The sequence below is a fragment of the Lactuca sativa genome, chromosome 5 (genome assembly GCF_002870075.4).
Source record: "Lactuca sativa cultivar Salinas chromosome 5, Lsat_Salinas_v11, whole genome shotgun sequence".
NCBI lineage: Eukaryota > Viridiplantae > Streptophyta > Magnoliopsida > Asterales > Asteraceae > Lactuca > Lactuca sativa.
The window spans coordinates 132,704,945-132,849,123 of NC_056627.2; the positions used below are offsets into that span (position 1 = coordinate 132,704,945).

Genomic DNA, 144,179 nt, shown 5'->3' on the forward strand with positions numbered 1-144,179 from the left:
CTTTCCACCCTCAGATACACGTGCAGAGTGGGAGGACAATCTAGACTCTCGAGGACATGTTGCGCACATGTGTTTTGGATTTCGGTGGCATTTGGGATACGTATCTTCCATTAGTGGGATTTTCGTATAACAACAGTTACCACGCTAGCATAGACCGACCTCCCTTTGAGATGCTCTATGGGAGGAAGTGTAGGACCCCAATATGTTGGGGCGAGGTCGGCCAGAGAGTCATGGGGAGTACTAAGGTAGTACTCAAGACCATGGAGATGATCCAACATGTCCGGAGCAGGCTCCAGACTGCTCAGAGTCGGCAGAAAAGCTATACCGACAAGTGCCGCTCAGACCTTTAGTTCCATGTGGGGGATATGGTTCTCCTGAAGGTGTCCCCTTGGAAAGGTGTTATCTGATTCAGGAAGTGGGGAAAATAGGTCCCCAGGTACATTGATCCATTTAGGGTTATGGCCCGGGTGGGCCGGGTTGAATATCGATTGGATCTGCCAGCCGAGCTCAGTCAGATCCACCACACATTTCATGTCTCTTAGCTGCAGAAGTGTTTAGTTGATGACGCAGTTATTGTGCCGTTAGACTATATTCAGGTGGACGACCGCCTAAATTAGATTGAGAGACCCATTGTGATTTTATATCGGAAGACGAAGCCCTTGAGGAACAAGGTGGTTCAGTTAGTGAAGGTGCAATGGCAGCACCATAATGGTTCAAAGTGGACTTTGGAGCCCGAGGAGGAGATGAGGGAGCACTACCCAAAGTTATTAGAGACAACAGACGTTGAGTACGAAGTCTAAGACAACTGGGGGAGAATTGTAACGCCCGAGTCCTATTACGCATTTAAATCATTAAAGTATTCATCTTGTAAGAGCTGCTCGACGAGTTTGAATCCCTAACTCATCAAGTAGAAGCCAGTTTGGATGCGGGGTTTAAGTGATCTACTCATCGAGTCGGGAGCCTCGACTCGACGAGTAGGGCTTCCATATAGAAACCCTAATGTTAAGGGTTTCGCACCCTATTTAAAGGAACATAAAGCCCATTGTGGCCTCCCTTATCACCTCCCATTGTCCAGAAAACCCTAAACTGCCATTCTCGAGCTTTGTGTGTGTGAGTGCCATTTTTTAGTGTTTTTGGTTTGATTTAAGCTTTCAAGGAGAAGGAGAAGATTGAGGGGCTCAAGAGGAAGAGAGTGGATCCAGAAGTTGCACCTCATTTGCTACATTTCCGGGTATGCAAGCTCCAACCATGCTCAATAGTTCCCTATATCTCTTCCTCTCATCTTTTATGGTGTTTTTGGCCTAAGAAGCATGAACCTTGGTAGTTGGACGTCCCAAGTGGTTTACCTTCCAAATCTAGAGTTGAAAAGGGGTTCCATGGCATAAAGGTGCAAACTTTATGACCATGGAAGCCCCATGCAAGCTTAAGGACTTCATTATGGCCTTTTTAGCCCAAAATGGCCATGCATGGGTGTAAAGTTTTGGCCTTTACGAGTTCTTTTGATGTTTAGGGCCTAGATCTCAGTCTCCATGTTTTGGTTTGGAGTGATAAGGCCTTTGGACAAAGAATTACAACTCAAGGAATTAGGGTTTGGGGCTAAACCCATTAAGATGGGTTATAAACGGGTATATCTGGAAACTTTACCCTTAAGAAGGCTTTTCCGTTGTGTAGAAGGGGTTTGAGGCTTAGATCTGAAGTATAAGGGCTTAATCTGTTAAGATGGCACAAACAAACATGGTAACTCATTGAGTCCATGGATAAACTCATCGATTTGAGACGTTTTGTCCCGTTTCTGATTTTGGTGGAACTTAACGAGTCCGAGGATGACTCGACGAGTTGGTTTGCCAAATCGTGATGATGAGTAGTGTAACACCTGATTACTGGTACGCATTTAATTCAAGTAATTCTTATATTTTATCTGGGACTCGACGAGTTGGGGGCCCAACTCGTCGAGTAGACTCGTGATCCGTGGGAAGTTTAAGTGATCTACTCGATGAGTCGGGAGACCAACTCGGCGAGTACATGTTGTTTGAGTGAAACCCTAAATTTGAGGGTTTGCACCCTATTTAAACAACTTATCTCTCCCCATCTCAGCCTCCATCATCCCTCATACTTCCAGAAGACATTATCCTCAAACCCTAGCTTTGTTTGAGTGTTCTAAGGCCATTTTTGTTTATTTTGGTGGATTGTGAAGCTTGAGAAGAGGAAAGGAGCTTGGGAGTTCAAGTAAGAGCTAGAAGATCCAGAGATTGTGTTCCATTTCTAGCTCATTTAAGGTAAAAAGCTTCTATCTTGGTCTTCCATGTGTTTAATCATCTTTAGGGCTTGGATTTTGGTATATTTGGGTCATTCTAAGCAATTTTCAGGTTGTGAAGTGTAATATGGAGTTATGGCTACAGATCTTGGACTTTAGAGGGGTGTCATGGCATAAAGGCGCCAACTTTATGGCCATGAGAGCCCCATGCATCTTGTAGACATCATTTGTGGTCCTTTAGAGCTTAAAGACCCATGCATGGATGTAAAATTTGTGGCTTTATGTGCTATATCGACCCTAGGAGGTCAGATCTACCCTTTGGATGAGCTGGGCTTAACAGAAAACGAGTTTCTAGACATGGACTTTAGTAGACTCGGCGAGTCGTTCTTAGGACTCGGCGAGTCAGGTAGTGGTTCCCCGAACCTTTGCTGTTTTAGGGGATCTGGTTGAGTCTAGAGGAGGACTCAACAAAGATGGACGAGACTATGGACCTGGAAATCATGGGGATCAACGATTCCATGAGCAAACTAGGCGAGACTATGGACCTGGTAACCGGGGACTATGTCACCCCCTACCACTATCACCTAATAACATATCAAAATCATACTTCTAGGCATGCATGGGTACTGACTACCCCTTTGGTATCTTACAAACGGTATATGGGGACTATATCACCTCTACTACTACTAACGCATATATCAGAGCATCCTAGCACATAGAGAATATCAAATAGTTGCAAACCAGACAATTATCACAAAGACAATCATCCCATACATAGTCACCTACAAGTGGCTCGACATTGGTGCCTTAGACCCACCTCTACTGGAAGGTAACTCACCTCATATTGTTGAAGTCCACTGCAAGAAATCCTTATTGTTGTCCTGGCGACTTCTCAAGCTATCAATATCACAATACCACCCAATTAGCAATTGGGTCCTAAACCATGATCCATAATCCATACTTGAGGTGAAATGACCGTTTCAACCCCGACCCATCGAGGTCCAAACTATATAATCCATGAAGGCCCATTAATGGCTCAAGTCTAAAACCAATCAAGCCCAAAGCTCCAAAATCCATAATGGTCCACCAATGGCCCACTAATGGCCCAGTTTTCCAAATTGGGCCCAAACCTTTACATTGCCCAATAACTTATTTCCAGTCCAAACATACTGTTGGATTAATGTCTAAGTCCATAACTATATTTGGTACGTACTTGACCCGACCCGGCATGGTCCATTTGGGTTGCACTTCACCGGCACAATATATATGGATAGTATTTTGAGAATAGTATATTTATGATTTATATTAATATATTATAAGTTCTAATATATTAATGTATAATCATATTATTTAATTAGTATTTATCAAGAATTAATTTATAATTAATTAAGTGATCAAAATGAACTAATTAAATATGGACTCTTAGATATATATGTGTAGTGGGCCTAGTTCATTTAGGTTGGGCTAAGTCTTCATGGATAGTCCATGGAGCTTTAACCCATGGATCCTAGGAAATGAAAGGTCATGGGTATTAGGGTTTAACCCTAATCCTCCACACTATATAAAGATGTCCTTGGTTGGTGAAATGGGCACTAGTGTGGGTACACTAAGAGGGCTAGCCAATTTCACTAGAGAGAATCAAGTATCCATATTCTCTAAAGTCTTCCAAGGTGTTTTGGTGATTTGTGATTCCATTTGAGGCTTCCACACTATTGGGGCTAAGCTCTTAAAGCTTGAAGACATCAAGCTACACCAAATGGTATGTCATCTAACTAGTCTTTGTATTATAGTTACCTCATAGTATGCTAGTTAGGATTAAAGCCTTGGAAAGTTTTTATTTGCATGTATAATAGAGAAAACATAGATCCAAGGTTTATAGGGTTGCATGTACACCATAGGAGTGTTAGAATGCTCAAAACCTAACAGTTGTATCAGAGCCATGGGTTGTTTTCTGTTATATTGATGCAAATGTTTTATTTTCAAAGTTGAAAAAAAAAGGAAAAAAAACATTACGTTTGTCAAATATTAAGATAATTACTTTTTTTTTGTGAAAAACTAATTATTTTTAAAATTTGAATCATTTGCTATATGAGTTGAATTAGGTCAAATTTAGTAAAGGATAAAATGATATGATTATTTTATTAGTTTTAAAAGTTTGATATAAAGAGTTTTTTGAAACCTCCATAAGTTATGGATATGAAAAGGTTTTAAAAAAACTAATTAAAAGTTTTATGGAGTTACAAAATTTGGTGTTAATGTTTTAAAGAATTCCATAACTTATTCTTAAGTTATGGAACATGAAAAGTTTCATCATAAAACAAACATTTAACTCCATAAGTTATGGATTACCAAAAGTTTTATGTTTCCTTGTTTTATGAGTTATTTTTTAGATTAATGAAAAATATGTGTTAGATGTTGTCAATCCAAATTAATCTAAAAGTTGTTCATAAAATGTGTTTTTGTAACATGTCCTCAAGTTATATGAAAAATCACATTTATGAATCTTAAAAACTCATAAAAATGCCTTAAGTTATAAAAAAAAATGAAGAGTCTTTTCTTATAAATAGTTTTTATGGCTCCATAACTTGCCCTCAAGTTATGGATGTCCAAGAGTCTCTTCATTAAAAGTTTTAATACTTTAATTAAAACTCATAAGTTATGAAAATCCAAGAGTTTTGAATAGTTTCAAAACTTGCCCTCAAGTTTTGGAATTTGAAAAGTTTTCTTTTATGAATACTTTAATTCCAAGTTAAGCCCTTAGAATTTTAAAGAGTTAAAATTCAACCCTTATACTTTATAATATTATAAGTTAATAATATTTATATATGTATAAGAGCAAGTCAATCTTACCGTTAGTAGGCCTCATTCATGAAGCCGGTCTATAAGGGGGGTTTAAGGTTACTGCCTATAAAATGGCAGTTTAATGGGTGTCCACTCTCACCCACTGCTTCCTTGACCAGTGGAGGGTCGTTAGCCGAACGGGTAAGACAAAGACTATAATTCTCCCTTCATTAAAAGTATTAATGATAAATATAAAGTAACTAAATCTTTTTTATAATTCCTAATCTTAGTTACTTTAGGAAAATGTGAATAATGTGCTAATCCATGAAATTACACTTTGCACTTTGTTTAAGTCGGTTAGTGGAGCGTGTGTGGTTAACCGGCACACTAACTCGTATTTAACAAGGTAGGCAAAGGGTAACTTAATAAACAGCATAGTATCGATGAAGCGTGTGTGGTTAACCGGCACATCGATTGAGGGGTAAATATTAAGGGTACCAAGTATATTTGCATGGTTATTCACACCTTGTTTTGGGATCCTCGGCATCCCAGTCACAAAACCTGAAGGGCACACTCGAGATTAAAACATGCCATTGAAAGTTCAATGAATCTCAAAGATCTAGGAGTTTCAAATCCAATTAAAACCTAATAAATTATTTCGTTTTTCATGGTGTAAATTGGTGAATTGTCATTCACCTACCTTCAAATATTCTATAGCTTGGATTACTGCATCCCTCTTCCAAGTTATAAAATAGTTTGTTGGCTCCTAGCCTTAATATTTCATATTGGGTGTTATATTAAGGACTTTAAATCAACTATCTTGAATATGTCCCAAAAGATGTCAAGTTCAGACATCTATGATCTTCCCAAATATCTTGGAACTTCACTTCCTCCACCTCCTCCAATTATTCTCCCTAACCCACAAGTTTAAGGTCACTCAAGCCCTATTGGCAAGGCAATGTCTAGGTGTCAATACATCTTGGAGATGACGTCACATACTGACAAGTCGGGAGAGTTGGGTGTCAAAGTCTTGAGAAAGTTAGTGGTTCAATCACTTTCTAAGTCACATAGTGAGTTCCTTTCGGACTCCTATGAAATAGACTATGACAAGACCCATAATGATCTTATCTATTTGCTTGGTGCTGCTAAATCAGAAATGATTTAGTGTACTAGTAAAGCAAATTTGATTAGGAGATCAACTTCCCAAACTTTATGGACAGGGACAATAGTGACACAGGAAATCCAGAAATTCATTCTCTTCCCAATGGAAAGGGATTGGCTATAGTCAACTTGGTTGACCAAATGGTAAAGAGAAAGGCTAAGTCTGAGATGGTCCCGTGTACTATTACCTAAGGCTCCATATGTTTCTATTGCCAAAGGAAGGGGCTTTGGTTACAAAGCTGCCAAACTTACCTAAGGATGGTAAAGTTAATGAGTTTGACTTTATTTCAGGTAAAGTCCATTGTCTAACTCTATTAAGTTCCTACTTGAAGATTATTATTACATGATGTGGCTGGGTCACATGGTGATGTTTTAAGAATCAAAGAAAAGTAAAGGAACTTAAAGGAAGAATATGCTGATTCTGATCGCGAAGATGGATTTCAATCGCATGCTTTGGTGATCAGAATGTTGAGCAGGTGCTTAAGAGTTATGATAGATTGCTTAGGAATAGATGACAACAAGTTTTCATATACATTTGCATTGTAAGGATTAGTTTTTCCGCAAAGTTTTAAAATAAAAGAAAAGTTTTTAATTTTATTTATTTTAAAATATCCTTACAATGGCATTTGGGAAAAAAATGTTGCTTATATGATTCCATTGATGACAATCTTGGAAATATGAATTTGATTCTTTCATTTGTGGTAGTGTCTAAATTTACCAAATAAGGAAAGATTCTCATCACCCAAGTTTCAGTTGGATAGAAACTTGGAATCATGCAAGTTGTATAGTATGATGAATGAGAACTTTCGAGCATTGGAAAATTAAGACTAACTACTTATTCACATGGATGTGTGACTCAAGAGAAGGACTAAGGGATCAAGTACACTTTCTTGTGCACTTGTCAAAGTCCACCACAAAAGATGGATAAGACTATTCATCATGATTTACTAAGGTTTAGTAAATTTGATTATACTTACAAGCTTAAGTATAATTCTGAAGTATTGAAAATTTTTCAATGTATGACAGAACGAATAAGAAGAATCAAATTAGGCAGAAGGATAAAAAGTTCTCAAATCTGAAAAGATGGGAGAGTACTTTAGTATCATGTTTTAAGATCATTTTAATGATTTTGAGACCTTATCACAATTCATCCTCTAAGTACATTCTGATAGCTAAGAAGAGGAGCTATGAATTATTGAAGTGATCAAATCAAGAAGATGAGTCAAACTTCGTTTCAAAACAATTCTTAGAGTTACACTCTAAGATTGTAACTTGAGTGACATATCTTAAAGAAGGTTTAAAACACTTGTCAAACGTAAGAGTAAAAGTTTTCTACTCTCGTACATTTGAAATTGGTAAGTTGTGATGTTTTGGATAAAACAAAGACCAACTAAGGCGAATTATGTGAAGTGTTTGTCTTGATTAGAATCCACACTATCTCTTGAATATTTGGCAAGAAACTCTTATAGGTCAATGAGACAGTGGGAGTCTAAAAGATCCTGAAAGGGTTTCAAGAAGTAATCAAGAACAAAAACCTGTATTTCATCACTAGCACACAACTAGAGGTTTATAACCTATCGTGTTGACATTTCTGTGCACATTCCAGTTAAGTTGGCTATACATTTGAGTTCTACATGTTCTCAATTGTTTGTATAGCTACTGGGAAGCAATGGCAGGCCCTTGAGCTACCAGGTGGCAAGAAGTTAAGATTGCACAAGTTCAATCCATATGAGTTAGGATTTGCCACTAACCTAGTCTTGTGATTATGGTTTTGACAAATTCACATGGATAGGAACACTTACACCATAAAATCTAAGTGTCATAAGGTTTCTCTTCGATTCATGAAAATGATGATAAGGAAACTCTTTCACTAAGTAGATTTTAAGTAGATAGCAATTGTGACTTTTGCAGTTCTCAAAGTCGTTAGTGGAGCGTGCGTGGTTAACCGGCACACTAACATTGACTTATGAGAAATGGCAAAAGGTCTAAACAATTGAGACTATGATTATGGCATCCTTTTTCATAGTTCTGAAATTGTTTAGACACACTTGTGAGCTATCTAAGAGAGGTGTATGATTTTGATAAAGTCTTATCAAGGCAATCTAGTATCAGAAATCTGAACTTTGGGAAGAAAGTCAATAAAGTATTGATTTCTAGAAGTCCAGTTGATTTCTGGGTACTTGTCAAAGCTAGTGGTAGCATAAGTGTTATGCTATTAGTCATCATGTTAGTGGGAGCATGATAATTATGATAAAGGTTGCAAGTTAGCAATGTTAATTATAGAAAAACAAAAGGTCTCAATTGGGAAAAAGTTGTTTTGCTATAATTAAGGGAGAGGATATTATACTTCATCTCAAATCTAAAAGCTTAGATTCAGATCTTAATCGTATTTAGTCAAGAATATATATGAATTTCATGTTGGAATGGCTCAACATAAGGAAATTCTATATATGGGTTCATTATTTGCGTTCTAAAATTCGATTTTGATTACGGCATCCCTTTTCATAATATGAATTATGAGAACTTGGCAAATAGAAATGGAAATATTATAGCAAAAGACTGGTTTAGTCTTTATGTGAGACATCATGAATCGTGTCCCGTATGCTTTGGATATAGGATCAATTACATGTGCTATATTCATCCTTTCTAAAATTTTCCAAAAGCCTGGGGCATTAAGAAGGGAAAAGGTCTAGAATTGGATATGACTAAAATGATTAAGCAATTGTTGAGGACAATCTAAGGTTTACCAAAGATTGGTTGCTCAAGGACAGTTAGAAGTATAGTATTAGTTCTGGAAGGACCATATTGACATAATCTGTAAGGAGGCAACTCCTGTTCAGAAGTGATAGTTAAAATGGAATATGGAAATGTTTCAAAGTTAGAAAGTATTCAGTTATTAAGATTAGGAAACTTAATGCAAGAAGGATGTTTCCAAGGAGTTGACCTCCTTCGGAATACACTGTAATGATTGTTGCCAAGTCTTTGTGAATTTGTGCATAATCATTACAAGAGGATCAATGCATATAAGTTTAGAATCTAACAGATTTCGGTAAATGGCATGAATTTGGAATTCTTGCATTTGCAGTAAGGGTTTGGGACTGTGAAAAGATGATCATTGGAGTTATGTTCAATCGATATAAGTCACAAAGTAAGGATCATAGACAAACATAGAGTGCATACTTGGTGTATGGCAAAGCTATTGTTTAAGAAAAACATAGTGTACATGCTTGGAGCATGGGTCAACTAGTGTTTTTAATTCAAGTATAAAGTTGATAAAACCGAAACAATGAATAATGAGTAATCAGCATGGTGATAAATAAAAGTGTTTATTTATATTCATAGTGTTTGATACCATATTTGATTCATTTATTCTTGTGTTTCACTTTGCATGTTTTGACTTCCAGAATAAACTAGGTTATTCTTCTGGAATGACTAAGTTATTCAAACCATCCACAGTCAGTCATATGTTGGAAGTAGATATAAATTAAGACTTTCATGGGCTGGCTTGTAGAGGTCTAAGATGTTGGACAAAGGGCTACAACACTCATGAGTGCTCATAAGTTCTGAGTATTGGATTCAACCCGCGCTCACTGGAATCACTTCATGGATTTTATCATGAGTGATCATGAGACGATAATATCGTATATTCTTCAAACCTAGAGATATGAGTTGTTACTATGAGTTGGTTGTACATTGATTGCACGAAAACGCATTCGGTAACTCGGTGTTATAAAACGTGCCTTTGTGTATGATTCAACAAGTAGTAGAACAAGCCATATGAGTCGAAGTTTATCCATTCCTTTTACCTTCAGGATAAAAGCGATATATGTGGGCCCCTTGATGATTTAATGATGACACATGTGAGTGCTTGGCCAAGCCAGGACTGATTTGATTTGTTCAATCAGTCAGTCGTCATGAATCGGAAATCGGGAAACAACAAATGGACAGAGAGAATGATTATAATTCATGTCTCAGTCGATATGATATCTAGAATGGAGGAATATATGATCCCTTTTCTAATGGACAAGTTCGTTGACAAGATCAGAGTTCGACAACGGCTTTAAGAGCTACGATTGCCAATTAGGTTTTGAAGTCATACTCAATAATAGTTTTAGACTTATCCAAGTAGGAGACTGTTGGATTAATGTCTAAGTCCATAACTATATTTGGTATGTACTTGACCCGACCCGGCATGGTCCATTTGGGTTGCACTTCACCGGCACAATTTATATGGATAGTATTTTACGAATAGTATATTTATGATTTATATTAATATATTATAAGTTCTAATATATTAATATATAATCATATTATTTAATTAGTATTGAACAAGAATTAATTTATAATTAATTAAGTGATCAAAATGAACTAATAAATATGGACTCTTAGATATATATATGTGTAGTGGGCCAAGTTCATTTAGGTTGGGCTAAGTCTTCATGGATAGTCCATGGAGCTTTAACCCATGGATCCTAGGAAATGAAAGGTCATCGGTATTAGGGTTTAACCCTAATCCTCCACACTATATAAAGATGTCCTTGGTTGGTGAAATGGGCACTAGTGTGGGTACACTAAGAGGGCTAGCCAATTTCACTAGAGAGAACCAAGTATCCATATTCTCTAAAGTCTTCCAATGTGTTTTGGTGATTTGTGATTCCATTTGAGGCTTCCATACTATTGGGGCTAAGCTCTTAAAGCTTGAAGACATCAAGCTACACCAAAAGGTATGTCATCTAACTAGTCTTTGTAGTACAGTTACCTCATAGTATGCTAGTTAGGATTAAAGCCTTGGAAAGTTCTTATTTTCATGTATAATAGAGAAAACATAGATCCAAGGTTTACAGGGTTGTATGTACACCATAGGAGTGTTAGAATGCTCAAAACCCAACACATACATCCTTAGCTAGTCCAACAATCCATAACCCAAATAATTGCCCAAACCCAAAATGGCCCACAAGGCCCAATAAGGCCCAAATCTATCTTGGACCTAACCCAAGAAGGCCCAATTTCAAAAAAGGCGTAAATTACTAAATGGGATACCCTAACTAACTCCTAGTCCATGGTCCAAGGCCCAAAAAGGTCAACAAAACAAAGTGAGTCAACCAGGCCGAGTACGCCCTACGTACCCAGATAGTACGCCCAGTGTACACCACTTTGGGCTAGTACGTGCACCATACCAGACGTACGCCTAACGTACTCCTATAAAGTCTAGCCCTCTCCAAATAAGCACTAAATCACTTCATCCCTTGCTCCAACTCTCCGGTCTAACCCCTATAGGTGGCTTTTTAAGTAAAGTTGGCAACTTTACCAACATTAATGACCTAATGGGACTCTAGAGCTCAAAAGAGCTTAATGGATGGTCTTAACTCATGCTTGGGCTCAAACACTTCACAAAGCTTGCACCTTTTTGAGAGAGGGGACCTTAGAATGGCCAGATCTACAAGTTTGAGTCCCCAAAATGACCCTAGCTTACCAAGACCAAGAAAAAGGCTATAAATGGCCAAAACCAACCCAAAAGAGGATCTATGAAATGGAAGGTCAAGATCAGAACTTTTTACCTCCAATGGGTTGAAAATTATGAGAACTTTCTGGATCTACAAGCTCCCTTCCAAGATCAACATTTGAACACCAGCTTCTCTTCTTGCGCAAATACACACACTAAAAGTCTTCTTTCAAGCTCTAAGCTTCATCCAAGGTCATTTAGGGTTCCATGGTCATGAAAAGGGGTGGAGGCTGATCTGAAATGACCTAGGGAAGGATATAATGTGGCTTATATAGGGCAGAAGTAGAGGAATTCAAGTTTTGGTCTGAAGGGAGTACGCCCCGCGTACCTCCTTCTATGCCCGACGTACTTAAGAACCACCCGCGACAATACTCCTTTATACGCTAGGTGTACCTAGCCAAACACGTGCATGCCTCCTTGCATGCATGGGACTGATCCGCCACATCTTTCCATCAAGGGCTAATTCTGCCAAAACCTTCAAAGTGTCATAACTCACTCGTCCTATGTTTGTTTCCAACGAACATTATATCCACTAAAAGGTGGCGAGAAGCACTACGCTCCTAGCATCACACCTAAGCCTTAAAACCTTCTGAAAGAGCCTAAAATGCATAACAGGACGATATATCAATTTACAGTCATACCTTTGGCTTCCAAAGACATAATCGAATACATGGTTCACTTAGACCCTAGAAACTACATCTGATATAGGCTAAATCCTCCCTTGCCCAAAGCTCCTAACTCCCATGTCCACTGATGACTGGGCCGCAGCCCCCAGCAACGAGGCAATCCAGAAACGGGTGTTACACGATAACACGAACCCCCTACTTTTAATGGGACTCGGGACCCCATCAAAGCCATGAGGTGGCTATTTGACGTGGAGGGGTGTTTCTTCATGTGTTCATGTCCTACTAACCAGAAGATCAAATGTGACCTATACCTACTAAGGACTGGGGCAAAGGACCGGTGGAGATTGATAACTAGATCGTATTCTGAAGATCAGAGAGCCGCAGTTACTTGGGAGCAGTTCTAGGATATGTTCCGCACTCGCTACATTCCACGAGTCGAGCGGGAACGCCTAGCTCAGTAGTGTCTAGATTTCAGACAGGATGGTGAGACGGTGACGGAGATCACCCGTATGTTCACTGAGAGGGTGATGTTCTGCCCAGAGTTTGCTTTAGAGCAGGCTCAGATGACATGTTATCTAAGCATGCTCAAGACGGATATTCGACAGTTTGTGGCGACTCAACGTTGTGATACGCTTATGGAGTTACAGGAGGCCGCCAGTCGGCATGAGTTGGAGATTGAGCTGTAGTTGAGAGAGCAGTGGAGGGCCCCGGCCTAGTCACAGCCGGTGCCAAAGCGGTCTAAGACCGCTGATTCCAGGTCAGGGGGACAACAGGGCCGCATTTGTGGCAAGTGCAGGAAGGGACACTTCGAGGTTTGTAGATCTGGTAGCAGATGCCGCAAATGCGGCCAGGAGGGGCATTTTTCGAGGGATTGTCGCCAGACGGTCCCGGTTTAGGATATGAGGATCTGCTACCACTGTCATCAGGTTGGTCACATGAATACCAACTGTCTACAGCTCGCTGCTAGGCCAGCGCAGGCTCCAGTGCCGGCTACACTGAGGATTACTGACGTGGGGCAAAGCGGAGCCCCCGAGGGCTCAGGGACGTGCCTTCCAGCTCACAGCAGAGGAGGCCAGAGCAGCGCCAGACGTGGTTACCGGTATGTTTATGTCCCTTATCTTACTGATTACATCTGTTTTATGCTTATATGGTTGTGCCTGTGATTAAGTACGTTTTTATTGAGCTCCTTACCTTCTTTGGTATTGTTTGACTTGGGGGCGATTCGATCTTTTGTTTCTCAGACATTTATGGGGAGTTCAGTGTGCTAGTGGGAGAGTTAGAGTGTCTGTTGTGAGTCTCTATCGCCAATGAACACGGGGTTTCTGCTTCTTTAGTCTATCGGGGTTGTGTGTTGGATATCTTCGGGGTATCTTTCTCGATAGACTTGATTCCGATTCCTATGGGGGATGTTTGCGTGGTTGTGGGTATAGATTGGCTTAGTCGTTTCGGTGCCATGATTGATTGAGAGGGTCATCGGGTGGTAGTTCGAACCCCAAGTGGGGGAGAACTGATTGTCTATGGCAAGGGCACCAGAGTGGGATCAGGGATTTATTCTGCCGCCAGGGCGCGACAGTATATTCAGCACAAGTGTGCGGGTTACTTAGCGTATGTGGTGGATACATCGGTCAGGGAACAGGGTTCAGTATCAGAGGTTACAGTGGTCAGGGAGTTTGTTGACATGTTCCCGGAGTGCCTCCGGAGAGGCAGGTTGAGTTTAGGGTTGACCTAGTGCTAGTTGCAGCCCCTATCGCCAAGTCGCAGTACCGTTTGGCACCGCCAGAGATGCAGGAGCTATTATCACAGCTGCAGGAATTGTTGGGCAAGCAGTTCATCCGTCCGAGTAGTTCTCCGTGGGCAGCAATGATCCTCTTCGTCCGGAAGAAAGATGGTTAACACCGGATGTGCATTGACTACCGAGAGTTGAAAAAGTTGATGGTGAAGAACCGTTATCCACTCTCGTGGATAGATGATCTTTTCAATCAGTTTCAGGGAGCATCTTGGTTCTCCAAGATAGACCTGAGGTCCGGGTACCATCATGTCAGAGTTAGGGAGGAGGACATGGAGAAGACCGTGTTCTGGACTCGTTGTGGACACTACGAGTTCGTGGTGATGCCGTTTGGGCTCACCAACACCCCAGCAGTATCATGGACCTGATGAATCGGGTCTGCAGACCGATGCTCGATCACTCGGTCATTGTGTTCATAGACGATATATTGGTGTACTCCAAGAGATGAGAGCAGCACGAGGAGCACCTTCGGGAGTTATTGGGAGTTTTAAGGCGGGAACGATTTTATGCCAAGTTCTCGAAGTGCGGGTTTTGGTTACGAGAGGTTCAGTTCCTTGGACACCTTGTTAACCAGGAGGGGGTTTTGGTCGATTCGGCCAAAATCGAGGCGGTTATGCAGTGGGAGGTTCTGAAATCTCCCTCGGACATCAGGAGCTTCTTGGGATTGGCAGGGTACTACCAAAGATTCATACAGGATTTCTCCAAGATTGCAGTACCCCTCACTCGTCTAACGAGGAAGCGGGTGGATTTCCGGTGGGGCCCTGAGCAATAGAGGGCATTTGAGACCCTCCAACAGCGACTATGCGAGGCTCCAGTCTTGACTCTTCTAGAGTGAGTTAAGGATTTTGTAGTGTTCTGTGATGCATCCTGTTAGATTAGTGTCTGATTCCATAACTATAATTAGTATATACTTGACCCGACCCGGCATGGTCCATTTGGGTTGCATGGCATCATGCATTTGGATACACTAAAATGAGAGAAATAACACCTAAGGTTTATTAATATATTATAAGTTCTAATGTATTAATAAGATTATTAAATTAGCATTGATCAAGAATTAATTAAGTGATCAAAAGAAGACTAATTAAATATATGGGTTGATTGTGTAAATCATCCATACTTATATAGTGGGCTAATGCTCCATGGATTATCAAGTTGGGCTAAAAACCATAGGATGCTCCATGGTGTATTTAAACCCATGGATCCAAGGAAATGGAAAGCCATGACAATTAGGGTTTACCCTAATTATGACTAACTATATAATGATCTTATTATTGAAGAAATCGGCCACTATGTGTGTATGTAGAGGGCAAGCCGATTTCATGAAGTGTGCATTTTCTCTCTAAGTTATTCCAAGTGCATTTGATGTTGTGTGAACCATTTGAGGTGTCACACTTGGGACACTAGGCTCCTAAGCTCCATGGAATCAAGCTACAGCAAAAGGTATGTAACGCTAACTTGCTATATTCATATGAATCAATGTTTTGTACACTAGTTAGGATAATACCTTGGATATTCATATTTGCATGTATAATAGAGAAAACATAGATCCAAGGTATTTAGGGTTGCATGTACACTTAGGAGTGTTAGAATGCTCAAAACCCAACAGTAGTATCAGAGCCTAGGCTTGTTTTCACTTATACTTGATGCAAATTGGCTGAAAATCGAATTTTGGTGTTGTTTGCATAGCAGACTCACCGAGTCCATGAAGGGACTCAACGAGTCAAAGTGTAAACTCATCCAACTCGTCACGTTTGTTCATGCACTCGACAAGTTGGACCCCCCAACAACATATCTTCGAGTTTTAGTGCTGGAATTGGTCTAAAATCATTACCTTTAACTGTTTTTGGACTAATAAAACCTATTTTTAATGTGGTAATGATTATGTTAAACCAATTTCAATGCTATAATCAAAGTTTCAAGTTTAATATATGTTTATGTGATTCTTGAAAATGTTGATTATGAATGTTCATGCTTATGAGTTTTGGTAGATCATAGGAATTATGTGCAAACTGTTTAATTCTTGATCTCAATGAAATTGTATGGAGTCCATAACTTGTCCTCAAATTATGGATTACCAATAGTTTTATGTTTCCTTGATTTATGAGTTGGTTTAGATTAAAAAAAATAAAAAAAAAATGTGTTTTAGTTGTTTTCAATCCAAATTAATCTAAAAGTAGTTCATAAAATATGTTTTTGTAACTTGTCTTCAATTTATATGAAAAGTCATATTTATGAATCTTAAAACTCAAAAAAATATAATAGGTTACATAAAAAATGAAGAGTCTTTTTCATTAAATAGTATTATGACTCCATAACTTGTCCTCAAGTTATGGATGTTAAAGAGTTACTTCTTTAAAACATGTCATTAAAGATAAGGAGTTACATAAAATGAAGAGTCTTCATTTTAATGTACATTAAACCCATAAGTTATGAATATGAAAGGTTTTGAATAGTTTCAAAACTTGCCCTCAAGTTTTGGAATTTGTAAAGTCACCCCTCATGTACACTTTAATTCCAAACCCAAGAATTTTAAAAGGTTAAAATTCAAACTTTATGGACTTCATTAAATTAATTAAAGTGTTTAATTAAAAGAGTTAATAATTCCATAAATACATGGTTTAAGTTTAATTAAATTAATAGTATAGTTTAATTAATAGATTAAATCACCAAGTATTTTAAGTGTTTAAAATACATCCTTATACTATTATTATAATTTTAATTATATAGATATGTATAAGATAAAGTCAATCTTACCGTTAGTAGGCCTCATTCACGAAGCTAGTCTATAAGGGGGGTATAAGGTTACTGCCTATAAAATGGCAGTTTAATGGGTGTCCACTCTCACCCACCGCTTCCTTGACTGGTGGAGGGTCGTTAGCCGAACGGGTAGGAAAGGACTATAATTAAAAGTATAATGATAAATACTAAGCAACTAAACACTTATAAATTCCCAATCTTAGTTACTTAGGAAAATGTGAAATAGGTGCTAACCCATGAAATTACACTTTATACCTTACCAACTCGTTAGTGGAGCGTGTGTGGTTAACCGACACACTAATAAGGACTAGTAAGAGTGTCAAAGGGTAACTTGACTTTATTATAGATCGGTGGAGCGTGTGTGATTAACCAGCACATCGATTAGGTGATAAAGTTAAGGGTACCAAGTCAATTTGCATGGTTATTCACACCTTATTTGTGATCCTCGACATCCCCGTCACAAACTTAAGAGGGCACAATCGAGATTCAAATATGCCATTGAAAGTTCAATGTATCTCAAAAGATCTAGGGGTTTCAAATCCAATTAAAACTTAATTATATTTTGTTTTTCATGGTGGAAATTGGTAAATCATCATTTACCTACCTTCAACTATTTTATAACTCGGATTACGGCATCCCTCTTCCAGTTATAAATAGGTTAATGGGTCCTAGCCTTAATATTTCATATTGGGTGTTATATTAAGGACTTTAAATCAACAAAGTTGAATTTCTCCCTTATAGATGTCTAGTTTAGACAGCTATGGTCTTCCCAAATCTTTAGGAACAAGCTTCCTAATGAAGATGATATCCCAAATGGCAATCAAGGTGAAAGATCAATCCCTTTGTTGTGCATTAGTGGGACTGGAAATCATACTTCACTTCCTCTACCTCCTCCAATAATTCTACCTATCCCACAAGTTTCAAGACTTGAATAGTTCTAAGTCACTCAATCCCTATTGGCAATCAAAGTCTATATGTGCTAACATCTTAGAGATTAATCAACATATTGACAAGCCGGGAAAGTCGGGTGTCAAAGTCTTGAGGAAAGTTGGCTATTGACTGGGTTCTTTAGTCATTTCCTGATAACAGACTGTGACATGACCCTTAATGATCTTAAATGTTTGCTTGATGATGCTGAATCAACAATGATTTGGAGCATTGGTAAAGCAAATTATATTGGAAGATCTATTTCCCAAACCTATTTGGACATTGACATTGGTGACATTGGAAGTCCAGAAAACATTTCTCTTCCCAATTGAAAGGGATCGGCCATGGTCAAGTCGTTTGACCTAATGGTAAAGAGAAAGGCTAAGTCTGTGATCGTCCCATATACCATTTCCAAATATTCCATATGTTTCCTTTTGCCAATAGGAAGGGCATTGGTTGCGAAGCTGCCAAATTTACCTAAAACCTCATAAGGATGGTAAAGTCAAAAGCTTGACTCTACTTCAGGTAAAGTCCGTTATCTAACACTATTAAGTCTCTTTTGGAGATTCTTAATAAATGATGTAATGTAATTACATTTTGATGTTTTTTAAGAATCAAAGGAAGCTTAAAGAAAAGGTGTGTTGATTCTGATCGCATGGTTCGATGACCAGAATTTTGAGCCACTTCATAAGAGTTATGAGATATTGCTTAGGAATAGATAGCAACAAAGTTTTTCATATGTATTTTCATTGTAAGGATAAGTTTTCTGCAAGTTTTAAAATAAAAGAAAAATTTTTGTTTTATTTATTTTAAGTATCCTTACAATGGCATTTGTGAAAAATTGTTGTTTATATGTTTTCATTGATAAGCAATATTGGAAAACGGATTTGATTCTTTCATTTGTGGTAGTATCATAATTTACCAAATAGGAAAAGATTCTCATCACCCAAGTTTCAGTTGGATAGAAACTTGGAATCATGCAACTTGTATTGTATGATGAATGAAAATTTTTATCTTTGGGAAATTAAGACTAATTACTTGTTCACATGTACATGTGAGTCAAGTGAAGGACTAACGGATCGAATACATTAGGTTGTGTGTTGGTCATGTCCACCACAAAGGTTGACAAGATTATTCATTATGATTTACTGAAGTTTAGTAAATATGGTTATGCTTACAAGTGTAATTCTAAAGCATCAGAAAAGTTTCAATGTATGGCAGAACGGATAAGAATAATCTAATAAGGTAGAAAGATAAAAGTTTCTCTAATCTGAAGAGATGGGAGAGTACTTGAGTATCTTTTTTTATGATTATCTTCGTGATTATAAAAACATATCACAGTTGATCCTCTAAGGACACCTTAGTGCATTTGTTGGCTAAGGAGAGGCATCGTGAATTGTGGAAATGGTTAAATCGAAAGATAAATCATACTTCTTTCCAAAATCAAATCTTAGAGTCATACTCCAAGATTGTAACTTGAGTGGCTTAATATTTAGAAAGTTCATAACACCTATCAAATGTAGAGTAAGATGTTTCCTATTCTTGTACATTTGAGATTGGTAAGTTGTGATGTTTTGGATAAAACAAAAACCAACTAAGACCAATTGTGAGAAGTGTTTAACTTGATAAGAATCCGCACTAACTCTTGAATATTTTTTTTTGTCAAGGAATGGTTCTTGATAAAGAGAATCTTATATGTCAAGAGGACAGTGGGAGTATTGAGATAGTTTCAAGAACTAATCAAGAGTTTTGTTAATCACTAGCCCACGACTTGAGGTCTGTAACCCATCGTGTTGACATATTCTTATTTCTGTGTCTATTCCAGTAAAGATTGACTATGCTTATGAGTTCTATGAGTTCTCAATTGTTTGCATAACAACCCGGAAGCAATGGTGGGCATTATGCTACCAGGTGGCAAGAAATTAAGATCAAACAAGTTCAGTCCATTTCAGTTTGGTTTTGTCACTAACCTTGTCTTGTGATTATGGTAATGACAAATTCACATGAATAGGAACACTTACACCATAAAAAATATAAGTGTCATAAGGTTTCTCTTCAATTCATGAAAATGATGGTGAGGAAACGCTTTCACTAAATGGATTTTAAGTAGATAGCAGTTGTGATATTTGCATTCTCATGTCGTTAGTGGAGCGAGTGTGGTTAACCGGCACACTAACTAATGAGAATGGCAAAAGGTCTAGGCAAACATGTGAGCTATCTAAGTAAAGGTGTATGATTTTTATAAAGTATTATAAAATCATCTCGTATCAGAAATCTGAACTTTGGTAAGAAAGTCAATAAAGTATTGTTTTTCTAGAAGTCCAGCTGATCTCTGGATACATGTCAAAGCTAGTGGAAGCATAAGTGTTATGCTAGTAAGATAATAATCATTATGCTAGTGGGAGCATGATTACTATGTTAAGTGTTGCAAGTTAGCAATATTAATTATAGAAAACAAAGGTTTCAATTCACTTTGAAAATTTGTTTTCTTATAATTAAGGGAGAGGATTTTATACTTCATTCCAATTCTACAAGCTTAGAGTGACATTTTATTCAACTTTAGTCAAGGATATATATGAATGTTATGTTGGAATGGTTCAACATAAGGAAAATCTATATATGTTGCGTTCCCAAAATTCGATTATGGTTACGGCATACCTCTTCATAGTTCAAATTATATGAATTTTATGTTGGAATGGTTCAACAAAAGGATATTCTATATATGTTGCATTCCCAAAATTCGATTATGATTACAGCATACCTCTTCATAGTTCGAATTATGAGAACATGGCAAATAAAAAATTTTATAGCATGAATCGTGTCCCATATGCTTCGAATATAGGATCGATTGCATGTGCTATAATATTCATCCATTCTAAATTTTCCTAATGCTTAGGGCATTAAGAAGGGAAAAGGGATTAGAACTGGATATTACTAAAATGATTAAGCAATTGTCGAGAACAATTTGAGGTTTTCCAAAGGTTGGTTACTCATGGACAATTGGAAGTATAGAGTAAGGACCATATTGACATATTTTGAAAAGAGGCAACTCTTGCTCAAAAGTGATGGTCAAAATGGGAATACAGAATGGTTTCCATAGGTGGAAGTTATTCTTTGAATCTGTGTAAGATTGAAGAACTTAATGCAAAGAAGTATGTTCAAAGGAATGTACTTTGAATTTGAGACTTCATTTCCATGGAATTGCTTTCCATTGTAATACTTTGTAATGTCTGTTGCCAAGTCTTTGTGACTTGTGTGCATATTCATTACTAGAGGATCATTGCATATAAGTTTAGAATCTAACGAGATTACGGTAAATGACAAGAATTTGGTGTTCTTACATTTATTGTAAAGGATTTGGGATTGTGAAATAAGCATCACTGAAATGTTGTCAATCGATCTGTTTCACAAAGAGAGGACCACATGTAAACATAGTGTGCATACTTGGAGTATGGCATAGTTATTGTTTGGACGAACATAGTGTGCATGCTTGGAGCATGGCATGACTATTGTTTCAATTCAAGTATTAAGTTGATTAATCGAAACATGAATAATGAGTAATCAATATGGTGCTTAGATAAAAGGTGTTTTTTTATTTACACTCAAAGTGTTGGGGCCATACAGGATTAGTATTATTTTTGTGTTTAACTTTGCATTTTTTGACTTCCAGAATAACTAGGTCATTCTTCCCGAATGACTAAGTTATTCAAACCATCCACAGTCAGTCATATGTTGGAAGTAAACATGAATCAAAACTGTCATCAATTTGGTTTGTATGATTTGTCTAATGTGCATTAGACATAGAAATGGTTGCTACAATATTCATGACTACTCATAAGGCCTGAGTATTGGATTCAACCCAAGCTCATTTGGATTCACTTCATTGATTTTATCACGAGTGAATCGTGAGATGATAATATCTTATATTCTTCAAACCTAGAGATATGAGTTGTTGACTACGAGTTGGTTATACATTGACTGCACAAAAACGCATTGGTAACTCGATGTGATAACACGTGCCTTTTTGTATCATTCAATAAGTAGTTAGTACAAGCATATGAGTCGAAGTTTATCCATTCCTTTTACCCTCAAAGGGATAAAAGCGATATCTGTGGGCCCCTCGATGATTTAGTGATGACAAAATGTAAGTGCTCGGTCGGGCCTGGACTGATTTGATTTGTTCAATTAGTCAGTCGTCATAAATCAGAAATAAGGAAACAACAAATGGATAGAGAGAATGATTATAATCCATGTCTCAGTCCATATGATATCTAGAATGAAGGAATATATGATCACTTATCTAATGGACGCGTCATTGATTTGTTCAGAGTTCGGCAGCAGCTTTTAAGAGCTACGATTGTTGGTCGGGTTGTGAAGGCGTACTTGCAATAATAGTTATTAGACTTATCCAAGTGGGAGACTGTTGGATTAGTGTCTAAGTCCATAACTATAATTGGTATATACTTAACCCGACCCGGCATGATCCATTTGGGTTGCATGGCATCATGCATTTGGATAAACTAAAATGAGAGAAATAACACTTAAGGTTTATTAATATATTATAAGTTCTAATATATTAATAAGACTATTTAATTAGTATTGATCAAGAATTAATTAAGTGATCAAAAGAAGACTAATTAAATATATAGGTTGATTGTGTAAATCATCCATACTTATATAGTGGGCTAATGCTCCATGGATTATCAAGTTGGGATAAAACTCCATGGATGCTCCATGGTGTATTTGAACCCATGGATCCAAGGAAATGGAAATCCATGAAAATTAGGGTTTACCCTAATTGTGACTAACTATATAATGATCTTATTATTGAAGAAATCGGCCACTATGTGTGTATGTAGAGGGCAAGTCGATTTCATGAAGTGTGCGTTTTCTCTCTAAGTTATTCCAAGTGCATTTGATGTTGTGTGAACCATTCGAGGTGTCACACTTGGGGCACTAGGCTCTTAAGCTCCATGGAATCAAGCTACACCAAAAGGTATGTTATTCTAACTTGTTATATTCCTATGAATCAATGTTTTGTATACTAGTTAGGAGAATACCCTGGATATTCATATTTGTATGTATAATAGAGCAAACATAGATCCAAGGTATTTAGGGTTGCATGTACACTTAGGAGTGTTAGAATGCTCAAAACCCAACACATCCATCACAGGACTGGGGGCGGTCCCTACGCAGAGAGGACGGGTGATAGATTACGCATCTCGACAGCTGAAGTCGCACGAGCCGAGATACCCTACTCATGATCTGGAGCTGGGAGCGGTGGTATTCGCTCTTAAGATTTTGAGACATTACCTCTATGGGGTCCTTTGTACTATATACACGGACCACAAGAGCTTGAGACACATCATGGATCAGCCGAACCTGAACATGAGACCGTGCAGGTGGCTGGATGTAGTCAAGGACTACGACTGTGAGATTCTTTACCACCTAGGTAAAGAGAATGTGTTTGCGGACGCTTTGAGCCGCAAGTCAGCTGGATCGTCTACCCCAAAGACTTGTATAATGATATCAATGGATTCTCCACTTGTGGGTTTGATCAGGGAGGCTCAGACTGAGGGTATGCGTCAGGAGAATTGGAAGCTAGAAAAGATCAGGGGTAAGAACACACAGTTTGTGCAGGATAGGTGAGGGCTATTGAACCGCTACGATCAGGTCTGGGTTCCAGTGTCTGGTGGGGTCAGACAGACTATATTGGAGGAGGCTCATAAGTCTCGCTTCTCTATTCACCCGGGGCCACCAAGATGTACCAGGATTTTTGGCTGAGTTACTGGTGGCCAGGCATGAAGGGGGAGATTGCATGGTATGTTGAGAGGTGCTTGACTTGCCGGATGGTCAACGATGAGCATTAGAGACCACATGGTCAGCTGCATCCCCTGGAGATTCCCATGTGGAAGTGGGAACAGATTATGATGGATTTCATCACCAAGCTGCCGAGGACGGCAAGGGGCTCTGACGCTATTTGGGTCATCATGGATTAACTGACCAATAGCGCCCACTTTCTGGCGATACGGGAGAGTTCATCGGCCGAGAAGTTGGCTGACTTGTATGTCCGTGAGATCGTTGTCCGCCATGGGGTACCATTCTCTATTGTCTCAGACTGCGATGTTCGGTTCACCTCCTGTTTCTGGTAGAAGTTCCATGAGGAATTGGGCACGCGTCTGCACTTCAGCACAACCTATCATCCACATACAGACGGCCAGAGTGAGCGGACCATACAGACTCTCAAGGATATGCTGAGAGCTTGCATTATTGACTTTGGTGGGAGCTGGGACTCCTACCTACCCCTCGTAGAGTTCTCCTACAATAACAACTTTCATTCCAGTATTGTTGCCCCTCCATATGAGTTGTTGTATGGAAGAAGATGTCGCACCCCAGTCTGTTAGGGTGAGATCGCTCACATGGTGATGGGATGGACAGAGATAGTTTTGCAAACTATCGAGACGATTTAGCAGATCAGACAGCGACTGCAGACTGCACAGAGTCGGAAAAAGAGCTACACAGATCGATGCCGATCTGAGTTAGAGTTCCAGGTCGGTGACATGGTGCTCCTAAAGGTCTCGCCCGGGAAAGGGATGATCCACTTCTAAAAGAGGGGGAAATTAGGTCCCCGATACATCGGGCCATTCAGGATCATTGCTAGGGTTGGCAAGGTGGTATATAGACTAGAGCTGCCAGAGGAGCTTAGTCAGATCCACAACACTTTCCGGGTGTCCCAGTTGCGAAAGTGTGTATTGGATGAAGAGGCGGTGGTGTCCTTGGATGACATATAGGTCGAAGAGCGCCTGAATTACGTGGAGAGGCCGATAGCCATTCTGGAGAGGAAAGTGAAGGTTCTACAGAAGAAGGAGGTGCTTTAGTAAAGGTACAATGGGAGCACCGGACGGGGTCTGAGTGGACTTGGGAGCCGAAGGCTGAGATACGGGAGCATTATCCGGAGTTGTTCACTGTAACGGACTTCGATAATGAAGTCTAGTTCAAGAGGGGGAGAATTGTAACACCCAGACTCTCAGGTATAAACTTTTTAGCCTTCTCTTTATTCTTTAAAAGGTCTACTCAACAAGTTGAATGCCTTGACTCGTCGAGTAGGAACAAATTTGGCCACAAATTTTAAGTGACCAACTCGGCTAGTTGGAAGACACAACTCGATGAGTTGGAGCTGGCGGATGAAACCTGGATTTCCAGGTTCTAGTACCCTATTTAAAGGATCATTATCCTCCCTTGGCCTCCCCTCACCGTCCCTTTGAGCTCTGAAACCCTAATTTGTGCGTGTTCTCCTTTTTGTGTGATTTTCAAGCTTGGAAGGTGATTTGGAAGAAGAAGGCTTGAAGTATAAGAGGATTGGAGCATAGAGGAGTTGGTGGATCTTACTCTTCTATTTATTGGCATCATGAAGGTAAAAAGTCGTTACCTTGACTTTCCTTCTTCTGGATCTCTTCATGTTTAAGATTAGGGCTTTTCTAGCATGTATGTGAACTATTTTCGGGTATGGGCTAGGATTTGTAGTTGCAACTTCAGATCTGAACTTATCTTGGTCTTTATAGCTATAAAGTTTCCAGCTTTAGCAAGTATGAGCCTTCCTTTTTGAGTTAAACCTCATTATAACCTTGGATTTGGTATTCTAAGCCTTTAGAGCCTTGCATGCACATAAAGTTTGCAAATTTACATGATAAACAAGCCTTAGGAAGCTTGATCTGTAATATGGAGCTTTGAATAGCTTAGATTCAACTAGACATGGAATAGGTTGCATGAACTTGACGAATCGGATAATCCAACTCAACGAGTTGGGGAGGGTTTCCCCGTTCTTAGTTTCCGCATGGACTCGGCGAGTCAGTTAGGCGACTCGACGAGTCATATGGGGTTTCCCGACATTTGGACACGCTTGAACTCGGCGAGTTGCTTGGAAACTCAACAAGTCGACTATGGTTTTATGACTCTGTGAGTTCTGGATGAGCTCAACGAGTCAGTATGTTGTACTCGACGAGTCGGGTCAACATGAACTGTTGACCTTGTGTAACGACCGAAAAATACAACCAATTTTAAATTTTTTTAAAGACAGCTCGATTCCATTAAATCTTTACAAAAAGGTTTTCAATACAAAACATTTAACGTATTCCCAGAATCACATTACTACAAAATCATGAGGAGCGGTACGATCACGCCTTCGCCTTGCCACGGTCTCCTGAAGAACCTGAAAAACATAAAACCACAACTGTAAGCCCGAAAGCTTAGTGAGATATCCCCAAAATACCAACCACATACACCATACACGCATAACATGTCACAACATATCAGATCACAGAACAGCCATGCACTTCGGGTCTACTGTGTGACTGGTCCGCCGCACTGGCCTACAGTCCACCTGGTCCACCCTCTGAGTCTAGCCATAAACCTCGAGTCTACATCGTGATTGGTCCGCCCGCACTGAGCCTTCAATCCACCTGGTCCACTCTCCACATACATCGAGTCTGTAGTGTGATTGGTCCGCCCGCACCGGGCCTTCAATCCACCTGGTCCACTCTCTGAGTCTACAGTATGACTGGTCCGCCTACACCGGGCCTTCAGTCTGCTTGGTCCACTCTCCGAGCCTCGGCACGTCTGGTCCGCCCTCTTGGGGCCTACAGCCTATCCGGACCGCTCGTTGGGCCTTCGGAACAACCGGTCCGCCCTGGGTATCTTGGCCTACAGCACAAAGTAGGACCCGCCTCAACCAACTCCAGTCCAAAAAACCATGTGCACATATACATACAATCATATAGCAATCCACAGTCAACAAGCAGATCAAACAGATCACATAACATATCATCATCCTAACCAGGATACCGACCTAACAGGTCACTAGCATAGCATCTCCCTATCTCTCAGGATACCGATCTCAATCAGGTCTCTAACATATACCATCCTAGCTCTCAGGATGCAAACATATCACAGCAACAACATAACAACAACTACCCGGATCTCAATCCGATAAGGGCCGGCCTTGGTGCCTTAGACCCTGTTGATATAGTGAGGATAACTCACCTTGAAACTGTCGGCTGAAAGGATAAGATCCCGCTGCTCCAAGCTCCGACACGAACTCCTCCATTGAACACCAACACACTCAACTCAATAAATACCCTTAATTACCAAAATACCCCTGAAAGACAACTAGTCAACCTTTGGGCAAGGTCAAGGTCAATCCCTGACTGACTCTACTCGCCGAGTCAACCCGATGACTCGCCGAGTCCCCATACTCAGAACTTCCCTCAATCCGCGACCTAACTCGCTGAGTCACCCCGAGACTCGTCGAGTCCAACAACTTTGAGTCCACTCGCCCACAACTCACCAAGTCATCCCTTGACTCGCCGATTCTCGACTCAACCAGAAAATATTGGGACTCTTTGACAAGACTCGCCGAGTCCAAGAACAGACTCGCCGAGTCTCAGGCTATCTTCAACCTACTCACCGAGTTGTTCATACAACTCGCCGAGTTCCAGTCCATCTTCATCCAACTCGCCGAGTTATTATTCCAACTCGTCGAGTTCCAGCTCATCTTCAAGCAACTCGTCGAGTCCACCCATGTGACTCGCCGAGTACCACCGGTCTGAATCCATACAGAAGCATTCCAGACCATGCAATTGATCCAAAACATAGATCTAGCCTCCTACAACCCATCCATCACATAAAGTGGCAAACTTTATGTGAATCCAAAGAGATCTAGGCCTTTAACACTTTAGGGCTAGGGTTTGGGACATGATAGCATCACTACACACTTGAACACAGGGACTTTCAGGCATTCCAACCCTTCTCCATTCCAGATCTGAGGTAGCAACCTCAGATCTAACCTCTAAACTCCAAAACACCAAAAGATAAGCTCCCCACAAACCCCATAATGATGAATCCATAAGACTAACAGCCCAAGGACGAGATATTACCTCAAAAGAACGCCCCAACTGCAATGGAACTCGAATCCAAGCAAAGCCCCTTGCTCCAAGCCTCCTACCCTTCAAGATTTCCTCAACAATTTGCTTCTCCAAGCTTCCCAATGCAAAATGATCACTCACACACGAAGGCTAAGGGTTTCTGGACTTGAGGATGAGTAAAGAGGCTGGGGGAATGGATGTTATGTTCTTTATATAGGGCTCAACCCCGAGAATTAGGGTTTTCTCCACTCAGCGCCTACTCGCCGAGTCCACCCTACTGACTCGCCGAGTCGGCTGCTTAACACGCGACCAAGTCGCGACTCTACTCGCCGAGTCCACCCATGTGACTCGCCGAGTCGCTCTTTCCCAATTTACTCTTTTAGCCCTTCAACTATACTCTTGATATTTCGGGATGTTACAATTCTCCCCCACTTAAATTAGGCTTCATCCTCGAAGCCTACGGCAACACAGCTCTTAGAGAATACTCCTTCCATGCACCACCTGGCATTAATCCAACCAGGTTTCTCAAAACACAACCATAGAACCAGAAACTCGTTTTCTCCTTCCTTACGGTGTCCTGACCACCGTCTCGAGCCGGGCACCGGCTGTACCCTCTGATAATTACACTCAATCAACCGAGAATTTTCCATGATGCATCACTGCTCCAAATCTCAACAATCACTCGACCATATGGGCTAGAAAGCCATGAACCATCGGATCCCCGATCCGAATCTCACTCTATCCATTCCATGTTGACGGAAGGTCCCACTCTTCAATCTTAGAGCAACTCCCACGAGTTCTCCTCTTGCAATCACATACACATGTTGAACTAGCTCTAGCACCCTCAGGTTGGGAAAACCCGATACACTGATGATATCCTCAAACATCCCCCAGGATGAACCACTAATACATACCCAATACCCTGATCAGAATCACACTGAGAGCCCAAGACTCTCTCCCTGCATCCCTTCCGAGCCTCTTGGCTCTACACCTGCGGAATTCCCTCCGCGACCTCAGCAGACATCCCAAACCGGATGAGCTTCTATTCCACTGTCGCGAACACGCTGCTCGATAACCATACTCGAATTACTCTAACCATAACTCTGCTCTGCCGCTTTCACTTCCGTGAACTTGCACTCCCTCTCGGAGCTACACACCTCTCTCTTTTCCTTACCAAGGAATCCACTTGGCCACATTGTCACTCCGACAAGTGCCACGGTGCTCACTCAACGTTGCACCACCCCTTTATAGCATAACCGCTATCCATGCAACACACATGCTCTGAATCTGCTCGCAAGGACTCTCGAGTCCATGCACCATCTCCACTAATCAAGATCAATACCCGAGGCCAGACCTCCTAATGCTAACACATTGCAACATACTCAATCCATCTCCTCAACCGGACTAGCAATAACTGCAGAGTCTTCAGCATGACTGGACCGCCTCACCTGGCCTTCAGCCAATCTGGACCACTCTCAGAACCTTCAGCCAATCTGGACCGCTCTCAGTGCCTTCAGTTTGGCTGGACCGTTCTCCGAGCCTTCGGCCTGACTGGTACGCCTACCGGCCTTTAGTCTATCCGGACCGCTCAACTAGCACTCATCATTCTGAGCTATCACTCCCGGAAATCCTCCTATGCGTACTGTTCTAGCCCTTTAAGGGTTCCGAACTCTGTCTCAATCACAAATGCTCGATCCCGGCCTGCTCCCGGGCCCTCCACAATCAAATGCCCTAGGTCTGTATCCCGCCCCGCATGCCCGACACTTGCTCCTATCAGCCTATACTCTAGGCTGACAGAACACTGCTGAATCCCAACAGCTAAGCACCCTCAAATACTCATCGATCTCCCGGAGAATTCTCCAATTCTCCCCCACTTGTAGCACTGATTAACAACCATCGGTCGCCATCACCGACCTCCCAGAAGAACTCTGCACAAAGAAAACACTTACATGCGGACTGCTTCCCACAAGCATAAACAACCTTAATGAGATCTCACATCAACACCGATTAACCCGCTCGAAAGAAACTCAGTCTGCATCTAACCACTCCTCAGAAAGCAGATGCTCCCGGCCTTCAACCCAATGCCAGGTTCCCACTAATAACTCTCATGATGATAACCAACGAAATTCCCAAAACAATAACCCATAACCAAACCACAACCCTCAAAACGGCGAATACCGCATCGAAAACCACATAAAGATACCAGCACATAAACAATACACTACAATAATCACAAGATAACAAGATATCAAGAAAGAAACATACCCGCAGTTGCATCCGGCACTGCTCTGACCTCCTCTGCCGCAAGCTGATAAGCACGACTCTGAGCCCTTGGGGGCTCCGCTCCATCCTGACCCCCACCTGTGATCCTCAAATTGGCCAGTGCTGGAGCCTGCACGGGTCCTGCAGCAAGCTGTGGACAGTTGACCCTCAAATGTCCAATCTGATGACAATGATAACAAATCCTCAATTCCCGAACCAGCGCTGACTGCCGACAATCCCTCGCATAGTGCCCCTCCTTTTCGCACTTGCGACATGCACCACCAGACCTACAAACTCCGGTGTGACCCCTCCCACACTTCCCACAAGTGTGGCTGCTCAGATCCCCCACTATAACATCAACGGTCTTGGACCGTCTCGGCGCCGGCTGTGACTGCACCGGAGCCTGCCTCAGCTCACGCAACTGCAACTCAATCTCTAACTCATGCCGCCAAGCGGCCTCCTGCAATTCCAACAAGGTCTCGCACCTCTAGGCAGACACAAACTGTCTGATGTCCCTCTTGAGCATGCTCAGATATCGAGACATCTGAGCCTGCTCCGAAGCAAACTCTGGGCAAAACATCGCCCTCTCAGTGAACATCCTGGTGATCTCAGTCACCGACTCCGAACCCTGCTTCAGCTCAAGGAACTCCTGAGCCAATCTCTCCCTCTCAACTTGTAGAACATAACGAGTACTGAACATCTCCCTGAACTGGTCCCATGAAACCGCAGCCCTCTGCGCATCCGAATATGACCCCGTGGTCAATCTCCACCAATCCTTCGCCCCGAGCCTCAACAGGTTCAGAGCACACCTCACCCTCTGATCAGCAGGGCATGAACACGTGAAGAAACACCCCTCCACGTCTGATAACCACCTCATAGCAACAATCGGGTCCTGAACTCAATCGAAGGTGGGAGGCTTCGTATTATCGAAGTCCCGATACTGAAAGCCCCGACCAGCTCCTCCCCCTGCCGCCGCTACAGCCGCTGTAGCCGCCGCGACAGCCGTCTCTGCAAGAGCCGCATAGCGCTCATCAAAATACTCAACCATGGCGGTCTTGATCGACCCAAACAGCTCCGGCAACTCAGCCGGAACAACTCAGCAATCTCATCACGCAGGATCTCACGAATCCTCGCATCCAACTCACACATGCTCATCTGACCGATAACCTCAGGCGGTACCGATCCGCCCGGAACTCTCTCTCCTACTCCCGATCCTGATCCGGATCCACTCTCATCATGCCTCGGAATCTCCATACTGAAAAAACACCACACAAAATCTCATACTCTTCCCACTAACCTGGGATCCAACTCTCTCAACCCAACCCTAGAGATCATGGTTTCCCTGATACGCGTATGGGTCCTGTGCTTTCAGTAGTACGGGCCCATACTACCTTCCACACCTACCCATATTTGTATGAAGTACTACCACAACACCCTAGAGAAATATGCATAACAACGCTCAACCCTCACCACTAGAGGAACACTGAAAATCTCCCATAAAGAACCCTAGGCTACAGGCATCACAAATCAGGCAACATTATCATGAAATCCTGAAGATCCCTAGCCTATCACTAGCATGTTGTTCTATCAAAGCTCAAAAACAAATAACATGCATGGTATTTTGGGGGTTACTTACAGGCTCCGGTTGATCGTACCTCCGCGTCCTCCCTTACTCATTTTGAAAACTATTTTAAATACTCTTTTGAAAACTCTCCTCGATTTGAGAATGGAGTCACACGAATGTTCCTCCAATTCACTCAAACCAAGGCTCTGATACCAACTTGTAACGACCGAAAAATACAACCAATTTTAAATTTTTTCAAAGACAGCTCGATTCCATTAAATCTTTACAAAAAGGTTTTCAATACAAAACATTTAACGTATTCCCAGAATCACATTACTACAAAATCATGAGGAGCGGTACGATCACGCCTTCGCCTTGCCATGGTCTCCTGAAGAACCTAAAAAACATAAAACCACAATTGTAAGCCCGAAAGCTTAGTGAGATATCCCCGAAATACCAACCACATACACCATACACGCATAACATGTCACAACATATCAGATCACAGAACAGCCATGCACTTCGGGTCTACTGTGTGACTGGTCCGCCGCACCGGCCTACAGTCCACCTGGTCCACCCTCTGAGTCTAGCCACAGCATGATTGGTCCGCCCACACCGAGCCTTCAATCCACCTGGTCCACTCTCCACATACATTGAGTCTGTAGTGTGATTGGTTCGCCCGCACCGGGCCTTCAATCCACCTGGTCCACTCTCTGAGTCTACAGTATGACTGGTCCGCCTACACCGGGCCTTCAGTCTGCCTGGTCCACTCTCCGAGCCTCGGCACGTCTGGTCCGCCCTCTTGGGGCCTACAGCCTATCCGGACCGCTCGCTGGGCCTTTGGAACAACCGGTCCGCCCTGGGTATCTTGGCCTACAGCACAAAGCAAGACCCGCCTCAACCCAACTCCAGTCCAAACAACCATGTGCACATATACATACAATCATATAGCAATTCACAGTCAACAAGCAGATCAAACAGATCACATAACATATCATCATCCTAACCAGGATACCAACCTAATAGGTCACTAGCATAGCATCTCCCTATCTCTCAGGATACCGATCTCAATCAGGTCTCTAACATATACCATCCTAGCTCTCAGGATGCAAACATATCACAGCATCAACATAACAACAACTACCCGGATCTCAATCCGATAAGGGTCGGCCTTGGTGCCTTAGACCCTGTTGATATAGTGAGGATAACTCACCTTGAAACTGCCGGCTGAAAGGATAAGATCCCGCTGCTCCAAGCTCCGACACGAACTCCTCCACTAAACACCAACACACTCAACTCAATAAATACCCTTAATTACCAAAATACCCCTGAAAGACAACTAGTCAACCTTTGGGCAAGGTCAAGGTCAACCCCTGACTAACTCTACTCGGCGAGTCAACCCGATGACTCGCCGAGTCCCCATACTCAGAACTTCCCTCAATCCGCGACCTAACTCGCTGAGTCACCCCGAGACTCATCGAGTCTAACAACTTTGAGTCCACTCGCCCACAACTCACCGAGTCATCCCTTGACTCGCCGATTCTCGACTCAACCAGAAAATATTGGGACTCTTTGACAAGACTCGCCGAGTCTCAGGCTATCTTCAACCTACTCGCCGAGTTGTTCATACAACTCGCCGAGTTCCAGGCCATCTTCATCCAACTCGCCGAGTTGTTCTTCCAACTCGTTGAGTTCCAGCTCATCTTCAAGCAACTCGTCGAGTCCACCCATGTGACTCGCTGAGTACCACCGGTCTGAATCCATACAAAAGCATTCCAGACCATGCAATTGATCCAAAACATAGATCTAGCCTCCTACAACCCATCCATCACATAAAGTGGCAAACTTTATGTGAATCCAAAGAGATCTAGGCCTTTAACACTTTAGGGCTAGGGTTTGGGACATGATAGCATCACTACACACTTGAACACAGGGACTTTCAGGCATTCCAACCCTTCTCCATTCCAGATCTGAGGTAGCAACCTCAGATCTAACCTCTAAACTCCAAAACACCAAAAGATAAGCTCCCCACAAACCCCATAATGATGAATCCATAAGACTAACAGCCCAAGGACGAGATATTACCTCAAAAGAACGCCCCAACTGCAATGGAACTCGAATCCAAGCAAAGCCCCTTGCTCCAAGCCTCCTACCCTTCAAGATTTCCTCAACAATTTGCTTCTCCAAGCTTCCCAATGCAAAATGATCACTCACACACGAAGGCTAAGGGTTTCTGGACTTGAGGATGAGTAAAGAGGCTGGGGGAATGGATGTTATGTTCTTTATATAGGGCTCAACCCCGAGAATTAGGGTTTTCTCCACTCAGCGCCTACTCGCCGAGTCCACCCTACTGACTCGCCGAGTCGGCTGCTTAACACGCGACCAAGTCGCGACTCTACTCGCCGAGTCCACCCATGTGACTCGCCGAGTCGCTCTTTCCCAATTTACTCTTTTAGCCCTTCAACTATACTCTTGATATTTCGGGATGTTACACTTTGACTGTGACAATTGCCTTTATCCAAGGGTTGACTAAGTTGACTTTTGAGGGGCATTTTGGTAAAATGGAAATTTATAGAATTGGATCATTGGTAGGTGTTGGTGTTGGTGTTGGTATTGGAGTTGCATTTGAGGAGGTTGATACTACTGTTCCAAGCTACTTAAGAGGTGAGTTGTCCTCACTATACTAACAGGGTCGAAGGAACCAATGCCGGCCCTCTTCGGATAAACATTTGTATCCGGGTTTGTTGCACGTTATGTTTTATGATATGTATCCTGGCTATAGGATGGTTGCTATGTTAGAGATCGGTTAGATCAGTATCCTGGTTATAGGGTGGTCGCTATGTTAGAGATCGGTTAGATCAGTATCATGTTTATAGGATGGTTGTTATGTTAGTTATCGGTTATTTCGGTATCCTAGTTATAGTATGGTTTCCATGATTAGTGATTTGTTAGATCTACATGTCTATTTTTTTTTATGTATGTGCACATGTTTGTTGGTTTGGGGGATTGGGTTGAGGCAGGTCCTGCTGTGTGTTGTAGGCCAAGCCACCCAGGGCGGATCGGATAGATTGCAGGCCCGCGCTGGGAAAATTAGTCAGGCCAAAGGCCTGGCGAGCGTCCGGATAGGCTGAAGGCCCCGAGGAGGGCGGTCCAGACGGGCCGCTGGCTCGGAGAGCGGTCCTGATAGACTAAGGACCAGGAGTCGGTCCATTCAGACTGATGAGTCATTATGCATGATGGTTTGTAATCGTTATATGATATGGTTATGTTTGTATGGCATTGGTATTTTGGGTAAACTCACTACGCTTCGGGCTTACAGTTGTTGATTTTATTTCAGGTACTTCTGATGATCGCGGGAAGGCAAAGGCGTGATCGTAAAGCTCCTCATATCTTATGATTTTATGATTTGATTCTAGGAAACTCTGACATTATACTAGTTTGAAAACAAGTTTTGTAATAATCAGTGGTTTGGAAAAGTTTTAAAAAGTTTAAATTTGACATGATTTTTATAGGTGTTACACTTTTTTATGCAATTTTTGAGATTTGCATAAAAAGAAGAAGTGTATGACTTGTTTAATCATGCTTTAAAGGCATGGGAGACATGTTTATGACAGTGGGGACAAGTTTGCTTAAAGTGCTAAGGACTAATGGTTAATACCTTCACTTTTTGCATATAAATATGAGGCTTGCACTTTGGCTAGTGTTCATCTCTCACTTCTTGCAAGTGGCCGAAATCTCTTTCCTATCTCCCATTCTCTCTAGTTTTGGTTAGAAAACTTGAAGTTACTTGCATCCACAATTCTTCTTTAAGTTCATATTGGTTATGAACTTAAAGATTAACGGTTTAAGAGTTTTATACAAAGAACTAACATTCTACATCAAGTTGATTTATTGTTGGTGTTTCAAAGGTTCTACATTCTTCATCAACTTCCAATCCTCCTAAGAGGATCCAACGAACTACAAAGGTTGTTATGGTTGGTGTTTAATCTTTCTACAACTTGCAAGAAGATCCTTGGTGGATATAAAATATTTATGTTATTTCAAAAATTAAAGTCTTACGTTGCCACATTTTTCTAGTTTATGAAATTATTTTTGAACTAAAACCCAACACAAGGTTGGGTTTTTTTCCAAACCAAACTTCATAAGATGTCATGTCGGGAAGTGATTTTGTTGGTAGGCAGTTGAGAAGATAAATTGCATGTCTAACTGCTTCTCCTCAAAACTCTCTCGGGACATTTCTTCCTTTGAGCAGACTTCTTGCCATGTCCATAACGGTCCGATTTCGCCTGTCTACAACTTCGTTTTGTTGAGGCGAATGTGGTGTCGTAAGATGTCTTTGAACACCATTTTCTTCATAATATAATGAAAATTATTTTTAAGTGAACTCTCCCCCTCCATCCATTCAAAGTGTCTTCATTTGATAACCCGAATTCTTTGCAACCATCAACTTGAACCGTTTGAAAGTGCTCAAGGCTTGAGACTTCTCCGATAGCTTGTAAACCCACATCCACTGGCTAAAATCGTCTACCAAAAGGAGAAAATATTTACTCCCTCCAACAGACGTAGGTGTAATCGGACCACATAAGTCCGCATGAACAAATTGTAGGTTTTTGAGCCCTAAAAACCACTTGATCCGGGAAAGGAATTCGAGTTTGTTTTGAAAGAACACACCCTTCACATACTTGGTTTGGGTGCTTAATACTTGGGCCTCCGGTTGCCATGTTCTTTTCGAAAAACTTCTTTAAGGTGAGAAAGTTAACATGACCGAGTCTAGAATGCCATATACAAGTTGGTTTGTCTTTTACTGCTAAAAGACAAGTCAGTCTACCAGTCCTTAAAGGAGTTTTGTATAACCAATTTGGGGGTCGTTTAACTCTCAAAAGTAGAGTTTTGTTTCTATCAAACGATGTCAGATCCGACCCATCCATTATGACCCGACTCCCTTCCTCCATCATTTGTCTGAGATTAATAATATTGTTTTTAGACTTGAAATGAAATATACCTCATTAAGGAGTCTTTGATCGCCATTTTTGCTATCGAATCAATTCAACCCTTTTCCCAAAATAACTACGATCGAACCATCCTCAAATATCATGTGACCCGTAACATGCTCATCTAGCTCGCAAAACTTTGAACGGTCTCCGATCATGTGATTGCTAGCTCCATTATCAAGACATCATACCTCATACTCGACTCGACTTTCTCCAGAAGAAAGAAGATTAACACAAATATTCTCTATTAGAGACACCTTTTGAGTGCATATTCTTGAGAGATTGTCATCATCAAAATTGGCTCTTCTTCATTGGCTTGAGTAAGGTTCGCCTCCTCACCTCAGTTCTTGTTTGGGCACTCCGAAGCATAATGACCAAATTGTTCACAAGGAAAACATTTGATTTTACTTTTATCCTTTTGAGAAGGATTATGGTGATTCTGATTTGCATTGGACTCACAACCACCTCATCAACCACGTCTACGACCTCGACCTTGTCCCCGGCCTCGGTTACCAAGTCATTTTCGTCCTCTTCAAGTGTTTGACGAGTTTCTCTCGACGGTTTGCTTCAAACGAGATACCCACTCGGCATATGTAAGCAATAGAGAAGGTTCTCCTTTTTCTCCATAGCTTAGAAGTCTCTCTTCATGGGTCTAAAGACGACCCACAACTCCTTCCACCGTCATATTCTTCAAATCTCCAAACTGCTTGATAGATGTTACGATTTGTATAAATCGTATCGGTATAACTCAAAGGAACTTCTTTACGACCATAATCTCTTCGATCTTTTCAGGTAGAGATTGAATATCAGTTACAATAGTATTCAATCTCATGGCAAAATCATCTATCGGTTCATTTTCTTTCATTCGGATCACTCGGATCACCTCAAAGTCACTTCTCAAGGTTTAAGCTTTAGCCTCCTTGACCCGGTTCCCATGTGCATCATCTTAAGTGCTTCCCATGCTTCTTTAGTTGTGTCCTTCTTAGCTAACATCAAAAGTACGTCCTCCAGAATTGCTTGATAAATAGCCACAAGAGCCATTTGATCTTTACGTTCGTCCGTTTCTGCATTTTTAATTACATCCAACCCTCCTTGTGCTTGTAAATCCACTCGCATTTTTATGGCCCACCGCATAGTTCATCTTCGTGATCATTGGATAGTGTAACGTAACACTACTGTCTTTCCCGGTCCTTTGAACACTTCAACTTCGGGTTGAGAAGATGACGAGGTTGGTGTTGTCATTCTTGGCATATATTTAGGCATACACAACCACTTAACTTTTCTCTAATAATGTGGGGACCAATATGAACTTTTTAGAAGTTCAGGGGGAAACAAAACTTTTACAAAAGTAAAAGGGGGTAAAATATTTTTCTCTAAAAAACAGGACCAAAAATGCAATTATTCTGAAAAATAGGGGCCAAACTGCACTTTTTGGAAGAACAAAGGCAAATCAGCAATTTTCAAAAATTTGGTCAGTTGTTGACGCCACTGCTACAGTACCTGATGACGTCACGATGACATCACTGCTACAATGTCGTCTTCTCGGACGAACCTGGTTTTTCCGGCCAACTTTCCTGCGATTTTGACCAAATTTGACCGATGATTTGGAAGCCTTCCGGTGGTCAAAAAATTCAAAAATATATATTACCGGAATCCTCGGAACGAGTCTGAAATTGTTTTTGAGAGCAAAAAAAATTCGACAAAAAAACAAAGAACGAGCCCTTGGAGCAAAACCAAGCTCTGATACCACTTGTTGAGGTTGAAACACACTTTTATTCAGACTGGAACAAAAGAAAGAGCTTACACGCTCAATTACAAGAAAGAAAAAAACCCTCTAATACTCACTCTAAGTATTACTCTATCACTCTCTATTTAGTGGTACCTTACAACTTAGATTACAATATTTATTTATACTAACGCTAGCCACTATAAGCATTGTGGCAATTTATTGTGTTCATCGTATGAAATAAAGAAGCTGCCATTTCTAGTTGTTATTTTCAACAAAAGAGACATTCATTTGCCAACAAAAGAGGATGGTTCAGTGTAACATTCAAAAATTTATGCCAAATTTAAACTTTTCCAATCATAAATAAAAACCAAATAGTATTTGTTTACAAAATGTTTTCAAATCATTATTCATCAGAGTGTCCCAATAACTAGATCAAAAGGATGAGGAGCGGTACGGTCACGCCTTCGCCTTGCCATGATCTCCTGAAGTACCTGAAACAATAAACTGAAAACTGTAAGCCCGAGGGCTTAGTGAGCTACCCCCAAAATACCAATACCACACTGATAATAACAGACAATCAATAACATGCATACTGGGCCATCGGCCTGACTAGACCGCCCTGCAGGGCCTACAGTCTATCTGATCCTATCCCGAGCCTTCGGCATGACTGGTCCGCCACGTGGGCCTACAGTCTCCCCGGACCGCTCATAGGGTATGTTGGCCTTCCGCACAAAGCAGGACCGCCTCAACCCAACCAACAAGCAAATAACCATGTGCGCATAACTATCATATACTGGCATATACAAACATCAAACATATCTATCTCATTGGTCATCAATCATAGAAATCTCTCGTAGCTAGAGCACCGACCTAGCAGGTCACTATCATACCAATCCCTACGAATCATAAGAGCATAACATGCCGTCTATCCTGATTCCGGTCTAACAGATCATAACCACATGTAGCATACCATAACAATAACAACTAAAGGGTCAGCCTTGCTGTCGTAGACCCTATCGATATAGTGAGGATAACTCACCTTGCAAATGTCGACTCGGTAGATGAACTTAGGGTTGTTCACTATTCGGATAAAACCGAATTATCCAATTGGACAATTTGGATTGGACTATTTGGTTCGGATATTCGGATTTTTTGATTGGTTTTCAACAAAACCGAATTACTATTTTGGATTTTGGATTGGTTTTGGTTTATAAAATAAGAACCGAATAGTCCAAAAAAACTGAATAAATATTTCTTATTTATCTATTTATAATATATATATATATATATATATATATATATATATTAATTTTGTAATTTATTTTTTCAAATAGGTTCAAAACGTTTCACCCGATAAAAAAAACATTAATATTCAATTTCTCTCGAAAGTTTTGTACCTATAAAATATTTATCTATAATATATATTCTTATTAGTTTATAAATTTGAAATCACAACTAAATGATTTGTTTTTGCTTCTTGTTTAAAGTTGGATAATATTATAATTATATGTCGTTTTAAAATGTTTCGGTTTTTGAAAACCGAATTATAAAAACCGATCCAACCGAATTGTAATTGGATCGGATCATATTGGATTTGAAATTAGTTTAGACAATTCGGATCCATGTTTTGAAAACCGAAATCAATTTGGATTTACTTGATTGGATCGGATCAAACCGATTCATCCAAACGAACACCCCTAGATGAACTCCAACTCTCGGATCGCTGTCAACAACTCCACCACCTATTACCATAATATAATCATACCCATAAGTTCCCAACTCCACCACCTATTACCATAATATAATCATACCCATAAGTTCCCAACTCCACCACCTATTACCATAATATAATCATACCCATAAGTTCCCAACCTTTCATGCTACCGGCACCTCCGACCCTCCACCTCCCGATCCAGATCCTGATCCTGACCCTGATCCGGATCCAGTAGTAAAACATCTCATCACTACCATACTGAAAAATATAACCAAGACGTCAGATAAATGACATAATATCGGGAGACCAATTCCCACAACCCTAGGGTTTGTGACTTCCTTGCTACGCGTATGGGTCCTATGCTTTCAGTAGTACGCACCCATACTGCCTTCCACACCTACCCATATTTGTCTCAAGTATCACCACAACGCCCTAACACTATCATCAACATAATATGCGCTCAACCCTCCCTCCTAGGGGAATATCGACTATCTCGTATCTGGTCTCACAACTTCTCACAACTCACACATCCATGAAACTTTCACCAACCTTGCAGCACTAGTGTATGCTAGCCACACATAACACTGGACCTGATAGACTTTCGAATATCCAAACCTACACTAAGGTCGAATCAAACATTCTCAGGCTATAAGATCTTGATTACACACAGTCGTGATGCGTACACTAAACGTCCACAGTTATGATGTCAATTCCATATACGAGAACCCTAGGCTAGTAGGCATCATATAATTAGGCAAATCTTATCCTGCAATTCCTAAAGATTCCTAGCCTAGCACTAGCATGCTGTTCTGTCATATCATAATATCAAATAATTGTATGGTATTTTGGGGCTTACTTACAGGCTCCGGCTGATCGTACCCTCTGCATCCTCCATCCTTTATTTTGAAAACCGTTTTAGTATTTATTCCGAAAATTCCCTTGATTTGAAACTGGATTCACACGAGTGTTCCTCCAATTCACTCAAACCAAGGCTCTGATACCAACTTGTAACATCCAAAAGTTTACGCCAAATTTAAACTTTTCCAATCATAAATAAAAACCAAATAGTATTTGTTTACAAAATGTTTTCAAATCATTATTCATCCGAGTGTCCTAATAACTAGATCAAAAGGATGAGGAGCGGTACGGTCACGCCTTCGCCTTGCCATGATCTCCTGAAGTACCTGAAACAATAAACTGAAAACTGTAAGTCCGAGGGCTTAGTGAGCTACCCCCAAAATACCAATACCACACTGATAATACCATGTCGGTAACAGACAATCAATAATATGCATATTGGGCCATCGGCCTGACTGGACCGCCCTGCAGGGCCTACAGTCTATCTGATCCCATCCCGAGCCTTCGGCATGACTAGTCCGCCACGTGGGCCTACAATCTCCCCGGACTGCTCATAGGGTATGTTGGCCTTCCGCACAAAGCAGGACCACTTCAACCCAACCAACATGCAAATAACCATGTGCGCATAACTATCATAGACTGGCATATACAAACATCAAACATATCTATCTCAATGATCATCAATCATATAAATCTCTCGTAGCTAGAGCACCGACCTAGCAGGTCACTAACATACCAATCCCTACGAATCATAAGAGCATAACATGCCGTCTATCCTGATTCGGTCTAACAGATCATAACCACATGTAGCATACCATAACAATAACAACTAAAGGGCCGACCTTGGTGTCGTAGACCCTATCAATACAGTGAGGATAACTCACCTTGCAGATGTCGACTCGGTATATGAACTCCAACTCTCGGATCGCTGTCAACAACTCCAGCACCTATTACCATAATATAATCATACCCATAAGTTCCCAACCTTTCAAGTTACCCCATAAGTCAACTAATCAACCCCAGGATCTAGGTTTTCTTCTGACAGCTCCTACTCATCGAGTTTCCTCATGGACTCTGTGAGTAGGCCACTAAACACGCGATCCCACTCCGTTGCTACTCGACGAGTATGGCAACCAAATCGTCGAGTAGATCTTAAAACCAAATAAACTATCATTAAAATCAATACCTGTGAATTGGGGCGTTACAATTCTCCCCCACTTGAACTAGACTTTGCCCTCGAAGTCCACTAGAGTAAACAATATCGGGTAATGCTCGTGCATATCCGCCTCCGGCTCCCATGTCCACTCGGATCCGCTCCGATGTTCCCACTAAACCTTTACCAAAGGTATTTCTTTGTTCTGTAAAATCTTCTTCTTATTCTCCAAGATGGCCACAGGCCTCTTCATGTAATTCAGGTGCTCATCGACCTGAATATCATCCAGCGATACTACCGCCTCCTCGTCCATAATGCACTTTCGCAATTGCGAAACATGGAACTTGCTGTGAATTCGGCTGAGCTCCTCCGGTAATAATAGCCTATAAGCCACTTTTCCAACCCTAGCAATGATCCCGAATGGCCCAATATAACGGGGACCCAATTTTCCCCTCTTCCTGAAGCGGATCACACCCTTCCAGGGCGAGACCTTTAGAAGTACCATGTCACCTACATGAAACTCCAAATCTGATCGACATCTATCAGTGTAACTCTTATGCCGACTCTGAGCAGTCTGTAGCCGCTGTCTGATCTGTTAAATCTTTTCAGTAGTCTGCAAGACTACCTCTGTCCAACCCATCACTCTATGTCCAACCTCACCCCAATAAACTGGGGTTCTACATCTCCGACCATATAACAGCTCGAAAGGCGGGGCGCCAATACTGGAATGATAGTTGTTGTTGTAGGCAAACTCTGCAAGCGGTAGGTGGGAATCCTAACTCCCACCGAAGTCAATGACGCATGCCCTCAACATATCTTCGAGGGTCTGAATGGTTTGCTCACTCTGTCCATCGGTCTACGGATGGAATGTTGTACTAAAGTGCAGCCGTGTACCCAGTTCCTTGTGGAACTTCTGCCAAAAAAGGGAAGTAAACCTGACATCCCGATCGGAAACGATGGAGACTGGAATCCCATGGCAAGAGACAATCTCGCTGAAGTACTAGTCGGCCAATTTCTCAGCCGACGAACTCTCCCGTATGGCCAAGAAATGGGCACTCTTGGTCAACCGATTCACGATTACCCATATAGTATCGAATCCCTTCGTCATCCTCATCAACTACGTAATGAAGTCCATCGTGATCTGCTCCCATTTCCACATGGGAATCTCCAGAGGCTGCAGCTTACCATGCGGCCTCTGATGCTCGGCCTTGACCATCCTATAGGTCAGGCACCTCTCAACATACCAAGCGATTTCCCGCTTCATACCGGGCCACCAGTAACTCAAACTCAGATCGCGGTATATCTTGGTGGCTCCCGGGTGTATAGAAAAGTGAGACTTATGAGCCTCCTCCATCACTATCTGCCAGACCCCTCCGGAGATCAGAACCCAAACCCGACCGTGTCGGGTCAATAATCCATGGCTATCCTGAACAAACTGGGCGCTCTCGCCCTTAATCCTTTCTAACTTCCAGCTCTCTGGTCTTATGCCCTCAACCTGAGCATCCCTAATCAAGCTCATAAGTGGGGAATCCACCACTATCCTCATACACCTTGCTGGTGTTAAAGACCCAGCTGACTTGCGGCTCAAAGTGTCCACAACCACATTCGTTTTACCAGGATGGTAAAGGATCTCATAATCATAGTCCTTGACTACATCCAGCCACTTGCGCTGCCTCACGTTCAGGTTCGGCTAATCCATGATATGTCTCAAACTCTTGTGATTCGTGTATATAGTGTAACAGACCCCGTACAGATAATGCCTCCAAATCTTGAGAGTGAATACCATCGCTCCCAACTCAAGATCGTGCGTAGGGTATCTCGTCTCATGCGGCTTCATCTATCGTGATGCATAGGCTATCACTCGTCCCCTCTGCATGAGGACTGCCCCCAAGCCCGTGATGGATGCATCACTAAATACTATGAAATCATGTACTCCCTCGGGGAGCGTCAACACTGGTGCCTCACATAAACACCGTTGGAGGGTCTCAAACGCCCTCTGCTGCTCAGGGCCTCACCGGAAATCCACCCCCTTCCTCATTAGACGAGTGAGGGGTACCGCAATCTTGGAGAAACCTCGAATGAATCTCCGGTAGTACCCTGCTAATCCCAAGAAACTCCTGATGTCTGAGGGAGATTTTGGAATCTCCCACTACATAACCGCCTTGGCTTTGGCCAGGTCGACCAAAATCCCCTCTTGGTTAACGAGATGTCTGAGGAACTGGACCTCTTGTAACCAAAACTCATATTTCGAGAACTTGGCATACAACCGTTCTCGCCGCAGAACCTCCAACGGCTCCCTGAGGCGCTCCTCTAGCTGCTCTCGGGTCTTGGAATACACCAAGATATCATCTATGAACACAATGACTGAGCGATCGAGCATCGGTCAGCAGACTCGGTTCATCAAATCCATGAACACTTTTGGTGCGTTGGTGAGCCTAAACGACACCACCACGAACTCGTAATGACCATAACGAGTCCGAAACGCGGTCTTCTCCACATCTTCCTCCCTCACCCTGACCTGGTGTTAACCGAATCTCAAATCGATCTTGGAAAACCAAGATACACCCTGCAGCTGATCGAAAAGATCATCTATCCTCGAGAGTAGATAACGGTTCTTCATCGTTAACTTGTTCAACTCCTTATATTCAATGCACATCCTGTGCGAACCGTCCTTCTTCCTGACGAAGAGGATCGGTGCTCCCCAAGGAGAACTACTTGGGCGAATAAACTACTTTCCCAGCAGCTCCTACAACTGAGATGCCAACTCCTGCATCTCTGGCGGTGCCAGATGGTACGGCGCCTTAGCGATAGGGGTCGCACCCGGCACTAGATCAATCCTGAACTCTACCTGCCTCTCTGGAGGCACTCCAAGAAACTCCTCTAGAAACACATCAGCAAACTCTCTAACCACCAGAACCTCTGAAACTGAAGCATGATCCCCAATCCGCGTATCTACCACATACGCTAGATAATCGACACACCCATGCTGAATGGACTGCCGAGCCCTAGCGGCTGAACAAAACCCTGCTCCCACTCTGGTGCCCTCACCATACACTACCAGTTCTCCCCCACTTGGGGTTCGAACTACCACTCACTGCCCCTCACAGTCGATCATGGAGCCAAACCGACTGAGCCAATCCATCCCTACAATCACACATACTTCCCCCATGGGAATAGGAATCAAATCTATCGGGAAGGATACCCCAAAAATCTACAACTCGCATCCTCAGTAGACCGAAGAAGCAGAAACCCCGTGCTCGTTGCGATCGAAACTCGCAACGGACACTCAAGCTCATCTATCGACACACTGAACTCTCTACTGAAAGTCTGAGATACAAACGACCGACTTGCCCCCAAGTCGAATAAAAACAAAGAAGGCAAAGAGTTTACTAAAAACGTACCAACAACCACATCCGGTGCTGCCTTGGCCTCCTCGGCCGTGAGTGGGAAGGCGCGTCCTTGAGCCTTCGGAGGCTCCACCTTGACTGGCCTCCCATCCCCAATCCTTAAAGTAGCATGTGTGAATCCCTACGCCGGCTTGGCGGCGAGCTGCGGACAGTTGGTCTTCACGTGACCAACCTGATGACAATGGTAACAAATCCTCATATCTGCTGGAGGGGCGGACTGGCGACAGTCCCTGGCATAGTGCCTCTCCTTGCCACATTTGTGGCAACCACCTCCTGCTCGAAAAACCCCTGAATGACCCCTGCCACACTTTCCACAAGTGCGGCTTTGCTGACCCCCGGTCCGAGTATCAGCGGTCTTGGACCGCTTAGGTGTCGGCTGAGACTGTGCCAGAACCTGACGCTACTCCTTCAACTGCAACTCTATCTCCAACTCACGTCGCCTCGCGGTTTCCTGAAGATCCAAAAGAGTCTCACAACGTTGCGTAGCAACAAACCGTCGAATATCAGTATTGATCATACTCAGATAACGAGTCATCTGAGACTGCTCTAAAGCAATCTTCGGGCAAAACATAGCCCTCTCTGTGAACGTACGAGTGATCTCCATCACTGACTCCCCATCCTACCTCAATGTCAAAAACTTATGAGCAAGTCGCTCCCCTTCAACATGTGGAATTTAGCGGGTGCGGAACATATCCCAGAACTGCTCCCAAGTAACAGCAGCCCGCTGATCATCAGTGTATAACCTTGTCGTCAATCTCCACCAGTCCTTTGCCCCAAGCCTCAGCAGGTTCAGGGCACACCTGACCTTTTGGTCAGCAGGACATGAACAAGTGAAGAAACAACCTCCACGTTAGATAACCACCTCATAGCCCTGGTCGCATCATGTGTACCATCAAACGTCGAGGGCTTCGTGTTATCAAAGTCTCGGTACTGGAAAGCCCTGTCGACTCCTCCTTCAACCCATGCCGCGGTTACAGCCAATGTGGCTGCAGCGGAAGCTATCTCTGCTAGAGCTGCATACCGCTCGTCAAAGTACTCAACCATCGCGGTCATAATCGACCCAAACATCTCTAGCTGCTGCGCTTGGAATGTCGTAGCAATCACGTTGTGCAGAATCTCTCGGATCCTGGCATCCAACTCCTCTGTCCCTATCTTTACCACGAGCTCAGGTGTTACCGTCACCTCCGATCCTCCACCTCCCGATCCTGATCCTAATCCTGACCTTGATCTGGATCCAGTAGTAAAATGTCTCGTCACTACCCTACTGAAAAATATAACCAAGACGTCATATAAATGACATAATATCGGGAGACCAACTCCCACAACCCTAGGGGTTGTGACTTCCTTGCTACGCGTATGGGTCCTGTGCTTTCAGTAGTACGCACCCATACTGCCTTCCACACCTACCCATATTTGTCTCAAGTATCACCACAATGCCCTAACACTATCATCAACATATTATGCGCTCAACCCTCCCTCCTAGGGGAATATCGACTATCCCGTATCTAGTCTCACAACTTCTCACAACTCACACATCCATGAAACTTTCACCAACCTTGCAGCACTAGTGTATGCTAGCCACACATAACACTGGACCCGATACACTTTCGAATATCCAAACCTACACTAAGGTCGAATCAAACATTCTCAGGCTATAAGATCTTGATTACACACAGTCGTGATGCGTACACTAAACGTCCACAGTTATGATGTCAATTCCATATACGAGAACCCTAGGCTAGTAGGCATCATATAATTAGGCAAATCTTATCCTGCGATTCCTAAAGATTCCTAGCCTAGCACTAGCATGCTGTTCTGTCATATCATAATATCAAATAATTGTATGGTATTTTAGGGCTTACTTACAGGCTCCGGCTGATCGTACCCTCTGCATCCTCCATCCTTTATTTTCAAAACCATTTTAGTATTTATTCCGAAAATTCCCTTGATTTGAGACTGGATTCACACGAGTGTTCCTCCAATTCACTCAAACCAAGGCTCTGGTATCAACTTGTAATATCCAAAAATTTACGCCAAATTTAAACTTTTCCAATCATAAATAAAAACCAAATAATATTTGTTTACAAAATGTTTTCAAATCATTATTCATCAGAGTGTCCCGATAACTAGATCAAAAGGATGAGGAGCGGTACGGTCACGCCTTCGCCTTGCCATGATCTCCTGAAGTACCTGAAACAATAAACTGAAAACTGTAAGTCCGAGGGCTTAGTGAGCTACCCCCAAAATACCAATACCACACTGATAATACCATGTCGGTAACAGACAATCAATAATATGCATATTGGGCCATCGGCCTGACTGGACCGCCCTGCAGGGCCTACAGTCTATCTGATCCCATCCCGAGCCTTCGGCATGACTAGTCCGCCACGTGGGCCTACAATCTCCCCGGACTGCTCATAGGGTATGTTGGCCTTCCGCACAAAGCAGGACCACTTCAACCCAACCAACATGCAAATAACCATGTGCGCATAACTATCATAGACTGGCATATACAAACATCAAACATATCTATCTCAATGATCATCAATCATAGAAATCTCTCGTAGCTAGAGCACCAACCTAGCAGGTCACTAACATACCAATCCCTACGAATCATAAGAGCATAACATGCCGTCTATCCTGATTCGGTCTAACAGATCATAACCACATGTAGCATACCATAACAATAACAACTAAAGGGCCGACCTTGGTGTCGTAGACCCTATCAATACAGTGAGGATAACTCACCTTGCAGATGTCGACTCGGTATATGAACTCCAACTCTCGGATCGCTGTCAACAACTCCAGCACCTATTACCATAATATAATCATACCCATAAGTTCCCAACCTTTCAAGGTACCCCATAAGTCAACTAATCAACACCTGGTCAAAGTCAAAGTCATCAGTCAAGTTCAACAGTCCATGTTGACCATAACTCGCTGAGTACCCTCGGCTACTAGCTGAGTTCCTTGAAGTACTCGCCGAGTCACGTAGTTACGATCGAACTCTAAGGCCACTCATCGAGTTTCCTTCTTGAAACTTGACGGTTACACACGCATACATAAAATGGGGAAAACTTAACCAACTTGTCGAGTTGTTCATACAACTCGTCGAGTTCTATGGTAATCTTCATCGGACTCGCCGACTTGTTCATCCAACTTCTCGGGTCCAGGCCTATCTTCATATGACTCGCCGAGTCGACCTTGCGATTCGTCGAGTTCCTTCAGTCCTTAAGCCATACATACCCCCCATTAAGCCATGCAGTGGCTCCAAATCACAGATCCAAGCTTCTAAGGCGTGCTTTTTAGGTAAATTTGCAAACTTTACGTGCATGCATGGATAAAAAGGCTCTTAATGTCAAATCCAAGTTTACAATGGGGGTTACATACTCAAGGAGGCTTCATACATAACCAAACTCGGAGCTTTATGACTCTAGAACTTAAGAAGGGTCCAGATCTAAAGTTACAACTTCAGATCTAGCTCATATCCCACACTATCTTCTCAATCAAACCATAAAAACCCTAAATCTCAACCAAATGAGGTCTAGAAGGAAAATGAAGTAAAGGTGACAACCTGATACCTCCAAATGATGCTAACTGAGGTAGATTTTTGATTCCCACGCCCTCCTTGCTTCTAGTCTCTTGCCCTCCAAGCTCTTCTTTTCCAAAAACCTCATTCCTAAAGCTCAAGTCACACAAGGATGAAGCACCACACGAATTAGGGTTTTCTAAGCTCTCAAAGGACTGTGAAGAGGCCAAAGGAGGATTATGCTTCCTTAAATAGGGTGTAAAACCCTGGGATCTAGGGTTTCTTCTGCCAGCTCCTACTCGTCGAGTTTCCTCATGGACTCGGCGAGTAGGCCACTAAACACACGATCCCACCCCACTGCTACTCGACGAGTAGGGAAACCAACTCGTCGAGTAGATCTTAAGACCAAATAATCTTTCATTCAAATCAATACCTGCGAATCGGGGTGTTACATGCAGCTACTCATGTCAGGTTCACACCCAAGTCACCCAAGTCAGTTTACACTCACACTCATTACATGGTTTGGAATAGATACGAAAGAAGTGAAAATTTAAGGATGCAACATAATAGTTAAAGTACATCTTGAATCAACTAACCAAACAAATGTTTTCTGGTTTTAGCTTTTCGGAACCTGGTTAAATTCTAGCCTTATGTGTGCCTGTTGACATGGAAGTAGTTGAAAACAGACTCTTAAGCTTCGTTATATCAATTTCAGGATCCCTATAAAGTAACAAATTTCATCATTTTTTACTCATGAACCTAAACCAAAATATGATATGTTTTATAAAATAAATAACAACTGTCATCCAACAAATCCACATACTTTGACTGGATCCCGTGTTTTTGATACACATTCCATAAACTTCCTTCCTTTGCATTGATTTTCATCAGTTGGAGGGGATTTAAAGGTCTTTGATTTATAGAAGCTGGAGAACTTACACCATATTGTGGAGGTGGTAGTAACACATTAGAGTTGTCTGGAGGAGGATGTGGCAGTGATACATTATAGTTATTTTAACGTGCGGGTGGAAGTGGAGGTGGTGGTGGAGGTAGAACCTTAATCAACAGAAAGTGTGAATTTAATCATATAACATTTTTGAATATGATAATAATATTATCATATGACACTTGAGAGCATAGAATATATTAACAAACATAAAGCACTAAAAGGTCTAACTACCCATCATTTGAAACACATTGGTTGCTAGTTTAAGAAGATGATAAAGAAATGTATACATAAAAGATAATTTGATTTTCATTATATATTAAGATACATTTTTGGTTGTGGCATGGTCCTTGGTTAATAACGCTTTTGTCCAACCACAGGTTACTACTAAGTACTAGCATATTAAGGAAATAATAATGAAAAGTTAAATTAGATTGATGATGAAAAATGGGTGATTAGCAAGGAAAAAGTAAACTTACTTGCTACTTTAGAGCGGTTTCAAGTATTCTCACAACCTCGTTCGTTAGTGGTCGTTTTTCACGGTCCCTTTTCAAACATCTATAAGAAATTGTTGTAAATGCCTTCAACGAACAAGGATTTAGTTCATCCTTTATATTACCAAAGATAATTCCACTTAGGTTATTCCTTTTGTAACACTTTCGTACCAATTCAGTAAAAGGTTGATGCATACCCTTGTTGTCAATACACAACCTCCCACACAAAACTTCAAACATCACCACACCAAATGAATATACATTAGACTCCTTTGTTAGTAACCCCGTTTCTACATACAACGGATCACAATACCCAAATGTACCTACAGTATGGGAGACCATAAACGTATAATGCTGATTTGCCGGACCAAATTTGGATAGACCCAAATCTAAGATCTTGACATTCTAGTTTTCATCTAGTAATATGTTGGAACGTTTAATATCCTGGTGTAATACTCTTTGTTAGCTCCCAGTGGGATCTTGAAGTTATGCTAATCCACGAGCCACCCTTATGCATATATTAAGGCGTCAAACCCATGTTAGATCAATATTATTAAGGTATAAATCAAGACTTATGTTTGATGCATATTCGTACACCAGGATCTTCTCACCACTCTCATCACAAAACCCTAAGAGGGAGACAACGTTTTTTCATGTCTGTAAAGGGAAAGCATAATGATCTCTTTCTAGAATTCAGGATCTGCTTGCCCAAATGCACGATATAAACGTTTTAAGGCAACCGTGGCATGACCCCTCGAATGGACGAGTTCACCCTTGTACACTTTCCCAAATCATCCTTTTCTGATGCATTTATCTTCAGCAAAATTGTTGGTTGTTGATATTATAGCTTCTAACTGTATTATGAGGTGTTCAAATTGTTTTCTAATAGACATCATTTTGACGATCAATCCAAAATAGGAAATACGACTAACGCCTACAAAGAATTAAAGTTGGAGGACGTAGTAAGGACGAGAATGGTGATGCAGCGATTGCGCCAGGAGATGTGGATTGTGGAAAGTTTAGACTTCAAATAGACTGGTAATTGCTATAAATACCCCAAAAAAGGAAATTGCTATAAATACCCCCAAATATGTGTACCCCTCCATGTGAGGGGAATAGTGTTTTGCGTACCCCTCATTGTGAGCGGAGGAGGTACTTATAGCACAACCCAAAAAAAATTGAGATTTGAGAGGCGTTTCATAGACTAGAATTAGAAAAATGTCATGTGTTTTTAATTTATCTATTAAAAATTATTAAATGCAACCATTATATCTCATCTTTTAAATTAACTTTTGTAATTATAAAAGTTAATCGACATGTGGTTTTTAGTTCGGCATGTGTTAAGCCAAAATTAACTATATAGAAATATGGGGCTCGTCAATACATTTCTGTGGATATAAGGATCGCCGAAAATGAAGTTGAAACGAAGAAGTTATGATTGTTTAAAGCTAGAAAGGGTTTTGGGCGAAAACTGTCACCACAGAGTGGTGAGACGAGACCACGAAGTGGTGGTCACCAAGGAGTGGTGAGTCGGACCAGGAGGTGGTGGTAACCACGAAGTGGTGAGTCGAGACCAAGAGGTGGTGATCTGTCAGGCCCAAGCCTATGATTTAGGGTTTTCAACATATTTAAGCTTAATGTTTCGCATTTTTGGGCATCTTATCAGGCTCCACCCCCTCTAAGACCCCTTGGGAGAAGCATTAGCCTCCACCTTTCAATATTTGAGCCTCTCCTCTATCCTCTCTCCTCTTTTGGATGTTTTTTATGATAGTTTGATGAAGCACAAAGATTAAGGAAGTTCTTTTGGTTGCAAGGAATGATACTTCAAGATTGGATCCATCAAAGGCACAACATTTATTGACTATTGTAAGTATAAAGTTCCAATCTTGATCTTTAGTTCTTTAGATCTCCTAATATGTGGTTTTTGACACTTTTGGTCTATTTTATGTGTGATCTTGGAGTTGAGTGGACTCCAACACCTTTTGATCAGTTTGGAGTGTTTTTTGGACCTTATGGACTAGGAAAGTTATGATATTTTATGTTCCCTTTTAGCTATGCAAGCTATCTTGGTCTTTTAGGTCATTTTGGTCATTTTGGTGCAATAAAGTTTAGATCTGAAGGATTGTGGCATTATTATGGATAAAGTTGGAAACTTTATCCATCTTGACATCTTTTTTATTCAGATCTAAAGGATTGTGGCATTATTATGGATAAAGTTGGAAATTTTATCCATCTAGACATCTTTTTTATTCATATCTGAAAGTGGGAGACTTGTACTTAGTAGATTAAGTTGAGAAAAATGCATTTTTGGGTCCCTTTAAGACTTAAAGTCTAGATCTTAGTGGTTTTGACCATGTTAATAGATACAGTTGGAAAATTTATCCATTATGAAGCCATTAGGAATCAAATCTGATGTTTTAGCTTTAGTCCTTATGAATTAAGCTCTTGTTGAAGAAAAGTCTTTCAGGTTGAGGACCATAGTGTGGCCAAGGAAGGCCACGACGTGGCGGCGGGACTTATCGTGTTTGTTTTGTCTGGACGTGGCGGCATGTTTACCACGACGTGGTAACAGATTTTGATCAGGATTGGATTGAGTGGCCACAGTGTGGCCATGGGTTGGCCACGATATGGGTGTCAACTAGATTGACTTTGATCGTTGACTTTTGGTCAACCATGAGTAGAATTGAGCATTTGGCTAAGGATTGATTCGGTTTGGATTTAGGAAGCTTGGGTTGATTGTTCTGTTGCTAAGGTGACGGTTGAGCTTCCGATGAGTAGTTCAGGTGAGTTTGCTCACTATACTGTAGGACACTAAGGATTGTATGTGCTTGTAGTCTTTGTAAATCCTAATGTATGTGTTGTATGCATGTGTATAGGTGGAGTGAATAGACCCGATACAGCCTTGTGCTGATATGAATTGAAATAGACTCGGGGGTGAAATAAACCCGATACAACCTTGTATTGACATATGATTTGAAATAGACTCGGGAGTGAAATAGACCCAATATAACCTTGAGCTGACATATATGTATGGTAGCGGTATTTTGGGGAACCCACTAAGCTGTGTGCTTAAGGTTTTGTAGTTTAAACATTTTCAGGTACTTCCAGTTTTAAAAAGAAAAGTCTGGCTTGATCGCACTGAATCCCCTAAAGATTCATTCTGAAATGATTATTTATGTTTTTTACTATGATATTTTGAGAATACTTATACTCTGGTCGTCTTTTGAGATATTGTATGAATGGTTTTGACTTATTTAAAATTAAAGTTTTACTCAATATTTTTGGGACGTTACATAATTCTTAAAGAATTATGGTTATTGCATTTGGAAGACGATGATGTTTCTGTAATTGAGGATGAAGGAGATGAGTTTTCAAACATAGCTGCTCAATGCTTATGAATTTTGATTTTGAGGAATACAGAGATATGAAATAAGTGTTATGTTATGGAATGGGAGATTTTTGTAGGACCTTTTTGTACTCTGTAGCCTTTACGAAACATATTGTAAAAAAGCAAAGATTTATTAAAGGGAAAATGCTACAGTGTGGTTGCTCGGGTTGACGATGTTCATCATCACTTCCTCTCCAATTTACAAACTCATCAGGTGGTTGCAACTGTCGTGTTTCACTGTCATTGTGACCCAATAACCTGCTTTGATCTCACCCACTTTCCCCTTCTAAATATTTTTATGTATCTACTCACATGGGAAGAACAAACATCGTCGCATGAGGTTTTCAAGATGAGATCGAATGGGTACCCGACGAGAGAGGGACTTTTGATTGGCAAATTCTCAAAGATGATCAAATGGGTATCGGAAAAGAGACGTTGCGGGGAGGTTAGTGTCGTAGGAGGGGATGATTAGAACAAATGATGGTGTCGCAAGAAAAGAGTGATGTGTGAAGGCAAAGAAAAGGCATGGTGTGAAGGAGACTACTAAATGGCTAATCTAGGGTTATTATGAGTTTATAATATATATATATATATATATATATATATATATATATATATATATATATATAATCCATGTGGAAATGACATTGTCTACATGTCGCAATGTGGCCCCAAAAATATATAAAAGTTTAATTTAAATGTCACATCACCAAAATAACCGACTCTTCCTACATCAGATTTGGTATAGTTGACAGAAAAACTTAACTTTAATGACTTGTAAAAATAAAACATTAAGGTGTTGTTTTTTTTTTATAAAAAACACTTTAAACCACTTATTGCTGCGCCGCGCAGCACACGCACAACACTTGACCATTTGCAGCTGTTTGTTTTTTAGAAGACTTCTGACTTAAAAATTGCTGCGTGACGCAACACTAAACCAACTGCTTCAAACCTCTTCACGCTTTAGTTTAACTTACTGTAGCAGTCTGCAGACGTTAAAAAACAAACATATTTTTTATTACATGCTGCAGCCGTTTGTTCCACCTCTTCTGCTACAGAGGATTGAAGAGGTGGTCCGCAGACTTCAAGCAATTTCTTTTCGAAAAAACAAAGACAAAAATTAGTTATGTGTTTTTCCTTCGTTTTATAGATTTGTTGGGCCAAAATATGTGGCCTCTCTCTCTGCTCGGCCCAAGAAGTTAATATGGCTGTAGCATGGGAGAAATAGGCGTTTGGTATTATCTTTAACCTCGAACCTCCAATGTGTAATAGTGTAATTTGGTGGATGCTATTTTCTATTTGCTATTGCTAAGCTGAGATCCTGAAAGGGGATGGCCCAATTGGAATAAGGTTTTGTTTCAGTGAGTGAATCGATTTCTATTCTATTCTCTGAGCTCTCGACTCTTTTTCACGAACACCACCCACGAAAAACAAGAAACCACACAGGGTTTTAGAAGATGCAGCGATTCAAATCTTTATCAGCACTCAGACGTTCGTTTCAGAGGCAGTCTCACAGTTGCTACTCCACCATTTCTGCTCAACGCGACAACTACCCTCAACACCACCGTTTTGAAGAAGATGTATCTCTCTCCCTCTCTTGCTATTTCAACTTTTTAATTCTAATTTTAACTTACACTTGTATTTCTGCAATGATTTTTTTTGTGCAATTACAGGTTTTAGTGGAAGGAAGAGCTTTCTCGAGAGCTGCCATACTCAATAGACCATCTCAACTCAATGCTATTACTACATCTATGGTTTCATCCTCTTTCTCTTTCCTTATAATTCCTTCCAAGCAAAAATTTAGGATCATAGAGTAGAGTCGTGGGAAACTTTTGTGCATTTTTCTAGCTTTTGTTGGAAAATTGGAAGAACTGTATTCCTATCATTTGCAAAATACTTGTTACATTGCTGATTGAGAACCTTGATCCATATATGAATCTCATGCGTTGCCTTGTCCTCAATGATTTTTTTTCACTGAGCAATGTTTAGATGCTCTAACATTGTTCAAATTTTGAATGTAGGCTGGTCGATTACAAAGACTTTATGAGTCATGGGAGGATAACTCACAAATTGGATTTGTCATGATGAAGGTATTCCATGTTTCACTGAAATTTTTTCCTTCTTTATGTTAGGGTTTGTATCTCTAAATGTCATTTGGATTTCTTGAAGGGTAGTGGTAGGGCATTTTGTTCTGGTGCAGACATGGTAACCATCTATCGATTACTTCAAGAAGGTGTGCAGCAATCTTTAATCTTCTTTTACATTTTCAAATGTTTAATATTATTTGTGCAATTGCAAAGCAGCAAGGCTATAGAGATGAAGTTATTAGTTTTCTTGCTAACTTGCTACTTGTATTATAAACAGGCAATGTTACTGAGTGCAAAGAACTTTTCAGGACATTGTATCAGTTTATATACCTTTTAGGAACATACTTAAAGCCAAATGTGAGTATTCAACTTTCTTCTTCTCTCTCTATTTCTTCTGACTATTTGACCATTGAGTATTGATGATTTAACAGTTGGCTATCTTGGATGGTATCACAATGGGTGGTGGTGCAGGAATTGCTGTTCCTGGAATGTTTAGGATTGCAACTGACAAAACGGTGTGCATTGCTACCTCTCTTAAATTAAATTATTGACTCATTTACCCTTTAATAAACCTCACGAAATAAATTGCAGGTTTTTGCAACTCCTGAAGTTCAAATGGGATTCCATCCAGATGCAGGGGCTTCGTTTTATCTTTCTCGTCTCCCTGGTTATTTAGGTTGCAATCCAACTCTTAATTCATTATTTTTTATTTCCAAGAATAAAATATTCTTAATCCTTGGGAATTTTAAATCCTAACTCTGTTTTTGTTGTGTTTTTGTAGGTGAATTCTTGGCTTTGACTGGAGAAAAGCTGAATGGAGCTGAACTTGTTGCATGTGGCATTGCTACACATTATTCACTAAGTGGGGTATGTAGTTTCAGCTAATTTTTTACATTTGTTAGGAGACTTGAATAAGAATATGATGATTTGTAATTTATTTATTCATTCTTACAGAAACTTGCATGGATTGAAGAACGCCTTGGTCAACTCATGACAGATGACCCTTCTGTCATATCAGATTCTCTTGCTCAATATGGTGATCTTGTTTATGTAGATAAAACCAGTGTTCTTCACAAGTAATGTTCTATTAATTCCACTCTCCATCTGCCATTTCTCTTTTACTTGAAACATGGTTTGCATGATTCGTGTTAGTTGCATAAATTGGCAAAAAAAAAAAAGTGAAACATTGTTGCGTAAATTAGTAAAAAACAACAATGAAACATTGTTGCATAAGTAATACATATTTAACCCTTTTGAATTATGTAAGATTAAAGTGGCAGCTTGTATTACACTCATAATTTAATCATTACTAAATTATTAATTTAACCTTTGATTGGAGTTTTCAGGATCGAAAGAATTGATAAATATTTTTGTCATGACACTGTTGAGGAAATTGTGGATGCTTTAGTAAGTTCTCCCTCCTTCCCTTTAAGTGCCATCATTTTCTCAAATGTTTTTTAAATATCATTTATCATTTATCAATAATAAAAAAGAAACAGAAGTGGCATAACATGTACGATTATTATGCAGAAAGAAGCAGAGTCGCATGATGAATTATGTTCAACAGCCTTAAAGAAACTGAAGGAAGCCTCTCCTTTGAGCTTAAAGATCACTTTGCAATCTGTGCGTGACCTAATCAAAATCAACCTTTTTTTTTTTTTGGGTAGATTTTCTTTTAAATTAAAATGTGGTGAAATAAATAATAAATGCAGATAAGGGAAGGAAGATTCCAGCCTCTTGATCAGTGTTTGGGTCGTGAATATCGGACATCTTTGCATTGCATCTCCAAACAGGTTTCTGGAGACTTCTCTGAGGTATGTATGAGTGAGTATGACTTAATGGACTTAATCCCCCCTTAAGCTTTTTGACAACTTAATAGAGAAAGTCTTTCTCTCATTCATTGTGTAGGGAATTCGTGCGAGATTAGTTGATAAAGATTTTGCACCCAAGGTACCCTTTTGTGTTCTTTAAGTATTAACACCCCTTGTGAAATATGATTTTAAAAATTTTCTTTTTTCTTGGATTTGACAGTGGGATATTCCAAATTTGGAAGCGGTGACCAAGGACATGGTGGACTCCTATTTTGCACCACTTCCTACTTCTGAGCCTGAACTAAACTTGCCCACAGCCTTGAGAGAGCCTTACATGTGAACTTTCTAGGTTTGTCAGAGGAATGACAATTATGCCCTTCCTACCATAAAAAGTCCATTTTTGGCAAAAGTTTCAAGCTTTTAGTTGTGTTGATTTTGGTTTGTTAGATTGCCAAGTATTATTGACGTGTAATTTTTTAGATATTAGTTTAATTTACGCGAAGTATGATTGATTACACAGTTAGAAACTAAGGGATGCAAGTAATGGCAAGTTTTACCATGCTGAAGTTGGTAAAGTCAATGTTTTTGGCTTTCAATTGCAAAAAGAAAATGAAAGACGAGATTGAGTTTTTTGAATAATACATGAAAATTTTAGATGTGTGTATTTTGAGTTAATGTTCAATGCATGTGTTTGCATTTGCATGGTCTTGACCTTGACAATGTCTTCTACCGTTCAAATCATGGGAGAAAATTCAAGAAATGTTCTCGTAAAATAGCTAGTTAGTTGTTTGGCAAAGTTAATTGTAAGCATTTGAGATATATAAAATTTCATAAAAGGCATGCAAATAAAAGACAGTGATTTTTTAAAAACAATCTAGTAATTTTGTTACAATACGCAGGAGCTTTTCTTCACACACGTTACCTGAAATAGTTTTTCAATCAAGAGCTTTTGTTCTAAAATAAACTTTAAGCTTCGTGTACGCTCAAACTAAAACTAAGGGTTTTTTTTTTTTTTTTTTTTTTTTTTTTTTTTTTTTTTTAGTTCAAGTTTTTTATAAAGCTAAAAACTCTGAAGAACTCTGGACATACCCCGAGATCAACATCACTTAAATTGTAAATGTGTTCCACCTAAAAATGTGGAATGGGGACATATTTTAGATTTATCATCCGTACAAAAGATGTACATTCGCTTTTTCATCGAAATTAGTTTTAAAAGGGTGCTCCTATATACACGAATAAAATCGTGTAAGTTCGATTTTAAAACGTCCCATCATCTTCCGTCACTTTCCGTCAGTTTTGAATAAGGATTTTTAATTTCCTTTGTATTTTTTTATTTTACTCCCTTCAACTTAGATGTAAGTTTAAAAATATACCTTTTTTTCTAATTTTTGTATTACACTCTAATTTTCTAATTTTTGTATTACACTCTAATAATTATTTTTTTTTTATCTTCCGTCACTTTTGAATGAGGATTTTCATCTTCCGTCACTATTGATAAATATTTTTAAATATTAATAGAAAAAAATTAATTTGTTAAATAAGAAATATAAACTATGAAACATTAACAAAAATAGAAGGGATAAAAATGAAAATTTGGTTACAATTTCTTTCTATATATAGAGGATTGGTATTTCTTATATGGTACACTGAAAGCGTTGCTGAAAGTAACTTTCCTTAAAAGCAAACATATGATATTTGTTAAAAATATAGATTTTATTAAATGACAAGTTGGAAAGAATGGATGGGTGACACATATTATGAGGTATTTGTACTTAACCTTTCTTCTTCTTCTTCTTCTTCTTCTTCTTCTTCTTATTATTATTATTATTATTATTATTATATATGTTTTTCTCTTTGTTATGTTTAGAGAGATGATATTCATCCAATGGAGACAAATGAAGTAGATGAAAATAATAGCTTCAATGAAAGTAACTATTTTTTCGACGACACATCACCATTCGAAATGGATATTCATCCAATGGACACAAATGAAACAGATGAAAATGAAAGTTTGAACGAAAGTCGTTATTTCTTCGATGACACATCACCCTTCAAAACAAATAAGGTATAAATTCATTAGTATGTTGTTACTGTAATGTAAGCATCAAGTGGATTTGTCTGCTACTGATAATAATATAATTGTCAGGTGTTCAATTTTCGTCAAGAATTGATGGATTGGGTGCAAAATATGGCAAATACTTTAGGTTATGTCATCGTCATAAAAAATTCTAAACGTAACTTTAATGTTGTATTTCAATGTGACCGTGGAGGTACATACAAAAGTACACAAATCTCCAAAAAAAAAAAAACAGGGACAAAAAAAATTAATTGTCCATTTAGCCTACAGGATAAATATTCGTCAGTAGATAATTCTTGGAAGATAAAAATGATATGTGAATTTCATAACCATGAGCCGTCATTATATTTAGAAGGTCATCCTTATCCACGACGACTAACTGAATATGAATGTCGAATAGTGGAAGATTTGTTGAAAAAAAATGTCAAACCAAAAGATATATTATCTGCACTAAAAAACCTAAATCCGAAAAATGTATCTACTCTCAAAACTATCTACAATGCAGACGAAAAACTTCGACGTAGGGAGAGAGAAGGTAAAACTCAAATGCAAGGTGTTATGGAATTTCTAGATCAAAATGGATATGTTTATTATAGTCGTGCAAATGTTTTGACAAATAAGTTAGAAGATTTATGCTTTGCTCATCCAAGATCATTAGAAATATGGCGTGCATTTCCACATGTCTTGTTAATGGATGCAACATATAAGACAAACAAGTACGGGATGCCTCTATTGGAGATTGTTGGTGTAACTCCAACAAATATGACATTTTCCATTGCATTTGTGTACATGCATGAAGAAAAACAGTCCAACTATGTTTGGGCTTTAGACTGTCTAAAATCGGTAATGGAAGGATGTATGTTGCCGCGTGTTATTGTGATTGATAGAGAAATGGCTCTCATGAACGCATACACTATTATATTTCCAAATGCTAAAGGATTACTTTGCAGATGGCATATAAATAACAATATCATGAAGAAATGCAAATCATGTTGGGATGTTCTTTATACGTCATGGACGAGGTTGGTTAACTCTGAAACAAAGGAAGCATACAACAAGAACTTGGCACAAGTTGAAAAAACTACGAACAATTATCCAGGTATTTTTAAATATACATTATAATATGTTATAAATCATTACATCAACTGGAATTTTTTATGTATTTCAGATGCATTTTCTTATCTAAACAAAACATGGTTGACACCACACAAAGAAAAGTTTGTGTCTGCATGGACCGATAAGTTTCTTAACTTTGGCAATCACACAACTAATAGAGCTGAAAGTCAACATGCCAAGTTAAAAAGATATGTCGAAACATCACAATCAGATATTGCCAAATCATTGAAGCGTATTGCTGATGTTGTTGAGTCACAATACACAGGTATAAAAGCGAGTCTTGCGCATAACAAAATTTTCATTGTACATCGGTACTACGAAATACCACATCTAAAACCATTGTGTCGTTTCGTTTCAATTTATGCACTTGATATCATTTTCAAAGAATATGAGCGGTCCAAAGAATTTGGATTTGTTTATGAAAATTGTGGATGTCAAGTACGTACAAGTTATGGGCTGCCATGTGCGCATGAACAAGCTATATTTGTTAAAAAAGGTCATTGTGTACCGCTTCATTCAGTAGATAAGTTTTGGAAGAAACTTGATTTATTAGAATGCAAATTGTTAGAAGATGATAATTTGGGTTGTGCAGTTGAGGTAAATATGTTTAATGCTCATTACGAAAAACAATCAAGACATGTTAAGTTAAGTTTAGCAAGGAAGTTACTAAACTTAATCACGCCGTCAACAACTTCAGTTTCTGAACCTGCTACTCACAAAAATACTCGTGGGCGCCCCTCCTTAAAGAAGAAACTTTTCAAGAAAACCCATATCGATTTAAACCACGACCCACCAACTCAACATCCACCACCTCAAGATCAACCGACTCAAGCGCCACCAACTCAATATCCGTCTCGACGTAGCATTTCTACTTATACGCCTGATTATATGCAGTCTAATTTGTTTGATCTAAACCAGGAGTCGGATAGGCACAGTACGTACTCATTCCGAGAACCTCCAATGTTCAACTCAACTTTTAATCAGGAACAATCGATGCATAGCTCGTACTTCAACCAAGAACAAGTAATGTATAATTCAGATCCACTTATGAATGAAATTCCGTATGAATTTCATCCATATGTCACAAACATACAAAACGTGAGGGGAGATGGAATGAGTTGTTAGCACACCCAGCTGAGTACGCACAGATTTTTGATTACGATTTAAACACCATACATCACTCATTGAATTTCAATGGATCACATTTCGCACCAACAGATCATTGGTTGATTATGTCGGTCACTAGCTTTCTCATTGCTAACAAGTATAATGTAATAGTTATTTTTCTAAGCAAAGATAGTCCATCAACATGTTTTCCACTATGGCTTGGTCCCCAAGACATCTCAACTCATAGAGTTGTTGTTATTGCTCTTGTTAGAGGTGATCATTATGTGAAGGTTGATTTACATGGAGCATATCCAATGCCTACTATTTTACCACTTTGGCGTCACAACAGATCATCACGGTCTGCTGGATGGGAAACTGTTTATGCTGCTCGCCTGAATTCCTACATTTCTCCATTTGCAACACACAATAATTGTAACAATTCTACAGTTATAATATATGATAATTAATAAAATCAAATTTATGTTTGTTTGGTTGTTTATAGTTATAACATTTCTCCATTTGCACTGACGCATTCCCATCAAATTCTATATTTTACATTTTTGACAATTAATATCTTCAAATGGTCAAATTTAGTAACGGACATATATCAGTCAATCAATCATTCGTGTATTTGGAAATTGATTCGTGTATTTAGAAATACCCTATTTTTATTCAACACCCCACAACTTATAATAATAATTTATATTGATCATAAAACTTTCCATGGGGATGATCATACTTTATCATCATTTTTTTATTTTAATATATATATATATATATATATATATATATATATATATATATATATATATATATATATATATATATATATATAAAACATTTTTTATTTGGTGTTGAACACTTTAAAATTCTCAATCATTAAAAAGAGACAATGTTGAAAATAATAATAATAATTACCATGTGTTTTATTTTATATATATATATATATATATATATATATATATATATATATATATATATATATATATATATATATATAATAAGTTTAGTTAATAAAACAAATTAATAAACAAAACAGTAAAATAAAAACTATAAAGTGGAAAGTGGAAAGTGGAAGGTAGATTTTGTTACTTTAATAGAAAATAAGAGGTATCAAATGAAAAGTTATAAAATATATTAAAAACGAAATTGAACATCAATAATCTCCTGACAAATGAAGTGACGTTCGTGTATATAGAGTTTTTTTCGTGCATTTAGAATAACCCTTTTAAAAAGCTCTCATGCAATCCTATCAAGTCTTATCACAGGTAACAAACAAACACTGACATTAAGTTCTATAAAAGTTTCAATACTGAACACATCAATCCTTGGGTCTCAATCATTACTTAAGATAGGGCATTGCAAAACATAACATTTTTGTACTATATTTTGACAAATCTAAATTTCAATTTCATCTAAAAAGAAACCAATTACCCAAAAAAGCAAAACAATACTTGATAGTTGATGAAACTCGCCCTCAAATCACTTGTTTGCACAAAATACATAAATACTTTTCTCATCCTCATGATCCAAGTAGTCCTAAAAGTTTGTCTGGCCTTTATAGCAAGTAATGTAATGATTACCAGACATGATCACTTTGAAGAGAGCTATTCCAATCTTATAGAATGTGATACAACTGTTACAAATCTTATAACAAAAAGGGAACAATATATACATATGCGAAGGCAAAGAAATCAATATAGATTCATAGTTTTTTTTTTCTTATATACGCACGCAAGCATAACCTTATAAGCCAAATTAAGTGTAGACAGAGACAATCAAACAAACAGCATTAGTAGTCTTTGCAACAATAATTACACTTTTAGCTTCAAAGAGCAATTAGTATACATACTAGTTAGTTTACCACACTTAAGCAGTTCTCCCATGTACCATATTTAGAGCTGAAGGTACCACCACCAGTTTGCTGAGCATACTCAGAGATAACAGCACGTGCACAAATATCCCAAGTCCTTGCAATTTCTTTAAGTGACATCGGTTGTGACAGGCTTCTTAGAGATATACTGAACCTTGATTTCACCTTCACTGATAGATCCTCATACTCATTGCTGCAATCACAAAGGACAAATACGTAATTAACTCTTTCTACCAATATAAGCAATGTATTTTTTTCATTACCCTAATTAAAATAAATCTGTTATTACCTGATTTCGATGGGAAACTTATCCAAGAGTATCGGGGAACAATTCGGATAATTTGCAGGAACGAGCAATCGTAGAGGTTGAATAGGTGACTGTTATGAGATTCAACAAAACAATTTTTAGATAATTAAATAAAAAAGATTAAAGAAAAAAAAGTAGGTTGCTATTATGAGACAATGCGCACCATTTGGGCAGAAGCATATTGGGACTTTAAGTTGGAACCGAGAGCTACTGCATTGAACGAGCATTTAACCACAGTTCCGTCAACATCCTCCGCGCTAATATCCACCACAGTGTCTATGAGTCCCCGGTTTATCTCTTTTATTTCATCCAAAAGGGAGTGGTTTGTCTGTAACATTACAGAAGATGAAATTTTAGGGTTAGATGCGAGAAATTGCAACAAACTTTTATCATAGCATGCTACTTTGATTTCTTCGTATTACAACATTGTACTTTGAAAAATCTGTGCAGCTATAGAAATGTCATTGAAATACAAACTGTTTTTCACTGCTATAATTCGGTTTGATTTTTCAAAGTATAATACTAAAACTGGGTAGATTTTCTAAAGTACAATGCTTTCATAAAAAAATAAAAAATGAAACAAGGATGCCATAAGTATACAATACTACACAAAAACAAAAGTAAATTGCTATTCCGTGCACTTATCCCTCTACCTTTTACATCAATGGTTTTCTGTCTACTAAATCCTGGCTTCCTCAAAGTTAAAAAACCGCCATAGATGCCAACTTACTATTTATGTCACAAATCAAGTTGATATGGACTGAGAAAGATGGGATTCACCACATTTAATTCCATTCTTCCATTTTTTTATTAAAAGACCAAAATACCCTCATTGTATATGCATCAAGCAGAAAGTGGGAAAAAAAATTAGTACCTCAATCCGTGGCCTTTTGACTGCAACATTGAAAGGCATTGCAGTTGTAAAGCATTTCATCTTCTTCCTGATGGGATTGGAAGTGGAAGTGGAAGTGGAAGTGGTTCCATCTTGAGTGGCAAAAGATGTTTCTTGAAGATGACATTTTGTCATGGCAACCAAATCCTCACCAACTGCAGCTTTTGATCTGTTACCTGGTGCTGATCCTGTAATCCTATCAATCATACTCACAACCGAACCAATGTCACTAACAGAAGCAGTCAATGCATTCGATGAAATTGATTTCACCTGTCAACCAAACAATTACAGAATAGTTTTACAGTCTCTCAAAAACATTACATATTTTTGCAGTTTACAAACTTACCACTTTGAGTAACCTCTCAATAGGCTGTTCTGCAGCACTAGACTTAGCAATCGAACCATTCCCATCTGGACTAGTAAACTCAGCCGATATGCCAGGTGTCCCAATAGCAAGAGATTGACTAGTCAACACTGCCTGCCCATGTCCAATGTTGGAGTTGGCAGATTGCATAGTTTTAAACATATTTTGTCCCTCAATCTGTGGGGACCCACCACCTGGAATTAACTGAGTTGAAAACAGACTGCCACCTGGCATCATTTGTTCTTGTCTGAGTTTCATATCACCACCACCATCATGAAGCTGAGTCGTCTGGTTAACTTGGTTTCCTTCTGGTTGTCTGAACTGCTGCTGTTGTTTCTGAAGGAACTGTTGCTGCATTTGGCGATTTTGAAATTGTTTCAGTTGTTGGCTTCGAAGAAGCTGTTGTTGTTGTTGTTGTTTAATATGAAGCATGATTGTGTTCACCTGTAGGGTACCTATTGCCCCATCAGACACCATTGGATTTATGTTCACTTGTTGGGCCCCACTCCCACTCACCGAGTCAAGTATTGAACTCATCCCTGTCTGTTGAGAATTTGAAGTTGAACCCCCAGATAGAGAAGTTTGCTGTAGATTGACTGTTTGCATTTGGGAAGTCATTGGGTTTTCGTGTGTTTGTTGTGATTGTGATTGTGATTGCATATGTGGTGGTTGTGGTTGTTGTTGTTGTGTGGGGGCAGGTTTCCGGTGATTTGAGGTGATGATATGGACGATTTGCTTCTCATAAATACTAAGTTTGTCTTTATAGCTGACTAAAATGTTGTGCTTTTGGATTTGTAAGAATGCCATGAAACGTTCCAACATGTTTTTGAATATTCTCAGCCTCTCAAGTTGCTCGTTCTTTGGCTGCTGAGGAAGAGAATCGTGCTGGACAACAAAGTTTTTTGTTAAATGCAAGAAATAGCAATGTACTTTTACTGATTGATTTATTAGAGCAATGTCAATGAAATATAAAGCAATTTTCACTGATATAATTGGAGTAAATTTTCAAAGTATAATGTCCTAAATTAGGTCCCTTAACAAGTGAAAAGCACAATGGGACTACAACAAAACCATAAAGATATGTATATGAGCCACTACTAACTTACCTGTAGCAATTTGCTAAGAATTTTATGGTGCATGTCATTCAAATCTGGTAGATACAGATCCTTCATAGCTTTTATCTGTAATCAAAATAAAAACAAATTTGGAGTAACTGAAAATTACACTACAGATGCAAATCCCTCAATAGATTTTATCTGATCTGAATTCTAAAAGATATGTAATCTCATATACAATACCTTTTGATACACTTCCTCCTGCCAATCTCCATCATTTTCATTTCCCGTCTGAGCTGTCCAATATAACAATGCAACAAAAAATTTAAAATCTGCATACTATTAGCTCATTGCAATTTGCAACAAACAAACAAGTTTTTTTTTTTTTTTTTTTTTTTTTTTTAAAAAGTGGCTGAAGGATACCTATCCCATTATGTGACACCAAAGGATTTATGTTTACTTGTTGGGCAGCAGTCCCATTCACTGAATTTTGCTGTAGAGAACCATTCATACTGATATTTTGTTGCACAGAATGCATATGTGGTGGTGGAGGAAGTGGTTGTGGTGGTGGCTGCTGAGTGGCGGCAGGTTTCCGGAGGTTTGAGGTGATGATATGGATGATCTGCTTCTCGTAAGTACTCAGTTTGTCTTTATAGTTGACTAAAATGTTGTGCTTTTGGATTTGTAAGAATGCCATGAAACGCTCCAACATGTTTTTGAATGCTTTCAGCTTCTCAAGTTGCTCATTATTTGATTGCTGAGGAAGAGAATCATGCTGGAAAACAGTGTCTTTCGTCAAATTAAAATACAAAAAAGATTGTCTTTAAAAGTTAAGTGCTTTTATTGATTTGTTTATCGTATAGCATTGATCCTACTTTCATTTCATAAAATAGGTCTCAGGTTCAATCCTATCCATATGGGTGAGGTATAGTGGTATACCCTTTTTTTTTACTTTCAGTTTTTCCTATTATAGCATTATACTTTAAAAAATATACCCAATGAGAAGAAAATTAAACATACAATTATATAATAAAGTAGATTTTTCAAAGAGCCTAAATAACACTGTTTATCACCACCATGTAGCAAAAATAAGGGGTGTATGGAACTTACCTGCTGCAATTTGCGAACAAGTTTCTGGTGCATGTCATTCAAATCTTGTAGATAAAGATCCTTCATAATTTTTATCTGAAATCACAAGGAATATAGAAAAGATTTGGTTACTTGTAGAGATTTTATGTTGTAAACAATCATGATGCAAACTGTGATATCAGATACTTCCCCTTTCTTGAATGAATTGTAATTTCGTATACTGTACCTTTTCGTAAACTTCCTCTTGCCAGTCTTCACCATTTGTGGAATCTAATGATGCTACAAAAGAGTTATAAATTTCTTTATCATTGGAATGTAAGTGAATACATTATATAATGCAAAGTCTATTAAAAATACCTGGATCTGAGTTGTTTACACTATTAGCATCTGGCATGGGATTTTGTGATCTGGTTTCGATAGTCAATATCTTGAAACATGTCTTCCGCATATAATCAGACTGCAAACCAAATGAGTTACATGATTTAGATTGCAAAGTACCTTACAACATATGGCAAACATGATTTCACTTCAATGGAAGTATTTATTTATTTAATAAATACTTCCATCTTGACATAATGACTCCTGTAAAATCTTCATTACACTAAGCAAAAGCAAAAACTACAAAAATAAAGAACATCAACAAATAGAAAATACAACAAACCTGACTTGTTGCAGTGGCATAAATCTTCTCTTCAAAACTCACAGCTACTTTCCTAAGCTCCTGTAGCCCCTCATCTCCAGAGACCTGAAGGTGCATCTTCATGGCATCCAATCTATGTAAAATTAGCATTTTTCAGTCAAAAGATGAAAGTATTAACAAGATATTTCAGGTTAAAATCATGATTTTGGGAATCAAAAGAAGGTATATATAACCAGCCACATCAAGCAATGTAAGTGAGATTGCTATTTTTTGGATAATCCAACTAATATGAGACTATATTTCTACACATAAGGCTACACTATTAACAACAAATTCCCAACAGCTAATATCATCATAGTTAATGTAAGACTTTAAGCAGGTTAGCGTAATCAGATTCTTAAAACACAGAATCATGAAATTTAATAGAAGGATGTAAATACACACATCCTGTTCACCATCCTTTCCCTTAAATCTGCTTGCAGTTGAGCCCTCCAATCACTAGATTCCATAGAGGAGTCACCAACATCGCCACTTCCATCGTCAATATGCCTCCAATTACTTGTATCCATTTCCTATTTGATAATTGATTTCCACTCCTAAAACAGAAGTATATTTGCAACAGTCAGAAATGATTTAACAATAATGAGAAAAATCATAAAAGAAGCGCTCCTTCCTATTAACATTAGAACCTAGAAGCATGATATACATAACTTGCATGATACTAATTAAAGAAACACTATTCACGAGAAAATCATTCAAATAAGGGTAATTAAGCAATATAATATGTGTTTTATAACATAGAAGACATCAAAATTGGGAGGTGAGCATATGATTGAAAATTGCAGTAAGAAATACGTAGAGGTTTCGAATTCAGCAATCTACAACTAGTAAGCTTGAAGTTCCTGAATGATTTTGCAAAAAGAGTGTCAGCAATTAAAGAGTTGGAATTAGGGTTTTGGTACGCAGTGCATATGTGATCGTTCTTTCTCCCTCTCTATCTGAAAATGATAAATCCAAAACAATTGAAAAGTAAACGATCGAGTATAAGGAAGAGAATGAACTAACTTGCGGGTGATCGGGTGTTAGGAAGAGTCAAATCGCATTAGGTTACCGGTGACGGAGACGTGAAAGATGATCGATCCTACTTCAACGAGAGACAGTGAACGCAAAAAGAAGTCGTAGACGTAGCAGTTGCAAACTATGGCTTACAATTTACATGGAAATGGAAATGGAAATGGAAATGATGTAGAAGAGCTCAAAACGCGGAGACAACTTTTTCTCATTAATATAGTTACACGATCAAATTTACTTTTACCGCCCACAGTTCAGATATAAGATGATTGATTCCTTGCGACTTGTGTCACGTGGCTATGGTAATCTTAAAAACCAGAGCTTTTATAAAATAATAAAAACAAATTTTTTTCTTCTTTCAATCTGAATTTTTATTTTCTTTTTGTCCAACTCATACAAAATGTTCTACATTTTATCCAATCATATTATAGAGAAGAACTTAATTGTTGGTTACGTGATTTTAGAATCGCTTTTGACAGGACCGGTCTATTGATTTTTAATGCCCAGGGCGAGATTCTAAACTAATGTTTTTATTTATTTAAAAAATAGTAAAAATGAACTAAATTTTACAATCAAACCAAAACAAGGTTATACAAACAAAAATATACATAAAATTCATCTAAAACAATGTCTCCTTGCATTTTTTGAAGCAAAAACATCTATTATTTTATCATAATCAACACTTCGTAGGAATTGACTTTCAATACTCAAAATTGTTAATCCATTTAATCTTTCTTGAGTCATGGTAATTTGAAGATATTACTTCAATAACTTCAATTTCGAAAAACTTCTTTCCGCGGAAGCAACTGTGACCGGTACCGTCAACAAAATCTTATATGCCACCAACACATTGGGAAACATGTCCATCTCCTTTGCAAACTACATAATTTGAATATGTCACCAACACATTGGGAAACATGTCATTATTTTCATGATCATTAGAATTTTCAATAGGTTCATTAGAAGTTTCAATTGGACCTTTAGAATTATCAACAAAATCATTAGTTTCAACATCATTAGTATTTTCATCATTATTTTCATTTCTAACAAAATACTTATTTAAAGATCCTTGTAATTTATTAGTAAGATCCTGTTCTTTTCGTTTTCGTTTCCTATTTTGAGCACCAGATGGTTGTTTTCTAGGAAACGTATTTAAACTTCACAACAAAAATTAAAAATCAAAAAGATGTAGTAATAACAAAGAAGGATACAACCTGAGATTAGTAATCCGTGAGATTAGCAATCCAGATCCACAACCTGAAGTTAACAATGTATCCACAACCTAAACAAAAAATAGTATCTTTTAGATTTTCAGAAATTAAATTAACATATTATTCAGAAATCAAAAACACAATCAGATTATTCAAAAATTAAAATTTAAAAAAATCAACAGATTATATTCATCCAATTATTCAGAATTCTAAATTAACATCTCAACAAAATCAAAATCAGAATTCATATCGCATCTCAGAAAAATCAAAAACAGAATTCATATATATCGCAATGTACATATCACTATATCAGATTCAACAATATACATACTATATCAGATTCAACAATAGACATATACATAACTTATCAGCTTTACAGATTATATAAAAACAATCAAAATCAAAAACTTAACTTGATCATAATTTCATAAAGCAAGAGCAGTAGAAGAAAAAGAAAGAAAAAAATTACCTGTAAAATTAATGAGGCTTATTGTAATCCAGTTTCCTTAACACTGTAAGTCTGCTATCTTGGATCGGATGAGTTGAATGGAAAGTTCACTTCTCGCTATATAAAAAATTGAAATTTCAAAAACTTACTGGATTAGGACTTAGGAGTTATGCAAGAAATTTTCAATTAGGTTATGTAAGAAATTTGAAAGATTAGAAAAAACTTACTGGATTGATTAGGCATTAGTGATGGGTTTTAGGCATAAGAACAATCCTATGTGCTCATACAAACCCTAATGCTTGGATCTAGGTTTCTCTATTGTACATGCTTTGAATCCAAGACTAATAAACTTAGATCTAACATATCATAAACTGAATTAGGGTTTATAGAATTACCTTTGATTGTTATATAGCAATAACAATCAAATCCTTGCTTGAATTGGCTTCAAAAGCTTAGTGCCTCAAATGTTGCACCTCTAATGCAGTCACAACCACCTTATGCAACTTGGATGAAGAAGAGAAGAGAGGGGAGGCACCAAAAACGGCTGGAAACCCTAGAGAATCAGTTGTCCATGTTTTTGGAGCCTGAGGGGTCCTTTATATACTTGTGTGGGCTGCTAGGGTTTCAGTCAAAACCCTAATGGACAGCTTAAACTCTAAGCAGCCCATGGAACCTTCTGGATAAGGCCATGGACGAAAATATGATGGGCTTCCATCATAATTTCGTTCACCCCTTGTTCCTTTAGCATTCCTTAGCCCAATAACTCAATTATCCAATAATTGCAGTCCAGTCCCCTGAATTTAATTAATCTCTTTTAGCCACAAAATTAATTAACAATTAATTCTTGACTAATATTAATTAAACAATATGATTTCTCCTTTAATATATTATTCTCATAATATATTAATAAATCATATTTAAACCTTTCTCTCCTTAAATCATCCTACATATTGCTATGGTGAAGGCAACCCAAAAGGACCATGCTCATAATCGGGTCAAGTACATACCAAAATAGTTATGGACTTAGACACTAATCCAACAGTCTCCCACTTGGATAAGTCTAATAACTATTTTCCGTATGACTTCAGAACCTGATCAGCAATCGTAGCTTTCAAAAGCCGCTGTCAACTCTGATCTTATCAAATAGCATGTCCTCTAGATAAGGGATTATATACTCCTCCATTCTCAAGATATCGTATAGACAAAAGACATGAATTTCAATCATTCTCTCTATACTGTTTCCCGACTTCCGATTTATGACGACTGACAACAGACTATAATTGAACACATCAACTTAGTCCCGGCTTGGCCAAGCGCTTAGGTGTCATCACTAAATCATCGAGAGGCCCACAGATATCGCTTTTATCCTACTTTGGGTAAAAGGAATGGATAAACGTCGACTCATATGCTCGCTTGCATTTACTGATCGAATCACACACAACAATAAGTTTTATAACACCAAGTTACTGGTGCGTTTACTTATTATCAATGTGTAACCGACCAACAAATAACAACTCACACGTCTCGGTTTCAAGAATATACAATATTATCGTCTCACTAATCACTCGTGATAAAACCATGAAGTGATCCAAGTGAGCGTGGGTTTAATCCAATACTCTAATCTTATCAAAGCACTCATGAACTCTGCAGCAAACTTGTGCTATGTCTAAACACTTCAGACAATCTACAGACAGATTCATGACAGTCTTTATTCATACCTACCCCCAACGTATGACCGACTGTGGATGTTTGAATAACCTAGTTATTCTGGAAGTCAAATCATGCAAACTGAAACATAACAATAATACTTAATCCTATATGGCCCCAAACTTGTGAGAGTAAATAAAACACTTCTATTTAACCACCATATTGATTACTCATTATTATCATTTAATGTTTCGGATAGTCAACTCATTACTTGAATTACAACAACAATTGTCCCATGCTCTAAGCATGCACACCTTGTTTCCTATGGTCCATGCTTTGTGAAATAGAACAATTGAAAGCTTTTCCAATGATTCTCATTTCACAATTCATCAATCCCCATTGTTAGTGTAAGAACACAAGGTTCTTGCCACTACTAGAATATGCTAGATTCTAACATTTTACGCAACGATCCTTTCGTAAAGTCATAACACAAAAGTCACCAAGACTTGGCTAATGAAATTACAAAGTACTTCCTTAGAAATTGTTACAAGACAATTCCATAGATGTGAAGTCTCACATTCAAAGTACATTCCTTTGAACATCCTTCTTGCATAAAAATTTCTAATCTAGGCATAGACTCTCAATATCCAACTCTCAATATGGAAACATTTCCACATTTGCCATATGACAACTCATCCTTAATAGAATCTTATCTATTCATAATAATGTCGATATGGTCCATCCAATACCATACTCCCAACTACTCACAAGCAACCAATCTTCAGCGAACTTTGGATCGTCCTTTGATAGTTGTTTAATTATTTTAGTCAAAACCAATTCTAGTCCCTTTTTCCCTCTTAATGCGCTAGACATTTGGAAAAATTTTAGAATGGTAAATATTATAGCATTTACAATCGATCCTATACCCGAAGCGTATGGGACACGATGCATAATGTCTTACATAAAGATATGATACTTTACCAATCTTTTGCCATAATATTTTATGTGTCATGTTCTCACAATTCGAACTATGAAGAGGGATGCCGTAATCATAATCGAATTTTAAGAACACACAATGTATCCTTTGACTGAAAATGTTAAAATTTCTCAATCTAAGCTTTAGATTTTGAAATGCAGTATAATATTCTTTCCCTTAATTATATCAAAAAAACTTTTCAACCCATGCAACTTTGCAAATTGAATCTTTGTTTTTCTATAATTAATATTGCTAACTTGCAATACTTGCCATAATAATCATACAATCATAACACTTATGCTCCCACTATCATGATGATTATCATATAAGCACAACACTTATGCTCCCACTAGCCTTGACATGTATTCAGAAAACAAATGAACTTCCAGAAAACAATGCCTATTGAATTTCTGAAATTCATATTTCTAATACCAGATGCTTCGATAAGCCTTTATCTAAGCTTCTTAAACTTATACACCTTTGCCTTAGATAGCTCATATGTGTGTTTAAACAATCTAGAACTTATGTTACTAAGTTCCAAATGTTCAAACTAATTGCCAGATCTCACAATTCGAACTATGGAAAGGGATGCCGTAACCATAATCGAATGTGAGAATACAATTTTCACAATCGCTATCTTCTTAAAACCTCTCTTAGTGGAAGTATTTCCTCACAGTCATTTTCATGAAGGAGGGAATCTTATGACACTTAGATTTTATGGTGTATGAGTTCCTATCCATGTGAATTTGCCAAAACCAAAGTTTGTGACAAATCCAAGCTCATATGGACTGAACTTTTTTTATTTAATCTTGATTTCTGCCTTATGGTAACACGAGTGCCCACCATGTCTTCCAAGTAGTTTAGTAATTTGTCCTTACATATCAATGTACTTTCCATCGACTAAGGCTCTAGTATGCATTCAAATGAGAACTCATAGAACTCACATACACAATTAACTCAATTGGAATGACATAGAAACAAAATAATGTCTGCACGATAGGTTGTAAACCTCAAGTCGTGTGCTAGTGATGATCGATAAGGTTTATTCTTGATTTGTTCTTGAAACCTTTCAAGACCATTAAGACTCCCACTGACTCTTTGACATATAAGATTCTCTTGTCAAGAAACATTTCTTGACAAAGCAAATATTCAAGAGTTAGTGTAGTTCTTATCAAGACAAAACACTTCACATAATTGGTCCTAGTTGGTCTTTGTCTTATCCAAGACAGCACAACTTACCAATTTCAAATGTGAAAGAATAAGAAAACTTTTCCAAGTTCCACATTTGATGAGTGTTATAAACCTACTTAAGACTTTTCACTCAATGTCACAATCTTGACTCTAAGACTTGATATTGGAACGAAGTATGATTGACTTATTGATTTAACCATTTCTACAATACTTGATTCCTCTTCTCAGACATGCAAATGCACTAAGACTCACTTAGAGGATCAATTGAGATATGGCTCTTAATCATTAAGGCTTCATCATAAAACACAATAAAAGGTACTCTCCCTTCTTCTTAGAATGGAGAAACTTTTATCTTTCTGCCTTCTTGATTCTTCTTATTCGTTCTGCTATTGATTGAAACTATTTCAGTTAACTCAGAATTATACTCAATCTTATAAGTATAACCATATTTACTAAACTTTAGTAAATCATGACGAATATCTTTGTCACTCTTGTGGTAGACTTGATCAACGTACGACCTAGTGTACTCGATCTCCTAGTCCTTTAATTGACACTTTGCCAAAGAATTAGTCTAAGTTTCCCAAATGTGAAAGTTTTTCATTCATCATGCAATACACATTGCATGATTCCAAGTTTCTGTCCACTTGAAACTTGGGCGATGAGAAACTCTCCCTATTTGGTAAACTTTTGACATTTCCACAAATAACATAATTAAGAATCAAATCCATTTTGCTAATGATAGAAGTACATAAACATCAATTTTCCATATATTTCATTGCAAGGATAAACAAATAAGATAAAAACCAAAATTTATTTTATTCATAAAACAGCGGAAAACATGTCCTTACAATGAAAAATTCAAATGAAAAACTATGTAATCATATACTCCTAACAAATCTATCATAACTTCCTAAGCTCAAAATCTGATCTTCGAATCCATGCGATCGAAATCCATTTCTTCATGATTAGACTCATCTTGCTCTTCCATTAGACTTCCTCTCTTTTCTCTAATCCTGCAAAACATGCAAATGTAATCTTATCACATTATGAATAAAGAATAGGAATTTAAATGGAGTCAGATAGTGGATTTTATACCTGAAGTAGAGCCATACTTATCGACTCTCCCATCTCTTAGATTCTTCAGGTCCTTTCGGCAGCTTCGTATCCATTGTCCCTTTCCTTGGCAGCTGGAACATGTGGTGTCCATGGAAGCATGGTTGGTTGAGTTATCAGACAAATATGCTCCATTACTTCGCCAAATCATTTCTGATTCGGCAGCAATAAGCATATAAGTCAAGTCAATGAGGGTTGCGTCAAGTTTCATCATATGATACTCTATAATGAACTTATCATATGATTCAGGGAGTGACTGAAGAACCCAGTCCATAGCCAACTTATTTGAGATAGACGCACCCAACATAATCAACCTATCAATGTGTGATTTTATCCCTAGGATGTGAGCACACACGGGTTTGCCATCTTGATGTTCCATTTCCAACAGGGATTCGGTGATCTTGAACCTTTCAAGTCTTCGATCATTAGGGCTAGGGAGAACAATGGGAGGAAGAGGAGGAAGTGAAATCAAGCTGGTCCACAGTAATCCTTCACTTTGACTCAAGCTTTCACTTTCATTTGGAACACTTTTTCCTTGGGATTCGGGAATACCACGGTTAGAGTTAGACATCTACAAAACGGGAGAAAATTCAAGTTAAGTTGATTGAGTCCTTAATAAAACACCCAAATGAGTTAATAAGGCTAGGATCCAACACAATATCCTACACCCTAGAAAAGGGATGCCGTAATCTAGTTGCAGAATATTTGAAGGTAGGTAAATGATGAATTACCAATTTCCACCATGAAAAACGAAAAGGAAGATTAAGTTTTAAATGAATTGAAACTCCTAGATCTTTTGAGATTCATTGAACTTTTCAATGGCATGTTTAATCTCGATTATGCCCTACTATTTGTGACTGGGATGCCGAGGATCACAAACAAGGTGTGAATAACCATACGAATCACGTGGTGCACCCAATGCTACAATCACCTAATCAATGTGCCGGTTAGCCACACACGCTCCATTGATCTATGACAAACATCGAGTCACCCTTCGCTACCAATGTCATCCCCAAATTAGTGTGCCGGTTAACCACACACGCTCCACTAACGTTTGACAGGGGTACGAAGTGTAATTCTATGGATTAGCATACAATTTCACATTTTTTCTAAAGTAACTATGATTTGGGAATTTGAAAAAGCATTTAGTTACTTTGTACTTCATTATACTTATAATGGAAGGTTTCTGTCCTATCCTACCCGTTCGGCTAACGACCCTCCACTAGTCAAGAGTGCGGTGGGTAAGAGTGGATACTCATTCAATCGCCATTTTATAGGCAATTTCCTTAAACACCCCTTATAGACCAGCTTCGTGAATGAGGCCTACTAACGGTAAGACTGACTGTTTACTCATACATAGATATAATATTAGACTTTTAATGTTATATATAGTATAGGGTGTATTTTACACTTTTAAAACACTAGGTGGTTTAATTTAGTAAAATTATGCTTTTAATTTAATTAAATATAAACCAAAACTTTATGGGTTTATTAAATCACTTTTAATTATACACTTTAATTAATTAATAAAACCATAAGGGTGTGATTTGAACTTTTCAAAATACTAGGGTTTTAGAATTTAACATTTCAAAATTACCTTTTAATTAACTTTTAAATTCCAAAAAAACTTGAGGGCAAGTTTTGAAACATTTCAAAACATAAGGGATCAAATAACAAATAATTCAAATTAAACAATTAATTTCACAATTATCTATATTTGACCTAATCTTATTTTAGTCATTAGATAATTACCAAATAATTTGAAATAATCCATATTTATCATATAAACAAACTATTATTTAAAAGATTTGAAATTATCTATTGTTTTGGCAAGGATAATCACTAATTTAAGATAAAAATCGGATTTTAACTTCAAAAAACGAATTAGGTATCAAATCCAAGTCAAAACAGCAGCAAAAACCTGGAATTCCCTCTGTCTGACCCCTGGACTCGCCGAGTCAGGGACTGGACTCGCCGAGTCAGGGACAGACTCGCCGAGTTCCTCCACTGACTCGCCGAGTCAGGTCGGGCAGAGGCCAAAAAACGTTTTTTCAGTAAATAAAGCAGTTAAGCATCACATACAACTGAAACCAATCAAGGCTCTGATACCACTGATGGGTTTTAGGCATAAGAACAATCCTATGTGCTCATACAAACCCTAATGCTTGGATCTAGGTTTCTCTATTGTACATGCTTTGAATCCAAGACTAATAAACTTAGATCTAACATATCATAAACTGAATTAGGGTTTATAGAATTACCTTTGATTGTTATATAGCAATAACAATCAAATCCTTGCTTGAATTGGCTTCAAAAGCTTAGTGCCTCAAATGCTGCACCTCTAATGGAGTCACAAACACCTTATGCAACTTGGATGAAGAAGAGAATAGAGGGGAGGCACCAAAAACGGCTGGAAACCCTAGAGAATCAGTTGTCCACTTTTTGGGAGCCTGAGGGGTCCTTTATATACTTGTGTGGGCTGCTAGGGTTTCAGTCAAAACCCTAATGGACAGCTTAAACTCTAAGCAGCCCATGGAACCTTCTGGATAAGGCCATGGACGAAAATATGATGGGCTTCCATCATAATTTCGTTCACCCCTTGTTTCTTTAGCATTCCTTAGCCCAATAACTCAATTATCCAATAATTGCAGTCCAGTCCCCTGAATTTAATTAATCTCTTTTAGCCACAAAATTAATTAACAATTAATTCTTGACTAATATTAATTAAACAATATGATTTCTCCTTTAATATATTATTCTCATAATATATTAATAAATCATATTTAAACCTTTCTCTCCTTAAATCATCCTACATATTGCTATGGTGAAGGCAACCCAAAAGGACCATGCTCATAATCGGGTCAAGTATATACCAAAATAGTTATGGACTTAGACACTAATCCAACAGTTAGGACCTTAGGGCTTATGAGGACGAATTCATCACAGGGCCGGTTCATCAATAGCTCTGTATACACCTTTGAATAGAGGACGATTCAGGAAACTAGAAAGAAAGAATCAAAGAAAGAAGTAGACGATGGCGATTGGCGAGAGAGAGAGACAGGGCAGTATGCGAATGCGATGGCCAATGGCGATAGCCGATAGACTAAAAGTCTAAATATTGATTTCAAACTGTTATCGTCCATGTCCATCTCCATTCTCAAGAAAGGATGCCTCGTGTTCTTCATCTTCAATTACTGGATGTTTAGATCGAAGAGTCGGATAGCGTGTACTAGGTCTCCAAGAATCCGCTCCAAGAATCCGCTGCCCTCTTAAGCCTTGAACCGGTTGGATTTTGCTGGACTAATCTTCATGGCCCAAATATACCTATAAGAGACTTTGAAAAATTGCTGCCCCATTATAAATTGATGCCCTGGGCCATTGCCCAGCTCGCCCTGGGCTTGGGCCGGCTCTGGCTTTTGAAAGTTGTTCTATAAAGATGGACGGAGTCAATGCAGATTGGCTTCGGGCTCAAGGTCAGGGGCGGACGCAGAATTTCACAGTAGGGGTGTCACGGGAAAGTCAGGGGTTGCACGATAATAAAATAAATTTTTCAAAAAAATTCGAAAAATTTTCCACTGCGTCCGGAAAAGTTAGGAGTTGCCGGTGCCACTAGTGACCCACCCTAAATCTGCCCCTGCTCAATGTGGTACCGCGATACCACGGATAACACTACCTGTTAAAAACCAAGATTCACATGGTATTCAACTCATTGATTCACACGGTATTCAACTCATTGCTCGCTCTCTCTCTCTCTCTCTCACAATCATATATAACAAACTACCGATGCACCAAACGATTAACCAATTTCAGCTATCTAAGAAGCTTCACAATTCCACTATTCACAATGCATTCTGAAAACCCAATTCTAATATTCTACTCCCTGAAGCATCAAATTATATGATGTTTAACGCGAAGATTGAAGAATCTGAATAATCAAGTGATGAACCCAACCCTTAAAGCCAAAATGAAGAATCAAGCGAGGAACCCCGACCCATCCCCAACAGCTCACAACGCATAGAAAGCCAAAAAAAATGGACCGAAAAAAAGGGGGTTGGCGAAGGCTTATATCAACATTTTGGAAAACTATGACCGAAGAATTTAACAAATATTTGAGCCTTTTTGGGAAAGAGCTCTAAAACACTTCAACCAAGGAGATTTAGATTGATATAAGCATCAAATGAACTCCAAATGGAAGGATTTATAGGCAAAAGTTACCAAAATTTAATTGCATCTACAACCAAAAAATCTGTAACACCTGGATCCCGAGGTACTTTATATTATTTTCAGTTTTGGCATTTTTAAGGTTTGTCATGGCATGGTAGAGAGGTGCCACGATGTGGCAAGTCTAGCTTAGTTCGCGTATTTCATTTAAGTCGTCACGGTGTAGCAGTATAGGCCACGACGTGGCAGCTGGCAAGTGGCGAACCCTATTTTCTGGGTTTTGCTCCCTTATTAAAGGAATGAGTCCTTTTGGTGTTCTTTGAAGGAAGAAAGAAGAAGAAGTGAGCTAAGATTCAGCAAGCTAGTTGTCATCCTTTGTGTTGGCACTCTTCTGTACCTTTGTAAGTGTCCAAGACTTGATTTTTATCATGATAGGTTGTTAGATCTTATGTTTTGTCCCTAAATCTTCATGTTCTTGTGGGTTGGAGTGATGGGATCTCACAAAGTTTGCAACTTTATGAATCTATGGGACATTTGACATGATTGTTGGTTTGGATATGGTTTCTAGTTGGGTTTTGATCCATGCATGATTTCCATGGAAAAACCCTTATTTTGACTTACTATGGCTTCAAGTCATGCATTGGACATGCATGTCTATAAAGCAACAACTTTTGTGTTGGTTTTGATAATAGAAACTGATCTGGAGTAAATGAGTTATGGACTTTTCGGAATAAGTGTTTAATAGGGAAAGTCATGTCTTATTTAGCCTATTTGAAATATAGGGTTTGAGATTTTGACCTTTTGAGTGGTCTTAACAGATAAACTTGGAAACTTTATCCTTCTAGACCTGGTTTCGGACCAGATATGAGCTTTGGAGCTCTTAGGATCGCAAAAAGCAACCTAACCCATTAAGTTGCTGAAAACCTAGTGCCCACAGCGTGACAATAGGTCGCCACGGCGTGACGGTGGGTAAAATCATGACAGACTGTTACTAGAGGGCCACAACATGGCCATAGGTGGCCACGACGTGGCGGCTGACTAAAGTCTACATTGACCGTAGACTTTTGACTTGAGTTGAGTTTTTGTCAGTCACCTAGTTTGGAGGAAGAGCTAAGGGTTTATCTGGTTTAACTGAATAGATGGTGCATTTTTTGTCGGTAAGAGCGGTAGTAGTTGAGCATTTTCTGTGAGGTGAGTCTTCTCACCATGCTGGTGGGTCAAAGGTACCAATACCGGCCTACTGATTTGTATATGTAGTATGTATGTGTTTATATGACTATTATTGATATGAATGTATGTTATATGCATGGAGCCAATTCGAGCTCAGAGTCATTATGGACTCAGGGTTGATACAGACTCAACACAACTACATGTTGTTTCATGGAGTCATTAAGGACTTGGGGTTGATACGAACCCGGGAGTTGACACAGACTCGACACAGCCACATGATGGTATATTTGTTCATGTGTATGATGCATGTGGTATTTTGGGGAAGCTCACTAAGCTTTGTGCTTACAATTTATGTTTATAGTTTCAAGTATTTCCGATACGAAAGAGAAGGGCCCAACATGATGGCACATTTGTCTTATGTTTCTGCACTTATGATTACTGTTATTTTGATGTTTTGGATAATTTGTATCATGGTTATTTCTGAGACATATGATGTATGGAATTAATGAATTTAAAAATGAAACATTTTATCACTGTTTTGGGATGTTACAAAATGAATTTATGTGCGAGTGGAAGATTTGAGGTCAATATTTTAAAGTCGAAACAAAGTGAGTATCGCAAGCTCTATAAATTGAAAGCTTTTCCAAAAGATGAATTTATGTGCGAGTGAAAGATTTGTCATTGTCCATTCCATAAACCAAAAAACAATTAATTGTGTAGGTTGGGGGATGTTAGGGATGGAAGTGGGAGAAGGAATAAAAGTTGATGTGGTAATGAGTTGACATGTGGGTTAGGATGGTGAGAATGATTGACTCCCACCATCATAAGATGGGTATATTTACATATTATGTATCTCCTATTTTACTAAATGATTTGTAGCATAGTTGTATCAGATGTTATGTTGGTGGAAATGTGTCATCAGAGGGTTCAAGTAATGCGTGGGACAAAAGTGTTGCAAAAAATATTCAAACCATAAATTGAAACCATATTATTGAATCACCAAGATATAAAAAAAATGCATACATTTATTATGTCTTCTTCTTGATGCATAACTTAGAAGACAAAACAGAACATATGTGTCATGACCTTCCTCACAAAGACCCCTTAGTTTTCTTCAACTAATCTTGTTGATGGGGAAGGGGGTCCAAGTTGTCATAGAAATTGATATTGTTGGGACCAACCACCTTTATACCCAAAAGATTAGAGTACCCATTAAACTCTAAGACTGATTCGTATGGTTCCAAGCATTTACGTTGCCAGGTAAGCATCAATATTCTTCTTCTCTCCATCATTTTTTGGGGGGTGGTGTTCCAAGCATTTAATGTTGTTATAAGGTCAAGAAAGAAGAAAAACAAAGGAAGAAAGAGAGAAGAAGGGTGCGCTGAGCCAAGTTACAAAGAAAACAAGTTTTAACATAACAAGCAACAAGAAGCATGAATGGTGTTCCTCCAGCCATAATAGCATTGTGGTGGTGTCACGTTGTCTCCTCCACGCACAGCCTAATAATGTCATACTTATGATATTTAATTGTAAATTCTGGAATAACTTAGTAACCTCACAGATGTATATAGTGACCACACTTATGGTTAGTAATTTACAATATATCTAACTTTATTAAAACTCGAAGCCTGAAAATGTATTGCAAAAGTTTTAGGCGCATTGCTATTCCTTTTAACTTTATTTCCTTAAAAACAATCTGGTCCATCTTATCAATAACTATAGAACCAAAACAACTTTGATTATACATTTATAAGAAGACTAAACCACTATAATCACCATACTTACAGAACCAATGATATAAGATCAACTGCGGATGAAAACAACATACAACATAACCTATACATGTCTATTTTCAACTAGTCCAACTATATAGCCTTAAGTAAGATCTACTTTATGCTAACATAAATAATGCAAGGACTTGACTTCAAGACTGATAAAAATGGTACTTATGCAACATAGATATTGCAAGGACTTCAAGACAATGATAATATATCATTGATTTTATTCTGCAAAATATCATAACACGATGCATGGATATAAAGTCGACTAAAATCGACTTTTTTCTGTTGAATATCGTAAGACAATGTATGGATATAAAACAACTAGTAAGTTCTAGTCCACAGTTTCCATTCCATCATATTTCGTCTGTTTCTATATAATATAATGATTAACATAACATGAGAACTTTGAAGAGAACAATCACAACTTTTTATAGAATGTGACAAAAATGCAACAGTTTTAGTAACATAAAAAGGCGCACTCTACCACCCACTTGAAAAAGAAACTAAAATAAAATTGCAACCTCTAACCCTCCTAAACATAAGCAACGTTTAGTTTGATATATATACTACTTACAATTTCATAAAACCAAAAACTCTACACATCTGGATGATATATTTTTTTTTCTTAAATATGCAACCATAACAAATAAGCAAAAGTAACTGTAGACAGATGCAATCAAACAACATCAGTAGTTTTTTGTAATAAGAACACTTTTAGCTTCAAAAGAAATACATTACTAGTTTACTACACTTAAGCAGTTCTCCCATGTACCATATTTAGAGCTGAAAGTACCACCACCAGTTTGCTGAGCATACTCAGAGATAACAGCACGTGCACAAATGTCCCAAGTCCTTGCAATTTCTTTAAGTGACATCGGTTGTGACAGGCTTCTTAGAGATATACTGAACCTTGATTTCGCCTTCACTGATAGATCCTCATATTCCTTGCTGCAATCACAAAGGTCAAATATGTCATTTCACCTTGAAAATAATGCTGTTTTCCCTAACTAAAACAGAATTAGTTATTACCTGATTTCAACTGGAAACTTATCCAAGAGAATTGGAGAACAATTTGGATAATTTGCAGGAACAAGCAATCGTAGAGGTTGAATAGGTGACTATTATGAGATTCAACAAAACAATTTTTAGATAATTAAATTAAAAAAAAAAAAAGTAGGTTGCTATTATGAGATAACACTTACCATTTGGGCAGAAGCATATTGGGACTTTAAGTTTGGACCAAGAGCTACTGCACTGAAGGAGCATTTAACCACAGTTCCATCGGCTCCCTCAGAGGCTGTTGAGGCTGCAGCAGGGTCAACATCTTCCGCGCTAATGTCCACCACAGTGTCTATGAGTCCTCGGTTTATCTCCTTTATTTCTTCCAAAAGGGCATGGTTCGTCTGTAACATTACAGAAGATGAAATATCAGGGTTACATAGCAACCAACTTTCATTGATTTGTTTTCTTCTCATTACAAAATTGTAGTTTGAAAAATCTATCATTACTTGTTTAATAAAAAGAGTACCTCAATGCGGGGCCTTTTGATTGCAGAAGATGCAGTTGAATCAAGTTCTGAAGTCTCAGCACAAGTCAACTGTTTGAAGCTATCATTCACACTTCCAGCAGATGAAACAACATTTAAAGGCATTGCACTTGTGAACCTTTTCATCTTTCTAATGGCATTGGGATTTGTTCCCTCTTGAGTGACGAGAGTTCTTGCTTGAAGCCGACATTTTGTCATGGCAACCAAATCCTCACCAACTGCAGCTCTTGATCCATTACCTGGTGCTGATCCTGCAATCCTATCAATCATACTCACCACTGAACCAATGTCATCAACAGATGAACTCAATGCATTCGATGAAATTGATTTCACCTGTCAACCAAAACTTTTACTAGTTAAATGGTGAAATTTATTTTATAACTTTTTGCAATTTACAAACTTACCACTTTGAGTAATCTGTCAAGAGGCTGTTCTGCAGCACTAGACTTCCCGGACCCAATCGAAGCCACAACACCATTTCCATCTGGACTAGTAAACTCAGCAAGCAAAGGGGAAGCCGAAATGCCAGGTGTCCCAATAGAAAGATTTTGACTAGTCAACACTGCCCCACTTAACTGCCCATGTCCATGTCCAATGTTTCCACCATTGGTCAAAGATGACACACCGACACCACTCATTAACTCCCCTGGCAGAGGAGAAGCTCCAGGAGTTGAAGGTGAAGGAACAGTAAAAGGCGAGTTAGCAGGTTTAAACATATTCTGTCCATCAATCTGTGGAGATGCATGTTGAGAAATTTGTGGGGACCCGCCACCTGGGATTAACTGAGGTGAAAACGGACTGCCACCTGGCTTCATTTGCTGGTGGTACCCCGCCCGCTGTCCCGCCACCTGTTGAAAAGTCCCCGGTTTCACACCGCCCATTTGCTGTTGTTGTTGTTGTTGTCTGAGTTTGATATCACCACCAGTATCATGAAGCTGAGTCATCTGGTTAACTTGAGTCCCCTGTTGTCTGAACTGCTGCTGTTGTTGTTGTTGCATGAGTTGTTGTTTCTGAAGGAATTGTTGCTGCATTTGGCGATTTTGAAATTGCTTCAGTTGTTGGCTTTGAAGAAGCTGTTCTTGTTGTTTAATATGAAGCATGTTTGGGTTCGGCTGTAGGGTACCCATGGGATTCATGTTCATTTGTTGGGACCCACTCCCACTCATACTTTGACCAGGGTCAAGACTAGAAGTGGGCTGCATTGAATTCATCATAGTTTGTTGAGGATTTGAACCCCCGGTTAGAGAAGACATGGGATTTCCATTTTGCTGTGAGTTTCCCTGTAAGTTGACCGGATTGACCGTTTGCATTTGGGAACTCATTGGGTTTTCATGTGTTTGTTGTGATTGTGATTGCATATGTGGTGGAGGAAGTTGTTGTTGTGGTTGTTGTTGTTGTTGTGTGGGGGCGGGTTTCCGGCGATTTGAGGTGATGACATGGACAATCTGCTTCTCATAAGTACTCAGTTTGTCTTTATAATTGGCTAAAATGTTGTGCTTTTGGATCTGTAAGAATGCCATGAAACGTTCCAACATGTTTTTGAATACTTTTAGCTTCTCAAGTTGCTCGTTCTTCGGTTGCTGAGGAAGAGAATCATGCTGGACAACAAAGTTTTTTGTTAAATGCAAGAAATAGCAATGTACTTTTACATATTTATTTATTGGAGTTTGAAAAAATCAAGTAATTACTTACCTGCTGTAATTTTCCAAGAATTTTCTGGTGCATGTCATTTAAATCTAGTAGATACAGATCCTTCATAGCTTTTATCTGTAATCCCAAAAAATATAACTTCAGGTTCTATAGCCTATTGCCCTATTCTGACAACTCACTCATCATATACATCACCTTTTGATAGACTTCCTCTTGCCAATCTCCACCATTTGCATTACCCGTCTGAGCTGTCGAATCTAATGATGCTACAAATAATTTACAAGATTAGCATCACGAAATACAATAATATATTTTAAAACAATCACATGTAATAAAAACATTACTTGATGAAGCCTCTTGCATAGGTCTCTGTTGTTGGAAAAGCTGTTTCTGTTGATCAATTACATTCTGCTGCTGAAATCCACCTGCTGTTGGAAGCCTTTGTTGCATATTCCCCTGCATCATATTTGGCTGTTGTTGCATACCCACGCCTACCTGGCCTGACTGTGCTTGCATATGTGGCATCACTTGCTGCTGTAACTGTGGCTGAGACTGTTGAACTTGATTTGGCAATAAACTCCCTGAATTTTGCTGATTCTGTTGTTGAACTTGAACTGGAATCTTGGATTGCATCATGTGTTGTTGCATTCCAGAGTTACCAGATTGAGTTCCAAGCAACTGCTGTTGACCACCTGATTGACTACTTTGACCAATATGTTGCTGTTGCATACCAGAAAGATTGTTATGTTGACCGATCAGATGCTGTTGTGGCTTATTTTGTTGACCTAACATCCTCTGTTGCTGTTGCATGTCTGAATAGGTATTCTGTTGTCCCATGAGCTGGTTTTGTTGCATGTTTGTAGCATTCGGTTGTTGCCCCATTGGATTTGACTGTGTTGGTTGTACTTGCTGCTGTGTTGGTTGTACTTGTACTTGTACTTGCTGCTGTCTTTGTTGTCTTAGAGCAGATTGTTGATGGTTCATTAAAGGCTGACTAGATTGTGGTACAACTGACTGTTGATTTTGAACCGATTGCATCATTGTTGGTTGCATGACAGATGGCTGCAACAAATTCTGTTGCTGTTGTTGTTGTTGTTGTTGCTGAATTTGTTGCATTGGTGCAATATTGCCTTGCTGAACTTGGAGCTTCTTATTTGCCATTTGTTGTAACTGTTGTTGATAAAGATAATGAGAGTTTTGAGTTGGTTGTTGTTGTTGTTGTTGCTGCTGTTGTTGTTGTTGTTGTTGTTGTTGTTGAGGAGCAAGTTGTTGTTGTTGTTGTTGTTGTTGTCTTCCTTGTATTTGTCTTTGATTTGCAAAATTATTGGGGCCCATTGTATTTCCTACAGAATTTTGTTGAACTTGAACCCCTGACATATTTTGAATGTTCTGCAAGCTTGGATTTTGGCTGGAAACATTTGAAATTGTAGATTGTGCTAAGCCAGTGCCAGGTGGCATTGCAGCTGACAAGCTAGAAGAACCTTGGATTCCAGATGAGCCGAGGTTATTGTGCATGGTTTGTGACAAAAGTTGCTGGTTTTGTTGAGGATGATTAGAGGGGACAGGAATAGGAAGTGGTTGACCTTGGCTGTTGACTTGCTGCATGACTTGAGAGCCTGTTTAACAAACAAAGAACATTAGGAAAAAGTGAAGAAGAAGAAGAAGACTATAGTCTATTTAGAAATACCTGGATCTGAGGGGTTTACACTATTAGCACCAGAGTTTGACTGCATAGCATCTGGCATAGGATTTTGTGATCTGGTTTCCATAGTCAACATCTTCAAGGATATCTTCCGCAAGTAATCAGACTGCAAACCAAATTAAATGAAAATTTAAGGTCACAAAGTACCTTAGAACATGTGTGGAACATCATATCATGGAAAAGACAACAAACCTGACTTGTTGCAGCAGTATAAATTTTCTCTTCAAATCTCACAGCTATTTTCTTAAGTTCCTGTAGCCCTTCATGTCCAGAGAAGGGAAGATGTCTCTTCAAGGTATCCATTCTATGTAATCATAACATGGATCAGAGATAAGATTACTACTATATATGGAACATAAAATATGTAAATATAAGAGAATGATGTGTATATGTATACACACATTTTGTTCACAATCCTTTGTCGTGAGTCTGCTTGCAGTTGAGCCCTCCAATCACCAGATTCCATAGAGGAGTCACCAACACCACCACTTGCACTCTGACCAGCCCTCCAATTACTATCCATCTCTTATTTGATTATTGATTTTCAGCCCTAAAATACAACTATATTTGCAACTATCAGAGACGATTTAGAAAAATTAGAAAGGTACTTAGTTTCCAAATATGAAGCACCCATACAAGGGTTAAGTAAAGGTTTGAGTGTTGTGCACACAATAAGTTCAGGTGTCTGGATGCGCACAGGATGTGCACCCATTAAGTAGAATAAGAAAGAAATGGATGCATACATCTATGTATATAGTGTGCCACACATATTTTTGAAAATTTCAAATCCATCCATCAGGTAAGCTGTGGGACAGATTTAATTCCAAATTTCCACGGTTCCTAGGCTTTAAGCTTCAAAATTGATGCGCAGCATCCCACGAGTTCTTAGGTTTTCAAATCAAACAAAATTGTTATATAAATAGTAAAAAATCGGTGTTGTATTTACAACAAAAGCATATCGATTTTGCAATTGATTACTACTAAATTTAACATCGGCACACCCAATTACTAGTTCTATGATAGTGGCAAGGTTAAAGTTCCTGTTTGATTGAGTAAAAAGAGGGCCGGCAATTATATAGCGTACATACTTGAGAGATGCCTAATTCTTAGAATTAGGGTTTTGTTACCCAGCACACACCAAGCATATGGACGTAGTCGTTCTTTCTTCCTCTCTATCTGAAATCATAATCCAACAATTTTCAAAAGTAAACGATCCAGTATAAGGAAGAAATTGAACCAATTTGCGTGTAGTTGGATGCAAGGAACAGTCAATTTGCAAAAGGTTACCGTGAAATGGTCGCCGGTGATGGAGACGTGGAAGATGATCCCTACACCGACGGGAGGGTGAACACAAAATGGATCGAGACAAGAAATTGAATTTTGGGATAAAAGTTTGAACACAACTCACAAGGCTTGCAATAATGATCGATGGAGTCCAAGACGAACATATATATACACCTGTGCATCTGGGTTTAACTTATAGAAAATGACCAAACTAGCGTGTTTTTTTATAAGGTTTTACCGTAATAGTCATAAAAATAATAGACAAAATTGGTTTTCTTAAAATTGTCCCTTTAATTCAAAAAAGTTTGGATTAGCATCAAGTTTAAATTTTTTGTTTTACTGAGGTTTTGGTCCAATTTACTTTAAACTTTTTTATAAAGACGATTTTGCCCTTGCTTTTTGTTTTTTTTAGTTTTTTATTTATTTAAATATTTTTCTGACTAAAAGAAAAATTAAAACTCTCTCTCTCTCTCTCTCTCTCTCTCTCTCTCTCTCTCTCTCTCTCTCTCTCTCTCTCTCTCTCTCTCTCTCTCTCTCTCTCTCTCTCTCTCTCTCTCTCTCTCTCTCTCTCCTTTTGAAGAAAATATCTCATCTGGGTATCTTTTCAATCTCGTTTTCATTTGGGTTTTTCTAAATCATAACTCAATGGAAATCAATTGTGAGTTTTTTTTTCAGGGGTAACTTAAGAATCAGATTCCTAAATTCGAATCAAAAACTAAAATTGTGTGTTCGTGTTTCTGGAAATCAATTTAAGAGTGCGTGTGGGTGTTCTAAATTTCTGGAAATTGATTATTAGGTGTTCATCCCTCATCTTCATATGGAAATCGATTATGTGTAATTGGATTTATGCTTCGATGGTTGTTTACAGGAATAAAAAAGATGAAAGAAAGTTAGTTGACTGGATATGAAGAGGAGGAGGGGTTTCAGATCGACAAATCTGAAGAAGAATTTCAGACTTCACTGGCTCAGATCTGTTCTTGTCTGAGGAGGAGATCGGAGACATGAGCTCACGACTGAAGACTATCGTCAGAGAGATGAGGTAGAGAAGCAGATTTCGATTCAGGGTTTTTTCCTCTGTCGTTTCGTCTTCAGATCATCGTCTATGTGTTCAGATGAAGAGCCCAAGAACCCACGAGCTCGATCTGATTTCGTCTTCATGATTTCGTTTTCTTCTTTCTCCCTTATTCGATATGCCCTCTATTTCGTCTTTTGATACCATGGTATTGGAGGAGTGGAGGGTGTGGTTGGGGTGGGTTTTTCGGTGACACTGAAAATCGAGCCACAGATGGTGAAGATGAACTGAGAAGGGTGTGGTGTTGATCCTGACAGTGATGAATAACACAAATAGATATGAAAACAGATGGAGAAGACAAACATATCTGAAAACAGATGGAGAAGACTAACCTTAGATATGATTCCTCATTCTCTTTTCTCCATCTCCATTGAGAATTGACGTGTTCAACAATTTGTTCTAGGTGTTTTTTTTGTTCTTTTTTTTTGTTCATCTGGACAATTTTCAGGAAGAATATGGGTAATTGGAGAGAGAGAGAGAGAGAGAGAGAGAGAGTGATTTATTTTTATTTTTTTAAATCTGAAAATCAGAATCACAAAAAACAATTAAGAAAACAAAAAAGAAAATCATATTAACATGGGCAAATTTGTCCTTTTGAAAAAAATCAGAATAGAATGGACTAAACAAGCAACAAAATGAAAAGTTTGGACCTCTGGTGCTAGTCCAAACTTTTTTGGACAAAAGTGGCAATTTTGAGCAAACCACAAGGACCATTTGTGCAGTTTTGTCAAAATAAAAAGATTACCAAATTATCAACTATGCAGACTCAAAAATACTGTTGACATGTTAAATATGTTATTTTTTCGTAGAAATTAAAATGACGTCGTTTTGGTCATCGTTGACTCCAAAATATGGATTGTTGATTGTGAAAAGGAATAACGAATTGAGAGGGTAACATACTATTGCTTCTAATCACATTTGGTCCCTAAACTTTTTTCCGTGCTCTAATAGCCATTTAACTTGTTGATTCGTGTAAATATTCCCCCTACGACTGCTTTTTGCCGATTGCAATGGACAGGGCCAGCCCGATACATGGGCCGCTTGGGCAAAGGTCCGAGGCAGCAAGGAAAAAGGGGCATAATTTTAGCCCAATCTATTATAGGTAAACTCATCCCATTAATGATTAAACTGGTGTCGAAGTGTTAGACTATCTATTCCCATCGACGATTCTTTAATCGAGGTAGGAAAGCAAAGGCGCGAAAACTAAAATCACCAATTCGATGCATTGAAAAGCAAAGATGCAATAATAACGATGTAGAAGACGATGAGTTTCCTATCGGTATATGTATCTAACCTCCTGATTCTTCAATACATCTATACACCCCAGTCTTTCACATTCCAATCATATTTGGTATTTTAGTAGACCAAGCATTCAATTTCTAAAACTATAAGACGATATCTCTCTAATTCTCTCTTTAATTCTTAATTTTGGTCTTGATTTGGCGATTTCTATATTCTATCTGTATACCATCCATGGAGGATAGTCGATGCACTCCCCGATTTAATCTGTTTTGTTACCCATTCGATTCCTTAATAGTTGATACTTTTTCCCATTTAATCAATTTTTGGATACAGGCTGTGAATAAATCCTGATTTTTAAGTTGTTACAACGATGCTACTGACTTTTTAGTTTGAAAAGTAAAGAGTGAAGACAAGAGTTCAAGACTTCGGAATTGGAGTTCAAAGTTTGCTTTATGCTTCTAGAGGTATTTTTCTATTTGATTAAAAGTCGTATTTTATCTTTCTGACCTTCTCTCTAGTTAATCTGTGTTATCTTTTATCTAATCTCTAAAGTTCGAAATTTATTTGAATGTTGGAGGTATTTTTATGTGTTTTGATTTCTGATTTTATAGAGGCATGGAGTTCATATGTTCATGTCTTTGACTTCATATTTGTTATCTCATTCAGGTTTACTTTTCTCTCTGAGTATGCCTAGATTCTTGGAGACTTAGAGTTCCAATTATAAGGATTTATTATTTCATGGCCGCTTGGTAAATGATTAATAAATATTTATGACTGTTTTTTATTTGATTAGTTTGATGTTTTAAGTATTAAGTTTTGTATTTCTGTTTTGAAGATTCTGAATGACAAAAATAGTTAAAGTAATTTGTTTGAATGTGTTGTGATTTTGAAGCCTGTTGTACCTGACGATTTGGATGTTTGGAGTTCAGAACTACCTCTATACTTGTATAAACCATTCAACTTTTTTGGTTATTTTAGTTTTCATTATTTTAGACATAACTAAAATAGTGTATCTACTAATTCTTCTCTAATATAGTGTTAAATGAACTTGATTAACATATAAGTATTATCGACTTTGTTATTGTAGATAGTGTGAGTTAGATTTTCAATTGATGAAAATGTAGTATATTTACCATTGAAGGGTATAAATGTAATGTTGTATTAATATAGAATTTAATTAATTAAAAAAAATTCGGTGTTTATGCTTAATAATTTTTGTTATATAAACGTTTTTTGCATCGTTCGATACAAACATATGGGCATCATTTCTTCATCTCGCCCATGGTATGAAAAACGAATGGACCGGCCCTAACAATGGATTGATCGATCATACATGTCAGTTTGATCCTACATGACATGTAGGGCTAATGTTATTAAAAGAGGGTTGTATATGGTTCCTTTATTGTGCCCTAATACATCGATGGCTTCCTCTTACAGCTTCTCATCATCTATCAATTGATCAAGCAAGAATTCAACAGTGAACGATCCAAAAACTTGTGATTGTGGGTTCCATGCACGTATTCTAACGTCGACAACACCAAAGAATCCAGGGAGGCATTTCATGGTGTGCAATGAGGTAAGCTATTTCACTTGAATCTTCTCCCTTTTTCTGATTCCTTTTTCCTAATTTGAAATCTCATTATGAGCTATTTGTGTTTAAGGGTAAATGAAAATATTGGAAATGGTTGGATGTAGAACCTATACAAATGCCTCTAATGGAAGTGGTGGAGGGAATGAAAGCTGAATTAGTAGCACTGAAGACCGAAGTAGAGAAGGTGAAAGAAGACATGGAACAAATGAAGAAGGAAAAGTACTTTGATGCCATTGCAATGAAGGAAAAAATATATAAGTTTACCATAGGATTTCTTTTGTTGATCATCGTGTATATGATGAAATGATGTGAAATGATGTATTGGAAGATGTTGTTTGAATGGACTGAAGGCATTATCTTAACTTCTTGTTGGAATGGAATGAAGTAATTTTGATTGGAAGGGAATCACAAAGTAGTAATTTTAACCGGAATGGAATCACAAAGAAGTAATTTTGACTAGAATTAGAAAGAAGTAATTTTGACTGGAATCACAATGTAGTAATTTTGACTGGAATGGAATCACAAAGTAGCATACATATAACAATGAATACATATATGTTCATGTTCAAAAGATTGATTTGAGAGAAAATGATGACTGAAAAGAAACTTCTTCTTATTTCTCATCTGAACAACTACTGAACTATTACATATATGTACAATTAATAACATTACACATCAAGACGTCTAACTAACTTGTAACAGACTAAAAAGTAGAAAATGACGAAACTACCCTTGGTAGCTAAAACTGATTAACTGTCATATTAGCTAAGCTAACAATATATGATTCCATTCTTTGACTGTAATGGAATCACTGAGACAACAATGCATACAAATAACAAGAAAGTAATTGAATATGGTGGTTGGATTCATTGAAATACTTCATCAATATTCGAAATTAAATAAAGGGCAAGTAGTTGTCTGCATACACAAAAGATTCCTACTAGGGACCACAAAAGAAGGGCCACCATGTGCCCACACACCCAAAAGAAAAGCGTAAATAAAACATAGTACTTTGTCTTTACATCACAACTTGATAACAAAAGATGTGCCCACCCACTACCTACACATAACTTAATCAAGGATTGCAGGGTTCTCTACACTACTCCCAACCCCAGGTATGTTCCTCCTCAATGCCATTTTGACAATCCTTTCAAAAATTGCCTCTATCCACTTCTACCAATTGGGGCCTTTCTTGGGACAGGCCTTGCAACTGCTGGTGGTGGTGGTGGAGGTGGTTGGGCTGTTGGTGATGGTGGTGGAGGTGGTTAGGTTGTTGCTGCTGGTTGTGGTTAACTTGGTCCTGCTCCACTACTCCTGGAGGAACTTGGTGCTGCAAAAAAATTGAAGTCTCAATTACTTATCAAAATTATGTATTATGTTCAGATGATTGGGACATTTACCTGATGTATTTATTTAGTGCTTAGATGGACACTTTTTCTTGTTATGGCCTGATTCCTTGCAAATACTACACCTTATCAGGGCTCCCCTTCTTGTCACAGAATGTCTAACTGGGCCACTCAACTCTTTTTCCATTGCATCTCTCTGCATTTTCACTGATGGCCTACCAGGTAATCTTCTTTTTTCGGGAGGTAAAGGCCTTTGATAAGGAACTTCTTGCCACATATCACTACCATTGAGAGGGTTAATGCTATAATTGTAGCATTTTAGATAAGCCTTTTTACTATATGATTGGGACACATATGTTTCTGCATGTTTATTCAAGGAATAGATTGCAGATACTCCATGTAAGCATGGTATCCCTGTAAGTTTCCATATTCTATATGCACAAGTCTTTGCAAGTAGATCCACTCCATATGCTGTATCATTGAACCTAACTTCATACTTTTGATAACCACAAGGAGTAACCCCCCACAATCTATATAAGGCAATAATGACTACAAATTAATAGCTAATCACACAAACTAATAAAAACCATTTGTTGAATTGTAAAACTACATGTTACCTCTGTTTAACCTTCAAGTCTTGTATAAGCTTCCTAATACTTGTACAGATAGTCAAATCCCATTCATTTCCTTCTACTCTTTTACTGTATATCCTCTCCATCACAAATATCATAATCTCCTCTAACATAGTGATGATTGGTTTCCTTCTAGAATGCCTAATAGCATAATTAAAACTCTCACTCACCCCATTCCCAACCGCATCACAATCTCTTCCCTCTTTAAAAAATGCCTTAGACCATGTAGTAGGATCTCTATCTATAAGGTAGTCATATGCTTGAGTATCTAAAGATTTGATCTTTTCCATTACATGTTTGAACTTCTGTTTAGTACTAGCTTTGACAGGCCTCCAGAAAAAGCTTCCTGAAATGTTGACCAGTAAACCTTTTAGCAAAATTAGCCACAATGTGTCTGGCACATTGTCTGTGTTTAACTTCTGGACACCCTTATTTTACTACTTCTAGCAACCCCTACAAATAACAACAACAAAATTAGTGAAACATGCATAAAAACAGATGTATAAATACGAACCAATGCTCAACTTGTGTCCATCAGAAAGAAGGGTAATGCCTGCACCAAGACCACTATCAATGTCATCCATGAGGAGATCTATGAACCACTTCCAGGTGGCCTTGTTCTTAACCCCAACTACAGCTCATGCTATAGGGTAGATGTGGTTGTTTGCATCCCTCCCTACAACTGCCAAAACTTCTCCCCCAATAATACCCTTTAAAAAGCAACCATCAAGGCCGATCATAGGCATGCACCCTTCCTTCCAACCATCACTTACAACTTTAAAGCAAACATAGTACTTAGAACATAATCTCATAATTTCATGATCATATGACCATAATCTCCCATAATGTTCAATTAGACTTCCTTTAATTTCTTATAATGCAAATTTCTTTGCATTTATGCATTTCCCCACACTCAAATTTATATTGAATGTTGTTAAAACTTTAGCTTTCATCTTCTTAACACTCATTTTAGGCTTCTTTATAATTTCACTTATAAACTGTTTGCCTAACCACTTATAAGTTACTATGGACCTAAACTTAAACACCTTGTTACAATTATGTTCACTAACTAGAGATTTTATCTGAAAAGTCTTCTATTTACTCATCCAAGAGGCCCAAAGTCTAAATGGACAAGTAGGTGACTTGCTTTTTTGCAACACTTAACTAACAACCTTTAGGAGTCGTTTTTTTCAAACCAAAGATCATATCTATTAGCAACTGCATAGCTGCTCAACATGATTTGAAGCTCATCAGGGTTAGAAAATTGCATACCTAACAGTGGCTTCATCTGATTCCATGGTTGTCTATCATCATGCACAGGGTATTGAGGTTCAACATATTCAACATCTTCATATAAATCATCCACATTTACTGTATGTAGATAAAGTTTGTTTAAGAACCTATCACCCATGGTTTTGTTGGTTGGGAATGGATATTCAACATCATCTTCTTCATGGTCAACATAATAAGTGTCCGACAAGATTGAGTCTTCATCCTCTTCATATTTGTAGTCTTGATCTTCACTCTCCTCTTCCTCAATCCATTCGAAGATTGGTTCGTTATAGTGGTCCACATACACATTCATTCTCCTCTCATTTGCATAAGCCAAATCCAAAAATTCATTGTAATCACCGTCATTCACCAGTGTATGAATTCCATGACTTAAAGACTATTGTGGAAGGTAGAAGTAGATGTCTTTGCTTCTACTTTTGGTGAGTTTCTAAAGGAATTCCATGAACTCCTTGTACTCAAATGCACTGAAGTCAACATCTACTAATTGTTTGTCCGGATCAAACTATACTAAATGGTTGGGTGTAAACGTTCCATTGTAGTGGAAATCCACTACAATGAAGTTTCGATCAGTGAGACATTGTGATGAAGCCATTATAGAGACCGAATGAAGATTGAAGGAGACAAAATCGGGGGTTAATGAGACCTGGTACCCTAATCGAATTTAAGGACCAAATGAGACTTCACTCTTAACTTTATTGAGGATGGGAGGCAAAATCGGGGCCTACATGCCACCTCATTGGCCACCTAGGATAAAAAAAGCCACATCAGACCGATTCAACCATTGAAACCGGCTATAATCAGTCATAGGGGGGAAATTTTTCATGATTCAACAAGTTAAATGACTATTAGAGCACGAAAAAAAGTTTAGTGGCCAAATGTGACCAAAAGCAATAGTATGTTACCCTCTCAAGTCATTATCCCTTGTGAAAAATAACATTATCAATGTTTTTCTTTTAAAACATGTATCGTTTTGTCATGTTGGCTGCAAAATCAAAATCGATACTACGTAATTTCTTACATGTTAGACTATCTCCATCTGACTTCTACTTTCCTAAAAGAAATAGAGTAAAAATAGGGTAAATATTGTTTCATTTCTAACTCTATTCCATTTTTTTACCCTAATAGTATATTTTATTTTTGTAATTTACATAGATTGTCAAACACATTTACCCTACTAATTAATTTTTAACAAATATACAATCTATCTTTTTTTCATTACAATAATATTATAAATTATGTTATCAGAAAATTATAACAAAGTAAATCGTTCGTATATAATGAATTTGAATTAATTATGAATTTATTAAAAATAATTATTAAATAAATAAGATTATATTTATAACACACTTTTAAATAAATATTATACTTGTATTTATAGAAATATTACATATATCGGTGGTAATTGATTATCTTCACTCATTGTTAGGGCTGTAAACAAACCGAACGAACATGAACGAGGCTTGTTCATGTTCGTTTGTTTAAATTAGCTGAACAAACAAACGAACATAAACGGATAAACGAACGAGTTTTTTTGTCCATATTTATTCGTTTAACAAATTACATTGTTCATGTTCGTTAGTTTATGTTCGTGAACATGCTAAACAAACATAAACGAACGAATATAAACGAATGGATGTAAACAAACATAATTGAACATATATGAACATAAACAAACATATAATATAGTAATATAATAAAAAATAGTTGAACATATATGAACATAAAATGAACTTAAATGAACGAAGATAAACGGATGTAAACAAACGTTAATGAACATAATTGAACGAACAAGATCATTGTTCATGTCCGTTCATTTAACTAAAGGAACGAGAACTTGTATTTATGTTAGGACATGATTTGTGGCATATACTTTACTTTTGATAGCTTTTAGAGTTATCGGTCTAGAACCGAAAACACCATGATTTCGGTGGTGTTTGGACCGAAATCACCATGTGATTTCGGTGGGCTTAATGATGCTTTCGGTTGGGTTTTTTTAACATCCCAAAAATACGAGCCAAAAATTTCATTTTTAAAACATGTACTTAGCAAAACATTAGGACTAAAACGTTCAACGATCATATCATTTCATAAAAGATATTGCATGTCTGGAAAAGATTTTTATAAAACATAAAAGTGTTAGAGTACAAATCCCCAGGTGATATCATAATGCGGAATACAAAGCATGTGTCTGATGTGCCGCTACCGCGCCAGCTCCTTCCCCTTCGAAGAAGAGGTACCTGAAACCAAAACTGAAAACTGTAAGCACGAAGCTTAGTGAGTTCCCCCAACATACCACAAACCATACAATCACATAACATACATATATCGTCAGGCATATCTGGGTGCCCGACCTACCCCTTTGGTCCTCTCGACCGGATACTGTCTAGTATATCTGGGAGCTGGCCTCCCATTCGGTCCTCTCGACCGGATACTGACCAGTATATCTGGGAGCTTGCCTCCCCTGCGGTCCTCTCGACCGGACACTGACTAGCATATCTGGGTGCTGGTCTCCCCTTCGGTCATCTCGACCGGATACTGGGGACTATTTCACCCCTACTACTACCACATAACACATATATCTCATAATCTATCTGACATGGTTGGGCATGACCGCCCCTTCGGCCCCATCGACCGGTATACTTGGGACTATCTCCCCTACTGTCACTAGCACATAGCATCATATCATACCAGCACAAAAACATATCACAGGTAGTAGCAACCCTAGATGAATATCACAGAGACAAACATCTATCATACATTCCTACTGGTGGGTCGGCATTGTGGCCGTAGACCCACCGCTACTGGAAGGTAACTCACCTCAAAGTAGCAGCTGATCGGTATGGGAATTGACTGTCTGCTGCTGCTGCCGCTCCGGAAATCCTCCGGCTATAATTCCCACAAAATACTCAGTCAGACACCGGTAATTGTCCCTTGGGATAAAATGACCATTTTACCCCTGATCAAGTCAAAAGTCAAAGTGAGAGTCAACTTCCAGTTGACCCGACTCGCCGAGTTGGCTCGCCAACTCGTCGAGTCCCGTCTATTCGATTGTCCCGAATCCCGTCTTTACTCGTCGAGCTAGGCATTGACTCGACGAGTTCGCCTTCTAAACTGATGTCCAAGTCCTTCATCCTACTCGCCGAGTTGTATGAACAACTCGCCGAGTTCATCTTCATCCGATGAACACTTTATGCTGTGACTCGCCGAGTTGTATGAACAACTCGTCGAGTCTGTTCTTGATCTAAGAAGGTTGCCTTGAACTCGCCAAGTCAGGGAATTGACTTGCCGAGTTCCTTCATGGATGAGTTCGGCTTCCAACTCACCGAGTCCACCCAGGACTCACTACTCTACTCGGAATAAATGAAAAGGGGGAAAAACTCGGGGACTCGCGGCTCGACTCGTCGAGTCCGATGAGCGACTCGCCGAGTCTGCCACATGAAAATACTATACACTCGATCTTGTTCGAATCCAGTTCATGCCATTTACAGATCTGGGTTCTTAGGGCAGGATTTTCACGTAAAGTTTCCAACTTTACATGTAGAAATGCATAGAATGGGGATTAAAGGCGAAATAAGGGCTAAGAAGGTAGATCTAGGACATTGAAGCAATTTACTCCCATAAAGGTTATAGATCTGAGCTTCTGGAGCTCAAACATGACTAGATCTAGTGGATAATCAACCTATTACGAATTCTACTTCATGCACAAGCTTGGGAAAAAGGTTCAAGAAGAGCTCAAAAGGTTCTCTAATGGGGTTTTAAGCATACAAACAGAATGGAGCAGAGATATACCTCAGAGAACTCTGAAATAGCACCAAGATATATGGTCTCCTTCTTATTTTCTTGATCCCCTCTGCTTATTCTCCCAAAATCTTCAAGGAATCATTCTAATCACTTCAATCTCACAATAAACGAGTTAGGGTTTGATGTAGGGCGCTCTGAGGGTGAAAAGGGGCGAGCTTGGGCCGCACAAGCTAGCTTAAATAGGGGGAAAATCCTTGAAGTCAGGGTTTCAACAGACAGCGGGGACTCGCCGAGTCCAGAATATGGACTCGCTGAGTCGCCAACTTAAACGTGCCCCGGATCTCGTCTCTACTCGGCGAGTCGGACCTACAACTCGCGTGGTAGCTGTTGTTGTACGAGAACTCAGCCAAGGGAAGATAGGTATACCAGCTACCACCGAAGTCTAGCACGCATGCCCGCAACATATCCTCCAGAGTCTAGATGGTCCGCTCACTCTGACCATCCATCTGCGGGTGAAAGGCGGTGCTAAAGTGCAGACGAGTGCCCAACTCCTCATGAAACTTCTTCCAAAACCTGGAAGTGAACTGCACATCTCGATCTGATATCACTGACACTAGCACCCCGTGCCGCACCACTATCTCCCTGATGTAGATGTCGACCAACTTTTCGGCTGAGATACTTTCTTGAATCCGAATAAAATGGGCGCTCTTGGTCAATCGATCCACGATGACCCAAATCGAATCCACTCCTCGCGCCGTCCGGGGAAGCTTTGTGATAAAATCCATCGTAATATCCTCCCATTTCCACAACGGGATGTCCAACGGCTTCATCTTGCCGTGCGGTCTCTGATGCTCGGCATTGACTTTCCTGCAGGTCAAACACCGCTTGACGTACCACGCCACATCCCGCTTCATGCAGGGCCACCAATAGTCTAGATGAAGATCCCTATACATCTTCGTTGCCCCTAGATGAATAGAGAATCGAGAATTTGTGCGCCTCCTCCATCATGATCTGGCGCATTCCTCCATGATACGGCACCCACACCCTTCGGTGTAGTGTCAATAACCCCCTGCTATCATAATCGAAGGAGGTGACTTGACCCACTATTCGCTCACTCTTCCGATGTTCCTCCTTCATAGCCTACCGTTGGGCCTCCCGAATCTGCTCCAACAGGGGAGTCACCACAGTCATCCTCATGCAAATATCCCTGATCGGCGCCGCCTTGCAGCTAAGCGCATCGACCACCACATTGGCCTTCCCCAGGTCGTAAAGGATCTCGCAATCATAATCCTTCACCACGTCCAACCACCGACGCTGCCTCATGTTCAGATTCGGATGATCCATGAGGTACCTCAAACTCTTGTGGTCCGTGTAAATGGTACATCGAACCCCGTAGAGGTAATGCCGCCAAATCTTGAGGGCAAAAACCACCACCCCCAACTCCAAATCATGCGTCGGGTAGTTTGCCTCGTGTGGCTTCAGCTGCCTTGAAGCATAAGCAATGACATGCCCCCTCTGCATCAATACTGCGCCCAAACCTGAGATCGACGCATCACAGTATACCAAAAAATCCTCTACGTCCTCGGACAGGGCTAAGATCGGCGCCTCGCACAATCTCTGCCTCAGAATCTCGAGCGCTGCCTGCTGCTCAGGCCCCCATCGAAAGACCATGGATTTCCTAGTCAACTGTGTCAGGGGTACGACTATCTTGGAGAAATCCCGAATGAATCTCCGATAGTAGCCTGCCAATCCTAGGAAACTCCGAATCTCGGATGGAGACTTCGGAACCTCCCACCTCATCACGGCCTCCACCTTGGCCGGGTCTACTGAAATCCCGTTCTGGTTGACGAGGTTCCTAAGAAACTGCACCTCACGCAACCAAAACTCACATTTGGAGAACTTGGCGTACAAGATCTCCCTTCTCAGGGTCTCCAAAACCTCTCTCAGATGCTTCTCCTGCGTCTTGGAATAAACCAAGATGTCATCAATGAAAACTATTACAGACCAATCCAACATCGGTCTAGACACGCAGTTCATGAGGTCCATGAACGCGGCAGGAGCATTGGTGAGCCCGAACGGCATCACCACGAACTCATAATGGCCATAGCGCGTCCAAAACGCGGTCTTCTGCACATCCTTTTCTCTGACCCTCATCTGATGATAACCTGAACGCAAATCGATCTTGGAGAACCAAGATGCTCCCTGCAGCTGATCAAAGAGGTCATCAATCCTCGGGAGTGGGTAACGGTTCTTCACCGTTACCTTATTCAGCTCCCGGTAATCTATACACATCCGATGCCACCCGTCCTTCTTCTTCACAAACAGGATCGGGGCTCCCCAGGGTGAACTGCTCGGTCTAATGAATCCCTTGTCTAACAGCTCCTGCAGCTGCGTAGACAACTCCTGCATCTCAGGAGGAGCCAACCGATACGATGCCTTGGCTATCGGAGCCGCACCAGGGACAAGGTCAATCCTGAATGCCACTTGTTGCTCCGGAGGTATCCCGAGGAGCTCCTCTGGGAAAACATCTGCGAAATCCCGCACCACCGGAACCTCGCTCACCGTCGCCTTACCCGCCCCCCGGGTATCCATCACGTACGCGACATACCCAGCGCATCCCTGCTGAAGGTAGCGTCTAGCCCTCGCTGCTGAACATACTGTGAGTCCGCTCTGTGGCCTCTCGCCATGAATCACTAACTCTCCCCCTCCTGGGGTCCTGACTCGCACTAGCTGCTGCGCGCAATCTATCACCGCCCCATTAGGGCTCAACCAATTTCATGCCTATAATCACCTTGTTCCCCTGCAACGGGATGGGAACCAAATCCACCAAATAGCGCTCCTCAAATAACCTCAGAACACAATCCCTGAACACTGCTGACGCTCGTACCGATCGATCATCAATAATCTCTACCTCTAAAGGGCAATCCAACATGCCCGAAGACTCAGTAAACCTCTTGATAAGCGTAAGGGAAACAAATGATCGAGTGGCACCCGAGTCAAACAACACCTGAACAGGAATACCATTCACATGGAATGATCCTAAGGAATATACACAAAGCACATATCAATATCATAACATCACAAAAATAAAGTAGAGGGAAAGAATCATACCCGTCACCACATCGGGTGCGGCGCGTGCCTCCTTTGCCGTCAGCTGGAACGCCCGGCTCCTCACCACTAGAGCCTCTGCCTTGCCTTGCCGGCCATCTGTAATCCGCAGGGTAGCTGGAGCCGGCGCCTTAACCGGCGCTGATGCTGTCAACTGGGGGCAATTGGCCTTCTTGTGGCCCCTCTGGTTGCAGTGAAAACACAGCAACTCAGATGTCTGAATCACAAGTGCAGGGGAGGTACAATCCCTGCTGAAATGCCCCAACTTGTTGCATTTGTAGCAGCCTGACGATCCTAACTTGCACGCTCCCTCGTGCGTCTTTCCACATTTCCTGCAGCGGCCCCGTCCCTGTTGGCCTTTCGGCCCCGTATCTGATCCCTTGGGCTTCTTCCCCGAAGCCCCCATAACATGCCCCTCCTCAGCCTTCCTCTTCCGGATGTGCTCCAGATCTATCTCCCTCTCCCTTGCCCTGGCAATCATGGAGTCCAAGGTAGGGCAAGCTAAAAAACTGACATGCTCCCAAATATCAGCTCATAGCATATCATGATAGCCGGTCCTCCTCATATCCTCGTCACCCGCGTACTGGGGCACCAGCAACGCCCTCTCCCGGAACTTGGCGGTGATCTCCACCACAGTCTCTGTCGTCTATCTCATATCTAGGAACTCCCTGGCCAGCTGCTGAAGCTCGACAGCCGGCGCAAACTCTGCCCTGAACCTGGTCACGAAATCCGACCAGGTCATAGCCTCGACAGTCGAGGCCCCCAACGAGTCACCAACGGACTCCCACCAATCCCTAGCTCGATCTCTCAAGCATCCTGCTGCATATCTCACCTTCGACCACTCAGGGCAGAAGCTAGTCAACTGCGCAGACTCAATGTCTATAATCCATCGTCTGGCAGCTATGGGGTCCTTCGCCCTATGAAAATCCGGCGCACCACTGCCCCGAAAGTCCTTGAAGGACAACGTGCAAGATCCTGACTGGCCAGATGCCATGTCGCTCCTGAATGCCCGGAGGCAATCCTCCATCAACTCCAATATCCCTTCCTTGATCGACCCGAAGATAATGGGGGTCGACTCAAGGATGCCTCTGGTGATCTCAGACGCAATGAACTCGCGTAGCCCCTCATCTACTGGCTCGGAACTTGATCCCGAACCCGATCCCTCTCCTGTACTGCCAACTGCTGGCCTCGAGCGTAGTACCACCATTCTGAAATACAAAAGAAATAACAACTGTTAGTGATACTGATACCTCTAGAGGGATCACACCTACTACAAGTTCCCCGGTCTTATCTTGGCCTTCCTCGATTCGGGTACGGATCCTTTGCTTTCAGTAGTACGGGCCCATACTGCCTTCCACATCTCTCCGTACCTTCTCCAAGGACTGCCTTGACTCTACCAAGTTCCTTTCACTACCGCTGATCTCTGCTACTCTTATCCTAGGCTTACCCTAGGAAACCTCTGACTCCACCCAACCCAGTCCTCAGCTGCTGAAGGTCTCTTGGTGATGCCAATTAGCTATTACCTGAATACAATCACATGTGACGAGGCTCGGATAATCCTTAGAGTAAGGGACTCATCCCTACAACAGTTAGGACTCAAACAAGAGCTACGCAATAGGGTCAAATCCAACACTCTGAGATTATTCAACCCTGATCACATGTGACCTTAACGTATTCACCTAACAGCTAACTCCCATCACTCAAAGCCCACATAGCACAAAGAAAACATCATTTGGACAAATAGGAAACAATCTTAAGCAACTCTATCCTCATAGAGAAAAACTGAACTAGCATACAATGCTAAACTCGTACTATCAGGCATAACCTAAACAGGCCATCCTACCGCTGTCTACTAAATTCTAGCATGCAACTTTTCATACACCGAAGCACATAAAGCAGGCACATATGGCATCACTCCTAGATCCTTAGTCCTATTCTAGCATGCTGTTCTACTGAAACTGATAAGCATAACATAAGATTGTATGGGTACTTTGGGGAATACTTACTTGAGCTTGGCCGGTCGCACATATCACACACTTCGTTCTTTCTTAAAACCCCTTACTTCGCTTTTCAGAAAACATTTTCTTTTTCCATAATCTTTTAATCCCTCGATTTGAGTTCAAACACCCCCTAAGGTGTGTCCGAATCCCTCAAACCAGGGCTCTGATACCAACTTGTAACATCCCAAAATACGAGCCAAAAATTTCATTTTTAAAACATGTACTTAGCAAAACATTAGGACTAAAACGTTCAACGATCATATCATTTCATAAAAGATATTGCATGTCTGGAAAAGATTTTTATAAAACATAAAAGTGTCAGGTACAAATCCCCAGGGGATATCATAATGCGGAATACAAAGCATGTGTGTGATGTGCCGCTACCGCGCCAGCTCCTTCCCCTTCGAAGAAGAGGTACCTGTAACCAAAATTGAAAACTGTAAGCACGAAGCTTAGTGAGTTCCCCCAACATACCACAAACCATACAATCACATAACATACATATATCGTCAGGCATATCTGGGTGCCCGACCTACCCGTTCGGTCCTCTCGACCGGATACTGTCTAGTATATCTGGGAGCTGGCCTCCCATTCGGTCCTCTCGACCGGATACTGACCAGTATATCTGGGAGCTTGCCTCCCCTTCGGTCCTCTCGACTGGACACTGACTAACATATCTGGGTGCTGGTCTCCCCTTCGGTCCTCTCGACCGGATACTGGGGACTATTTCACCCCCTACTACTACCACATAACACATATATCTCATAAGCTATCTAACATGGCTGGGCATGACCGCCCCTTCGGCCCCATCGACCGGTATACTGGGGACTATCTCCCCTTACTGTCACTAGCACATAGCATCATATCATACCAGCACAAAAACATATCACAGGTAGTAGCAACCCTAGATGAATATCACAGAGACAAACATCTATCATACATTCCTACTGGTGGGTCGACATTGTGGCCGTAGACCCACTGCTACTGGAAGGTAACTCACCTCAAAGTAGCTGCTGATCGGTGTGAGAATTGACTGTCTGCTGTTATTGCCGCTCCGGAAATCCTCCGGCTATAATTCCCACAAAATACTCAGTCAGACACCGCAAATTGTCCCTTTGGGTAAAATGACAATTTTACCCCTGATCAAGTCAAAAGTCAAAGTGAGAGTCAACTTCCAGTCGACCCGACTCGCTGAGTTGGCTCGCCAACTCGTCGAGTCCCGTCCATTCGATTGTCCTTAATCCCGTCTTTACTCGTTGAGCTAGGCATTGACTCGACGAGTCTGCCTTCTAAACTGATGTCCAAGTCCTTCATCCTACTCGCCGAGTTGTATGAACAACTCGCCGAGTTCATCTTCATCCGATGAACACTTTATGCTGTGACTCGCCGATGTGACAACCCGATATTTCAACTCCTTGTAAGGACCAAAATGGGTCAAGTATTGTAACCGCTTCTAAGTAATAAAATTTACTTTCATAATAAAACGTACAAATAGTTCTATTTAATTTCCTTCTATGATTAAATGTCTTTGAACCATGTTCGTACGTGAAAAGAACGCCCAAATCTGACTTCACATAGCGAAGTTATGAATTTTCCAAGTTCGGCTTAGCAACAGACAGCTAAAAACTCGAATCGGAAATCAAGCGACTTTTGGCCGGAATGACCTAAACGAGAATCGAAGGTCTCGACAATGGTATTCCAGCGATAAAAATTCTGGCAAAAACCGACATCAGATAAAGAAGTTATGAATTTTCTAAGAAATTCCTTAAACACGATGGATTTTTAATAAATAATAAAAATATAATTTTGGAATTTGCCGACGGAGTCTAAACGAAAGTTGTAGAGCGTAGTCTCACCTACGCGAGGATATAAAGACCATCGAAAACGGAGTTCGTATGAAGAAGATATGGATTTTTGAAGTTTATTAAATATATAAATTATTTATTTAATTCAAAATTCGGATACTCCGAAGGGGAGTCAGCATCCTCCTCCGAAGTACGCGCTGCGTACTCCTGTACGCCCCGCGTAACCGAGAGGATTGGCCTCGGATCGTCCACGTCGCCATATCCGAGGAATCCGATCCATCCGACCCGCCCGACCCGTCCGACCCGACGTCCCATCCGACCCGGCGTCCCATCCGACCCACCTCCCCAGCAACCCGTCCCATCCGACCCGAGAACCCAACAACCCGTCCCATCCGAACAGAGGCAGTCGAGGCTTCGGTCATGCATGACGTACGCGTACGCAGCGCGTACGAGCGTACGCCCCGCGTACCGAGGCAGACCAGCCTTCCTATAAATAGAATGCGAGGGTTTCCAAAGAAAGGGTTCATTTCTCTTCTCTCTCTCTCAACTTTGCCTCGTTTCCCGTGTCCATTCAAACCCGAAGCTCTGGTCTTTTTGGCTCAAGTCCCGAAGGTCGATTCTACTCCCGAGATTCCCGAGAATCCCGAGGAAAATCCGTTTCCCGAGACGAAACTCTGCCCGGTTTTCCATCTCGCTATCTTCAAACTTTCAAGTGAGTTTCATACCCCTTAACCAACCTTTTTAATTATTCTAAATACTTTTATATGCTTTCAAGGGGGGGATTACAAGTAAAACACACGAGTATTATCGTGTGTTACATAAAGAAACTCTTTTATATACTGTTATATATTCAAATCACATGCGATTTATAAACCTTTAAAGGAACTTTTATATATATATATATATATATATATATATATATATATATATATATATATATATAACATATGTTACAATAACATTTTATCTCTTAAAATATAAAGCTGTTGTAATGCAGGTATAAACTAAACTATTCTTAGATTTTTCTTGTCTATCTTAGACCCTATACCAAAAATCTATGCTTTCATGAACAAGTAATTCTTTTCCTAAGTACTCCTAAACAAACAAGGCATACTTTATGAAAACTATAATAGGTATAGTTTTACGAGCAGATTTCTAACTCTTATGTACTAGAAACATATATTTCAAGAAGTTTACTTTCGTATACAAGAACAAACGTAACATTTTAACAAGTAGATCTGTTTTTATACCACGAATTTGTGAGACACTAACTTCATGTACGTTCGAGTACACATTTCAAGTCCTGTATTATATACCAGAATCCCTTGGAGGGGGAGCATGGTGTTTGTGTATAGATCTATACGGGCTTGACAAACCCGCGCCCTGACTGTTAGCTGCAGTCCACCGTTTGGGGTGACAAACGTCATAACATTCCAACGCCTGAAGAACGTTGTGTATAGGCATTCAGAGTCAATAGTATGGTTATAAAACTCACAAGGGGTATTAAAAATGCATTGATTTACAAGGTTTTCAAACTCATTGGTTATTTTACATATACATACATTTTAGAAACAAACATTGGTCTTGAGTGAAGGCTACTTTTATACTAGTAGAAAATATTGGATTTTCTAACCACAAACAAACGAAGATAAAACATTTCAGTTCATTCAAACATTGTCACTTAAATACTTATGAAATTCACCAGCTTAAATGCTGATCTACTCTTTCAAAATTACTTGTATGTCCCAGGGAATCAGTAATTTCAGGTATTCATTTCGCTTTTGATGAAGGGATGCTGCGGCGCCAGTTTAATCTCGTATTTTGACATCATATTGTAATTGAGTTTTGAACATGTAACTTTTGACAAATGTAAACTTTCAATTATATATATGATGGTTGTATTGCTTTCTTTACTATGTATTCATTTGTTACGTTACCACATGAAGTCATCCGCCCCCGAACGTTTCCGCCGTTCAGGTTTGGGGGTATGACAGATTGGTATCAGAGCAATGTTTATAGTGAACTAAGTGTATCGAACCACATAAGATATACAAACTATAAATGCTTAAGGGACTAATACTCTCTGACAAAACAAATTTTCTTTTTTACACTTAAGCAGCATTTCGTTCAACTTAATTTGATAATTCATTTAAGTACAATTAAATGCATACCACGAACTATTTTCATGTTATACAACTATACAAGTATTTTGACAAGTTGACACTACGATTGGGACTCGATATATGTAATCAGATTTTGGACAAATATAGCGTGATCAACTATATTTGCCCAAGATTGGACCAACGTATATCGAGGAATGATCGTAGTAAGCAAAAAGTCAAAACTTACCAAACCATTACAAGAATCAAACACAAGCACTTAAATACTATAGGAGTATTTGCTATCTAAACTAGTTTAACTTACATGTTTTACATGTTCCGGCTTTACTCAATTCTTATAACCCTATTTCTCGTACAGTCAAATGGCTGGATTTCACCACCCTGGCGACCCCTACTTTCCCAACCAAGGCAACGGAGGATGGATCGAAGATGATCCCGAAGAGGACGAGGAACCCATAGAAGTGGGTGATGACTCCGGTACCGACTCAGAGCCGGAAGTTATCGATCCACCACCCATTCAACCTCCCGTCTTCGTAAGGAACTTTCAAGGACCGACTCCCGTCTGGGGAAGTCACCTCCACCATTGGAGCCAACAGCAAAACCTACGCCCTCCCTACGGCATGTGCCGGGACTTCTATGATGTCCGCGGCGGAGGTTCGGCTGATCGAGCACTCCCGGTAATGGTGGGTAAGTTAGCCAATCAGTCCTATCAGTCTGGAGTACAAGCTAGCCGACTCCGGGATATCAACGTGGAAGTGCAGGTTCACACTTCTGACATCCGTAGGCTGGACAAGATGCAAGACAACGCTCAATTCCAAACCGAAGCGTTTCAAGCGCAAATGATTGCAGCCCTCGCCGAACTAAGGGAACAACAAGCCGCTTTCGATAGGCGTCTAATGGTGTCAAAGCAATCAGATGCGGAGTCAAGCTCCAAGCGCAACCTTCGACGCAAGTAGTGGTTGTCAAGGACTCAAATTTTGTTATAGCTTAGGACCGCGGCTAAAAGTCTTTAAATTTCTCGAACTTTGTAATCGGAGACCCTTATAGGGGTCAAATTTTCATGATCGTTGTAACCACTTTTATATTAATATAAGTGGCACTATTACTACTATGTTGAGTATTTCGTTCGAACCTTGAATGGTCTTTGTGAACCCAAATACTTGTTTCATACCTTCAGTCTTACAAATAACCTTCATTCTTCTATTTGAAGACTCATACTATCATCTATTGTTGATCTATAGCGATTTAGTTCATGAGACACATACATTTTTCCATTCTATGAAATTCTTATCCTTGTCTTTTCAATCTATAGTTGAAGGATGCCTCCGCGTAGGAATCCAAGGCGAAACAACGGTGAGGAAGCACCTATACCACCACCACCTCCACCACCCCAATTTGATGCTGTGATGTTTCAAGCAGCAGTTACCGCAGCGGTGGCAGCTGCCATGTCACAGATCAATAACTCGAGTACTAATGGCTCGGGATCTGGCACACACCTATCCAACCATGGCGAGAGTCATGGACCACCTCGAGAATGCACCTATAAGGACTTCACTAATGCCAAGCCCCGAATGTTTTATGGTACTGGTGGTGTGATGGCCCTGAGGCAGTGGATCGAAAGGACGGAGGCAGTCTTTGAAATCTGCTCCTGCCCCGAGCACAGCAAGGTCAAATTTGCAACTTTCACCCTTCTCGATAAAGCTTTAACTTGGTGGAATGGCCACGTTAAAGTACTTACCCTAATCGTGGCAAACTCCATAAACTGGGAGAGCTTGAAGGCCATGATGATGAGAGAATACTGCCCACGGGGAGAGATTCAAAAGCTTGAACGTGAGCTATGGACTCTCGGAATGGTGGGTACCGACATCGCTACTTATACCAACAGGTTCTACGAACTAGCAATCCTTTGTCCAGATATGATTGCTCCCGAGAACAAAAAGATAGAAAGGTACATCTGGGGACTGACGCCCCAAATGCGATCAAGCGTGTTAGCTTCTAAACCTGACACCTTTGAAAGTGCTAAGGAACTGGCACAATCTCTGATCGACTACGGAGGTCATCAGAACTCAACCACTGCTGCACCAGCACCACAGAAAGGAAACAACAACAACAACTACAACAACAACAACAACAACAACAACAACAATGGCAGGAAGAGAGCATGGATTAAAGGGAAGGGTGGGTCTTCCCAAGAATCCGCAAAGAAACAGCTGGTGTCAGTAAATGCTGCCACTGTACCTGCTACAGCCCCTACAAATACCTATCCAACAAAGCCCTATATAGGCAACCTCCCAAAATGCACCAAATGCAATTACCACCACCATGGACCTTGTCGAGCTATGCAGTGCGCCAACTGCAGCCAGAAAGGGCACACAGCCCGTTTCTGCAAGGAACCCGCAAAGCCGATCACTCAAAATCCCGGTGCGGGTGTAGGGCAGGCTTGCTACGGTTGTGGCGAGGTGGGCCACTACCAGAGAAACTGTCCTAAGGCAGCAGGCACCGGAGGTGTGAGACGAGTTTTGGCAATAGGCCACGACGAAGCTGTAGCTGACCCAACTATAGTTGCTGGTACGTTCCTTCTCGATAATTCATACGCATGCATATTATTCGATAGTGGAGCGGAGAGAAGCTTCGTGAGTCAAAACTTTATTCATTTACTTAAACCTAAACCTAGCAAGTTAGAAAAATCATTCACTGTAGAGATGGCCAATGGAAAAACCGAAAACACAAATTGCATATACATGGGCTGTACGTTAACATTAGACGGCCATTCTTTCCCAATCAATCTCATGCCGGTTCAAATTAAAAGTTTCGACGTCATAGTCGGCATGGATTGGTTGAGCCTCCTTCGCGCCGACATCATGTGCTTTGAGAAAGCAGTCCGTCTTAACCTCCCAAACAACGAAACATTAGTTATCTACGGCGACAAATCTAGTACAAACCTTCACATCATTTCGTGCATCCAAGCTCGAAAGTGCTTGCGGAAGGATTGTCGAGCATTCCTAGCGCACATCGTCGATACAAGTCAAGAACTGAAGGACATCAAGAGCATCTCGGTAGTACGCGACTTTCTCGATATCTTTCCAGAAGAACTACCAGGATTACCACCGCAACGCCAAGTCGAGTTTAGAATCGACTTAATTCCAGGAGCTACCCCAGTAGCGAAGTCGCCTTATCGTCTTGCACCAGCAGAGATGCAGGAACTTTCCAGTCAACTTAATGAACTCCTTCACAAAGGATTCATAAGACCAAGTTTCTCACCTTGGGGAGCACCGGTCTTGTTTGTAAAGAAGAAAGACGGATCGTTCCGTATGTGCATCGACTACAGAGAGCTGAACAAACTTACTGTCAAGAACCGCTATCCTCTACCCCGTATCGACGACCTATTCGATCAACTTCAAGGGGCGAACTACTTCTCCAAAATAGACCTGCGATCCGGATATCACCAATTACGAGTTCTAGAGGGGGACATTCCAAAGACAGCCTTCCGAACTCGTTATGGACACTACGAATTCGTGGTGATGCCGTTCGGATTAACCAATGCACCAGCAGTATTTATGGACCTAATGAATAGGGTATGCCGCCCTTACTTGGATCAGTTCGTCATTGTCTTTATCGATGATATACTTATCTACTCTCGAAGTGAGGAAGAGCATAGTCAACACCTACGAAAAGTCCTAGAAACACTGCGAGCGGAGAAACTATATGCGAAGTTCTCTAAATGCGAATTTTGGATTCGAAGAGTCGAATTTTTAGGTCACGTTGTTAGCGAGAAAGGTATACACGTGGACCCCTCCAAAATTAAGGCTATTGAGAACTGGTCGGCACCAAAGACACCTACAGAAATTCGTCAATTTCTAGGTCTAGCTGGCTACTATCGCAGGTTCATAAAGAACTTTTCGAGCATTGCGAAACCTCTTACTTCATTAACCCAGAAAGGAGTGGCCTTTGATTGGGAAGAGAAACAAGAGAAGGCATTCCAGACACTAAAACAGGCCTTGTGCACCGCACCGATACTATCCCTCCCCAAAGGGATAGAAGACTTCGTAGTGTATTGCGATGCTTCAAATCAAGGACTTGGTTGTGTTCTTATGCAGAGAGGGAAGGTTATCGCTTATGCCTCCCGACAGCTTAAGACACACGAAGTGAACTATACGACACACGACCTCGAGTTAGGAGCAGTGGTATTTGCTCTGAAGATCTGGAGGCACTACTTATACGGAACAAAGAGTACTATATTCACCGATCACAAGAGCCTTCAACACATTTTCGATCAGAAGGAACTCAACATGCGACAACGACGATGGGTTGAGTTACTGAATGACTACGAATGCGAAATTCGTTATCATCCTGGCAAGGCCAACGTAGTAGCCGACGCCCTCAGTAGAAAGGAATACACTGGTCGGAGGGTCAAATCTCTGACCATGACTATCCATTCCCACTTATCCACACAAATTAAGGAAGCACAAATGGAAGCTTTGCAACCTGAAAATGTGGCGGGTGAATCCCTGCGAGGAATGGAGAAGAATTTAGAAGTCAAGGGTGGCGGAGCCTACTATCTCATAGACCGAATCTGGACCCCAAAACATGGTGGTTTCAGAAACGTAGTCATGACCGAGGCTCACAACTCAAGATATTCCGTCCACCCGGGTTCAGATAAAATGTATCTGGATCTTAAGAAACTGTACTGGTGGCCTAACATGAAAGCAGAAATTGCTACCTTCGTGAGTAAATGTCTTACTTGCGCTAAGGTTAAGGTCGAGTATCAGAAACCGTCAGGACTACTACAACAACCCGAGATACCGGAATGGAAATGGGAGCGGATTACTATGGACTTCATAACCAAGTTACCCAAGACGACAGGTGGACTCGATACCATATGGGTCATTGTCGACAGATTGACCAAATCCGCACATTTCCTACCCATCAAAGAGACTGACAAAATGGAGAAGCTTACAAGAACTTACTTAAGGGAAGTAGTGCGACTGCATGGTGTTCCAATATCCATTATCTCCGATCGAGATAGTAGATTCACCTCAAGATTCTGGCAGTCACTACAAAGTTCCCTGGGAACTAGGCTAGACATGAGTACAGCCTACCACCCACAGACAGACGGACAAAGTGAGAGAACAATACAAACTTTAGAAGACATGCTGAGAGCCTGCGTGATTGACTTTGGCAAGGCATGGGATATTCATTTACCCCTTGTCGAATTTTCATACAACAATAGTTATCATACAAGCATAAAGGCTGCTCCGTTTGAAGCCCTCTATGGTCGAAAGTGTAGATCCCCTCTGTGCTGGACTGAAGTTGGCGATACCCAGTTAGCTAGAGGAAGAGTTCCTGAAAGCACACTCACAGGTCCGGAGATCATACGTGAAACAACAGAGAAGATCGTTCAGATTCGTGAACGATTGAAGGCCTCAAGAGACCGACAGAAAAGCTACGCTGACCAAAGGAGGAAACCTTTAGAATTCCAGGTAGGAGACCACGTCTTATTAAAGGTCTCACCGTGGAAGGGTTTAATACGATTTGGAAAGCGTGGGAAACTAAATCCAAGATACATAGGGCCTTTCGAGATTCTTGCCAGAATCGGCCCTGTGGCTTACAAGCTTAACCTACCGCGCGAACTTAGTAACATCCATCCAACCTTCCACGTCTCAAACTTGAAAAAGTGTCTGTCCGACGAGACTCTTGTTATTCCACTCGACGAGATCGAGATCAACGAGAGCCTCAACTTTGTGGAAGAACCAGTAGAAATCATGGATCGAGAGGTCAAACAAACAAAACAAAGTCGCATACCCATCGTGAAGGTTCGCTGGAACGCCAAGCGGGGACCTGAATTCACATGGGAACGCGAAGATCAGATGAAACAAAAGTACCTTCATCTCTTTCATGTTCACTAGTATCTTTACTACTTTAAATTTCGGGACGAAATTCTCTCTAACGGGGGGATGATGTGACAACCCGATATTTCAACTCCTTGTAAGGACCAAAATGGGTCAAGTATTGTAACCGCTTCTAAGTAATAAAATTTACTTTCATAATAAAACGTACAAATAGTTCTATTTAATTTCCTTCTATGATTAAATGTCTTTGAACCATGTTCGTACGTGAAAAGAACGCCCAAATCTGACTTCACATAGCGAAGTTATGAATTTTCCAAGTTCGGCTTAGCAACAGACAGCTAAAAACTCGAATCAGAAATCAAGCGACTTTTGGCCGGAATGACCTAAACGAGAATCGAAGGTCTCGACAATGGTATTCCAGCGATAAAAAGTCTGGCAAAAACCGACATCAGATAAAGAAGTTATGAATTTTCTAAGAAATTCCTTAAACACGATGGATTTTTAATAAATAATAAAAATATAATTTTGGAATTTGCCGACGGAGTCTAAACGAAAGTTGTAGAGCGTAGTCTCACCTACGCGAGGATATAAAGACCATCGAAAACGGAGTTCGTATGAAGAAGATATGGATTTTTGAAGTTTATTAAATATATAAATTATTTATTTAATTCAAAATTCGGATACTCCGAAGGGGAGTCAGCATCCTCCTCCGAAGTACGCGCTGCGTACTCCTGTACGCCCCGCGTAACCGAGAGGATTGGCCTCGGATCGTCCACGTCGCCATATCCGAGGAATCCGATCCATCCGACCCGCCCGACCCGTCCGACCCGACGTCCCATCCGACCCGGCGTCCCATCCGACCCACCTCCCCAGCAACCCGTCCCATCCGACCCGAGAACCCAACAACCCGTCCCATCCGAACAGAGGCAGTCGAGGCTTCGGTCATGCATGACGTACGCGTACGCAGCGCGTACGAGCGTACGCCCCGCGTACCGAGGCAGACCAGCCTTCCTATAAATAGAATGCGAGGGTTTCCAAAGAAAGGGTTCATTTCTCTTCTCTCTCTCTCTCAACTTTGCCTCGTTTCCCGTGTCCGTTCAAACCCGAAGCTCTGGTCTTTTTGGCTCAAGTCCCGAAGGTCGATTCTACTCCCGAGATTCCCGAGGAAAATCCGTTTCCCGAGACGAAACTCTGCCCGGTTTTCCATCTCGCTATCTTCAAACTTTCAAGTGAGTTTCATACCCCTTAACCAACCTTTTTAATTATTCTAAATACTTTTATATGCTTTCAAGGGGGGGATTACAAGTAAAACACACGAGTATTATCGTGTGTTACATAAAGAAACTCTTTTATATACTGTTATACATTCAAATCACATGCGATTTATAAACCTTTAAAGGAACTTTTATATATATATATATATATATATATATATATATATATATATATATATATATATATATATATATATATATATATAACATATGTTACAATAACATTTTATCTCTTAAAATATAAAGCTGTTGTAATGCAGGTATAAACTAAACTATTCTTAGATTTTTCTTGTCTATCTTAGACCCTATACCAAAAATCTATGCTTTCATGAACAAGTAATTCTTTTCCTAAGTACTCCTAAACAAACAAGGCATACTTTATGAAAACTATAATAGGTATAGTTTTACGAGCAGATTTCTAACTCTTATGTACTAGAAACATATATTTCAAGAAGTTTACTTTCGTATACAAGAACAAACGTAACATTTTAACAAGTAGATCTGTTTTTATACCACGAATTTGTGAGACACTAACTTCATGTACGTTCGAGTACACATTTCAAGTCCTGTATTATATACCAGAATCCCTTGGAGGGGGAGCATGGTGTTTGTGTATAGATCTATACGGGCTTGACAAACCCGCGCCCTGACTGTTAGCTGCAGTCCACCGTTTGGGGTGACAAACGTCATAACATTCCAACGCCTGAAGAACGTTGTGTATAGGCATTCAGAGTCAATAGTATGGTTATAAAACTCACAAGGGGTATTAAAAATGCATTGATTTACAAGGTTTTCAAACTCATTGGTTATTTTACATATACATACATTTTAGAAACAAACATTGGTCTTGAGTGAAGGCTACTTTTATACTAGTAGAAAATATTGGATTTTCTAACCACAAACAAACGAAGATAAAACATTTCAGTTCATTCAAACATTGTCACTTAAATACTTATGAAATTCACCAGCTTAAATGCTGATCTACTCTTTCAAAATTACTTGTATGTCCCAGGGAATCAGTAATTTCAGGTATTCATTTCGCTTTTGATGAAGGGATGCTGCGGCGCCAGTTTAATCTCGTATTTTGACATCATATTGTAATTGAGTTTTGAACATGTAACTTTTGACAAATGTAAACTTTCAATTATATATATGATGGTTGTATTGCTTTCTTTACTATGTATTCATTTGTTACGTTACCACATGAAGTCATCCGCCCCCGAACGTTTCCGCCGTTCAGGTTTGGGGGTATGACAGATTGGTATCAGAGCAATGTTTATAGTGAACTAAGTGTATCGAACCACATAAGATATACAAACTATAAATGCTTAAGGGACTAATACTCTCTGACAAAACAAATTTTCTTTTTTACACTTAAGCAGCATTTCGTTCAACTTAATTTGATAATTCATTTAAGTACAATTAAATGCATACCACGAACTATTTTCATGTTATACAACTATACAAGTATTTTGACAAGTTGACACTACGATTGGGACTCGATATATGTAATCAGATTTTGGACAAATATAGCGTGATCAACTATATTTGCCCAAGATTGGACCAACGTATATCGAGGAATGATCGTAGTAAGCAAAAAGTCAAAACTTACCAAACCATTACAAGAATCAAACACAAGCACTTAAATACTATAGGAGTATTTGCTATCTAAACTAGTTTAACTTACATGTTTTACATGTTCCGGCTTTACTCAATTCTTATAACCCTATTTCTCGTACAGTCAAATGGCTGGATTTCACCACCCTGGCGACCCCTACTTTCCCAACCAAGGCAACGGAGGATGGATCGAAGATGATCCCGAAGAGGACGAGGAACCCATAGAAGTGGGTGATGACTCCGGTACCGACTCAGAGCCGGAAGTTATCGATCCACCACCCATTCAACCTCCCGTCTTCGTAAGGAACTTTCAAGGACCGACTCCCGTCTGGGGAAGTCACCTCCACCATTGGAGCCAACAGCAAAACCTACGCCCTCCCTACGGCATGTGCCGGGACTTCTATGATGTCCGCGGCGGAGGTTCGGCTGATCGAGCACTCCCGGTAATGGTGGGTAAGTTAGCCAATCAGTCCTATCAGTCTGGAGTACAAGCTAGCCGACTCCGGGATATCAACGTGGAAGTGCAGGTTCACACTTCTGACATCCGTAGGCTGGACAAGATGCAAGACAACGCTCAATTCCAAACCGAAGCGTTTCAAGCGCAAATGATTGCAGCCCTCGCCGAACTAAGGGAACAACAAGCCGCTTTCGATAGGCGTCTAATGGTGTCAAAGCAATCAGATGCGGAGTCAAGCTCCAAGCGCAACCTTCGACGCAAGTAGTGGTTGTCAAGGACTCAAATTTTGTTATAGCTTAGGACCGCGGCTAAAAGTCTTTAAATTTCTCGAACTTTGTAATCGGAGACCCTTATAGGGGTCAAATTTTCATGATCGTTGTAACCACTTTTATATTAATATAAGTGGCACTATTACTACTATGTTGAGTATTTCGTTCGAACCTTGAATGGTCTTTGTGAACCCAAATACTTGTTTCATACCTTCAGTCTTACAAATAACCTTCATTCTTCTATTTGAAGACTCATACTATCATCTATTGTTGATCTATAGCGATTTAGTTCATGAGACACATACATTTTTCCATTCTATGAAATTCTTATCCTTGTCTTTTCAATCTATAGTTGAAGGATGCCTCCGCGTAGGAATCCAAGGCGAAACAACGGTGAGGAAGCACCTATACCACCACCACCTCCACCACCCCAATTTGATGCTGTGATGTTTCAAGCAGCAGTTACCGCAGCGGTGGCAGCTGCCATGTCACAGATCAATAACTCGAGTACTAATGGCTCGGGATCTGGCACACACCTATCCAACCATGGCGAGAGTCATGGACCACCTCGAGAATGCACCTATAAGGACTTCACTAATGCCAAGCCCCGAATGTTTTATGGTACTGGTGGTGTGATGGCCCTGAGGCAGTGGATCGAAAGGACGGAGGCAGTCTTTGAAATCTGCTCCTGCCCCGAGCACAGCAAGGTCAAATTTGCAACTTTCACCCTTCTCGATAAAGCTTTAACTTGGTGGAATGGCCACGTTAAAGTACTTACCCTAATCGTGGCAAACTCCATAAACTGGGAGAGCTTGAAGGCCATGATGATGAGAGAATACTGCCCACGGGGAGAGATTCAAAAGCTTGAACGTGAGCTATGGACTCTCGGAATGGTGGGTACCGACATCGCTACTTATACCAACAGGTTCTACGAACTAGCAATCCTTTGTCCAGATATGATTGCTCCCGAGAACAAAAAGATAGAAAGGTACATCTGGGGACTGACGCCCCAAATGCGATCAAGCGTGTTAGCTTCTAAACCTGACACCTTTGAAAGTGCTAAGGAACTGGCACAATCTCTGATCGACTACGGAGGTCATCAGAACTCAACCACTGCTGCACCAGCACCACAGAAAGGAAACAACAACAACAACTACAACAACAACAACAACAACAACAACAACAATGGCAGGAAGAGAGCATGGATTAAAGGGAAGGGTGGGTCTTCCCAAGAATCCGCAAAGAAACAGCTGGTGTCAGTAAATGCTGCCACTGTACCTGCTACAGCCCCTACAAATACCTATCCAACAAAGCCCTATATAGGCAACCTCCCAAAATGCACCAAATGCAATTACCACCACCATGGACCTTGTCGAGCTATGCAGTGCGCCAACTGCAGCCAGAAAGGGCACACAGCCCGTTTCTGCAAGGAACCCGCAAAGCCGATCACTCAAAATCCCGGTGCGGGTGTAGGGCAGGCTTGCTACGGTTGTGGCGAGGTGGGCCACTACCAGAGAAACTGTCCTAAGGCAGCAGGCACCGGAGGTGTGAGACGAGTTTTGGCAATAGGCCACGACGAAGCTGTAGCTGACCCAACTATAGTTGCTGGTACGTTCCTTCTCGATAATTCATACGCATGCATATTATTCGATAGTGGAGCGGAGAGAAGCTTCGTGAGTCAAAACTTTATATTCATTTACTTAAACCTAAACCTAGCAAGTTAGAAAAATCATTCACTGTAGAGATGGCCAATGGAAAAACCGAAAACACAAATTGCATATACATGGGCTGTACGTTAACATTAGACGGCCATTCTTTCCCAATCAATCTCATGCCGGTTCAAATTAAAAGTTTCGACGTCATAGTCGGCATGGATTGGTTGAGCCTCCTTCGCGCCGACATCATGTGCTTTGAGAAAGCAGTCCGTCTTAACCTCCCAAACAACGAAACATTAGTTATCTACGGCGACAAATCTAGTACAAACCTTCGCATCATTTCGTGCATCCAAGCTCGAAAGTGCTTGCGGAAGGATTGTCGAGCATTCCTAGCGCACATCGTCGATACAAGTCAAGAACTGAAGGACATCAAGAGCATCTCGGTAGTACGCGACTTTCCCGATATCTTTCCAGAAGAACTACCAGGATTACCACCGCAACGCCAAGTCGAGTTTAGAATCGACTTAATTCCAGGAGCTACCCCAGTAGCGAAGTCGCCTTATCGTCTTGCACCAGCAGAGATGCAGGAACTTTCCAGTCAACTTAATGAACTCCTTCACAAAGGATTCATAAGACCAAGTTTCTCACCTTGGGGAGCACCGGTCTTGTTTGTAAAGAAGAAAGACGGATCGTTCCGTATGTGCATCGACTACAGAGAGCTGAACAAACTTACTGTCAAGAACCGCTATCCTCTACCCCGTATCGACGACCTATTCGATCAACTTCAAGGGGCGAACTACTTCTCCAAAATAGACCTGCGATCCGGATATCACCAATTACGAGTTCTAGAGGGGGACATTCCAAAGACAGCCTTCCGAACTCGTTATGGACACTACGAATTCGTGGTGATGCCGTTCGGATTAACCAATGCACCAGCAGTATTTATGGACCTAATGAATAGGGTATGCCGCCCTTACTTGGATCAGTTCGTCATTGTCTTTATCGATGATATACTTATCTACTCTCGAAGTGAGGAAGAGCATAGTCAACACCTACGAAAAGTCCTAGAAACACTGCGAGCGGAGAAACTATATGCGAAGTTCTCTAAATGCGAATTTTGGATTCGAAGAGTCGAATTTTTAGGTCACGTTGTTAGCGAGAAAGGTATACACGTGGACCCCTCCAAAATTAAGGCTATTGAGAACTGGTCGGCACCAAAGACACCTACAGAAATTCGTCAATTTCTAGGTCTAGCTGGCTACTATCGCAGGTTCATAAAGAACTTTTCGAGCATTGCGAAACCTCTTACTTCATTAACCCAGAAAGGAGTGGCCTTTGATTGGGAAGAGAAACAAGAGAAGGCATTCCAGACACTAAAACAGGCCTTGTGCACCGCACCGATACTATCCCTCCCCAAAGGGATAGAAGACTTCGTAGTGTATTGCGATGCTTCAAATCAAGGACTTGGTTGTGTTCTTATGCAGAGAGGGAAGGTTATCGCTTATGCCTCCCGACAGCTTAAGACACACGAAGTGAACTATACGACACACGACCTCGAGTTAGGAGCAGTGGTATTTGCTCTGAAGATCTGGAGGCACTACTTATACGGAACAAAGAGTACTATATTCACCGATCACAAGAGCCTTCAACACATTTTCGATCAGAAGGAACTCAACATGCGACAACGACGATGGGTTGAGTTACTGAATGACTACGAATGCGAAATTCGTTATCATCCTGGCAAGGCCAACGTAGTAGCCGACGCCCTCAGTAGAAAGGAATACACTGGTCGGAGGGTCAAATCTCTGACCATGACTATCCATTCCCACTTATCCACACAAATTAAGGAAGCACAAATGGAAGCTTTGCAACCTGAAAATGTGGCGGGTGAATCCCTGCGAGGAATGGAGAAGAATTTAGAAGTCAAGGGTGGCGGAGCCTACTATCTCATAGACCGAATCTGGACCCCAAAACATGGTGGTTTCAGAAACGTAGTCATGACCGAGGCTCACAACTCAAGATATTCCGTCCACCCGGGTTCAGATAAAATGTATCTGGATCTTAAGAAACTGTACTGGTGGCCTAACATGAAAGCAGAAATTGCTACCTTCGTGAGTAAATGTCTTACTTGCGCTAAGGTTAAGGTCGAGTATCAGAAACCGTCAGGACTACTACAACAACCCGAGATACCGGAATGGAAATGGGAGCGGATTACTATGGACTTCATAACCAAGTTACCCAAGATGACAGGTGGACTCGATACCATATGGGTCATTGTCGACAGATTGACCAAATCCGCACATTTCCTACCCATCAAAGAGACTGACAAAATGGAGAAGCTTACAAGAACTTACTTAAGGGAAGTAGTGCGACTGCATGGTGTTCCAATATCCATTATCTCCGATCGAGATAGTAGATTCACTTCAAGATTCTGGCAGTCACTACAAAGTTCCCTGGGAACTAGGCTAGACATGAGTACAGCCTACCACCCACAGACAGACGGACAAAGTGAGAGAACAATACAAACTTTAGAAGACATGCTGAGAGCCTGCGTGATTGACTTTGGCAAGGCATGGGATATTCATTTACCCCTTGTCGAATTTTCATACAACAATAGTTATCATACAAGCATAAAGGCTGCTCCGTTTGAAGCCCTCTATGGTCGAAAGTGCAGATCCCCTCTGTGCTGGACTGAAGTTGGCGATACCCAGTTAGCTAGAGGAAGAGTTCCTGAAAGCACACTCACAGGTCCGGAGATCATACGTGAAACAACAGAGAAGATCGTTCAGATTCGTGAACGATTGAAGGCCTCAAGAGACCGACAGAAAAGCTACGCTGACCAAAGGAGGAAACCTTTAGAATTCCAGGTAGGAGACCACGTCTTATTAAAGGTCTCACCGTGGAAGGGTTTAATACGATTTGGAAAGCGTGGGAAACTAAATCCAAGATACATATGGCCTTTCGAGATTCTTGCTAGAATCGGCCCTGTGGCTTACAAGCTTAACCTACCGCGCGAACTTAGTAACATCCATCCAACCTTCCACGTCTCAAACTTGAAAAAGTGTCTGTCCGACGAGACTCTTGTTATTCCACTCGACGAGATCGAGATCAACGAGAGCCTCAACTTTGTGGAAGAACCAGTAGAAATCATGGATCGAGAGGTCAAACAAACAAAACAAAGTCGCATACCCATCGTGAAGGTTCGCTGGAACGCCAAGCGGGGACCTGAATTCACATGGGAACGCGAAGATCAGATGAAACAAAAGTACCCTCATCTCTTTCATGTTCACTAGTATCTTTACTACTTTAAATTTCGGGACGAAATTCTCTCTAACGGGGGGATGATGTGACAACCCGATATTTCAACTCCTTGTAAGGACCAAAATGGGTCAAGTATTGTAACCGCTTCTAAGTAATAAAATTTACTTTCATAATAAAACGTACAAATAGTTCTATTTAATTTCCTTCTATGATTAAATGTCTTTGAACCATGTTCGTACGTGAAAAGAACGCCCAAATCTGACTTCACATAGCGAAGTTATAAATTTTCCAAGTTCGGCTTAGCAACAGACAGCTAAAAACTCGAATCGGAAATCAAGCGACTTTTGGCCGGAATGACCTAAACGAGAATCGAAGGTCTCGACAATGGTATTCCAGCGATAAAAAGTCTGGCAAAAACCGACATCAGATAAAGAAGTTATGAATTTTCTAAGAAATTCCTTAAACACGATGGATTTTTAATAAATAATAAAAATATAATTTTGGAATTTGCCGACGGAGTCTAAACGAAAATTGTAGAGCGTAGTCTCACCTACGCGAGGATATAAAGACCATCGAAAACGGAGTTCGTATGAAGAAGATATGGATTTTTGAAGTTTATTAAATATATAAATTATTTATTTAATTCAAAATTCGGATACTCCGAAGGGGAGTCAGCATCCTCCTCCGAAGTACGCGCTGCGTACTCCTGTACGCCCCGCGTAACCGAGAGGATTGGCCTCGGATCGTCCACGTCGCCATATCCGAGGAATCCGATCCATCCGACCCGCCCGACCCGTCCGACCCGACGTCCCATCCGACCCGGCGTCCCATCCGACCCACCTCCCCAGCAACCCGTCCCATCCGACCCGAGAACCCAACAACCCGTCCCATCCGAACCGAGGCAGTCGAGGCTTCGGTCATGCATGACGTACGCGTACGCAGCGCGTACGAGCGTACGCCCCGCGTACCGAGGCAGACCAGCCTTCCTATAAATAGAATGCGAGGGTTTCCAAAGAAAGGGTTCATTTCTCTTCTCTCTCTCTCAACTTTGCCTCGTTTCCCGTGTCCGTTCAAACCCGAAGCTCTGGTCTTTTTGGCTCAAGTCCCGAAGGTCGATTCTACTCCCGAGATTCCCGAGGAAAATCCGTTTCCCGAGACGAAACTCTGCCCGGTTTTCCATCTCGCTATCTTCAAACTTTCAAGTGAGTTTCATACCCCTTAACCAACCTTTTTAATTATTCTAAATACTTTTATATGCTTTCAAGGGGGGGATTACAAGTAAAACACACGAGTATTATCGTGTGTTACATAAAGAAACTCTTTTATATACTGTTATACATTCAAATCACATGCGATTTATAAACCTTTAAAGGAACTTTTATATATATATATATATATATTTATATATATATATATATATATATATATATATATATATATAACATATGTTACAATAACATTTTATCTCTTAAAATATAAAGCTGTTGTAATGCAGGTATAAACTAAACTATTCTTAGATTTTTCTTGTCTATCTTAGACCCTATACCAAAAATCTATGCTTTCATGAACAAGTAATTCTTTTCCTAAGTACTCCTAAACAAACAAGGCATACTTTATGAAAACTATAATAGGTATAGTTTTACGAGCAGATTTCTAACTCTTATGTACTAGAAACATATATTTCAAGAAGTTTACTTTCGTATACAAAAACAAACGTAACATTTTAACAAGTAGATCTGTTTTTATACCACGAATTTGTGAGACACTAACTTCATGTACGTTCGAGTACACATTTCAAGTCCTGTATTATATACCAGAATCCCTTGGAGGGGGAGCATGGTGTTTGTGTATAGATCTATACGGGCTTGACAAACCCGCGCCCTGACTGTTAGCTGCAGTCCACCGTTTGGGGTGACAAACGTCATAACATTCCAACGCCTGAAGAACGTTGTGTATAGGCATTCAGAGTCAATAGTATGGTTATAAAACTCACAAGGGGTATTAAAAATGCATTGATTTACAAGGTTTTCAAACTCATTGGTTATTTTACATATACATACATTTTAGAAACAAACATTGGTCTTGAGTGAAGGCTACTTTTATACTAGTAGAAAATATTGGATTTTCTAACCACAAACAAACGAAGATAAAACATTTCAGTTCATTCAAACATTGTCACTTAAATACTTATGAAATTCACCAGCTTAAATGCTGATCTACTCTTTCAAAATTACTTGTATGTCCCAGGGAATCAGTAATTTCAGGTATTCATTTCGCTTTTGATGAAGGGATGCTGCGGCGCCAGTTTAATCTCGTATTTTGACATCATATTGTAATTGAGTTTTGAACATGTAACTTTTGACAAATGTAAACTTTCAATTATATATATGATGGTTGTATTGCTTTCTTTACTATGTATTCATTTGTTACGTTACCACATGAAGTCATCCGCCCCCGAACGTTTCCGCCGTTCAGGTTTGGGGGTGTGACAGCCGAGTTGTATGAACAACTCGTCGAGTCTGTTCTTGATCTAAGAAGGTTGCCTTGAACTCGCCGAGTCAGGGAATTGACTTGCCGAGTTCATTCATGGATGAGTTCGGCTTCCAACTCACCGAGTCCACCCAGGACTCACTACTCTACTCGGAATAAATGAAAAGGGGGAAAAGCTCGGGGACTCGCGGCTCGACTCGTCGAGTCCGATGAGCGACTCGCCGAGTCTTCCACATGCAAATACTATACACTCGATCTTGTTCGAATCCAGTTCATGCCATTTACAGATCTGGGTTCTTAGGGCAGGATTTTCACGTAAAGTTTCCAACTTTACATGTAGAAATGCATAGAATGGGGATTAAAGGCGAAATAAGGGCTAAGAAGGTAGATCTAGGACATTGAAGCAATTTACTCCCATAAAGGTTATAGATCTGAGCTTCTGGAGCTCAAACATGACTAGATCTAGTGGATAATCAACCTATTACGAATTCTACTTCATGCACAAGCTTGGGAAAAAGGTTCAAGAAGAGCTCAAAAGGTGCTCTAATGGGGTTTTAAGCATACAAACAGAATGGAGCAGAGATATACCTCAGAGAACTCTGAAATAGCACCAAGATATCTGGTCTCCTTCTTCTCTTCTTGATCCCCTCTCCTTCTTCTCCCAAAATCTTCAAGGAATCACTCTAATCACTTCAATCTCACAATAAACGAGTTAGGGTTTGATGTAGGGCGCTCTGAGGGTGAAAGGGGGCGAGCTTGGGCCGCACAAGCTAGCTTAAATAGGGGGAAAATCCTTGAAGTCAGGGTTTCAACAGACAGCGGGGACTCGCCGAGTCGCCAACTTAAACGTGCCCCGGATCTCGTCTCTACTCGGCGAGTCGGACCTACAACTCGCGTGGTAGCTGTTGTTGTACGAGAACTCAGCCAAGGGAAGATAGGTATACCAGCTACCACCGAAGTCTAGCACGCATGCCGGCAACATATCCTCCAGAGTCTGGATGGTCCGCTCACTCTGACCATCCGTCTGCGGGTGAAAGGCATTGCTAAAGTGCAGACGAGTGCCCAACTCCTCATGAAACTTCTTCCAAAACCTGGAAGTGAACCGCACATCTCGATCTGATATCACTGACACTAGCACCCCGTGCCGCGCCACTATCTCCCTGATGTAGATGTCGGCCAACTTTTCGGCCGAGATACTTTCCTGAATCGGAATAAAATGGGCGCTCTTGGTCAATCGATCCACGATGACCCAAATCGAATCCACTCCTCGCGCCGTCCGGGGAAGCTTTGTGATAAAATCCATTGTAATATCCTCTCATTACCACAACGGGATGTCCAACGGCTGCATCTTGCCGTGCGGTCTCTGATGCTCGGCATTGACTTTCCTGCAGGTCAAACACCGCTTGACGTACCACGCCACATCCCGCTTCATGCAGGGCCACCAATAGTCTAGACGAAGATCCCTATACATCTTCGTTTCCCCTGGATGAATAGAGAATCGGGATTTGTGCGCCTCCTCCATCAAGATCTGGCGCATGCCTCCATGATACGACACCCACACCCTTCGGTGTAATGTCAATAACCCCCTGCTATCATAATCGAAGGAGGTGACTTGACCCACTATTCGCTCACTCTTCCGATGTTCCTCCTTCATAGCCTACCGTTGGGCCTCCCGAATCTGCTCCAACAGGGGAGTCACCACAGTCATCCTCATGCAAATATCCCTGATCGGCGCCGCCTTGCAGCTAAGCGCATCGGCCACCACATTGGCCTTCCCCGGGTCGTAAAGGATCTCGCAATCATAATCCTTCACCACGTCCAACCACCGACGCTGCCTCATGTTCAAATTCGGATGATCCATGAGGTACCTCAAACTCTTGTGGTCTGTGTAAATGGTACATCGAACCCCGTAGAGGTAATGCCGCCAAATCTTGAGGGCGAAAACCACCACCCCCAACTCCAAATCATGCGTCGGGTCGTTCGGCTCGTGTGGCTTCAGCTTCCTCGAAGCATAAGCAATGACATGCCCCCTCTGCGTCAATACTGCGCACAAACCTGAGATCGACGCATCACAGTATACCAAAAAATCCTCTACGCCCTCGGACAAGGCTAAGATCGGCACCTCGCACAATCTCTGCCTCAGAATCTCGAACGCTGCTTGCTGCTCAGGCCCCCATCGAAAGACCACATCTTTCCTAGTCAACCGTGTCAGGGGTATGGCTATCTTGGAGAAATGCCGAATGAATCTCCGATAGTAGCCTGCCAATCCTAGGAAACTCCGAATCTCGGATGGAGACTTCGGAACCTCCCACCTCATCACGGCCTCCACCTTGGCCGGGTCTACTGAAATTCCGTTCTGGTTGACGAGGTTCCCAAGAAACTACACCTCACGCAACCAAAACTCACATTTAGAGAACTTGGCGTACAAGATCTCCCTCCTCAGGGTCTCCAAAACCTCTCTCAAATGCTTCTCCTGCGTCTTGGAATAAACCAAGATGTCATCAATGAAAACTATTACAGACCGATCGAACATCGGTCTAGACACGCGGTTCATGAGGTCCATGAACGCGGCAGGAGCATTGGTGAGCTCGAACGGCATCACCGCGAACTCATAATGGCCATAGCGCGTCCGAAACGCGGTCTTCTGCACATCCTCTTCTCTGACCCTCATCTGATGGTAACCTGAATGCAAATCGATCTTGGAGAACCAAGATGCTCCCTGCAGCTGATCAAAGAGGTCATCAATCCTCGGGAGTGGGTAACGGTTCTTCACCGTTACCTTATTCAGCTCCCGGTAATCTATACACATCCGATGCCACCCGTCCTTCTTCTTCACAAACAGGATCGGGGCTCCCCAGGGTGAACTGCTCGGTCTAATGAATCCCTTGTCTAACAGCTCCTGCAGCTGCGTAGACAACTCCTGCATCTCAGGAGGAGCCAACCGATACGGTGCCTAGGCTATCGGAGCCGCACCAGGGACAAGGTCAATCCTGAACTCCACTTGTCGCTCCGGAGGTATCCCGGGAAGCTCCTCTGGGAAAACATTTTCGAAATCCCGCACCACCGGAACCTCGCTCACTGTCGCCTTACCCGCCCCCTGGGTATCGATCACATACGCGACATACCCAACGCATCCCTGCTGAAGGTAGCGTCTAGCCCTCACTGCTTAACATACTGTGGGTCCGCTCTGTGGCCTCTCTCCATGAAATTAAGAAAGTAAACAATCCCCTTAAAGAAAAACTAGATGCTCAAAATAAAGATTTAACTAGGATTATGGAGGAATATAGCACCAAATGTGTTCACCATCGTTATGCTAAAGAGGAAATTGTCAAATTAACTATCGAACTTGATGCGTTAAATGCTAAATTTAAAGATGCTGAATTTAACTTTAAGAAATTTGATGTGTCAAGTGAGATAGTTGAGTCAATGATAGAAAAACAAATAAAGTGGAAAGATAAACAGGGTGAGGGTCTAAGGTATCATAGTGTTCCACCTCCTTTCAATGATACTATACCCCGCCTTCTGAAACCAAAGAGATAGAGACGTTTGCACAATATGGCAAGCCCCCCGTAACCGCCTCAATCAAGACTGAACAGTCCGGCCCAACTGAGAGTACTAATGTTTCTACTTCATGTGCAGATAAAGTAACAGTGCAAGATGGGTTCGAGCATAACAAAAATAATTATAGTTCTGCTGAAAATGCTTAAAAAACTTGTGATGATAATAATCCCACTGTTGAAAAATTCAAGCCCCGAAAATTTGTTAAACAGTCTAATAAGTTTGCATGTGCTTGTGGAAGTTCTTCGAAACAAAATTCATTTGGATAAAAAACAAACTTGTTTTAACTATGGGACTTCCAGTCACATTGCTAGAAACCGCCCACGTTGTTCTTATGTTCCCTACTATGAACAAGATTGGCAGAACGTGCCAAGGGGGAGATCTTCCAAAAGAAATCCTTTGAGGTCACGTTCACACAATGGTGATTGGAATGCTTAAAAGGCCAAGCATCAGACTCCCAAGGACAAAAGGGGCATGTTGGACAAGAAGCCTAATTCGAGAGATGGTTCAGCCAAACCGAATTCAGTGAGTTCGAATTCATCTCAATGATTGTCCTATAGCTTACACTTGCGATTCAAGTCTAAATTAAAAGGTAGTTCCATTTCAAAATCAAGTGTTGAAGCACCCATTAGGTTAAACATTAAAATGCTTAAACCTAATTACCAATGGGTTCCCAAAGGTCACATTTAAAAATTGTCCAAAAGTCCTGTAACTTCTTTATGTTCCTTATATGATAAACAAGATATGTCATGGGAAAGAGTATCTTGTGTAGATAGTAATGGTAAACCCAGTTTCAAAATGGACTGGGTCCCCAAAACCAACTAATCTCGCACCCTGTGCCGGAGTAGCTATGGAGGAATATCATCAGACTTCGGTATGTTGGTAGTGGCTGTTCTAGGCACATGATAGGAGACATCTCTCATCTGCATGACATTCAAAATTTTAATGGAGAACATGTGTCATTTGTGGGAAAAGGAGGAAAGAAAAGATCACCTAAATGGGGACAATATTTAACGACGTGATGAATTTTGAATATGTTAACTTCGTTCTAGAATTGAAACATAGATGTGGCTGAATACATTGTTGCACCTGCTTGCTATTCTCAGGACATCTGGAAGTTTATGACGCAAAAGTGTCAAGAAAATGTCTTAAGGGTTTAAAATGTCTTTTCTTTCATATAAAGGACTAAAATTGTTATTTTTATAAAAAGAAAGGGGCTGAAAAGTTTAACCACTATTTTTAAACCAGTTATTTTACTTATAGAATATTGAGTCAAAAGTACTAATCTACGACATACAAAAATTGAAAGAAGAATACACGTATAACTCCTAATATCGTTATAAACAAATCAATCGGTCTCGAGTCGATACAAAAATAACAATCGTTCAATCAAACCCACCAACAATCGTACAATACCTAAGACAAGTAACATTCCAAAACCTTGGGCTTAAAGGCTTCAATCATTCTTGTTGGACCTTTGAAATCCATTAACATGATCTTTGGGCCCAAGGGATAATGATAATATATGTTATTAGGCCTTCTATGACCCAATTTCATATTGAAAGGACCCTCCATGGATTTTGAGTGCTATTGGGCCTTAGTGGCTCATTAGCATTGCTAGTAGGGTCAAAGTAATCAAATGTGAAATGGGCCAACGTGTCCTTCGCATACCCAACAGCGTAAATAAACTCACAGAAACAGCTGGACTTTGTACTCCTATTCTCCTCGTTTGCTAGGCTTATGAGTAATCAAAGTAAACAGATTCAGGTTGTTAATTAAAAGTAATCAAGGTTGTTTTGATTTAAGTGAGTAATAACGGGCGACACCTCTAAGGATCGTTCGTAGTCTGTAGTTATAACTAGTCATTATCATGCATGGTTATAACGACTCACAACCATTAATTAATCCAATACCATCCGAGTAATCAAGGAAGAGTAATCAAAATCATTCATTGTGGCGGTATAACAATTTGAGAAATAACTGTATTTTATGTGTTTGGAAAACATCGGGTTTTCCGGGGAAGTTCAACATGTTCACTTGTACATTTAATACTAAGTTTTTCAATTATACATGTTTTGAAATCATCATGCATATATTTACGGATCTTCACACCTTTTTAAAAACAATGGTCTTTTTAGAAAATATCGGATTTTCTGGGTTGTTCTCGTTCAAATTACACAAAACATTTCATATCAAACATGCTTATGAACTCACCAACATTCCATATGTTGACCCGTTTTCAAAATAACTTGTATTCTCAGGTAACAAGTAAGCTGAGGAATAAGTACCAATTATGTTAGTGTGTTTTGCTTTTGAAAACTATCAAACAATTTATGTATGGATTTGTAACGTTAAAACAATGTACTTGATGTGAACAGTATCGGTTGTAATATATTGATGCATGGTGATGTTTATGTTATGATTCATGTATATTCATTGTGATGATATTCAATTTAAGTCACACGAGCCCTCGGGCGTTTCCGCCGTCTGGTTCGGGGGTGTGACAGGTTGGTATCAGAGCTCTGTTTATAGTGAACTAGCATATCTGACCACACATTGATATGCAACTATAAACCAAAGTGGGACAAAACAAATCTGAACAAAAACAAAACAAATAAACACAACGATAAAACGCCCCTACTCGTAAGACACAGGAAAAATAACATAATACCAAATCAAACAAGATAACGCTAGCATCTCGGTTAACCCGGGACTGTTCATAGTCGTATTAAGGAGTGAATGTAGCCTGATCAACTACATTTCCTCTGAGGCACAACTATCGCATGCCCCGAGGAAATCGCGATGGTAGGTAAGCCTAAAAACGTACCCCTTTATTACCAAGAAGAGAACATCAACTCAATTTATACAATAATTAAAACGTCTTAGGAATAATATTAGCATATTTATACGCTCTCACAGACAGCATGGCTGGTTTCCATCACCCCAGAGATCCTGATTTCCCTAATCAGGGGAATAACGGATGGTTGGAAGAATCTGAAGAGGAACCCGAGGAAGACCCCGAAGAGGAACCCGAGGCGGAAGCCGAGGATGGACCTGCTGAGCTAGTGGTGGACCAGGAAGAAGAGGAAGCCGAAGGAGGTCTCGAGGAGAAACCCAACGATGACGAAGATTGTGATTTGGAAGCAGAGTCCGAAGTCATCAACCCCCCTTATCCGATTAGGGTGCCCGCTTATCGGATGGGCCCCACTGGTCCTACACCCCCTGGGGTATTGACCTTTGGAGGTGGAGCAGACAGCAGGGACAGCGACCCCTGTTCGGCATGTCACGCGAGTTCTATGACTTGAGAGAAGGAGGACCGGCCGATCGTGCACTCCCCGTCATGGTGAGACGATTGCGGAACACTGGCGACCTAGCTCAGAGCACCGCCGATCAGATGCACCAGATGCGGACTAGGGTCGAGTGTGCAGAGCAAGAGACACGAGAGGTTATCCGAGAGTTCCACATGAGGCAGGTAAGATGGGAGGCTCGACTACGAGATGCGTAACGACATGTGGCTCGCCTTCAGGGAGCATCCACTTCCTCAGCACCACCCCCTGGCACATCCCACCATGACTAGGACTAGCTGTATCCATCTTTAGTGTTATGTACTATGATCTATGCTATGTACCATCGAATCTATGTTTAAGTGATTACACTACTCATAGAGTCGTTACGCTGCCGAACTTGCACCACTTATGCATGCATCCTATTTGATACCGGAGTAGAACGAAGCTTTGTGAGAAACAAATTTAAACACTTGTTAAAACAACAACCCCAGAAGCTCAATGAAACCTTTACGGTGGAAATGGCCAATGGGAAAACAGAATCCACTGGGGAAATCTATATCGGATGTACCCTATCCTTAAACCAACACGTCTTTCGAATAAACTTAATGCCTGTTTCCATTAGGAGTTTTGATGTGATTATTGGCATGGATTGGTTAAGCCCTCACCATGCTGAAATTATGTGTCATGAGAAGGCCGTTCGCCTTCACCTTCCAAATCGCGAAACCCTAATTATATACGGAGACAAACCAAAACCTAATGAGGAATGGTAGTGAAGCGTAGACTACAAATTCTAGGTCTATAAGATCTAAATTATATAAAACCTTGGGAGTATACGTTGTAAGGTTATAGACCTATCCGTAAGGGTAATTTTTAAGACTATTGCAACACTACCTTGCTTCCAAACACATGTCGGTCACATCTCGAATGAATATAGTTGATCAGGCTATATTGATCCTAGCTATGATTACATAACTGTTTAGGTTTGACGACAGTGTTCAACCTTTAAATACTTTAGTTCTGTTCTCCTTGTGATACTTGTTCTAGTATGTATACATGTATAAGCAAGTAGGTATATTTTTATAACTTATCGTTATACTCTTGAAATATATCATTATTCAGAGCACTTAAGCCCCATTGTATTTATAGTTGTATATCTTTTATAGGTTGATATACTTTGTTCACTATAAACAATGCGCTGATACTAATCTGTCCCACCCCAAAACCGGAACGACGGAAACGTTTAGGGGTGGAGGACGTCATGTTTAGTATTACAAGACATGTATCATAGTAAGCAAGTAATGAACAACCATTTCATTAGAAAGAAGTGTTTACAAAGTGTGTGTTCACAACACATACATTACATAAGCAAAATGACAAAACAAGACTTGGAGCTATACTGCTCCATCTTCTGAATTCCCAGCACGAGTACCTGTCTACCAGTTTCCTGAGAATACAAGTTATTTAAAAGAGTTTGTCAGCAATTAAGTTGGTGAGTTCATAAGATTTTAGTGATGTATGCAAATTGTAGAAAGTTGTTGAAAGTAGAAAATAAAGTAAGTTATAAATTTTCTTTTTAAAAAAGTTCACCTGTTCCTCTAGGAAATCCTATGTTTCCTATTTAGATGAAAGATACGTAAAAATGATTCTACAATCCTTTCTATGAGTACTAAATGAATACAAGTTATATACAACTTGGAGTAAACAAACAATCGACTGTGCGCATCTGCCTTAAATCCACAACCCAACGAGGAACAGGAAGTAAAGCGTAATGGGTTTTAGCCTTATGAACATCCCTATGTGCACATGCAACCCTAATGCTTGGATCTAGGTTTCTCTAATTGAACATACATTGAATCCAAGACTTCTAATGGCTAATATACAACAATAACAATATGAAATCAAAGATTAGAAGCTTACCTTGAATCACTTGCTTGATCTTGTTGTCCTTGAGGCTTTAGAGTCCAAATTGTCACTCTTCTAATGGCTTACAAACACCAACTAGCAAGAAGATGATTTAGGAGAGAGGAGAGGGAATAGAAATCGGCCAGGGTTTCTTTCTAAAGCACAAGTGTCGATTTCCTTAACCCATGGGGTCTATTTATACTAGTAAGGCTCCTAGGGTTTCACCCTTAAACCCTAATTGGATAACTTAGGCCCTAAGCAATCCAAATCCTTTCCATGATAAGCCTTGGACGATTTTATGGCTATCCTAAGCCCTAGAAATTGTCCACCCTTTATCCTTAAAGGATATATAGCCCAAAGTGTAACTATCAAACAATTGACAGTTTATAACCCTTAATTTAATTAATCTCTTTAAGTCACCAAATTAATTCCTAATTAATTTATGACTTATATTAATCAAATAACAATATTATTATTCCTTAATAATATTCCTTCTCTCATTATAAATCATCTTGTCAAGTTGCTATGGTGAAGGCAACCCAAAAGGACCATGCTCAACTGGGTCAAATACTTGCCTAATATAGTTGCAGCCTTAGACACTATTCCAACAGTCTCCCACTTGGATAAGTCTAGTAACTATATATACAAGTATATTCCGATTAGCAATCGTAGCTCTCAAAGATGCTGTCAAACTCTGATCTAATCAATCTTGTCCTTTAGATAAGGGATCGTACAGTCCTCTGTTTAAATATTATGCTGACATTTCTATGAAACAATTTGTCTAGCATTTGGTTTCTCGATCACCGATTTATTTGACATAGAACTTAATCGAACACATCACTTCAGTTCTGACCGGGCCCGACACATAAGTCAAATCAAATCATCGAGCGGTCGAGATATCGCTTTTACCCCCTTGGGATAAAAGTAACTGATAAACTTCGACTTATATGCATTTATTTTCATTAATCAATTATACACAACAATGCGTTTTATAACATCAAGTTACTGATGCGGTTTCGCATTATCAATGTACAATCAATTAACAAATAACAAACCATATATCTAGGTTTTAAGACTATATGATATTATCGTCTTGCGATCACCCTTTTGTCATATTCCATAAAGTGATTCCAGCAAGCACGGGTTTGTTCCAATGCTCAAAACTAGTTCATAAGCACTCATGAACGTTGCAGCAACCCTTTGCTATGTCTAATACCATTTAGACAATCTACACACCAATTCATTACAATCTTCATTCATATCTACTTCCAACATATGAACGATTGTGGACAATTTGAACAATTCGATTATTCTCAGTAAATTCAATTATTCTGGAAGTCAAAACATGCAAAATGAAACAATAGTTAAATAATTAACATAAGACAGTAACATTACTCATAAATAATACTCTTTTATTTAATCATCAAATGTCAATTACATTTATCTATTACACGTTTCTACTACTATCTAATCTATACTAATATCATCCTTCAGCTCAATACTCCTAGCATGCTGCAAGTGCTTAACCCTATTCAGTCCCTTCGTAAGTGGATCTGCTGGATTATCTTCTGATGATATCCTCTTCACTATGAGTTGTCCTTCTTCTACACGATGTCTAATAAAGTGATATTTTCTGTCGATGTGTTGAGATCTACCATGATCTCTTGGTTCCTTGGTCAAGGCAACCGCTCCTTCATTATCACAGAAAATCTCCATGGGCTCCTTTATGGCAGGTACAACTCCAAGATCACCAATGAAGTTCTTCAACCATATCGCCTCCTTTGACGCTTCGCTCGCTGCAATGTACTCTGATTCGCATGTTGAATCAGCTACGGTTTCCTGCTTGGAACTTTTCCAAGTTACTGCTCCTCCATTCAGGGTAAAGACCCAGCCCGACTGTGAACGGTAGTTGTCTCGGTCGGTTTGAAAGCTGGCGTCACTATACCCTCGCACCTTCAAGTCATCACTCCCTCCGAGGACTAAGAACCATTCCTTTATCCTCCGAAGGTACTTAAGGATATTCTTCACCGCAATCCAATGGGCTCTACCAAGGTTCCCTTGATATCTGCTAACCATGCTCAAAGCAAAGGCTACATCAGGGCGAGTACAAGTCATAGCGTACATGATTGAGCCAACTGCGGAAGCGTATGGTACTCGGCTCATTTCTGCTATTTCAGCTTCGGTACTCGGACTTTGAGTCTTACTCAACTTGACATTACTTTGTATCGGTAATTCTCCCTTCTTCGAGTTTTCCATACTAAAACATTTTAGTACCTTATCTAAGTAAGTGTTCTGACTAAGTCCTATTAGTCTCTTACTTCTCTCTCTTACTATCCTTATTCCCAAAATATAGGAAGCCTCTCCGAGGTCCTTCATAGCGAAGCACTTCCCGAGCCAGGACTTAACTTCCTACAGAGTCGGGACGTCGTTTCCTATGAGTAGTATGTCATCGACATACAAAACGAGAAAGCTAACTATGCTCTCACTGGCTTTGACGTATACACACGATTCATGTTCGCTTCGTACAAATCCTAACTCTTTGACTTTCTCATCGAAGTAAAGATTCCATCTACGAGACGCTTGCTTAAGTCCATAAATGGACTTCTCAAGCTTGCACACTCTATTCAGATGCTTTGGATCGACAAAACCCTCTGGCTGAGCCATGTAAACATCCTCGGCCAACTTCCCATTAAGGAAAGCAGTTTTGACATCCATTTGCCAAATCTCATAATCATGAAATGCGGCAATAGCTAGCATCACTCTAATAGATTTTATCTTCGCAACTGGTGAGAAGGTCTCATCAGAGTCAACTCCGGGAGTTTGAGTAAAGCCCTTCGCGACCAATCGCGCTTTATATGTGTGTACGTTTCCATCCACGTCGATCTTCTTCTTGAAGATCCATTTGCACCCAACGGTCTTACGTCCGGGCACATTATCAACCAAATTCCAAACTTGGTTGTCATACATGGACTGGATCTCGCTGGCCATTGCCTCTTTCCATTTCGCAGACTCCGGGCCTACCATGGCTTCCATAAAGTTATTAGGTTCATCTAAATTTATTAGTGTACCATCACTAATATACGTGTCCCCTTCGGTAGTAATATGAAAACCATAAAACTGGGGTTGAACTCTAACTCTTTCGGAACGTCTAAGAGGTAAGGACTCATCAATCGGTTCAACCGGAGTTTCCTCCTCGGGTTGAGTGCCAGTGGTAGAGGTTCCTTCATCTATCGACTCTTGAATCTCTTCAAGCTCGATTTGCCTCCCACTGTCTCCTTGGCTTATGAGCTCTTGCTCTCGGAAAACTCCTCTCCTCGCAACGAAGACAACATTGTCCTTCGGTCTATAGAAGAGGTATCCAAAGGATTTCTGCGGGTAGCCGATGAAAATACTTCGCTCACTATGAGGTTCGAGCTTGTCGTGAGTATCTCGTCTTACGAAAGCCTCACAACCCCAAACCTTGATATGTGCCAACGAAGGAGCCTTCCCAGTCCACATCTCGTGAGGTGTTTTGGCAACCTTCTTAGTAGGGACTCAGTTAAGGATATGGGCGGCAGTCTCTAAGGCATACCCCAAAAAAAAGAGATAGGTAGTGAAGCACGACTAATCATGGAGCGAACCATGTCCAACAAGGTTTGATTACGCCTTTCTGCCACACCATTCAATTGTGGTGTCCTAGGTGGCGTCAATTGTGAAACTATTCTGCACTCCTTGAGATAATCGTGGAATTCAAGACTTAGGTACTCTCCTCCTCGATCGGATCGAAGCATCTTGATTTTCCTGCCCAATTGATTCTCCACTTCATTCTTAAACTCTTTGAACTTTTCAAAAGTTTCTGACTTTTGCTTGATTAAGTAGATATACCCATATCTACTATAGTCATCGGTAAAAGTCACATAGAAGCGGTTCCCATCCTTCGTGGTTGATCTAAACGGTCCACATACGTCGTTATGTATTAGGTCCAATAGACCCTCACCCCTTTCACACGTACTTGTGAAGGGTGACTTAGTCATCTTTCCAAGTAAACAAGATTCGCATGTGTCATCTTCCCTAAGGTTGAATGACTCCAACACTCCATCCTTTTGGAGTTAGGCTATGCGCTTCTTGTTGACATGTCCAAGACAACAATGCCACAAGGATGCTCTATCCATACCATTGGAAGAATCCATGCATAAAACTTCATTTCCTAAGTTATCTACAATCATAACAGTTTCATAAATTCCATTACATGGTATAGCTTCAAAATATAAGACACCATTTAGATAAGCAAGAATAGAACCATTCTCATTATTAAAAGAAAATCTAAAACCTTATCTAAACAAACCATGAAATGAAATGATGTTTCTAGCCATTTCTGGCGAATAGCAACAATTGTTCAAATCTAAAGATAAACCATTCCTAAGCACTAAAGAATACACTCCAATCTTGGTCACAGGCGACGATCTTCTGTTCCCCATGATTAGATTTATTCTTCCATGCTCCACGTCTCTATTTCTTCTTAGTCCCTGTAATTCAGAATAAATATGGTAACCACAACCGGTATCAAGGACCCAAGAAATAGAATGAGATGAATCGTTAGATTTAATTGTATAAATACCTGTGAAAGATGGCTTGATCTTTCCTTCCCTTATGGCTTGCAGGTAGTCTGGGCAGCTTCTCTTCCAATGCTCTATTTTATGGAAATGATGGTACTCTGCCTCCTTAGGGTTAGGACAAGGTTTAGCAGGATTAACTTTGGTCCCACTAGAAGAGGAACCATCTCGGGACTTTCCCTTGCGGTGGCTCTTAGACGGAGCCTTCCTCTTCTTGCGCTTTCCTTGCCCAATGGCCAAAACAGGAGCAGCGGTTGGGTTGGGAGTGGGTGCAACAGACTTGTCCTTTAGGTTGCTTTCAGCAACCCCAAGGAGAACTTGGAGCTTGCTTAGGGTGACCTCTTCCTTGTTCATGTGGTAGGTCATCTTAAATTGATTGTAACATGGAGGCAAAGAGTGAAGCACCATGTCGATTGCCAAGTCTTCCCCAATGTCAACATTTAACTTGCGAAGACGATCGACATACCTTTGCATCTTTTGCAAGTGCACGGTAAGAGATTCTCCATGACCCATTTTAGCGGAAATCATGTTAGTGAAAATCTCGTAACGCTCTTGCCTTGCGTTCTGGTGGTATCTCTCCAACAAGTCTTGGTGCATTTCGTATGGATACATGTCCTCATAGGACTTTTGGAATTCGGCATTCATGGTGGCAATCATGATGCAATGTACCTTCGTTGCATCATGCTCGTGAGTTTCAAAAGCGGTCATTTCAGCTGGAGTAGCGATTTGAGGGTTGATTTTCTCGAGCTTCTCATCGAGGACATACTCCTTGTCCTCATAGCGAACAATTGTGCGAATATATCTTATCCATTTGCTAAAGTTCGTCCCATCGAAAGTAACCTTTTGACAAAGGCTCATCAATGTGAATGAACTAGTAGCAGCGTTGTTTGTGTTCGACATCTACAAATAGAAAGGACAAAGATAGATTAGAATATGAATCCCTAATTATCACCCAATAAGAAAAATTAGGGCTAGGATCCAACAACAATATTTACATATTAAAAAAGGGATTCTGTAATCCAACATGCAAATAATATGAAGGTATGTGAATGACGATTCACTAATTCTCCACCATAAAACATAACATTAAGTCCTAAATGTATTGAGAATTCCTAGGTTTGGATGAGATTCATTGAAACTTTTCAATGACATGTTTAAATCTCGATATGCCCCTCTCGTTTGTGACTGGGATACCGAGGATCACAAAGTGGGTGTGAATCAAATTCACATGGTGCCTTCATTGTAACGATCACCTATTCGATGTGCCGGTAAGCCACACACGCTCCATCGAACTATGATAAACAATGAATCACCCTTTTCCACCTTTGCTTAGAACCAATTAGTGTGCCGGTAAACCACACACGCTCCACTAACTTCTTAGCAAGGGTGCAAAGTGTAATTTCATGGGATTGCATCAATTCACTTTTCCTAAAGTAACTAAGATTGGGAAATTTTTAAAAAAAAATGTAGTTACTTTGTATTTCATATTATACTTTTAATGAGGAGATGAGGTTGCCCTATCCTACCCGTTCGGCTAACGATCTTCCACCGATCAAGCAAGCGGTGGGTGTGAGTGAACACTCATTAAGCGCCATTTTATAGGCAGCAACCTTATACCCACCTTATAGACCGGCTTCGTGAATGAGGCCTACTAACGGTAAGACTAGCATTTTAATTATACATATATACATATTAGTCTTGTAATATTATATTAGTATAGGGTTGGATTTTAAACTTGTAAAATTCTAGGGTTTGAAATTTAAATTGTCTAAATTAAACTTTTAATCACAAAACATAAATTTCAAAACTTGAGGGCAAGTTTTAAACATTTAAAACATAGAGGATCAAATAACAAATAATCTTAATTAACAATTAATTCCATAATTATCCATATTTGATTTATTTAATAATTTCTTGCAAAACAATTTACCAATTAAATAAAATAATTAATCAATTATCACATAAGGAAACAAATATTTTATTAATTGATAAATATCTTCAATTAGGTCAAGAATATACTCATATATATCATAAAATCAGATTTATATTGATCTAATATGATTAAGGCAAGTATCTCAAAGATAAACAGCAAGAAATCCCGAAGTTTCCTCCTTCCGACGCTCGAACTCGTCGAGTACCAAGGTGGACTCGCCGAGTTGAGCCTACTCGCCGAGTTCATCAGGCAGAGGATAGAAAAATGAATTTTTCAGCAACAAACAAGCAATCAAAGTATCAATTCAATAGAAACCAATCTAGGCTCTGATACCACTAATGGGTTTTAGCCATATGAACATCCCTATGTGCACATGCAACCCTAATGCTTGGATCTAGGTTTCTCTAATTGAACATACATTGAATCCAAGACTTCTAATGGCTAATATACAACAATAACAATATGAAATCAAAGATTAGAAGCTTACCTTGAATCACTTGCTTGATCTTGTTTTCCTTGAGGCTTTAGAGTCATAATTGTCACTCCTCTAATGGCTTACAAACACCAACTAGCAAGAAGATGATTTAGGAGAGAGGAGAGGGAATAGAAATCGGCCAGGGATTCTTTCTAAAGCACAAGTGCCGATTTCCTTAAGCCATGGGGTCTATTTATACTAGTAAGGCTCCTAGGGTTTCACCCTTAAACCCTAATTGGATAACTTAGGCCCTAAGCAATCCAAATCCTTTCCATGATAAGTCTTGGACGATTTTATGGCTATCCTAAGCCCTAGAAATCGTCCACCCTTTATCCTTAAAGGATATATAGCCCAAAGTGTAACTATCAAACAATTAATAGTTTATACCCCTTTATTTGATTAATCTCTTTAAGTCACCAAATTAATTCCTAATTAATTTATGACTTATATTAATCAAATAACAATGTTATTATTCCTTAATAATATTCCTTCTCTCATTATAAATCATCCTGTCAAGTTGCTATGGTGAAGGCAACCCAAAAGGACCATGCTCAACCGGGTCAAATACTTGCCTAATATAGTTGCAGCCTTAGACACTATTCCAACAAAGCGGATAGCACACATCCCATTGTTTGTTAGGTCCTTGATGTATATAACCCCGGTGTATTCGTTTGTTACTCATGGAGTTAATTGTAATAGTTCCTTTATAATTTATGAAAAATATTCTTTAAGAAAACCCTTATTTCTTATAGTAAAATACTGACCATAGTGATTACTTCTATAATCACTTAGTTTATACTGGCTATACATAATTTAATATCGAATAGATAGTTAATTGGGTGTATCTGCCCTAAGCCCACAACCCAACGAGGAACAAGAAATAAGGCGGAAGGCGTACATGTTGGGTTTTAGGTAAAATAAATAAGCTAGAAAACAATTCCTAAGTTCACATGCAACCTACTTTGGATATGTGTTTTAACTATTGGACATATAACTTTGAATTGCAAACAAGAACCCTAGAGGAGAGAGGCTATTTTCGAAAATAACTATCTAGGGTTTAAGAGTTACATACCTTTCAATTGTTATAGTAAACAATTGATGATCCTCTTGAACTTGATCTTCTTGGAAGCCTAACACCACAAATGTAATGCCTTTAATGGAATCACACCCAAGAACTAGCAAGAAGGAAACTTGAAGGAGAGAGGGTAGGTATGCAAAAACCGGCCTAGGGTTTCTTCCAAGGTAGGAGTGACCAATTTTGAGAGCCAGGAGGCTCCTTATATAGTTGAGGGATCTAGGGTTTAGGGAAAACCCTAATGTTCCTTTGCTTGGGGCCTAAGCTTATCCAAAGGCCTTATCTAAGCCCCTTGGACGAAATCATTAGGGTTTCCCCTATAGATTTCGTCCACCCCCTCCAAGGAGGTTCTGGAACCTTCCACTCAACTATTAGATAATTGCAAACTAGTCCATACACTTTCTAATTAATACAGTTAACCCCAAAATCAATTCTAATTAATTTATGGTTAACTATTAATTAAACATTATGATTTCTAATTAATATATTAATCTTTTAACATATTAATAAATCATTTATATTAATTTATTAATCTTATAATAAATCAATATCTCTCCTTTCATAATTTCCTTGTCCGGTCACTAGGTTTGAGGGCAACCGAAAAGGACTGTGCTGCTATCAATTCAAGTACATACCAATTATAGTTATTGGCTTAGACACCTAATCCAAAAGTCTCCCACTTGGATAAGTCTGTAACTATAATTGCTAGTATGACTTCTAAATTTGACCAGCAAATTGTTGCTTCCAAAAGCTGCTGCCGAACTCTGACCCAGTCAGTTACGTGTCCTAAGATAAGTGATCACATGACCCTTTGTTCTGCTAGATATCCCTAGACTTAAGACATGGAATACAATCAATCTCTTTGTCCAGAATCTATGTTTCCCGATTTCTGATTTGTGATGATATAGGACTTCTAATCAAACACATCAATTTAGTCCTGGCTGGGCCCAACACAAAAATCAACTCCGAATCATCGAGGGGCCCACAAATATCGCTTTTCTCGTTAGGGCAAAAGGAACGAATAAACATTGACTCATATGCTTGTATCTTTTACTCATCAAACCATACATGACAATATTTTTTATAACACCAAGTTACTGATGCGTTTTCGTATCACCAATGTATAGCCGGCTTGCAAATTACAACTCATATATCTCTGTTTCAAGATCATAGATATTATCGTCTCAACATTACTCGTGATGAATTCCATGAAGTAATACTCTGAGCGTGGGTTTATCCAATACTCATATCTCACTTTCTAAGTACTCATGAACATTGTAGCAATTCTATTGCTATGTCTATCCTTAGACAATCTGCAATCCAATTCATGACAGTCTTAATTCACTACTTACTTCCAAAAGTACAAGCGACTATGGAGTTTGAACAATCATATTATTCGGGAAGTTAAACATG

The 144,179-nt window shown here is 40.0% G+C and overlaps 5 protein-coding genes across 8 annotated transcripts; 2 read left to right on the top strand and 3 right to left on the bottom strand.

Moving 5' to 3' along the window:
• Positions 1-55,029: 55,029 nt before the first annotated feature.
• LOC111889996 (3-hydroxyisobutyryl-CoA hydrolase-like protein 2, mitochondrial) lies at positions 55,030-58,315 on the top strand. Its single transcript, XM_023886149.3, has 14 exons — positions 55,030-55,333; positions 55,427-55,507; positions 55,775-55,843; positions 55,923-55,986; positions 56,118-56,197; positions 56,272-56,355; positions 56,432-56,516; positions 56,622-56,707; positions 56,795-56,916; positions 57,187-57,247; positions 57,371-57,463; positions 57,553-57,654; positions 57,749-57,790; positions 57,872-58,315. Exons 1-14 carry the CDS (start codon positions 55,211-55,213, stop codon positions 57,989-57,991), a joined length of 1,212 nt encoding a protein of 403 aa, XP_023741917.1. The 5' UTR covers positions 55,030-55,210; the 3' UTR covers positions 57,992-58,315.
• LOC111889994 (uncharacterized) lies at positions 58,195-61,969 on the top strand. The gene is made up of 9 exons (XM_052771693.1): positions 58,195-58,277; positions 58,551-58,602; positions 58,694-58,764; positions 59,380-59,413; positions 59,519-59,716; positions 59,798-59,921; positions 60,081-60,827; positions 60,897-61,109; positions 61,230-61,969. The coding sequence occupies exons 1-9, from the start codon at positions 58,195-58,197 to the stop codon at positions 61,967-61,969; spliced, it is 2,262 nt and encodes a 753-aa protein (XP_052627653.1).
• Positions 61,970-63,651: 1,682 nt separating this feature from the next.
• LOC111889993 (mediator of RNA polymerase II transcription subunit 15a) lies at positions 63,652-69,427 on the bottom strand. Of its 2 annotated transcripts, XM_052764293.1 has the most exons (15): positions 69,237-69,427; positions 68,616-68,767; positions 68,193-68,304; positions 67,889-67,988; positions 67,758-67,810; positions 67,553-67,627; positions 66,866-67,217; positions 66,686-66,738; positions 66,494-66,568; positions 65,832-66,272; positions 65,370-65,738; positions 65,006-65,293; positions 64,295-64,459; positions 64,114-64,202; positions 63,652-64,017 (listed from the first exon to the last, which is right to left on the bottom strand). In XM_052764293.1, the coding sequence occupies exons 2-15, from the start codon at positions 68,738-68,740 to the stop codon at positions 63,807-63,809; spliced, it is 2,508 nt and encodes an 835-aa protein (XP_052620253.1). In that variant the 5' UTR covers positions 68,741-68,767; positions 69,237-69,427; the 3' UTR covers positions 63,652-63,806. The 2 variants fall into 2 exon arrangements, with proteins under 2 accessions (XP_052620253.1, XP_052620252.1); XM_052764292.1 differs by having other exon boundaries at positions 65,370-66,272.
• Positions 69,428-83,587: 14,160 nt separating this feature from the next.
• On the bottom strand, positions 83,588-89,284 carry LOC111889989 (mediator of RNA polymerase II transcription subunit 15a). Of its 3 annotated transcripts, none has more exons than XM_023886139.3 (13): positions 89,126-89,284; positions 88,927-89,014; positions 88,240-88,388; positions 88,031-88,142; positions 87,824-87,944; positions 86,481-87,752; positions 86,332-86,402; positions 86,179-86,253; positions 84,891-86,084; positions 84,469-84,819; positions 84,143-84,343; positions 83,970-84,058; positions 83,588-83,888 (listed from the first exon to the last, which is right to left on the bottom strand). In XM_023886139.3, the coding sequence occupies exons 3-13, from the start codon at positions 88,359-88,361 to the stop codon at positions 83,678-83,680; spliced, it is 3,819 nt and encodes a 1,272-aa protein (XP_023741907.2). In that variant the 5' UTR covers positions 88,362-88,388; positions 88,927-89,014; positions 89,126-89,284; the 3' UTR covers positions 83,588-83,677. The 3 variants fall into 3 exon arrangements, with proteins under 3 accessions (XP_023741907.2, XP_042758500.2, XP_023741908.2); XM_042902566.2 differs by having other exon boundaries at positions 86,332-86,393; positions 88,240-88,399; XM_023886140.3 differs by having other exon boundaries at positions 88,240-88,399.
• A 5,156-nt stretch (positions 89,285-94,440) lies between these two features.
• On the bottom strand, positions 94,441-95,589 carry LOC111889995 (uncharacterized). Its single transcript, XM_023886147.1, has 4 exons — positions 95,520-95,589; positions 95,444-95,458; positions 94,991-95,351; positions 94,441-94,903 (listed from the first exon to the last, which is right to left on the bottom strand). The coding sequence occupies exons 1-4, from the start codon at positions 95,587-95,589 to the stop codon at positions 94,441-94,443; spliced, it is 909 nt and encodes a 302-aa protein (XP_023741915.1).
• Positions 95,590-144,179: the final 48,590 nt, after the last annotated feature.

Coding starts and splice junctions, on each gene's coding strand:
- LOC111889996 (XM_023886149.3), top strand. CDS start 55,211: ATGCAGCGATTCAAATCTTTATCAGCACTCAGACGTTCGTTTCAGAGG. Junction 55,334..55,426: donor ACCACCGTTTTGAAGAAGAT/GTATCTCTCTCC, acceptor GTGCAATTACAG/GTTTTAGTGGAAGGAAGAGC. Junction 57,464..57,552: donor TAAAGATCACTTTGCAATCT/GTGCGTGACCTA, acceptor TAATAAATGCAG/ATAAGGGAAGGAAGATTCCA.
- LOC111889994 (XM_052771693.1), top strand. CDS start 58,195: ATGGCAAGTTTTACCATGCTGAAGTTGGTAAAGTCAATGTTTTTGGCT. Junction 58,765..59,379: donor AGATCAACATCACTTAAATT/GTAAATGTGTTC, acceptor TTAAATGACAAG/TTGGAAAGAATGGATGGGTG. Junction 60,828..60,896: donor AACTACGAACAATTATCCAG/GTATTTTTAAAT, acceptor TATGTATTTCAG/ATGCATTTTCTTATCTAAAC.
- LOC111889993 (XM_052764292.1), bottom strand. CDS start 68,740: ATGGATACAAGTAATTGGAGGCATATTGACGATGGAAGTGGCGATGTT. Junction 67,628..67,757: donor AAGAGGAAGTTTACGAAAAG/GTACAGTATACG, acceptor TTGTGATTTCAG/ATAAAAATTATGAAGGATCT. Junction 64,460..65,005: donor TCAAAAGGCCACGGATTGAG/GTACTAATTTTT, acceptor GTAATGTTACAG/ACAAACCACTCCCTTTTGGA.
- LOC111889989 (XM_023886139.3), bottom strand. CDS start 88,361: ATGGATAGTAATTGGAGGGCTGGTCAGAGTGCAAGTGGTGGTGTTGGT. Junction 88,143..88,239: donor CAAAGGATTGTGAACAAAAT/GTGTGTATACAT, acceptor ATGATTACATAG/AATGGATACCTTGAAGAGAC. Junction 87,945..88,030: donor ATACTGCTGCAACAAGTCAG/GTTTGTTGTCTT, acceptor TTTGGTTTGCAG/TCTGATTACTTGCGGAAGAT.
- LOC111889995 (XM_023886147.1), bottom strand. CDS start 95,589: ATGGATGACATTGATAGTGGTCTTGGTGCAGGCATTACCCTTCTTTCT. Junction 94,904..94,990: donor GACTTGAAGGTTAAACAGAG/GTAACATGTAGT, acceptor TGCCTTATATAG/ATTGTGGGGGGTTACTCCTT.